Source organism: Oncorhynchus nerka, linkage group LG4 (assembly GCF_034236695.1).
Source record: "Oncorhynchus nerka isolate Pitt River linkage group LG4, Oner_Uvic_2.0, whole genome shotgun sequence".
In the NCBI taxonomy this organism is placed as follows: Eukaryota; Metazoa; Chordata; class Actinopteri; order Salmoniformes; family Salmonidae; genus Oncorhynchus; species Oncorhynchus nerka.
In genome coordinates, this window is record NC_088399.1 from 74,745,421 (window position 1) to 74,886,902 (window position 141,482).

General features: G+C 43.1%; 9 protein-coding genes across 19 annotated transcripts; 3 read left to right on the forward strand and 6 right to left on the reverse strand.

Annotated features, from left to right (window-relative positions):
• Positions 1–2,239: 2,239 nt before the first annotated feature.
• On the reverse strand, positions 2,240–15,395 carry LOC115128581 (serine/threonine-protein phosphatase 1 regulatory subunit 10-like). Of its 5 annotated transcripts, none has more exons than XM_029658533.2 (16): positions 14,934–15,395; positions 10,775–10,888; positions 10,498–10,584; positions 10,081–10,268; positions 9,760–9,843; positions 9,305–9,445; positions 8,979–9,087; positions 8,540–8,664; positions 7,341–7,462; positions 6,898–7,237; positions 6,299–6,545; positions 6,076–6,151; positions 5,590–5,820; positions 5,282–5,405; positions 4,740–5,123; positions 2,240–4,503 (listed from the first exon to the last, which is right to left on the reverse strand). In XM_029658533.2, the coding sequence occupies exons 2-16, from the start codon at positions 10,879–10,881 to the stop codon at positions 4,340–4,342; spliced, it is 2,529 nt and encodes an 842-aa protein (XP_029514393.2). In that variant the 5' UTR covers positions 10,882–10,888; positions 14,934–15,395; the 3' UTR covers positions 2,240–4,339. The 5 variants fall into 5 exon arrangements, with proteins under 5 accessions (XP_029514393.2, XP_029514396.2, XP_029514395.2 ...); XM_029658536.2 differs by lacking the exon at positions 14,934–15,395 and adding an exon at positions 13,432–14,112 and having other exon boundaries at positions 6,919–7,237; positions 8,561–8,664; XM_029658535.2 differs by lacking the exon at positions 14,934–15,395 and adding an exon at positions 13,432–14,112 and having other exon boundaries at positions 8,561–8,664.
• On the forward strand, positions 15,228–18,227 carry mrps18b (mitochondrial ribosomal protein S18B). The gene is made up of 7 exons (XM_029658537.2): positions 15,228–16,053; positions 16,351–16,504; positions 16,677–16,774; positions 16,944–17,012; positions 17,147–17,213; positions 17,454–17,513; positions 17,664–18,227. The coding sequence occupies exons 1-7, from the start codon at positions 15,973–15,975 to the stop codon at positions 17,858–17,860; spliced, it is 726 nt and encodes a 241-aa protein (XP_029514397.1). The 5' UTR covers positions 15,228–15,972; the 3' UTR covers positions 17,861–18,227.
• On the reverse strand, positions 18,213–46,850 carry LOC115128580 (ATP-binding cassette sub-family F member 1-like). 3 transcript variants are annotated; one of them, XM_029658528.2, is made up of 24 exons: positions 46,596–46,850; positions 45,691–45,737; positions 45,498–45,575; positions 39,763–39,880; positions 39,599–39,630; positions 39,389–39,466; positions 33,580–33,636; positions 33,188–33,280; positions 27,831–27,899; positions 26,014–26,088; positions 25,811–25,906; positions 25,068–25,190; positions 23,320–23,506; positions 22,711–22,850; positions 22,323–22,471; positions 20,881–20,964; positions 20,605–20,729; positions 20,324–20,436; positions 20,058–20,232; positions 19,905–19,979; positions 19,753–19,823; positions 19,426–19,627; positions 19,202–19,339; positions 18,213–19,013 (listed from the first exon to the last, which is right to left on the reverse strand). In XM_029658528.2, exons 1-24 carry the CDS (start codon positions 46,666–46,668, stop codon positions 18,847–18,849), a joined length of 2,565 nt encoding a protein of 854 aa, XP_029514388.1. In that variant the 5' UTR covers positions 46,669–46,850; the 3' UTR covers positions 18,213–18,846. The 3 variants fall into 3 exon arrangements, with proteins under 3 accessions (XP_029514388.1, XP_029514387.1, XP_029514389.1); XM_029658527.2 differs by having other exon boundaries at positions 39,763–39,883; XM_029658529.2 differs by lacking the exon at positions 33,580–33,636 and having other exon boundaries at positions 39,763–39,883.
• Positions 46,851–47,262: 412 nt separating this feature from the next.
• On the forward strand, positions 47,263–51,849 carry LOC115128584 (uncharacterized). Of its 2 annotated transcripts, none has more exons than XM_029658538.2 (7): positions 47,263–47,474; positions 48,462–48,674; positions 48,805–49,533; positions 49,622–49,710; positions 49,859–50,059; positions 50,227–50,296; positions 50,431–51,849. In XM_029658538.2, exons 2-7 carry the CDS (start codon positions 48,576–48,578, stop codon positions 50,569–50,571), a joined length of 1,329 nt encoding a protein of 442 aa, XP_029514398.1. In that variant the 5' UTR covers positions 47,263–47,474; positions 48,462–48,575; the 3' UTR covers positions 50,572–51,849. The 2 variants fall into 2 exon arrangements, with proteins under 2 accessions (XP_029514398.1, XP_029514399.1); XM_029658539.2 differs by having other exon boundaries at positions 47,264–47,378.
• A 296-nt stretch (positions 51,850–52,145) lies between these two features.
• LOC115128585 (large proline-rich protein BAG6-like) lies at positions 52,146–65,362 on the reverse strand. 4 transcript variants are annotated; one of them, XM_029658541.2, is made up of 24 exons: positions 64,968–65,362; positions 64,580–64,666; positions 64,301–64,418; positions 62,437–62,648; positions 60,327–60,380; positions 60,103–60,225; positions 59,841–60,007; positions 59,637–59,748; positions 58,400–58,600; positions 58,020–58,236; positions 57,714–57,773; positions 57,282–57,559; positions 57,089–57,179; positions 56,643–56,911; positions 56,147–56,411; positions 55,653–55,822; positions 55,410–55,487; positions 55,225–55,327; positions 54,945–55,069; positions 54,474–54,662; positions 54,064–54,270; positions 53,648–53,752; positions 53,253–53,399; positions 52,146–53,052 (listed from the first exon to the last, which is right to left on the reverse strand). In XM_029658541.2, exons 2-24 carry the CDS (start codon positions 64,658–64,660, stop codon positions 52,954–52,956), a joined length of 3,471 nt encoding a protein of 1,156 aa, XP_029514401.2. In that variant the 5' UTR covers positions 64,661–64,666; positions 64,968–65,362; the 3' UTR covers positions 52,146–52,953. The 4 variants fall into 4 exon arrangements, with proteins under 4 accessions (XP_029514401.2, XP_029514400.2, XP_029514404.2 ...); XM_029658540.2 differs by having other exon boundaries at positions 64,580–64,669; XM_029658544.2 differs by having other exon boundaries at positions 55,410–55,463; positions 64,580–64,669; positions 64,968–65,361.
• Positions 65,363–65,957: 595 nt separating this feature from the next.
• Positions 65,958–98,075, reverse strand: LOC115128586 (lysophosphatidylcholine acyltransferase 1-like). Its single transcript, XM_029658545.2, has 14 exons — positions 97,794–98,075; positions 85,187–85,326; positions 84,423–84,637; positions 83,703–83,815; positions 83,550–83,610; positions 74,707–74,765; positions 73,826–73,860; positions 73,468–73,522; positions 73,236–73,318; positions 72,789–72,914; positions 68,534–68,687; positions 68,306–68,404; positions 67,995–68,136; positions 65,958–67,695 (listed from the first exon to the last, which is right to left on the reverse strand). Exons 1-14 carry the CDS (start codon positions 97,911–97,913, stop codon positions 67,517–67,519), a joined length of 1,581 nt encoding a protein of 526 aa, XP_029514405.2. The 5' UTR covers positions 97,914–98,075; the 3' UTR covers positions 65,958–67,516.
• Positions 98,076–104,944: 6,869 nt separating this feature from the next.
• LOC115128588 (large ribosomal subunit protein bL36m-like) lies at positions 104,945–105,322 on the reverse strand. Its single transcript, XM_029658547.2, has one exon. The coding sequence runs from the start codon at positions 105,320–105,322 to the stop codon at positions 104,945–104,947; it is 378 nt and encodes a 125-aa protein (XP_029514407.1).
• A 588-nt stretch (positions 105,323–105,910) lies between these two features.
• Positions 105,911–109,570, forward strand: ndufs6 (NADH:ubiquinone oxidoreductase subunit S6). Its single transcript, XM_029658546.2, has 4 exons — positions 105,911–106,296; positions 108,473–108,526; positions 108,752–108,874; positions 109,437–109,570. Exons 1-4 carry the CDS (start codon positions 106,153–106,155, stop codon positions 109,503–109,505), a joined length of 390 nt encoding a protein of 129 aa, XP_029514406.1. The 5' UTR covers positions 105,911–106,152; the 3' UTR covers positions 109,506–109,570.
• Positions 109,571–125,148: 15,578 nt separating this feature from the next.
• On the reverse strand, positions 125,149–128,697 carry LOC115128800 (iroquois-class homeodomain protein irx-4-A-like). Its single transcript, XM_029658927.1, has 6 exons — positions 128,653–128,697; positions 128,169–128,417; positions 127,816–127,925; positions 127,345–127,507; positions 126,877–127,045; positions 125,149–126,392 (listed from the first exon to the last, which is right to left on the reverse strand). The coding sequence occupies exons 1-6, from the start codon at positions 128,695–128,697 to the stop codon at positions 125,797–125,799; spliced, it is 1,332 nt and encodes a 443-aa protein (XP_029514787.1). The 3' UTR covers positions 125,149–125,796.
• Between the last annotated feature and the right edge of the window lie 12,785 nt (positions 128,698–141,482).

Sequence of the window (141,482 nt, forward strand, 5' to 3'; positions counted from 1 at the left end):
ATCTTTTCAGTCTCCTGAGGGGGAATAGGTTTTGTCGTGCCCTCGACACGACTGTCTTGGTCTGCTTGGACCATGTTAGTTTGTTGGTGATGTGGACACCAAGGAACTTGAAGCTCTCAACCTGCTCCACTACAGCCCCGTCGATGACAATGGGGGAGTGCTCGGTCCTCCTTTTCCTGCAGTCCATAATCATCTCCTTTGTCTTGATCACGTTGAACTGTAACTCAGTAAAATATTTGAAATTGTTGTGTGATGCATTTATAGTTTTGTTCAGTATTCATTATAGCAAGACTTCGTAACATAATATTCTGGAGTCAGTTTTGCTTTCTTAAACTAAATATATCCTATATTCTGTCTTTACGGTGCCATACACATGTAGAAATCAGCATTGTGCTATGAAATGTGCATTGTACTGCCTCTACCCAGAGGCCTGTTTACTTTTATTTGGGGGGGGGGGGGGGATTCATGCCTCTACACCATAGGAACTACAGCTTGATTACCCCTTACAGCTTTCACTCTCTCCTGCTAAGTTACTAAATAACTCTCCAGCTGTATTGCCTAACACCCTGAACACACAGATTAAAGTGGGTGAAGAAACAAACTGCCACATAGATTCTGTTGGTCTCATTAACCTTTTACTGCAGTGGGCTAAATCAAGATCATACAGAATCTATTTTGAAACAAAAGTATACACCTCACACACGTGGTTATGGGCTTAGAAACAGAAGACACTTGTACCATGTCAGGTATAGAGTTGAAATGTATTCAATGTTGAGTTTGCATCCCAATATTACACTATATATGTGTTACAGAAGACTGAAACATGACACAACTGTTTAACATAGAAACTGTTTGACATAACATGACACTCATGAAGCCACGAGGTCATTTTGACTACCTGAAAGGGTTACTCAAGTAATGGTTGGGTTTGTTTAAGGAACCAGGAAGTACCTAGACAATGATGCCTATGAATTGAGAGTGGTTATACTGGTGCCCTTACTGAGTCCTCTCTCTCACAGGGCTTCTGACGGCACAACCCCCCACTCCATCCGACCCCATGCACAGACCAAGGGTAACGTGATCAGACCAACAGTAAGCACCAGGATCAATGGTGGCTTTGTTCAAGTCTCCATTCAGACAGACTGGCCTCTTCAACTACTACTACACCTCCGATTGATTTATCCACTCAGTCTTTTTAACATGGATATGATTGGTTTACTTACACACTGAATGTACAAATATTAAAGATACTTTCAGAATATTGAGTTGCACCCCCCTTTTGCCCTCAGAACAGCCTCAATTCGTCAGGGCAAGGACTCTACAAGGAGACAAAAGCGTTCCACAGGGATGCTGGTTCCTGTTGACTCCAATTCTTCCCACAGTTGTGTCAAGTTGACTGGATGCCCTTTGGGTGGTGGACCATTCTTGATACACAAGGGAAGCTGTTGAGCATGAAAAACCCAGCAGCATTGCAGTTCTTGACACAAATCAGTGTACCTGTTGTTCAAACAGTTGCTACTTTGAGGGTTTTACTTGCAGCTATAGATCTGGATAAGAGCATGTGAAATGCAGAAGGATAGGTCTATGTCATTTATCACAGCAGACAAACTCAGGCCTTAACAGGCCTCAGGTGTCCTTAACCCTCTCTCCCTTACTTCCCTCTCAGAATGTTGAGGTGTCCTTAACCCTCTCTCCCTTACTTCCCCCTCAGAATGTTGAGGTGTCCTTAACCCTCTCTCCCTTACTTCCCTCTCAGAATGCTGAGGTGTCGTTAGCTCCTGAGGCACTGTCTATCCTTCTCGCCGTTCCTTCGTGTGTTTTCCCCATGTCAATATTTGCAGTGGAGGGCACGGTTAAAGCCACTCCTGATCACACATTGAGTTGTCAGCCACCTGAGCCACCTGTCACTAGCCTCGCCCTGGGAACACGGATCTTCCGTACACTACCATCGTCATAGGATGTAGGAGCTTGGATTAGGATGTGTAGTGTGTTTAATGACGCTTTAGAATGTTTAAAGTTCCCCTGAAACTTGTATATGTTCCTTTATAGGTTTTCTGACTATCTGGAACATTCATTGATATCCAAATACTAAAACATTTATAAATAATGGCAGTCATCTTCAAAAGAAACTGAGATAAGAATTCCATTCAATACTGAAACACTCGTTAGATAAGAACTTGAAGCAAAACCGTTAGTGGACGACATATTCACACCTCAAAATAACAGAGCAACCCAGATATTCATTTTAGGACATTTATTAAGACATGTACAAAATACTCGTATGTATATATGTGTATGAATGCGTGTATGCATTCACAGACACATGGATACATACATTTCTAACAAAACAAAACGGACCTCATTTTGGAGAGATCCAACTCAATCGTATCAAAATAAACACACAATAAATCCAACCAAAAACATGACATAATTCTGGTCCCACAAGAGACATGAAGGCCACTGTTTTCACAGAAAACACTTTGAATTAGTTGACCCAGAGAATGATTCCATAGTTTTACCCCGTTGTACATAGAACACGGGCTGAACACGCGTCACCCAACTGAAGCCAACACAGTTGTGTGTGTGTGTGTGTGGAGAAACACTAATATGGGACTGTGTTTGTCACATGGCATACAGGGGGACATTTGACCATCATCATGTCACATGAAAGACAAGATACGCTCAGTGGTACATGTTATAAAGCGGATGAAATATAATCAGAGGCTTCCTGAACTGAACCTCAGAAAGGAAAACCCTCATTCACTGTTATGTACCCTTCTTGGTGAAAAGGCTCAGTCAAATCAAGCAACACTTGGCCCGGTTGTTCCTTTTCCTGTGATATGCAGACCACTAACGCCCACCAGTAGAAAACAACATGTAGCCTGCAGGCAGCGTTGGTTCAGTGCATAGGCCAAACATCTAGGGCCGGTTCTGTTGAATGTTCTCTTCTCAATACTGTTTCATCCATTTGTTGTGGAGGGGAAATGTTGGAGTCAGGTCTTTTTTAGAGCTAGATAGTAGTAGAACACAGCACAAGCAGTGTGGTGGGGATGGAGGGACATTATACATTACAGTTAGGTCCTTCTTTTTAAAGTACTTCCTCACTGATAACTCTTGCCTATGGGGAACTTTGCAAATATCAAACAATATTCTTACTTGGTCAACTTTACATTCATTGTCTTGTTTTCTGTTGAAATCCTACGGTAGAAAAAGTGGCATGTTTTTCTTTAAGCACACTTGGCCATAAATAGCTTTTAAAATGGTGTACTGAGCATTGTCATTTGGCCACGTCTGACTAGTTTGAAAACTCCAGGTACCACAGTTGAACACAGTGCAACATTCATTCAGGAGAGAGGGCGGGGCTTAGACTCATTCAGGAGCTGAAGGTTGGCTACAGATCCTGTCTGTCTGAGGAACATGGGCCAATAGGGACACCCAGGGCAGGGATGGCACTACACAACTACAGAGCAGAACGATGGAAGGATCATTTAGCTTAAAGAAGTCTGACTCCATACTTAAAGTCTGACTTAATACTGGGGAGATGCTGGAGATGTTTCTATTGATTTTCTACCTTGATCATTGCTCACCTCTTAGCTCAGTGCTGATAAATCACTATGAGATAAATATATAGGAGATTAGTGCATAAGTCAGGGATAGCTGATAGGCTATATGGGACAGTGACAGACAGCAACCAGAGTAGTCATAGTGTGTGGTTAGTGTACATCATCAACCTGAACCAACAGTGTTAAAATGATCACAATAAAACATCTACATCAACATATGAATGATCATCTCACAGCTATAGCAGTACCTATACTTTCCAAAGCCGGGACATGAGTGTGTGTGTGTGTGTATTCTTGCGTACAAGCAATGTCCTCTATCCCTGATCGAGGGAGTTTAAGCGAGCAGGGCAAACAAATGGATGTAGGAAGTTGAGCATTTCTTGGTGGACATCTTAGGTTGGTGTGTGGAGAAGAAAAGGAAGTAGTAGAGACATGTCTGATTCTGCCCTGTACATTCAGTATCTTCCTCTGCTACTGGGGAGTCCTCATATCAAAGTCACACAGAAGGAGAACTGCTTCTTCAACAGACCTGCAGAAGCATCACATTGACATCACCAGACCCGTGCAGAGTAATTGTTAAGGCAGCAGGACTGCCTTGTCTGTCTATCTATTGGCTTGTCTTTCACCATGTATTTCTAGCCTGGTGGGCAATCTGTCTCTCTGCACCTTTGTCCCAGTGGTGAAACCAAACCAGCAGAGTTTAATTCAGAGTTCTGCCACCTAGTGGTGATAAAATGGTATTGTCACGTATTGGTGTCAGTGGTGTGTTGGGTGGTCTAGTGCCCGTGCTGTGGCCCGTGGTCGTTGTACTGGTTGTGGGCGGGGTGGTTGGGGGGCAGGGGAGGACCGTTGACGCCGGGGTGGTAGAAAGCGCAGTTGCTCTCGTAACGGCAGTTTCCTTTCATCATGAAATGGCGACACACTGGCCTTTTGGACATGTCTATAAAAAAAAGAACAGAGTTGGCACACAACTAGCCAGCCAACCAAACATCTGTACTGACTGCATCAAGGCTACAAGATGGCAAACAGAAATCAACTTGGTCTTTACTTTAATTGCACTACTGTGTGGCGGGGCCCTACATGGACAATGCAGGGCACCGGTTCAGACTGGCCCTATAGGTATCTAACATAGAAACAGAATTACTAGAAGGGACATTCCCTTTCAATTCAACTCACCTCCCATGTTGTTGTGTCCTCCTCTAGGTCCTCCACGTCCTCTCCCTCTGAAGCCCACCTGTTCCCCTCCTCTCCCTCGGCCCCCGCGGTGGAAGTGGCCCCCCCGGTGTGGCCCCCCCCTCATCGAGTCGTCCCCCCAGTAGTTGCCGTTGTCTCCTCCGTGGCCCTGGGGCGGCGGGGGCCCCATCATGCGGGGGTTAGCGTTGAAGCCAGGGGGGCCGTGGTTGTGTGGGGGCGGGGGGTGGTTGTAGTGGGGTCCTCCGGGGCCCGGGGGCTTGCCTGCAGGAGGGAAACCCACTCCGTTCATGGGCATGCCCATGTTGAGGTTGTTCATGTTGGGCAGGTTGTTCATGCCTGGACCGTGGCCCAACAGGCCATGGCTCACTGTGGAGGAAAGACGGATACTAAGTTAACAATCATTCTACCACACATATCGTCATATACAGTTAAGTGCAGCAAGAAATGGAAGAATACTTGGTTTGTTGGCTTGAATAAGTGTGAGAGAACTGAAGGTGTTGTGTGTTGTAAAGGTGTGTGTGTACCTCCAGGCGGGGGGCCAGTGGGGGGGCCCTGGTTCTGCTGTAGAGAGCCCAGCAGCTGTTTGATCTTCTCAGAGAAGTCTGGCTGCTTGATCAGGTCCTCAGTAGACTGGCCACCACTAGCTCCCTACAGGAGAGAGAGGGAGGAAGACAGAATAAAATAAACATCACAGATCAACTGGTTACAGGGCTTCTCCAGGGCTTCCAGAAGTTGTTTAAAACAGTTGCAGTACTCAATGCATTAATCCGATCATAATGTCAAAACAGGATTAGTTAATGTTTTGACATAAAAAAAAAAATCTCTCTCCTACCATGATGGAGGTGAGTAGCTCCTGTACGTTTACGGAGGGGGCAGCGGGGGCACCAGGCGTGCCCTGGGCGAGGTTGCCTAGGTTACCCAGGTTGCCCAACAGGTTGTTGGCCCCCAGGTTCCCCATGAGGTTGGCGAGGACGGGTGGCAGCTTGGAGGCCTCCACCCCCCCGGGGCCCACGCCAGAGCCAGGCTGGGACGACGTGTCCATGGGCTCCATCATGGTAGAGTCCTGGACAGGAGAAAGTTAGAGCACTGGACACAGAGGATGTTTGGAACATTGTGTGTGTTCTATATACTATAGGTTCTTTTTCAATCACTTTGGCGCTTTTTTCAGATGCAAAACTCTTCGAAACAAAAGCCAAAACTGATAACACTTGTAATGCTTCTTATTTTATGTTCAAACCCCTTTGGTTGGGTATTCATTGGAGTTGAACACATTTTTAGAACTGCACCAAAGTGATTGACAGAAAAGGGTACATCTCACCTCGTCCAAAGGTATGAGGCGTGGAGGCATGGGTTCGTAGGCCTCAGGCTCTGGTTCATGGGGGCTGTCAGGAACACTGAGGAGGAGAGAGGAGGTGAGTTTCCCCAATACAATGCGAGGCACTTTGAGCACCTAGTAACCCACTAGGCTATAGAAATCCATATCATTTTAAGCCATACTGCTCTCTCACACACACACACTCTCTCTCTGTGTGAATACGTACCTCTCCTTGGTGAGGAAAATCTCCTGCAGGATGCCAGTCTCACGGTCCCTCTGTGTGAGTCTCTCTGTGCTGTTGGCCCCGGCATTGACCAGGGGGCCGGTGAGGGCCAGGGGCCTCGGGAGGCTCCAAGGTACCCGCTCCTCCATGGAGTCGTGGGACAGGCGTCTCGCCATCTCAAACGTGTGGCGGTCCATCATCATCTCGCGCTTCGCCGCCTCGCCAAAGTCCTTGATCTTGTTGACGTTGACTGGAGAGGGGGATAGAGGGAAGAGGAGGAAAAAGGAGGAAGGTGAGAGAGGTGGAGAAGGAGGAGAGAGTTAGCCATGGCACCCAACATGGATGTGATCAGGAGAAGGGGATGCATTTTATTTATATCATTATTTATTTATTTATTTTATCTTGAGGATAAATTACAATTATTATTTTTTTTATAATCACATCCCTGTCCAAAGACTCTTAACAGAACTTAGTGAAGAGTAGATGTCTTCACTGTACAGTTAGCTAGCTACTGTATTGACAACTACCTAGTTTGACTATACAACCACAGTTTGACGTGCAATTACAAACAACACCGACCAAAAAAATTGAATTGAAGTTACCGTTAGTTTTTGTTCTCTCACCTCTCTCGGTCTCGTCCAGGTCGAAGTAGAAGTACTCTTTGAGCTGCTCCTCCTCGGCCCAGCGCACGCTCTTCTTCTTCTTGCCCTTCTTGGTCAGCTGACTGTCCTCTTCACCGCGGGGCTCCGCCAGGGCGTTGGGCTTCTCGCTGCCCGTGTCCATGGCCTCGGGGTCGTCAGCAGGGACCGGCGTCCCAGGCTGCTCCAGGTCTACAGGGACCTCGTGGGGAGGGGTGGTGGAGGCCGTCTGGGTCTCTGGGGACAAGGGTTTGGCACCGCCCTGAGGCGACAGGTAGGGGAGTTTACCCTCGAATTGACATGGCTGAGAGGAGGAGAGAGGTAGAGAGATGGGTGAATACTCAATTCCATTTGCACAGCCTTCCATAGATTCAGGTGGTTGAGAGAGGAGTTGTCTGTCTGTCTACCTTGTTTGATGTGGGAGAGACAGCTTTGGGGTCTCTACCTTCCTTCCCTTTCTTCTTCTTAATCTTGATGCCAGGCACGGGGGCGGAGTTTAGGGCATCCAGGAAGCCTGTACCCTCAAGGGCTGTAGAGAGAAAGGAGGGTCTCTTAGTGACATCAATAACAGTCAACATAATGCTGTGGTAGTTGAGGGGGAGATTGGTTTAAAAGTGTGTTCGATGCACAGCACAGCACACTCTGAGGAGTAGGGCACAAAACACATGGCATGTGAAAGAAACAGAAATGTTTGTTTATGCTCTGAAACGGTAAGCTCCCTTGTAGTTTACTGCAAGGTTTCAAGTTTGAAGAAGGCCTTCCAGTTGAAATGTTGCAATATAATAAATATAGTGTAGGGGAACATATACAACAGTGTGTGGGTATCTACCAGGGTTGAGGTCAATTCCTTTTCAAGTCAGTAAGAAAACTGACATTTAAATTCAAACATTTTCTCATAGAGAAGTACTGAGGACACCTGGAATGGGAAATTCACTTTCAACTCACTGAAGTGAAGAGGAATTGACCTCAATCCTGATATCTACTTGTTGAGGGGTCAGATGTAGCCTAATCTACTTGTTGAGGGGTCAGATGTAGCCTAATCTACTTGTTGAGGGGTCAGATGTAGCCTAATCTACTTGTTGAGGGGTCAGGTGTAGCCTAATCTACTTGTTGAGAGGTCAGGTGTAGCCTAATCTACTTGTTGAGGGGTCAGGTGTAGCCTAATCTACTTGTTGAGGGGTCAGGATGTAGCCTAATCTACTTGTTGAGGGGTCAGGTGTAGCCTAATCTACTTGTTGAGGGGTCAGGTGTAGCCTAATCTACTTGTTGAGGGGTCAGGTGTAGCCTAATCTACTTGTTGAGGGGTCAGGTGTAGCCTAATCTACTTGTTGAGGGGTCAGGTGTAGCCTAATCTACTTGTTGAGGGGTCAGGATGTAGCCTAATCTACTTGTTGAGGGGTCAGATGTAGCCTAATCTACTTGTTGAGGGGTCAGGTGTAGCCTAATCTACTTGTTGAGGGGTCAGGTGTAGCCTAATCTACTTGTTGAGGGGTCAGGTGTAGCCTAATCTACTTGTTGAGGGGTCAGGTGTAGCCTAATCTACTTGTTGAGGGGTCAGATCTAACCTAGTAAATGCAGTGAACGGGTCAAAAAGATGGGTACATACTTGTTTCTGTTGAGGACTTACGTTGTGCTGGGATGATCTTCACTTTGATCTCCTTGGTCTGGTTAGGAGTGGTGTTGAGTGGTTTGTACTTCTTCTCCACAGGGGGAGCGTCCAGAGGACCAAAACTGGTGGAGAGACAAGAGAATCACGGGTTAGGTTTCCCTCCTTAGGACCCAGACAGGTAGAGGGAGATAAGAAAATGTTGTGTTTTTATTATGACAGTTTGAATGAGTAATAATTCCAATATATTAATTACAAATGGCAAATACATCTGCCAAAGACAGGTTTGATCAGTACTCGAGATTAACCCACAATGAGGCAGCACTGAGCCGTGGTGTTATTCTGTGGTTGTGCAATTTCTATCCTGTTATTGGCTGGTAAGCCGTAGGACGGTGACACCTATACACAATGTGGACATGGATGTTATTGTGTAATATACCTGGGTCTCTTGAGGACTTGGGCTGGTTTGATATTGTACTTGTCCCCCAGCTGGAGGGCCACGGGGGGCTTCTTGACCAGGACTGGGGTGGGAGTGTCCATCTCCAGGCCTGGAAGACAACACACAGGACAGGGTCAGGTCATTACATCTAGCACTTCAGCCCTAGCAGGAGCTTCATCTCCACAGTCAGAAACATAATGACTTTTTCAGATTTGCACATTACTGTGGCCTGTTTTCTACTGAAGGACAATAAGCGTAAACACAAAATCATCTTTTGTAAATGAAAAACTTTTTTGTGATGAATTGCGAGGACAGAGTGTGAGTACCTATGGAGCGGATCTTAGCATGGCTGGGAGCGTGAGCTTTGGGCTTCTCCCTCTTCCTCTCCTCCTCCGCTGCCTTCCCTCCATCAGCTGCCTTCACCTCTCGGACTGGCACTTTCCCCTCCTCCTTCTTACGCTTCTTATCTGAGAGAAAGAGAGAGACGGGGGAGTTACGTAAACATAAAGAGATGACAGTGAAGAGGAGACTTAGAGACATGTTGACATTTCAATCATTTATCAGACGCTCTTATCCAGAGCGACATAGAGTAGTGAGTGCATACATTTTTGTATTTTTTCATACTGGTCCCGCGAGGGAATTGAACCCACAATCTTGGTATTGCAGGCGCCATGCACTATCAACTGAGCCACACAGGACTAGGGTCCGAATTTGAACGTGAATGTGAGAGAAAGAGGGGAAAAGAAGGAACAATGGAGAGCATGAAGGGAAGGAGAGTTACCTGCAGGAGAGGTGGTGGAGACACTCTGGGAGCGGATGGTAGCCATCCAGCCATCCACCAGCCCAGCGGACAGCTTCCTCAGCTCTGGGAGACAAACACACACCATTAGATACACATCAACCTCGGACACTATCACTCAACAATTGACATCTACTGCACAGATACCACCACTATGGAACTCTATTGTCTTGGCCTTGGGTTTGTGAGAAAGCGAGTTACAAATAAAATGCTAAATCATTTCCCCACAGAGGTCAATTAGTCAGCTCAGTGTATTAGAGAGGGTGGAAACACCAGGGCAAAGAAAGTTGTATAAAAACATACCCTCAGTCTCTCCAGTCTTGCTGAGCTGCTTGACCAGCTTGGCAGTGTTGTTCTGTTTCAGGTGGTCTACAGTGAGGGGCAGTTTCTGCAGCGTTAGCAGGATGAGCTGTAACAGGGGGGTGTTTGTGCTAGTCTTGGAGTAGGTCAGCCACGTATTCAGCAGCTTGTAGCCTCCCACTCGGATAAACCTGGACAAAGAGAAGGGACAGTTAATCAAATTCTGTTTAAATTGCCAGTTTTTACAACGGATTTGTCAAAGTGCTTTACAGTAACCCGGCATAGACACCCAACCCACCAAAGAACAAGACGCAGCACAGTGGCAGAGAAAGCTCCCTAGAGAAGTAACTAAACAAGCCAGCCAGACCATAAGCCAATAAGGTTGATCAATTAAGAACAAAAGATGGGAGTAGATCTTACCGGTTGAGAATGTCGTGGGACTTGGTTTGTAGTAGGATATTCAGGTACATACACCTGCTCACCATCTTGTGAGAGGCCTTCATGAGACTGTGGAGAAAAAGACCATGAAGGAAGCTGACAATCAGAACAAAAGATAGGAGATGGACAACGCTGCCATTACAGTCCACACTCGCAACTCAAAATTATGTAAAAATTATGAAAAACACTAAACAGTAAAAAATAAATGAGACCAAAAGCACACCATCAATTATTTTAAAAATGGCAGTGTGTTAATTACCTGAAGACTTTGGTGACTCCCTCCAGGCTGCGGAGCTCTCCATCTTTCCCCAGAAGGTTCTCTACCCCCTTCAGGACCTCTCTGGGGTCCACTGGGCCCACCGCCATCTCTGCTCTGAGCGAGGAACAGATATACACACTTAATATACAGGAGATCGCCTTACAACTCTGGCGCTTACTACACAGTCATCGTTATCTCTTTCAATATGCAGCGAAAGTGATGTTTGCACTGCATGGTTCTTCCAGGCATGTCAGATTACACTTTGTTTTGGGAGAGCTCCTTGGAACAGACACCATCTGTTCTCTAGATCCTGCACAAAGCAAAGGCTTAGACAATTCAACATAGGTACTAAACCACAAGACCTTTCCAAACTCATCTCTACCACGCGACTGAAAACAGGCCAGTTTCCTGCTATCCACAAAGCCAAGAGCAACACCACAAGGGCCCATGTCAAATCACCCACATTGTTAGATCTTTAGTCACACTGAAATCTGTCAAGGGGGGGTAGTGACATTCCCAGCTAACCCCTCCAAATTTACTGTTCAGCCTCAGTGCTGCTTTCACATTCCAAATTCCATACTGCAGTGAACACCATGACTCGCTGACTGATCTACTGCCTCATACTTCAAATATTTGCATTTATTTCTCTCTTGACGGCTGGATCTGTCAGTTGTGTGGATTATCCTCATAGCGGAGGGAGGACAGACGGGGCCTACTGTCTCTGTTCTTAGGAGCTGCTGCAAGGCTTCCTCTAAGACAGCTGGGTATAGCCTAATACAAATCTTGCTTATAGGTCATGCTGCTAGTTCATTTTCTGTGTCAGTAATTCAATAGAACACAGAGAGCGAGCGGGAGGAAATAGGCAAGGAGTCAGTTCAACACATTCGAAAATGACAGGTTAGGCTGCAGTTTAGAACAGGTTCATGAGGACTTCCCCCAATGGCAGCAATATATTCAAGTAACTGCTTTATTCAACAGATTGTTAAAACATTACAAACAAGTTTCAACAACACCTTACATTCACGACTGCCTTAACAATATGTACAATCTAAAAAAAGTTCATGGTAAGTGCAAATAAAAACAGATAAGTGATTAGGCTTGAATATGACAACCAGTAGGCCTACAAACTACAGTGGATGGGAAGGTAGTTGTTGGTCTGAGCAGCAAACTTGTAAAACACATAATTGCACTGTACTGTTCCATTCTCTGAAAAATACTCCCATTGAGGAATCTATTGAATTCCCTACATTATTTTATAGAAACATCAAAGGTGATGAGAGCTATAGAAGCTAGAATACTTTACTGATGCTGTCCTGGTAACGGAAGAGGATGTTACAACCTACGTGTTTGTTAAGTGTGGGTGAATAATACTTTTGGTAGCTTCCCTCTCTACTAATAACAGACACATACTGGTAGCTAAACACTTGAGGCGCACTCACACACACACACAGGCAGAGAAGGCCCTCAAACTGAAAGCCTACCAGTATTCAGTTTTGGGCAGGCGGTGCACTAAACTGGTGGTTGGAATGACTGACCAGCTCCTTCACTGACAGAGAAGGGTGCAGTCACTTTACCAGTAGTATCAGGCGGCACAGGAACCCAAGGAGTACAGTTGGTCGAATAGAACACAGAAAACACCTATTCTATGACAAAGGCACTGTACTATTCATTTCAGTTAGCTAAAAGGAACATATTTAACTTTTTGCTTGTAAGTATAAATAATTATTTTAAAGTTACTTGTATTGGTATTGTAAGTATTTGTATTTTAGGTGATTGATCTCACACATACATCCCTTAAAGTTTACAGGACTAGCGTGGAACCAGTATGTTAATTGCCTATGATTAACATTAGAATAAAGGAAATATTTTATTTGCCCCCCCCATGTCTATACGGTGGACAAAAGAAATTCACACATAATTTTTTTTTTTTTTTTAAATCACTAGTCATTTAAGTCAGCTATTAATATACCTGCTGCGGTGGCAGGTAGCCTAGTGGTTAGAGCGTTGGGCCAACTGAAAGGTTGCTAGATCAAATCCCAGAGCTGACCAGGTACAAATCTGTTGTTCTGCCCCTGAACAAGGCAGTTAACCCACTGTTCCTAGGTCGTTATTGTAAATAAGAATTTGTTCTTAACTGACTTGCCTAGTTAAATAAAAATGTATATATTTGAAATGTATGCTTAAACTGAGCAGGAGACTGGCTCTAGTACAAGTGGGTGGTTAAAATAACAAGAATGAACCTGTGCTACTGACATCCATTACCTTACAGTTCCATATAGGAACACTAGTAAACGGAGATCAGTTGGGGATCCAGTGGATCCTCTACGTAAAAAACACAAAATAATCTCCACTAAAATATCAAACCATCGCTGCAAAATATTACTTGAATTTTTGCTTAGCCTTGTTCAAATGATCAATCTATGCATAAATCATAATAACAATTTAGAGTAGGGGCAGGACTGAGGCTATCAACATGCTTTCCCACTCGTTGTGCAATGCTTAACTGAATGCTTTTATGTTAATATTTTAAAGCTCATTATAATATGGTTGGACTATGTTCATTATCATATACTTTGAATTACTGTATCCAAGTATTACATGGATAATATCCAAGTATTTCATTTTGAAATGTCACGTGAGGAAATCAGTTGTCTTACCCGTTTAACTGTTGTAGTAGAAGTTTTATATAGTCTCAGAACTCCACAACACGGGACATAACACACAACTCCTGAAAATGTCACAACTGTTACACACTCACAGTCAATAGAAAGAAGTTATTGGGAAGACATGAGCTTAGTAAAGAACAATTCAACTGGGGAATAGATGTCAAGTAAATTAATGTTCATACACACATAAAAGGGCTTTGGTGTATTTACTGAAATATATAATGCAGTTGAAAACAGTAACACCTGTTATCATTTAGCTAGAATGTAACAAATACTTCTGTCACAATAGCTCAAAGCCCTGCCTATACCAGTGTTTTGTTTACATAACAATGTTCTTATCCATGGTTGACAATCACCATTAAATAAAATACATATTTTTGTCCTATGGAGTAAAATATAAAATAAATTGGGAAAGAACAGCCTGTAGATAATCAACTTAATGAATTTGAATATGCCTTTCATTCACCCACACAATGTTCATGATGGTTATATAAGAATATCATGCAGCAGGCAGCCCTTTTAAGACAAGCTCTGCGTCGGTCGTTGTATTGCACGCCCTACCCTAGCACTAGAATAAAGATCCTGTTCAATGACTAGTTCTGGTTAGGGGGAGCTAACCCGTGATCCATCGAAACTACATCTAGGCCCTGCCCTCTTTTGTTAACTGCTTCGTGGCTGCCAGCCTCGAGAACATAAAGAACAATGTATGCCAGCTACATCGCCACAACAGTTAGCCTACTATCACATTAGCAGCGCCGGATGATCATTTACTACCTATACCAAAATAACTAACGATGGCGAACCACAACAGCTACATCGAGACGAAACTCGTTCCGCTATTCAGGGAAGTCAACTCCTGTCGATCCAGAAAAACATACATTGCTGCCTCGAGTGTTCTGAAAAGACACAACTACCTCGCCATTTGGATGTAATTCCAACGAAACCAGTCTGCCTTGTACAATATTTCGAATGAGCATTTCCATCCTGCAATCTTTATCCTCAGATTGCCGTATAAATATCGGACACCTGGGGAAAATTCCTGCTCTAACGATATCGACGATACAATGTCATGCGTAAAAACAATAACCACAAATGACCAATTTTTCCAGTTAAATCCGTAATCCTCAATCTAAGCAATCTTTATGTATAGATTGCGGTAGGTGTACATTCCAAGGATCTCTTATCAATTTAGCAGAGGGAGAAAAATATCCCCTTAACCTACGGCAATCTTTATGAATAGATTGCTTATGCTTAAATTAAACATTTGTTATACAGTTTATGTTGATCCGTCTCACACACAAAGAAACGGAGCGTTTCCACTCCGCACTTTCCTGTGTGAGCTCATAAACTAACGCGTTAGCTCCGCTAATGGAAACAGCAGCCCCGCACGGAGACCAGCCAGCGGACCTAGACTACATCTTTTTGCGACTAAACGATTTCTCATTGAATGAATTTAACGTTAGATTCAGATTGGTTTGAAAATCAACACTTACTATAAATACCTCTCCTCAGCGTCTCGGGTAACTATATTATATTGTGCTTTACAGCAACAGATATCTTGTTACATCAGTTTTAAATCGTTAACCGTCATGTTTTAACGTTAACAATCTTATGGCTGGAAAAACTGGTTTTATGGGCAGGGTTGTGGTAGCTAAAAACTAGCTTTTCCTTCTGGAACAAACTGGAGGCAAAAATAGTAATCAAATGTCCATTACTTGAAGAAAAAAATAGATTATTGAATTAGGATGTTCAAAGTCCTCGACGGTCACTCTTCAGAGACAAAAGACCTGAAAAAGAGCACACAAAACGAAAAACACATTTAAGATAGATTCACTTATTTTCTGTGTTCATACAAACCTGAATCTTGGAAGATGTTTCTTATGATGGATTATGGTCAAAATGAATAATTGCGCAGTAGTTTTTTTGTTGAAAATAGCACTGTTTCTTTAGACGTTACTCACCTCAGAACAAATCCAGGAATGAACTAGAAAGGGAGGGACTTGGTATTTATACCCTGTGACGTTTTTGACGTCATACGGGTGTCGAGCATGCGCTTTCTGGGGTTTTCATGGTAACAAAATGGAGTTTTTGGTCACGCGCTGTTGTAGAACGACCTTCATTGTCCATCAAGGACAGAAACCAGGGCCTTGCACACGTTTTGTACATTCTCATTTCAATTTCTTTCACGCCTCAAGTCTATTGTTGCTTATCAGAACAAATTTGAATCACTATCAGTGATAACTCGCAAAATATGTTACTTGTACTTAGTTATAATATCACATTTGGGTATAATTTCGATTGTAATATTTCTACAAAATGGCTGCGACGCACTCGAGCACGTTGCCTGCCACACCCGCGGACACGATCAAAACCTTGCCCTTAAATTTCAAATGACGAAATTAATAATGATTTAAAAATCACAAAATAGATTCATTGAAGTCCAAAATTAGTTTATTTGGTCATGCACACATAAATAATGTGCTACCTCACATTTCACCTGTAAACTTTCAACCCTCAGCTGTGAACGTCAAAATGGCAGCATCCATACGAGGCATTGGAAGAATTGTATGCCGTGTGACCCCTTTGCTTTTACAGAATATTCGGCAGAATAAGGTACTTCTATTATTTTCTATAGAGTGTCAGGTAAGCGAAAGCTAGGACTTTTGCTGCACACCTTCAAATACATTAGATCACGAAACAGTGACCGAACTACTGTCGGTAGTTCAATAGCCAGCTAACGTTACAGCTAGTTGGAAACAAACCTGTGCATCATCCAATACAACCCCAGTCATATGTTTCACACAACCAGTCTATGCTAATTTATTAGCAGTATGGTCTTGTGTACAGTACACTGTATTTGCGAGTTTCATACTTGACTGACAGTATTTGTTTGGTTTCTATCTTCCAAAGAGTTTACCTGTCAGGCTTTGGACCCGGGCTGTGTTTCCAGGTGTGCAGTCCAGCCTCGTTCTCTGCACTGCAGCCTCACCCGAGATCCCCAGTAATGCCGGGGAGGCGCTTGCCCGCTACAAGGACAGACCATGGGACTACCTGGAGAGCGAAGGTATGGAGATTAGAACTTGAATGTCTACTCTACACACTTTTTTAAAGGGATGGTTCTGCATACCCAGACTAAGTATGCTGAATGGAGAATCTCCATGCAAGTAGTCCAGGATTAGTGTAATTCATTTCTGTTAATCTATCCATATGTGTCCATCCACCTCTCCTATTTCTAGAGTACATAGCGCTCTATGGAACCAGTCCAGTGTGGTCTGACTACAGGAGGAACCACAAAGGAGGTATTCCTCCTCAGAAGACGCGCAAGACTTGCATTGTACGTGTAACAGAGCTGGTTCTGTAACCTTGACTGATACTTGTGACAGTTCGCCGAGCTATTGCCCAGGCTTTGGGGTGTTTTCAGATGATGTCTTCGCTATAACTCCATATTATATTCTCCACTAAACAGATGTGACTGCAACCTCAACACTTTGTTTCATTTTCAGAGAGGAGACAAGATATGTGGGAACCCCTGTCCAATCTGTCGAGACTCCAATGTCATCATTAACTATCAGGTCTGGTCTCACTCATGGAACACACATGCATTGTGAGCGATTGAAGATTAATTACAGTTGATTGGTTTTGTTCAGTTGACTTAACAGGCTATTCAATTTTGTTTGTTAATCAATGGCCCATTGTCTTCCAGTAGAACGTGAAGCTACTGCAACAGTTCATCAGTCCAAATACAGGCATTGTCTATGACTCCACACGGACAGGTAAGATATGTTCAATTTACCTAATATGTATACAATTCTATGAATGAATCATCCATGCTGAATTCAGCAGGTGTTATCTAAATAAGTTATTTGATTGACTAACACAGTTGACACGTGAAACTGAGGCTGCCAATAGGTGTTTCAGTGAAACATTTCTCCATAAAGTAAACAACCTTTTGCAAGGTTTCAGGTAACTAAAGTGCCACATTTTATATTATCTCCATCTACATTTTTATCCAGGAGTGTGTCAGAAACAGCAAAAGCAGCTCAATCAGGCGATTGGCACTGCAAGAGACCATGGTAAGTTCAGCCTCTGTGACTAAGGAGCAGAATGCTAGAGCTCTACAGTAATAATGGAGAATCGCAGTTTTGTGACCAGCCCAGTGCTTCAACAAGGCCACCAAAACAGAAATGTAGTTCTCTACAGTAAATTGTCCATATTTTTTCCAGGGCTTCTACCCTTCCAGGTTCCTCATGTGGACTTCTCAGGAGAGGACTACTCCAACTGCCATGACGCAGTGGGCTCAACCCCTCCTCCCCCCACCATTACCTCTGGTGATCCTTGGTACCGGTGGTACCACACCATACAGCCAGACGAGACTGAAGTGGCTAAAGTCAAGAAGACCTATAAGGCATATTTGAAATAGATAAGACCTACCTGAAATTGATGAGGGCGTATCAGAGGAATTATGGTGAAAGTTTGAGGATTTAATTTGGTGTTTCTGGACAGAGCACATTTTGTTCATAAAACACAAATTAGTGTCAAAGTATTCAGATAGTTAGTGTTTTGTTTTTGGACCTTAAGCTAAATTGCCTTTCATATTTCTAGTCTTACGCAAACAATATGCTAAAACACGTCAGATTAATTCCAGACCCTTCTCCCAGGCTACAATTGATCAGATCAGTTACAGTACATACTATATGGACCATCCGAGTAATCTGTCTAATCTCATATCCATGGTTTTGTATTTAAAGAGCAAGTGGTACAATAAAAACATGTAAGATGCAAAATCATTTATTTCATTGCCTTTTTGTCTGTAGGAAATACTTAATACAGGTATGTTTTATTCCCAGTTAAGAGCTATGTTTCTACATGTATGGAGCCAGTGGTAATGTATTGCCATTTCCTCTATTGTAAGTACTTCAGCATATTGCTTTCTTGGTGAGACATGCCTATTTGTTCAGTCAAATTCTGAATTCCAAATCACCCCCTTGCCCAAGACACTTCTGGATCCTATCAGATCTACAGGTATGGGGCGGGGGGCAATTTGTAGTTCTGAAAATGTATCTCATAGGCCGAGAGGATACTGCAGTACACCAAGGGGTGTGTCTTCATAATGCAATGTGGCTTCCTTGACTTCACCCATGATGTTGCTTAAACGTATCCTAAGTTTCCAAATGATCAAGGAAAGGAAGCCACTTTAGACTATGAAGATGCACCCCAGCACTGAGCTAATGACATAGCCAGCATCAGCAGTGGGTTATATTACATGTCTATTTCCTCCTGGGGTCTGTTCAAAATGGCACCCTATTCCCTACATAGTGCAGTACCATCTGACCAGGGTCCATAGTGCTCTGGTCAAAAGTAATGCACTATATTAGGGAATAGAGCCCTGGTTCTGCTGTAGGTAGGTCACTCCTTGACCTTGTTGACCAGGGTCTCCCCCAGTGATTCCAGGACCTCCCGTTTGTAGTCCTCAAAGTCTCCGTCTATCTGGTTGACGGACCGGTCCTCCACCACCCACAGCTGACAGGCGGTCTCAGTGATGAGCCGGGCATCGTGACTCACAATGATCACCGCTACGATGGGACAACAGCAGGGAAGAGGATATAACCATAAGTCTACCAAAGGGCACCATCAGTAGCATGCAAATTGTTTGATGTTGACCGCCACTTTATTTATGCCATCACCACCAATTTCAGAGGCTACTTTCTGATCCTACATTTTAACAAAAATAAACATTAACAGCCTCATACTGTGTTCATACCTCCTTTGTACTCGTTGATAGCTTCTGATAAGGCATCGATTGACTCAATGTCCAGGTTGTTAGTAGGCTCATCCAGGATGAGAACGTCAGGTTGCCGACAGGCCAGCTCAGCGAACACCACTCTGGCTTTCTGACCACCTGGATGGAGAGAAGACATTTAGAAAACAGATCGAAACACACACTGGATGATGGTGTGTGTGAGCGCGCATGTTTCTATTCCTAACCTGATAGTTTGGAGATCTGGATGGTGTGTGCGTGGCTCTCCAGTCCGAAGCGGCCCAGACACTTCCTGCTGTCCTGGTAGGGCAGGTTGAAGTTCCTCTGGAGGTACTCTGTAGCTGCCTCCTCCATGTTCAGCTGGTCAGCATACTGCTGGTTGAAGAAGCCCACCTTCAGCCGATGGTTCTTTCTCATCTCCCCCTTGGACTGAAAGGCAAATCAACACACATTTAGCTTGACAGTTACACCCATCAGTGCACAAACACTTCTGCTGTATTTGTGTGCGTGTGTATATATAGATCATATGTGTTTTTGTTTGAAGGGAAACTTACTGGATTTAACCTGCCCGTGAGAAGTAGTAGTAGGGTACTCTTCCCGACTCCATTGGGTCCAACTATACAAACTGAACAAGGAAAACAGAGTTAAGGTATAGTATGGAGGCTAATGACCAGAAAGTATGCAAACAGAAAGGATTTCTACTTACTTCTAGTCTCCATGTCGATACCAAAGTCCACATTCTTGAAGAGGGGTTTGTGTCCCTCAAAGGCAAAGTCTACACCTGAGACAGAGCAGAGGGTTAAACAGGGATATACAAAAAGTGAGAGAGGAAGAGGGGAAAAAAAGAGGGAGAACTCACTGTGCAATCCGAGGATGGGAGGAGAGAGAGAAGGGGGGTTGGGGAAGGTGAATTTGACAGTGTACTCTTTGGGTCGTTTGAGCAAGTCTGTAGCTTCCTGACTCTCCTCCTCCACTCCTCCCTTTTTCTTTCCCTTTGCTTGCTTCCTGGTCAAGGCTTCCTTAGTCTGCTTCTCCTAGAGAGAGACAGAAAACAGTGGATGATGGGAGAAGTACAGAGAGAGAGACAGAACCATGTCTAAACAGGGGTAGCGGTCCTGTACTCACGGCCTGTTTGGTGGACTTCCCTCCAGCCTTGAGATCTTTGAGCTTCTTCTCCTGTTTGTCATACTGTTTCTGAAGCTCCTTCTGCTTCTGAACGTACATCTTCTTAAACGTCACTGAGAAACAGAGAGAGAGAAGCTTCAATCTATAGAACATGGATCCAACTGCAAGTGGCTCTGGATAAGAGCTCCTGCTAAATGTAAATGTGTATAGAACTAGTCATACATTAGTTTGTGTGTTGTTTGTGGGGTAGGAGAAAGAATGTACATCACTAATAAACTCACAGTAGTTCCCTCTGTAGTAGTAAAGTTTCTGGTTGTCCAGGTGAACTATGTCAGTACACACATCGTCCAGGAAACTCTGGTCGTGAGACACGATGAGGAGAGTCTTCTTCCAGCCCTGAAGGTAGCTAGGAGGAGAGATTAACATATTAGGCATTGCAGTGGTATCATTACAGATCCAGGGCAGAAAGGAGACCCATTGAGTAAGCAGCTGCATGAAATGTGGCCCTGTGAAATAAGTTATATTTAAGTAAAAGGCTGCGTGTGGTGTGCCCTTACTTGTTGAGCCAGATGACAGCGTTGAGGTCAAGATGGTTGGTGGGCTCATCCAGCATCAGCAGGGTGGGCTCCATGAACAAAGCTCTGGTAGGAGAGAGCCACTGGAAGCTTAGAATTCATGTTCACTGCTGTTTTTATTTCTGCGTTATACTTTCGTTCATTTTTATTCTTTGTAAAAGTGACATTGTAACAATGCACTTTGAATTACGTTTGACTTGACCTGCAGAAGTAGCTGAAGAAAAAAACAATTGTAGAAATTCCCATATTGCTAAAACCTCTATAATCAAATAATTTCAGATGTATAGAATTGCCTTGGGAGGGCTAAGGGGTCAACAGATATGAGCTTAATTTGACCTATATTTTAACAGAAACATCCAAGATGGCAGCATGTCAAGTCGTTGTCTGTGACTAGTAGTTTTTAACCTACTAATAATCTATTAATTAATGATGGAACAAATCTACAATTTCCTTGTTGTGTATTGCAAACTATTTCGTTTTGCTGGTGTAAAGATCGCGGGTCTCCCTCAACCTCGGATAACTTTTTCCCGCTATTTGCACTTCTTCACTTGAAGTTGACCAAAGTAACCCTCTCTCTGGCTGGCCTGGGTTCTATCTTCAGCTTTCCCTCTGCAGAGTGTCTCGTCCAAGCTGCTCCTCTTCGCTCTCCGCCTGGCTGTCAGAGGCAGCTCAACAATCCCCAAGCCCTTCTCTCAATCCACCCCCACACTCACATGCATACACACAGGCCCCCCTCTCACCTTACCTTTCCTTGTCTCCATTTCTTACAGCTTACAGTCGCTGGGTGAGTACATCTGACAATGTGCTCTCCCGTCCATTAGACATTTTGTCTGCGGGAACTCGCTCTTTCACTCGGCCCATTCGTCCAAGTGCCGATGCATTTGGGGCATGATGTGAACACTGTTTTGTACTGTCTGGAAACTCACTTGTAGAATTAGCTTGCAGTAGGTCTCATGCAAGTAGAAGCCGTGCAAGGTTATTAAACAGAGGTGCCTAGTTATTCTTCTTTTGTTGATATCCGGTAACGTGCAACCTAACCCTGGCCCTGATATGCAATGTCTCCAAACCCCCTCTGATTTTAAAACTAGATCTGGTCTTAGTATTTTTCATTTAAATGTACACAGCCCGTTGTCAAAAATTGATGGGGTTAGGATTTGGGCTAAATCAACTGATGTAATTGTATTTTCTGAAACCTGGCTCAGCAAGTGTGTTGTTAAGGATATTTGGTGGTTAGGTTATTAGCTGGTCAACGGTAGGTTACATGAAAAGAACAATACTATTAAGATAACCGTGTGTTAGTGTGGGTTTTCAATCAATTTATTTGAATCATGAAACTCATCTGCATTTCCTGTAAATTCTCAGCAACAAAAGAGTGATCGAATTTAGATCCTACACCTGCACTTGGAATTCAGAAAAAACTGCACCTGGCTAGTGAGACTCTCATCCTCCAGCCTCCAGAGAACTTCTTAGTAGCTCTGTTCTGCATCTCTGGGGTGAAGGACAGACCAGCCAAGATACGACGGGCTTTAGCCTCCGCTGCTGCTGCCCCGATGATCCTCAACTCCTCATAGACCTGGTTGAGACAGACACACAATATGTACACATGCAGTCGTTAAGTCGATTGACAGATATTACATTACTATCTGAATGCAGGCTAAGAGACCATGACTCTCTTTTTCCAGTTACCACAGTCTGAATGAAAACCTGACCCCAGCCCTGTATTCATTAGACTATCATAGCAATTAGGAAGTGGATATTTTGCCTGGCAGATCTAATAGTGTTTTAGGGTTCAATTTGGATGTTTCCCCATACCTTGTCCAGTCTCTCAGCCACACTGTCTTCTCCTTTCTCCAGGAGAGCCTGCAACTGTCTCTCCTCCTCTAGGAGCTTCAGACGCCTGGTGTCTGCCTTCAACACAGCCTGGACCGCTGGGGTGTCATCCGCCATCACCTCTATGAAGATATGGACAGCACGACAGGGTGTTAAAGGGAGAAAACATAGTGCGGGTGAAGTGAGAGGGGTAGAGAGAAAGGAAGGGAGAAAACATAGTGCGGGTGAAGTGAGAGGGGTAGAGAGAAAGGAAGGGAGAAAACATAGTGTGGGTGCAGTGAGAGGGGTAGGGAGAAAGGAAGGGAGAAAACATAGTGCGGGTGCAGTGAGAGGGGTAGAGAGAAAGGAAGGGAGAAAACATAGTGCGGGTGCAGTGAGAGGGGTAGAGAGAAAGGAAGGGAGAAAAAATAGTGCGGGTGCAGTGAGAGGGGTAGAGAGAAAGGAAGGGAGAAAACATAGTGCGGGTGCAGTGAGAGGGGTAGAGCGAAAGGAAGGGAGAAGAGGGGTGAGAGACAGGATAAGGGAAGGAGACAGAGAGAAAGGTATGATGGGGGGGGGGGGGGGGGGTTCTTCAGAGGACAGGTGACATACCTTGCTCACAGAGCAGCACATCAATGTTAGGAGGGATACTGAGAACTCTGTTGGCGATATGTTTCAGAAGCGTGGTCTTCCCCTTCCCGTTAGGACCAACCAGACCGTAGCGTCTTCCTGCCACCACCAGGAGATCTGCATTGACAAACAGCTCCTTCCCGTGAGCTGATATACTGAACCTCTCCAGCTAGAGGAAACAAAGAGCAGCACATTAAAACACTGAAACCACCATAGGTGAACTCTGATACTCCAAACTTTAGGGCTTCCCACTTGACATTCAGTAAGGAATGGTTGAAGGGACTAACCACCTCATACTCACACTGTGTGCTTACAAAGAAACATTTAATACATAAAGTGCAATGTTTCAGTAACATAGACATTCATCAGCCATTTGATGAATCCCAACAACCATCCTCGTCCGTTCAACCATTCTTCTTGTGTGTGATAAGATGTTAAACTACATGACCAAAAGTATGTGGACACCTGCTCGTCAAACATCTTACTCCAAAATCATGGGCATTAAGTTGGTCCCCTCCTTGCTGCTATAACAGCCTCCACTCTTCCAAGAAGGCTTTCCACTAGATGTTGGACCATTGCTGCAGGGACTTACATCCATTCAGCCACAAGAGCATTACAGAGGTCAGCCACTGATGTTGGGTGATTAGGCCTGGCTCCCAAAGGTGTTCGATGGAGTTGAGCTCAGGACTCTGCGCAGTCCAGTCCTTCCACATCGATCGACAAACTATTTCTGTATGGACCTCGCTTGTGCACAGGGGCATTGTCATGCGGAAACAGGAAGTTCCCCAAACTGTTGCCACAAAGTTAAAAGCACAGAATCGTCCAGAATGTCATTGTATGCTGTAGCATTAAGATTTCCCATCACTGGAACTAAGGGGCCTAGCCTGAACCATGAAAAATAGCCCCAGACCATTATTCCACCTCCACCAAACTTTACAGTTGGCACTATGCATTGGGGCAGGTAGCTTTCTCCAAATCCAGCTTACTCTGTTGGACTGCCAGATGATGAAGCGTGATTCATCTCTCCCGAGAATGCATTTCCACTGCTCCAGAGTCCAATGGCGGCGAGCTTTACACCACTCCAGCCAACACTTGTCATTGCGCATGGCGATATTTGGCTTGTGTGCAGCTGTTCGGCCATGGAAATCCATTTCATGAAGCTCGCAAGGCACAGTTCTTGTGCTGACGTTGGTTCCAGATGATTTTTACGCACTGCGTCCTTCAGCACCTGGCGGTCCCTTTCTGTGAGCTTGTGTGGACTACCACTTCGCGGCTGAGCCATTGTTGAGGCTAAACGTTTCCAATTCACAATAACAGCACTTACAGTTGACCATGACAGCTCAAGCAGGGCAGACATTTGACGAACTAACTTGTTGGAAATCCTATGAGGGTGCCACGTAGAGGGTGCCACGTAGAAATTCACTGAACTCTTCAGTACGGGCCATTCTACTGCCAATGTTGGTCTATGGAGGTTGCATGGATATGTGCTCGATTTTATACACCTGTCAGCAACGGGTGTGGTTGAAATAGCCGAATCCACTAATTTGAAAGGGGTGTCTACATACTTTTGTTTGTGCCTGTGTAATATAAGAGAAAGATAGAGAGATGTGTCGATTGAGTTGATTTTTAGTCCTATTGAATTTTTCTTCAGTAAAATAAGTAGGTTCTATGTAGTTCTCTCAATTCTTCAGAATAAAGAAACACTAGAAAAGTTGAGAGGGTCAGGTCACCTTGATATCTGATGCGTTCTCCAGCATGGCCTGCCTGGAAGACAACTCAGCCTGGGACACGGAGAAGTCTCCCTCAATGGCGTTGGCAGCACGCACACTGGCTACCTGCTTCTCATACTCAATCTAGAAACAAAGGCACAGACACACACTTCCAATTCATAAAATGCTTCTGTCTCTGGTTTGGCCCAAAGGCTCTCAAAAAGGTCAGTATTTGTAGAGTATATACAGTACCAGTCAAAAGTTTGGACACACCTACTCATTTGAAGGTTTGTCTTTATTTAGACTATTTTCTACATTGTAGAATAATAGTGAAGACATCAAAACTATCAAATAACACATATGGAATCATGTAGTAACCAAAAAAGTATTAAACAAATATAAGATATATATATTTCTGTATACCACCCCTACCTTGTCACAACACGACTGATTGGCTCAAACACATTAAGGAAAGAAATTCCACTATTTAACTTTTAACTAGGCACACCTGTTCATTTCAATGAATTCCAGGTGACTACCTCATGAAGCTGGTTGAGAGAATGCCAAGTGTGTGCAAAGGATGGCTACTTTGAAGAATCTAAAATAGATTTTGATTGGTTTAACACTTTTTTTGTTACTACATGATTCCATGTGTGTCATTTCATAGTTTAGATGTCTTCACTATTATTCTACAATGTATAAAAGAGTAAAAAGAAAAACCCTGGAATGAGTAGGTGTTCTAAAACTTTGATTGGTACTGTTACCATTTTCTTTTTCTTCTTCTTCTCCTTCTTGCTCATGTTGGCAAAGGGGTCGTCACCTTTCTCCTGCTCCTGCTCTGCTATCACGTCTTCAGCACACTGACAGGAGAGGGATGCAGACAGAGGGAGAGTCAGTGATTCAGGTGTTCTAGGTGGCTCTACATGCCATGTATGACCTTTCCATACAGCAGACGATAAACACACACCTTCATTGTGTCATCTTCGTCGTCTTCAGCCTCTTCATCTTCGCTGCGCGGAGGGCGAGCAGGTTTGTTCATCCTCTGAATGGACAAGTAACACAGCATTATGGTAATACAGAAACTACGCTGCAAGTGATAAAGTGCTACTGTGACCCATATACCGTGGTCATGCATTATATTGGCCTAGATAGTTTACAGGTGTGGATATTCAGACTCAGTCACACAGTGCAGTGCATTCAGAAAATATTCACATCCCTTGGCTTTTTCAAAATGTTGTGTAACATCCTGAATTTAAAATTGATTAAGTTGGGTTGGTCACTGGCCTACACATAATACCAATGTCAAATTAATAAAAAAAATGTAAAGTTGAAATGTCATGAGTATTTAACCCCTTTTATTACGGCAAGCCTAAATAAGTTCAGGAGTAAAAGTTTGCTTAACAAGTCACATGATAAGTTGCATGGACTGTGTGCAACAATAGTGTTTAATATGATTTTTGAATGACTACCTCATCTCTGTACCCCACACATACAATTATCTTTTAGGTCCCTCAGTCAAGCAGTGAATTTCAAACACAGATTCAACCACAATGACCAGGGAGGTTTTCCAATTCCTCGCAAAAGGCACCTATTGGTAGATGGGTAAATAAAAAATAAAAAAGCAGACATTGAATATCCCATTGAGCATGGTGAAGATATTAATTACGCGTTGGATGATGCATCAAAACTCCCAGTCATTACAAAGATACAGGCTTCCTTCCTAACCAAATTGCCAGAGAGGAAGGAAACCACTCAGGGATTTCACCAAGAGGCCAATGGTGACTTTAAAACAGTTACAGAGTTTAATGGCTGTGATAGGAGAAAACTGAGGGTGGATCAACAACATTGTAGTTACTCCACAATACTAACCTAATTGACAGAGTGAAAAGAAGGAAGCCTGTACAGAATAAAAAATATTCCAAAACATGCATCCTGCAACAAGGCACTAAAGTAATACTGCAGAAAATGTGGCAAAGCATTCACTTTTTATCCTGAATACAAAGTGTTATGTTTGGGCAAATCCAATACATTACTGAGTATCTCTCCATATTTTCAAGCATACTGGTGGCTGCATCATGTTATGGGTATGCTTTTAATCATCAAGAACTGGGGAGTTTTTCAGGATAGAAAAAGAAATGGAATGGAGCCAAGTACAGCTAAAATCCTAGAGGAAAACCTGGTTCAGTCTGCTTTCCACCAGACACTGGGAGACAAATTCACATTTCGGCAGGACAATCACCTAAAACACAAGGCCAAATCCACACTGGAGTTGCTTACCAAGTTAGTTGCAACTTAAATCTACTTGAAAATCTATGGCAAGACCTGAAAATGGTTGTCTATCATTGATCAAGAACCAACTTGACAGAGCTTGAAGAATAATGGTCAAATTGCTGCAAAATCCAGGTGTGGAACGCTCTTGGAGACTTACCCAGAAAGACTCACAGCAGTAATCACTGCAAAAGGTGCTTGAACAAACTATTGACTCAGGGGTGTGAATAATTATTTAAGTGAGATATCTATATTTCATTTTCAATAAATGAGCTAAAATGTCTAAAAACATGTTTCACCTTGTCATTAAAGGGTAGTGTGTGTAGATGTGTGAGATGAAACATAAATTCACACCATAATAAGAAAACATGGAATAAGTCAAGGGGTATGAATAATTTATGTAGACACTGTATGTTGCTAACCCATTACATTTCCTATAGAATGCCATCCCTACATTCCAGAAGGAAAACTGTTTACACAAAGTCTGTGTCGTTAGCACTAAAGCGCTTCACTCACCTTGGGCTGTTCCTTCTTGCCTTTCTTTGGCTGAGGCTTCTCGTCCTCCGCTTCATCCTCCTCAGTTGCCTACAATAAAAAATGTAAAAAATAATACAGTTGAATTCAGAAATTTACATACACCGTAGCCAAATACATTTCAACTCAGTTATTCACAATTCCTGACATTTAATCCTCGTAAAAATTCCCTGTCTTAGGTCAGTTAGGATCACCACATTATTAAGAATGTGAAATATCAGAATAACAGAGAGAATGATTTATTTCAGCTTTCATTTCTTTCATCACATTCCCAGTGGGTCAGACGTTTACATACACTCAATTAGTATGTGGGTGCATTGCCTTTAAATTGTGCAACTTGGGTCAAACGTTGGGGGTAGCCTTCCACAAGCTTCCCACAATAAGTTGGGTGAATTTTGGCCCATTCCTCTTGACAGGGCTAGAGTAACTGAGTCAGGTTTGTAGGCCAAGCTACATGTCACCAAGCTTTAACTTCCTGACTGATGTCTTGAGATGTAGCTTTAATATATCCACATAATTTTCCTCCCTCATGATGGCATCTATTTTGTGAAGTACATCAGTCCCTCCTGCAACAAAGCAACCCCACAACATGATGCTGCCACCCCCGTGCTTCACAATTGGAATGGTGTTCTTCGGCTTAATGATGGTCATTATGGCTACACAGTTCTATTTCTGTTTCATCAGATCGGAGGACAATTCTCTAAACCGTACGATCTTTGTCCCCATCTGCAGTTGCAAAACATAGTCTGGCTTTTTTAATGGCGGTTTTGGAGCAGTGGCTTCTTCCTTGCCGAGTGGCCTTTCAGGTTATGTCGATATAGGACTCATTTTACTTGTGGATATAGATACTTTTGTACCCGTTTCCTCCAGCATCTTCACAAGGTCTTTTGCTGTTGTTCTGGGATTGATTTGCACTTGTCGCAGCAAAGTACGTTCATCTCTAGGACACAGAACGAGTCTCCTTCCTAAGCGGTATGATGGCTGCGTAGTCCCAAGGTGTTTATACTTGCGTACTATTGTTTGTACAGATGAACGTGGTACGTTCACGCATTTGGAAATTGCTGCCAAGGATGAACCAGACTTGAAGGTCTACAATGTTTTGGCTAATGTTTTTTGATTTTCCCATGATGTCAAGCTAAGAGGCACCGAGTTTGAAGGTAGGCCTTGAAATACATCCACAACTACACCTCCAATTGACTGAAATTATGTCAGTTAGCTTATCAGAAGCTTCTAAAGCCATGACATCATTTTCTGGAATTTTCCAAGCTGTTTAAAGGCACAATCAACTGAGTGTATGTAAACTTCTGACCCACTGAAAGTGTGATATCGTCAATTATAAGTTAAATAATCCGTCTGTAAACAATTGTTGAAAATTACTTGTGTCATGCACAAAGTAGATGTTCTGACCGACTTGCCAAAACTATAGTTTGTTAACAAGTCATTTGTGGAGTGGCTGAAAAATTAGTTTTAACCAAAGACTCTGGGTTCGAGCCCAGGCTCTGTCGCAGCCGGCCGTGACCGGGAGGTCCATGGGGCGATGCACAATTGGCCTAGCGTCGTCCAGGTTAGGGAGGGTTTGGCTGGTGGGAATATCCTTGTCTCATCGCGCACTAGCTACTCTTGTGGCGGGCCGGGCGCAGTGCACGCTGACCAGGTCGCTAGGTGTACGGTGTTTCCTCCAACACATTGGTGCGGCTGGGTTCCGGGTTGGATGAGCGCTGTGTTAAGAAGCAGTGCAGCTTGGTTGGGTTGTGTTTTGGAGGACGCATGGTTCTCGACCTTCGTCTCTCCCGATCCCGTACGGGAGTTGTAGCGATGAGACAAGACAGTAACTACTAACAATTGGATACCAAGAATTTGTGGAGAAAAAGGGGGTATAAAAAATAATTATACAAGTTAAAGACTTGTATTTAAACTTCCAGCTTCAACTGTGTGTGATATACAGTGCCTTGCGAAAGTATTCGGCCCACTTGATCTTTGCGACCTTTTGCCACATTTCAGGCTTCAAACATAGATATAAAACTGTATTTTTTTTGTGAAGAATCAACAACAAGTGGGACACAATCATGAAGTGGAACGACATTTATTGGATATTTCAAACTTTTTTAACAAATCAAAAACTGAAAAATTGGGCGTGCAAAATTATTCAGCCCCCTTAAGTTAATACTTTGTAGCGCCACCTTTTGCTGCGATTACAGCTGTAAGTCGCTTGGGGTATGTCTCTATCAGTTTTGCACATCGAGAGACTGACATTTTTTCCCATTCCTCCTTGCAAAACAGCTCGAGCTCAGTGAGGTTGGATGGAGAGCATTTGTGAACAGCAGTTTTCAGTTCTTTCCACAGATTCTCGATTGGATTCAGGTCTGGACTTTGACTTGGCCATTCTAACACCTGGATATGTTTATTTTTGAACCATTCCATTGTAGATTTTGCTTAATGTTTTGGATCATTGTCTTGTTGGAAGACAAATCTCCATCCCAGTCTCAGGTCTTTTGCAGACTCCATCAGGTTTTCTTCCAGAATGGTCCTGTATTTGGCTCCATCCATCTTCCCATCAATTTTAACCATCTTCCCTGTCCCTGCTGAAGAAAAGCAGGCCCAAACCATGATGCTGCCACCACCATGTTTGACAGTGGGGATGGTGTGTTCAGGGTGATGAGCTGTGTTGCTTTTACGCCAAACATAACGTTTTGCATTGTTGCCAAAAAGTTCACTTTTGGTTTCATCTGACCAGAGCACCTTCTTCCACATGTTTGGTGTGACTCCCAGGTGGCTTGTGGCAAACTTTAAACAACACTTTTTATGGATATCTTTAAGAAATGGCTTTCTTATTGCCACTCTTCCATAAAGGCCAGATTTGTGCAATATACGACTGATTGTTGTCCTATGGACAGAGTCTCCCACCTCAGCTGTAGATCTCTGCAGTTCATCCAGAGTGAACATGGTCCTCTTGGCTGCATCTCTGATCAGTCTTCTCCTTGTATGAGCTGAAAGTTTAGAGGGACGGCCAGGTCTTGGTAGATTTGCAGTGGTCTGATACTCCTTCCATTTCAATAGTATCGCTTGCACAGTGCTCCTTGGGATGTTTAAAGCTTGGGAAATCTTTTTGTATCCAAATCCGGCTTTAAACTTCTTCACAACAGTATCTCGGACCTGCCTGGTGTGTTCCTTGTTCTTCATGATGCTCTCTGCGCTTTTAACGGACCTCTGAGACTACCTCTGAGACTATCACAGTGCAGGTGCATTTATACGGAGACTTGATTACACACAGGTGGATTGTATTTATCATCATTAGTCATTTAGGTCAACATTGGATCATTCAGAGATCCTCACTGAACTTCTGGAGAGAGATTGCTGCACTGAAAGTAAAGGGGCTGAATAATTTTGCACGCCCAATTTTTCAGTTTTTGATTTGTTAAAAAAGTTTGAAATATCCAATAAATGTCGTTCCACTTCATGATTGTGTCCCACTTGTTGTTGATTCTTCACAAAAAAATACAGTTTTATATCTTTATGTTTGAAGCCTGAAATGTGGCAAAAGGTCGCAAAGTTCAAGGGGGCCGAATACTTTCGCAAGGCACTGTATATATATATATATATATATATATACATATACACTGCTCAAAAAAATAAAGGGAACACTAAAATAACACATCCTAGTTCTGAATGAATGAAATATTCTTATTAAATACTTTTTTCTTTACATAGTTGAATGTGCTGACAACAAAATCACACAAAAATGATCAATGGAAATCAAATTTATCAACCCATGGAGGTCTGGATTTGGAGTCACACTCAAAATTAAAGTGGAAAACCACACTACAGGCTGATCCAACTTTGATGCAATGTCCTTAAAACAAGTCAAAATGAGGCTCAGTAGTGTGTGTGGCGTCCACGTGCCTGTATGACCTTCCTACAACGCCTGGGCATGCTCCTGATGAGGTGACGGATGGTCTCCTGAGGGATCTCCTCCCAGACCTGGACTAAAGCATCCGCCAACTCCTGGACAGTCTGGACAGTCTGTGGTGGATGGAGCGGGACATGATGTCCCAGATGTGCTCAATTGGATTCAGGTCTGGGGAACGGGCGGGCCAGTCCATAGCATCAATGCCTTCCTCTTGTAGGAACTGCTGACACACTCCAGCCACATGAGGTCTAGCATTGTCTTGCATTAGGAGGAACCCAGGGCCAACCGCACCAGCATATGGTCTCACAAGGGGTCTGAGGATCTCATCCCGGTACCTAATGGCAGTCAGGCTACCTCTGGCGAGCACATGGAGGTGGGACTGTGCGGCCCCCCAAAGAAATGCCACCCCACACCATGACTGACCCACCGCCAAACCGGTCATGCTGGAGGATGTTGCAGGCAATAGAACGTTCTCCACGGCGTCTCCAGACTCTGTCACGTCTGTCACATGTGCTCAGTGTGAACCTGCTTTCATCTGTGAAGAGCACAGGGCGCCAGTGGCGAATTTGCCAATCTTGGTGTTCTCTGGCAAATGCCAAACGTCCTGCACGGTGTTGGGCTGTAAGCATAACCCCCACCTGTGGACGTCGGGCCCTCATACCGCCCTCATGGAGTCCGTTTCTGACCGTTTGAGCAGACACATACACATTTGTGGCCTGCTGGAGGTCATTTTGCAGGGCTCTGGCAGTGCTCCTCCTGCTCCTCCTTGCACAAAGGCGGAGGTAGCGGTCCTGCAGCTGGGTTGTTGCCCTCCTACGGCCTCCTCCACGTCTCCTGATGTACTGGCCTGTCTCCTGGTAGCGGCTCCATGCTCTTGACACTACGCTGACAGACATAGCAAATCTTCTTGCCACAGCTCGCATTGATGTGCCATCCTGGATGAGCTGCACTACCTGAGCCACTTGTGTGGGTTGTAGACTCCGTCTCATGCTACCACTAGAGTGAAAGCACCGCCAGCATTCAAAAGTGACCAAAACATCAGCCAGGAAGCATAGGAACTGAGAAGTGGTCTGTGGTCACCACCTGCAGAACCACTCCTTTATTGGGGGTGTCTTGCTAAATGCCTATAATTTCCACCTGTTGTCTATTCCATTTGCACAACAGCATGTGAAATTTATTGTCAATCAGTGTTGCTTCCTAAGTGGACAGTTTGATTTCACAGAAGTGTGATTGACTTGGAGTTACATTGTGTTGTTTAAGTGTTCCCTTTATTTTTTTGAGCAGTGTATAATAAAAAAGTGAGTCTCTAATTTAGTTCAACATAAAGCGCTAGGATATACTCTGAACTCCCTAGATACTCCAGCAGATCTGAAATGACTAGATAGGCTTTGTGGAATTTTCACTATATTGCTTAGCCTATCAAAAGTCTGACCTTGGGTGCTGGTTTAGCCTCTGGCTTCATGTTCTTTTTCACAGCTGTCTTTTCATCCCCGTCTTTCTTTTCTTCCTCATCATCGGAGGGAGCCTGGTTTTATGTAGGGAAAAGAAGAGTGAGGCTCCATGTCTGGGAACAAGTGAGATCAGACAGTTTTATTGTGTTGAGTATTTCAGTGGGTTAGATCTGCAGATATGAGGTCTATGAGAAAGAGAAAAGTCGTTAAATAAAGTGTTGTGAAATAAAAAGGGAATAGATTGAGAGGGGAATGTGTTAGTGAACAATTTAAAATGTGCTGCTTTCTGTTATCAACCCTGTTGGATGGGGGAGGGGATGTTGGGGGGGGGGAAGAGTGTGCAGTAGGAGAATAAATCCATTCCATCACCCACCTTGGCTTTCGGTTTTGGCTTATCTTTTTTCTTGCCCTTATGCACCTTCTCAACCTCCTGTGTTAAAGTATTAAAGACGCAAAGACAAACACACAGATACACCAGTTCCTTAATATTAGAGATGCCCTTACACCAAAGCACAAAGTCGTTATGAAGAAAAATGACATGCTTGATTCAAAATCATTAGATTCCAAGCGCCTTGCAAGCCCCAACACTTCTGGCCAATGCTAATTTGTCCAATACATGTAGATGAAATGCAATGAAAGGAAATGATGTAGGAATAGGGCTGTTATGGTGACCGTATTACCGCAACACCGGCAGTCAGGACCGCAGTCAAATTCCACGTGACCGTTTAGGCACCGTAACTAGGCTTCTCCAAAACTGCGCTCTGATGCTGCGAATGGTCATTAGTAGGCTACTGAACTTCCTAACTGCCAGTCGCTAATGGCCTTGCACTGATGTATTGCCCCTCTAATCACACTGACATCAACGCAAATGAGATTTCTGAGATTTCCATCCCAAACTACAACATTTCCAATCAAGATAGAACTGCCAAAGGGGGAGGAGTTGCAATCTACTGCAGAGATTGACAGAACTTTGCAGGCTAACTTCCCAGGTCTATGCCCAAACAGTTCGAGCTTCTAATTTTAAAAATGAATCTCTCCAGAAATAAATCTCTCACTGTTGCCGCCTGTTATAGGCCCCCCTCAGCTCCCAGTTGTACCCTGGACCCCATATGTGAATTGATTGCCACCCCCCCATCGATCTTCAGAGTTCGTTCTGTTAGGTGGCCTAAACTGGGATATGCTTAACACCCCGGCAGTCCTACAATCTAAGCTAGATGCCCTCAATCTCACACAAATTATCAATGAACAACACCAAATCCGTAAACATGGGCACCCTCATAGATATTATCCTGACCAACTTGCCCTCCAAATACACCTCAGCTGTTTTCAATCAGGATCTCAGCGATCACTGCCTGCATCCGCTATGGGTCTGAGGTCAAACGACCACCCCTCATCACTGTCAAACACTCCCTAAAATACTTCTGCGAACAGGCCTTTCTAATCGACCTGGCCCGGGTGTCCTGGAAGGATATTGACCTCATTCCGTCAGTCGAGGATGCCTGGTCCTTCTTTAAATTGTATTTCCTCAACATCTTAAATAAGCATTCCCCTTTAAAAAAAATGTAGATCAAAGAACAGATATAGTCCTCGGTTCACTCCAGACCTGACTGCCCTTGACCAGCACAAAAATATCCTGTGGCGGACTGCACTAGCATCGAATAGTCCCCACGATATGCAACTTTTCAGGGAAGTCAGGAACCAATACACACAGTCAGAAAAGAATGCAAAGGCTAGCTTTTTCAAACAGAAATTTGCATCCTGCAGCTCTAACTCCAAAAGGTTTTGGGTACACTGTAAAGTCCATGGAGAATAGGAGCACCTCCTCCCAACTGCCCACTGCATTGAGGCTAGGTAACACTGTCATCACCGATAAATCCACGATAATCGAGAATTTCAACAAGCATTTCTCTACCGCTGGCCACGCTTTTCTCCTGGCTACCCCAACCCCGGCCAACAGCTCTGCACCCCCTGCAGCTACTTGCCCAAGCCTCCCCAGCTTCTCCTTCACCCAAATCCAGATAGCAGATGTTCTTAAAGAGCTGCAAAACCTGGATCCCTACAAATCAACTGGGCTAGACAACCTGGACCCTCTCTTTCTAGAATTATCCACTGCCATTGTTGCAACCGCTATTACCAGTCTGTTCAACTTGTATCGTCCGAGATCCCTAAAGATTGGAAAGCTGCCCCGGTCATCCCCCTCTTCAAAGGGGGTGACACTCTAGACCCAAACTGTTATAGACCTATATCCATCCTGCCCTGCCTTTCTAAAATCTTCAAAAGCCAAGTTAATAAACAGATCACAGATCATTTCAAATCCCACCGTACCTTCTCCGCTGTGCAATCCGGTTTCCGAGTTGATCATGGGTGCACCTCAGCCACGCTCAAGGTACTAAACATTATCATAACCGCCATCGATAAAACACAGTACTGCGCAGCCGTCTTCATAGACCTGGCCAAGGCTTTTGACTCTGTCAATCACCATATTCTTATCGGCAGACTCAACAGCCTTGGTTTCTCTAATGACTGCCTCGCCTGGTTCACCAACTACTTCTCTGATAGAGTTCAGTGTGTCAAATCGGAGGGCCTGTTGTCCGGACCTCTGCCAGTCTATGGGGGTACCACAGGGTTAAATTCTCGGCCGACTCTTCCCTGTATACATCAATGATGTCGCTCTTGCTGCGGGTGATTCCCTGATCCACCTCTACGCAGACGACACCATTCTGTATTACATCTGGCCCTTCTTCGGACACTTAATCCTCCAAACGAGCTTCAATGCCATACAACACTCCTTCCGTGGCCTCCAACTGCTCTTAAATGCTAGTAAAACTAAATGCATGCTTTTCAACATTTCGCTGCCCGCACCCGCCCGCCCGACTAGCATCACTACTCTGGACAGATGGGACTTAGAATATGTGGACAACTACACATACCTAGGTGTCTGGCTAGACTGTAAACTCTCCTTCCAGACACATATTAAACATCTCCAATCCAAAATAAAATTGTCTTCCTATTTCGCAACAAATCCTCCTTTACTCATGCCTCCAAACATACCCTCGTAAAACGGACTATCCTACTGATCCTTGACTTCGGCGATGTCATTTACAAAATAGCCTCCAACACTACTCAGCAAACTGGATGCAGTCTATCACAGTGCCATCCGTTTTGTCACCAAAGCCCCATATACCACTGCGACCTGTATGCTCTCGTCGGCTGGCCCTCGCTACCTATTCGTCTCCAAACCCACTGGCTCCAGGTCATCTATAAGTCTATACTAGGTAAAGCTCTGCCTTATCTCAGCTCACAATAACAACACCCAGCACGTGCTCCAGCAGGTATATCTCACTGGTCATCCCCAAAGCCAACACCTACTTTGGCCGCGTTTCCTTCCAGTTCTCTGCTGCCAGTGACTGGAACGAATTGCAAAAATCACTGAAGCTGGAGATTTCCCTCACTAACTTTAAACATCAGCTACAGTGGGGCAAAAAAGTATTTAGCCAGCCACCAATTGTGCAAGTTCTCCCACTTAAAAATATGAGAGAGGCCTGTAATTTTCATCAGAGGTACACTTCAACTATGACAGACAAAATGAGAAAAAAAATCCAGAAAATCACACTGTAGGATTTTTAATGAATTTATTTGCAAATTATGGTGGAAATCTTGCTTGTTTGTAGGTGACCAAATACTTATGCCCCGCATGTGCGCACTCCCTCGAAAATCGTTAGCTGAATAAAATAGAAAGGATATTTTCTCCTACGTACAATTGTATTCTTCATACTATAAAATAATGCCACAGAATTCTAAGCAAATCTTGCCTGATAAATGAACAAGTGTAGCCGACAGCAATATGGCATGGCTAGATCAGGGACTAACATAAGGACAACTCAGTATGCTGAGTATGCTATTCTGTTCTTCTGAAATAGGCTACATTTTCTTCATATCATGTTTCTTTAGACCGGTCTAAAATAAACAAATGGATTTATTGTGATGGTGTAGGTTATATTAAATAGATTTATTAGACTTTTTAAAATTGAACATCTACAACGGTCGGCATGGGTCTAAGCTGCCTGCCATCCAGGACCTCTACACCAGGCGGTCAGAGGAAGGCCCTAAAAATTGTCAAAGACCCCAGCCACCCCAGTCATAGACTGTTCTCTCTGGTAACGCTTGCCATGCGGTAGTAGGCGTGTCAAGTCTAGGACTAAAAGGATTCTCAATAGTTTTTACCCCCAAGCCATTAGACTCCAAATGGCAACCCAGAGTATTTGCATTGTGTCCCCCCCAACCTTTCTTTTACGGTGCTGCTACTCTCTGTTTATCATATATGCATAGTTACTTTAACTGTTGTGGCCAAAAGTTGAGAATGACACAAATACTAATTTCCACAAAGTTTGCTGCTTCAGTGTCTTTAGATATTTTTGTCAGATGTGACTATGGAATACTGAAGTATAATTACAAGTATTTCATACGTGTCAAAGGCTTTTATTAACAATTACATGAAGTTGATGCAAAGAGTCAATATTTGCAGTGTTGACCCTTCTTTTTCAAGACCTCTGCAATCTGCCCTGGCATGCTGTCAATCAACTTCTGGGCCACATCCTGACTGATGGCAGCCCATTCTTGCATAATCAATGCTTGGAGTTTGTCAGAATTTATGGGTTTTTGTTTGTCCACCTGCCTCTTGACGATTGACCACAAGTTCTCAATGGGATTAAGGTCTGGAGAGTTTCCTCGCCATGGACCCAAAATATCGATGTTTTGCTCCCCAAGCCACTTGGTTATCACTTGTGCCTTGTGGCAAGGTGCTCCATCATGCTGGAAAAGGCATTGTTCATCCCTAAACTGTTCCTGGATGGTTGGGAAAAGTTGCTCACGGAGGATGTGTTGGTACCATTCTTTATTCATGGCTGTGTTCTTAGGCAAGATTGTGAGTGAGCCCACTCCCTTGGCTGAGAAATAACCCCACACATGAATGGTCTCAGGATGCTTTACTGTGAGTCTTCGCCTCACTGTGGGTGCAGATGCACTCACACCTGCCTGCTGCCATTCCCGAGCAAGCTCTGTACTGGTTTTGCCCCGATCCCACAGCTGAATCAACTTTAGGAGACGGTCCTGGCGCTTGCTGGACTTTCTTTGGCAACCTGAAGCCTTCTTTCACAACATTTGAACCGCTCTCCTTGAAGTTCTTGATGATCCAATAAATGGTTGATTTAGGTGCAATCTTACTTGCAGCAATATCCTTGCCTGTGAAGACCTTTTTGCGCAAAGCAATGATGACGGCACGTGTTTCCTAGCAGGTAACCATGATCCTTTTGAAGCTTCCAGTCTGTTATTCGAACTCAATCAGCATGACAGAGTGATCTCCAGCCTTGTCCTCGTCAATACTCTCACCTGTGTTAACGAGAGAATCACTGACATGTCAGCTGGTCCTTTTGTGGCAGGGCTGAAATGCAGTGGAAATGTTTTTTGGGGGATTCAGTTCATATGCATGGCGAAGAGGGACTTTGCAATTAATTGCAATTCATCTGATCACTCTTCATAACATTCTGGAGTATATGCAAATTGCCATCATACAAACTGAGGTAGCAGACTTTCTGAAAATTAATATGTATCAATCAAAACTTTTGGCCACGACTGTACATACTATCTCAATTGGCCCGACCAACCAGTGCTCCCGCACATTGGCTAACCAGGCTATCTGCATTGCGTCCCGCCACCCACCACCCCCTCTTTTACGCTACTGCTACTCTCTGTTCATCATATTTGCAGTCACTTTAACCATATCTACATACTACCTCAATCAGCCTGACTAACCGGTGTCGGTATATAGCCTTGCTACTGTTATTTTCAACTGTCTATTTAATGTTGTTTTATTTCTTTACTTACCTATTGTTCACCTAATACCTTTTTTGCACTAAGTAAGCATTTCACTGTAATGTTGTATTCAGTGCACGTGACAAATAAACTTTGATTTGAACATGTGTAGCTATTATTGTGAGTGTGTGATGAACTCCAAAAGACAGCAGAAAAGGAACAGTACGAGGAGGGGTGGGATGGAATGAATTAATTAGTCAAACGCAACAAACACTTTCTTAGAACTCCCTGGACCTCTAAAACACTATGTTAGTATCAACAGAATCCACATTCAGATTTAGAACATGACAAACATAACAGACCCCACGCACCTTATTCATCAGTCTCTCATCATCACCACCGTCATCATCACTGTCTCCCTGACTGAGAGCGGCAAAGATGTTCCCACCCTGAGACAACAAATACAATTTAAAAGTGGATTATAGTGTATTCTACCCTCAAAATGTAATAGAACGGAATGATCAAGACTGTAAAGACTATCGATATAGTGATCAAGACCGATGCATGCACAACATGCTCACCTTATTTCCCTTGCCTTTTCCAGGGGCCACAACTGGGATGAGAAAGAGAGCGAGCAAGAGAGAGAGCGAGCAAAGTTGATGAAAGGCTAGCTAGGCTTGCAACACTGAACATTTCCAGCTTGAAATTTAGACATTTGTTTGACAGACTAAGCAGTCAACTTTACCTTCCTCTTCCTCTTCCTCGCTGGCTTGCACTGACAGCTTCTTTAGTTTCTCCATCATATCCTCGTCATCATCATCATCTCCCTCACCACTTCTACCTTTCCGCCGGTCTTTCTTTTTCTTCTGAGACCGATAGCAAAATAGATTAGAGAGGCATTATGGTTCATATGACACTACTAGGGCTAGGTATTAGCAGGGAGGGACCACATGATACATATCACAATTATATATATATATATACACACACAATCACAATTATATATACACACATATCTCACATATACATAAACACACACACGAAAAAGTATGTGAACCCTTTGTAATTACCTGGATTTCTGCATAAATTGGTCATCACATTTGATCTGATCTTCAGCTTAAGTCACAACTTACAAACAGTGTGCTTACATTAATAACACAAATAATTGGATTTCTTGTCTATATTGAAAACATCATTTAAACATTCAGTGTAGGTTGGGAAAATTGTGAACCCCTAGGCTAATGACTCCAAAAGCTAATTGGAGTCAGGAGTAGAGGTCGACCGAGTATGATTTTTCAACGCCGATACCGATTATTGGAGGACCAAAAAAGCCGATACCGATTAATCTGCAGTTTTTTTGTTTATTTATTTGTAATAATGACAATTACAACAATAGTGAATGAACACTTAATATAATACATCAATAAAATCCATTTAGCCTCAAGTAAATAATGAAACATGTTCAATTTGGTTTAAATAATGCAAAAACAAAGTGTTGGAGAAGAAAGTTAAAGTGCAATATGTGCTATGTAAGAAAGCTAACGTTTCAGTTCCTTGCTCAGAACATGAGAACATATGAAAGCTGGTGGTTCCTTTTAACATGAGTCTTCAATATTCCCAGGTAAGAAGTTTTAGGTTGTTGTTATTATAGGAATTATCGGACTATTTCCCTCTATACCATTTGTATTTCATTAACCTTTGACTATTAGATGTTCTTATAGGCACTTTAGTATTGCCAGTGTAACAGTATAGCTTCCGTCTCTCTCCTCGCTCTTCCCTGGGCTCGAACCAGCAACACAACGACAACAGCCACCCTCGAAGCAGCGTTACCCATGCAGAGCAAGGAGAACAACTACTAGATGCTCAGAGCGAGTGACGTTTGAAACGCTATTAGCGCGCGCTAACTAGCTAGCCATTTCACTTCAGTTACACCAGCCTCATCTCGGGAGTTGATAGGCTTGAAGTCATAAACAGCGCAATGCTTGACGCACAACGAAGAGCTGCTGGCAAAATGCACAAAAGTGCTGTTTGAATGAATGTTTACGCGCCTGCTTCTGCCTACTACCGCTCAGTCAGATACTTAGATACTTGTATGCTCAGTCAGATTATATGCAACGCAGGACACGCTAGATAATATCTAGTAATATCATCAACCATGTGTAGTTAACAGGTGCTTATGATTGATTGTTTTTTATAAGATACATTTAATGCTAGCTAGCAACTTACCTTGGCTTACTGCATTCGCGTAACAGGCAGTCAGTCTCCTTGTGGGGTGCCATGAGAGAGAGGCAGGTCGTTATTGCGTTGGACTAGTTAACTGTAAGGTTGCAAGATTGGATCCCCCGAGCTGACAAGGTGAAAATCTGTCGTTCTGCCCCTGAATGAGGCAGTTAACCCACCATTCATAGGCCGTCATTGAAAATAAGAATGTGTTCTTAACTGACTTGCCTAGTTAAATAAAAGGCATAAAACATTTTTTTTTTTAAATTAATTAAATTAAAAAATTATTTTAATTTTATTTGTTTTAAATCGGCAAATCCGCACCCAAAAATACCGATTTTGATGAAAAGTTGAAATCGGCCCTAATTAAATCGGCCATTCCGATTAATCGGTCAACCTCTAGTCAGGAGACAGCTAACCTGGACTAAAATCTTTGAGACGAGACTGGAGATGTTGGTTAGGGCTGCCTTGCCCTACAGAAGAAATAAAAAAACACACCAAATTTCAGTTTGCTATTCACAAGAATCATTGCCTGATGTGAACAATGCCTCGAACAAACGAGATCTCAGAAGACCTAAGTTTAATAGTTGTTGACTTGCATAAAGCTGGAAAGGGTTACAAAAGTTTCTCTAAAAGCCTCGATGTTCATCAGTCCACGGTAAGACCAATTGTCTATAAATGGAAAAAGTACAGCACTGTTGCTACTCTCCCTAGGAATGGCCATCCTGCAAAGATGACTGCAAGAGCACAGCACATAATACTCAATGAAGTTAAGAAGAATCCTAGTTTGTCTGATGAAGACTTGCAGAAATATATGGAACATGCCAACATCTCTGTAGACGAGTACGATATGTAAAACACTAAACAAGAAGGGTGTTCATGGGAGGACACCACGAAAGAAGTCACTGCTGTTCAAAAAAAACCTTGCAGCACGTCTGAAGTTTGCAAAAGTACACCTGGATGTTCCACAGCGCTACTGGCAAAATATTCTGTGGACAGATTAAACTAAAGTTGAGCTGTTTGGAAGGAACACACAACAATATCTGTGGAGAAAAAAAGGCATAGCACACCAGCATCAAAACCTAATCCCAACTGTAAAGTATTGTGGATGGAGCATCATGGTTTGGGGCTGCTTTGCTGCCTTAGGGCCTGGACAGCTTGCTATCATCGACGGAAAAATTAATTACCAAGTTTATCAAGACATTTTGCAGGAGAAGCTAATGCTATCTGTGCGCCGATTGAAGCTCAACAGAAGATGGGTGATGCAACAGGACAACGACCCAAAACACAGAAGTAAATCAGCAACAGAATGGCTTCAACAGAAGAAAATACACATTCTGGAGTGGCCCAGTCAGTCCCGACCTCAACCTGATTGAGATGCTGCGGCATGACCCCAAGAGAGAGGTTCACACCATACATCCCAAGAATATTGCTTAACTGAAACAGTTTTGTAAAGAGGAATGGTCCAAAATTCCTCCTGACTGTTGTGCAGGTCTGATCTGCATCTACAGAAAATGTTTGGTTGAGGTTATTGCTGCAAAATGTGTGTGTTATTAGTTTAAGCATACTGTGTTTGTCCATTGTTGTGACCTAGATGAATATCTCATTTTATTACCAATTTATACAGGTATTTCCAAAGGGTTCACATACATTTTCTTGCCACTGTATACACACACAGAAAGGATTCAGACCCCTTTACTTTTTCCACATTTTGTGATGTTACAACCTTATTCTGAAATGGATTAAATAAAAGTTGCCCCTCATCAATCTACACACAATACCCCATAATGACCAAGCAAAAACAGGTATTTAGAAATGTTTGCACATTTACTTTATTTACATAAGTATTCAGACCCTTTGCTACGAGACTTGAAATTGAGCTCAAGTTTCTACAACTTGTTTGGCATCCACCTATGGTAAATTAAATTGGTTGGACATGATTTGGAAAGGCACACACCGGTCTACATAAAAGTTTCCACAGTTGACAGTGTATGTCAGAGCGACAACCAAGGCATGGGGTCGAAGGAACTGTCCATAGAGCTCCGAGACAGGTTTGTATCGAGGCACATATCTGGGGAAGGGTACCAAAAAAAATGTCTACAGCATTGAAGGTCCCCAAGAACACAGTGGCTTCCATCATTCTTAAATGGAAGAAGTTTGGAACCACCAAGACTCTTCCTAGAGCTGGCCGCCCGGCCAAACTGAGCAATCGGGGGAGAACGGCCTTGGTCAGGGAGGAGACCAAGAACCCGATGGTCACTCTTGACAGAGTGCCAGAGTTCCTCTGTGGAGATGGGCGAAAATTCCAGAAGGACAACCATCTCTCTGCAACACTCCACCAATCAGGGCTTTATGGTAGAGTGGCCAGCCACTCAGTAAAAGGTACAACAGCCACATAACAGCACAAAGTAAAGAGAGATCCTTGATGAAAACCTGCTCCGGGGCCTCCCAAATGGCACAGTGTTCTAAGACACTGCATCGCAGTGCTAGCTGTGCCACTAGAGATTCTGGGTTTGAGTCGAAGCTGTCGCAGCCGGCCACGACCGGGAGACCCATGGGGTGACACACAATTGGCCCAGTGTCGTCCGGGTTAGGGGAGGGTTTGGCCGGCAGGGATGTCCTTGTCCCATCGCGCAGTAGCGACTCCTGTGGCGGGCCGGGCGCAGTGCATGCTTACATGATCGCCAGGTGTACTGTGTTTCCTCCGACACATTTGTGCGGCTGGCTTCCGCGTTAAGCGGCATCGTGTTAAGAAGCAGTGCGGCTTGGATGGGTTGTGTTTCGGAGGACGCACGGCTCTCGACATTCGTCTCTTCTGAGTCCGTGTGGGAGTTGCAGCAATGGGACAAGACTAACTACCAAATCGATACCACAGGAAAAATGTTTTTATTTTATTTTTTAAATAAAGAATTTACAAAAAAAGAACCTGCTCCAAATTGCTCAGAACCTCAAACTGGGGTGAAGGTTCATCTTTCAACAGCACAACGACCCTAAGCACACAGCCAAGACAATGCAGGAGTGGCTTTGGGACAAGTCTCAATGTCTTGAGTGGCCCAGCCAGGGACCGGACTTGAATCCGATCGAACATCTATGGAGAGACCTGAAAACAGCTGTGCAGCGACGCTCCCCTTCCAACCTGACAGAGCTTGAGAGGACATGCAGAGAAGATTGGGAAAAACTCTCCAAACAGAAGTGTGCCAAGCTTGTAGCGTCATACCCAAGAAGACTCGAGGCTGTAATCATTTCCAAAGGTGCATCAACAAAGTACTGAGTAAACGGTCTAAATACTTATGTAAATGGGATAATTACATTTATTTTGAATCAATTTGCAAAAATGTCTAAACCTGTTTTTGCTTTGTCATCATGGAGTATTGTGTGTAGATTGATGGGCACACACATCCCTGGGTCACTCCTCTTTTCAGTTCACTGCAGCTAGCGACTGGAACGAGCTGCAACCAAACCTCAAACTGGACAGTTTTATCCTAATCTCTTCATTCAAACACTCAATCATGGACACCCTTACTGACTGTTGTGGCTGCTTTGTATGATGTGTTTTTGTCTCTACCTTCTTGACCTTTGTGCTGTTGACTTTACCCAATAATGTTTGTACCATGTTTTATGCTGCTACCATGTTGTTGTCATGTTGTGTTGCTCCCATGCTGTGATGTCATGTGTTGCTGTCTTATGTTGTTGTCTTAGGTCTCTCTTGTTGTGATGTGTGTTTTGTCCTATATTTATATTTTTATTTCTTTTTAATCACAGGCCCCCGTCCCCACAGGAGGCCTTTTGGTAGGCCGTCATTGTAAATAAGAATTTGTTCTCAACTGACTTGCCTAGTTAAATAAAGGTTAAATAAATGAAAAATAAATAGAATAGGGGGGAACACTTTAATCAATTTTAGAATAAGGCTGTAACGTAACAAAATGTGGAAAAAGGTCAAGGGGTCTGAATACTTCCCGAATGCACTGTATGTATCATGGTTCTCTTTGCATTGTAGGTTCGACACTGCAAGCTAGCTACCACTCTGACTAGTAGTGGCTACATATAACCAACCTCCCCAAACGCTTCAAGCTCATCTACTGTCTTTCAAGAGAGCAAATTGGGTGGGAAGGGAAAAAAATTATAATTATGCAAAAGGTAGATTTATTCATGTCAATATATCCCAGGACATTGTGTTATTGATACAGCATTGCAAAAAGTATTAATCCACCTGAAAATAGCCTATATGATATCTCTGTGGTAGTTAAGGAATAGAATTACCTGCTTTCCTTGCATCTCTTTCAGCACAATTTCATCCTCCTTCTCAGTTTTGTTATCTGTGGCCAGCTCATCAAAGAACTGTGTGAGAACAATGTTGACACATTTTATTAAAATGTTCACATTGAAGATAACATTTTCTTTCTCGCCACATTCAATTAACTCAAAAATATCCACAAGAGGTATAACTACTCACACTCTTCTTCCCCTTTGTATCCTTCTTTCCTTTCTTTACTGATTTTTCTGAAGAGAGGGGAGATCAAATTTAGGTACAAAGATGAGCAAGTTGGTCATCAACATACGGATCCACTGAATGACAAAAGAGAGTGGCCAAATGAGCCAGAAGGGAGGCAATGCCTTGTACAAGGGGAGCGTAGGGGTGGCACATTTTCAGAATGACTTTTGGCAACACAGCAGTTCTTCAAACAATGCATACTAGCTATGACCTAGCTACGTTATCCTTCATGACTTGAATGATTAATTAATAATTCATTAATAACTAGCTACGACCCCGAGTTTATTACTCTTCCTCAAACGACTCGTCACTATTTTAAATGTCGAGCTGTCTCTACTTGACTTTCAAGTAGAGAACAAGGAATAATTTGTCTGACACAATTACATGGCATGTTGTGTTGCTACCATGCTGTTTTGCTGCCATGCTGTGTTGCTGCCATGCTGCGTTGTCGTCGTAGGGTCTCTCTTTATGTAGTGTTGTCTCTCTTGTCGTGATGTGTTTTGTCCTATATTTTTATTTAATTTGTTTATACTTTCAATCCCATCCCGCAGGAGGTATTTTGCCTTTTGGTAGGCCGTCATTGTAAATAAGACTTTGTTCTTTAACTGACTTGCCTAGTAAAATAAAGTAGCAAGCTGTTAACTAACGTAGCTTCCAGCTAGCTAGTTAACCATCACCAATGTCACACTATGTTGTCAAAATACAGCATATCGTATGACAGCCAGGACAGTTACTTGTTAACAAAGATCGCTGACTGAGGCACATTAGCTAGCTAACAACGTTTTATCTTAGCTAACAGTATATTGCAACGGCTGGAAAAGACTCAGTTGTAACCATTAGCTTAGTTGCTGGCAGCAATTAGATACCTGCCACCGCTGATGGTGCTACTGCTCCCTCTTCTCCTTCCCATTCTGTGTCTTCTTTCGCTTTCTTAGGCATTTTCTGTTATTTATTTATACGGATATTAACAGAAAACCAACGACTTTATCTTAAAAAAATAACTTGAACCCGGTGGTAAGAGTGGCTGTCAGAGAAGAGCAAGTGTTTTATCACAACACATGCGGTTTGAGATTTTTCCATTCGTTGACGTAGCGACAGCACCACTGAGTTTCAGTCGCCCGTTGACGTGTGAATAATGAGTAAAGCAATATTTCACAGCGCCACTGGTAGGCTTGTCTAAGAATTGTAATCGCTTGCGAGCACAAAAAAACGTTTTTAATAGTGAAATAATATTTTTTTGCACGCATAGGATAGGTCTTACAGAATTATATATTTTCTCACTATATGGCTTGAAAGTTTCATAAAAAAATGTAGTCAAGAAAAATACCTACAAATCAAATGTACAGCAGATTTCGATGTATTACGATTATATATATTTATATATATATATATATATATATATATATATATATATATATATACAAAATATTGCCTATGGTTTTATAACATTTATTGATAACGATTTATATCGATATATTCATTCTGCGTCTAATGAAATGCACATTTTCCTCCAATCAGCGCTACGCAGGTGTATGACGTGTGGGTGTTCCTGTGCTCGCGTGCTGCTGGACAAGGACATCGGGAGATGGAATGACATTTGTGTAACGCTTGATAGCTTCCCATTTCGAAAAATTACGTGGGATATCAAAGTAAAACACCTGACTTTGAGGATTATTGTCTTACTATCTGGTCATTGCTAAACAGACTAATCGCAGTTTCGATCCAATTCGCTTCTGACACAGCAGGTATGCATGTCACTGTTAGATAGCTAACGTTAGCTAACCCAATATGCTAATCACGGGAGTGTGTTAACCATGGTGATCTAACTACTCGCATATCAACTAACTAGGTAGCGAGCTAACGTTAGCTTGCGTTTTCTAACTAGATTGAGGGGTCCCTATATTCATAAATCAATTAATGTATTTCCATACATACCACCTTCAAAGTTGAAGCATGGTTAATTTTGTTTCTGGTCGTGCCGACAAGACTGTCACTCAAACCACCGGTTGTAAATCAGCTGGATCTCATGTTATTTAAGTCTCCAATGGGGAATGGTACGTCATAGTATTGTATACCATTGAAGCTACGAGAAGGAACTGTGCTTGGTGTATTCTGGCTCTGTAATCATTAGTGAATATCGGTTGTGTAACCTTAGGACAAGAAATCAACAAATGTTGCCACGGTTAACAGTACACTGCAGAGACTGCTTACGGTATATGTATCAAATCACGGTTCTAAAGTTGTAGAAGAAACAAAACGATATTCGCTTCTAGTTATAGGTGGTTGTCGAGTTCAAATGTAGCAAATGACAGTGCCTTATTGGAAGGGCAAGACGTCTGAGTAGCAATTATGGTCTTGTTGTTTGCTGTTTACGCCACTAACTGTTATATGCTACTGGCATAGCTTTTTCGCGCTCCAAAAGAGTTTAAGTAGGGTCAAATGAGGACTGACATGCTTCAAATCTGTTGCTCCTAGCACCCACAAGACAGTGTTTGTTGTGTTGTTTTCTTCATTCAGTTCAAAGTTGAATATTAGGTGTTCTAAAACTTTTGACCAGTAGTGTAGGTCATATAGGTCTTGATTTACAGCCTAGCATCCTACACATGAACTCACAACTGTTCCTTGAGTAGCCTACACATGCCCGCACCAGGCTATATGGACATATCATTGCGATGGCCTAACAATGACTGTTCACCCTCAACGGCCCACCCTAACCCTTTCTCTTTATCTAGATTTTTTATTTGGGATTGAGAGGGGACCAAGAAGATAAAGAGCTGGTTCTTCCTTGGGGTTGCTGTGGAATAATGCCCCTGGTGATTGGAGTTACACATACCCCCTGTTTGTGAATGGCTGCTTGTAGAGGGGGCGTCGCCTTGTGGGTGGGGTGTGTGAGGAGCCATGGCAAAAGGCAACCAGTCAAGCAACAGTGCTGGAGTCTTGTTCAGGTATTGTCTTGACAGACAGGTCTACATTCATTAAATATTTAAATAAGAGCAAGGTTGGATCCAGATCTGGGACCAGGCTATATAAGAGCACCTTATTGAAAAGCTTTACTTGTCCCATGTGAATTTGCAGGCGATGGATGTGCAGTGGAGTGGACAGATCCAGTCGCTCAGCAGCACATCATGGGCCCTGGTTCCCCCAAACAGGCTGAGGTACCAGAACATCAAGCATCTGGCCCTGTCACACCCCTTCCACCATGCCAGCCAGGGCCAACCCCACAGCCAGAGGCCCCCGGACGAGGACTGGGAAGAGACAGTAAGCCTGTGTGTGCTGGTGCAGCCTGGCCCTGGGGAGTGTGATGGCCAGCACACCCTGGTGGAGGTGCCTCTATTTGGGCAGATTAAACTAGGTGAACTCCTGGCTCCGGGAGGACTCAGTAGGCCCGTGGAGTTCCTCTTCCCCTTGACCACGGTGGACGGGAGCCGAGAGGATGACATCAGTGTTGGGACGACTAAGGTTCAGGCGGAAGGTTCCAAGACGATGATGAACGAGGGAGAGACGGAAACAGAAAAGAGGGAGAGAGGATCATTCCGGAGCCTGTTTGAGACAGAAGGATGTCCAGCTCCATTTATGAATGGATCTAGGTTCTACTGCTTCCACTGTCCTGGGATGGAGCCATTGCCTGGTTATAGGAACAAATCGGGCCATATGATTGGACTAGAGAAGGAGTTGTCACTGTTGCTCCACACCTCTCTGTATAGTAGTTATGCAGAAAGAAAGACAGTCGAGGGGGGTCACAGCGACAGAGAGAGTGAGGACGAGGAGAAACTGGCATTGATGTATGAAAAGCTGAGAATTGAGGTAAGAGGGGTTTGTTAGGGGATGGCTGTTTGATGGCATACACTTCTATTTAGTTATTAGTATTGATGATCATTTGTTTGATTTGCAGCTTCCTAGTTTCTTTATGAAGAGTCATGACTACACCATGTACACAAATGATATCGAGTTCGTCAACTGTATTCTAAATGCCAAGACCAGGTAAATGCTACTTTCTGTCTACTTTGCAGTTTCCTTCCCGAACTGAAATGGAATTGACCCGAACCCTGATATTTATACATATGTAACTACATGCATATAAACCCCCATAGGTCTATATTATAATACAGCTATACTGTCTATCCTCTAGGGGCAGAGTTCTGTACCAGCTGAGCCTGTCTCTGTGGAGGCTGCTGTGTCTCTGTTACTATGCTGAGGCCCAGTTAGAGGTACTGAAACTGACCAAGCACCCAGAGGACAGGACCATCAAGGCCAGGTGGAGTGTCAGAGGACTGCCCTTCCTCTCTCTGCTGCTGAGATTCTACCGCAAGGACAAAACTGACCTCTACAGGTACAGAAACCTGACTGGGATCTGTTTATCTTTACACAATGTTCAGACAGAAATGTATTGATTTAATTTGGTATTGTGTGGAACGGATAGTGTTTTTGGTCAATGTTCCTCTTCACTGTTAATTCTCTATGATCATTCATACTCTAATAAACACTGTCTTTCAACAGGTCATATGATGCGTTCTCTACCTTCTACCTTGGCCATGATGGACTCATACATTGTCACAAAGTGGAAAAAGTCAGTGGCCATGTGGTTTTCTGTCTCTGAAATAGAAATGTCCACAAATAGCTAAGAAATACCCTCAGGTTTTGTGCCTTGCCTAAACTGATCACCTCGAACTTGCTGAGTATTGTTTTTCCGTCTTCCTCCAGGTGATGAAAGCCCAGCCGCCAATTCTGCCCGGGGTGACCACTCTGTTAGCGGGAGCCCTCGTGTCCCTGGGGGTCCAGGAGCACCGGCCAGCCCTCAACCTCATGCCCCCCTTGCTCTCGTCCCGCCAAGGCCGAGACTGATAGAGGGTCTGGAGGAACGAGCATGTGTGTACCATGAGCAGTAACAGGGAGAGGGGGAAACAGGCAATCAGTGTTGAAAAAAAACAACTTTTCCCTCTTCACCCGTACAATGCCTGCTCTGAAAATATCAAAAAATAACGATCCAAAACCGTTCCCTCACAGCAATAGAATAGCAGCTACTACTTTAGTTGAAATGCAATCCAGGACTTCAGTTTATCCAGTAAGTCGAGTCGATACCTTGAGTCAGTTCCTTGTTAACGCACAAACGATTGCACAGCGCTTGTGTGATGTTGAACCACCTTCTGGGCCTATACGCTCACACTACATAGTCTGCTAAATGGCATATATTATTGGACAAACTTATTTTCACTGCATTACATGACTATTGCTTTTTAAAGCATCGTTTAAAAACAATTCATGCCGGATTAATATTTAAGTTAAAGTTAAATGGATTAATTAATGAAATCAGTCTGTGTACCTGGGAACTGGGCACACATGTCACTGGTTTCCTTTGAATAGTTTTCACTGGTGAACACGTTGATGTAACAGCACACAGCCCAAGGAACCCCGTATTGAGGCAAGACCACATTCTATATAGCCAGTTGGCCTAACAGACCTTATGATCTCATTGAATAGGTTGCTTTATGCCATATGAATGCATGAGGTCAGTCTGTCCCTGTATGAACTTCATGTCAATCTCATTGAGACGTAACTTTCACAAACAACCCCATCCTACCCTGGTTAAACTATGGTCCTTCCGTGTTGATTGACAACTGGCTGCGAGGGACCTGACCTCAGCACAGTTGCATGACAGGACTCTGGATTCAGGTTAAGAATGTGAATTTGTCAGTTCGGTACTGACACTTTTGATGGAAAACAAGTGGCACCTGAACACTTCATTGGAATGACAGTTTACTTTCAGTTGAATGGTTAAATAAAAGAGGAATAATTGTAGAATAGAGTATCTGTACATGTCAATGCAACTCAGTCTTCCATCATTGTTACAGTATGCTTCACTCAACATGTTCTCAAACTAGGTGACAGCATGCCACGTTAGCTCTAGCACTACCATTAATACTCTAACATTTACTTGAAGGGGCATACATAAACCCTGTTGAATGACACTTGTAAAGGTGTTATGGCCCCTTTCAAGTAGTGTTATGACTTCAGAAAAAAAATATTTAATTCAATCGTTTCTAGTGCAGTGTTGCTACTTTAGGATTTAACCCACAACTGGTGTGAAACCTGGCTGTCTGAATAAAACAAACCACTGGTGTACCTACTGCTGTCCTTGACTGATTTCTAGATCTTCCTACCAAATAGCACCTTAACACTGCCAGACAAATTCAATCTTACTTAGATATCAGAAAGAAGCATTTCAGAAAGATCCGAATAGTCAGAAATACAGGATTTTTTTTTTAAACGACTAAGTGGCTTGTCGAGGAATTTCCTATAGCATTTCTACATTGACTTAATGTTTATTTCAAAGCAACGTTAAAGTTATAGAGCAGTCAACTTTTTACAACAGTCAGGTTCTAGAAATAAATCACCACCTAGAAAGAAATACAACGGCATATAACAAGGTTTCTCTTTATTATGGCAGTTATGACGGCTAAACAACCATTGAGCTCCGTAGTCACACTTAAAAACAGCTAGATGACATGACAATCACCCTTAACATCCAAACCTAACATCCTATTTTGAAAGTAAATAGGTAATCATATAGCCGGGTTACACCAGATTGAATACTACTCACCATTGTTTTACATAAGCACAGTTCAGTCTGGTTTAAACAGGCTAGTGTTTCTTTCACCTCTAGTGAGGATATTGAGCCAAAAACAAAAAGCCAATGGAAGGTTTCGCTACTTTATTAACTTAACAAGAAATAGCTGTTGCATTATCACATTCTTAATACAATGTACAATTTGTGCTCATTTACAAGTTAAAGCCTCATAAGGACAACAGGACATACAGATGACAACCAGTTAGGAATGAGTTTGTTGAAATGGGAAAGATAGCACACAGATGACAGCCAGGTTGTAAAGCTCTTCTCGGTTTTCAGTGAGTGGCATTTTCCGTGGCAGCCCAATGAGAAAGCAGGGTCTTAGCAAGTCATGTCTGTGTTCTTAGCTCTTTGTCCTTCATTGGATATGAGACCTGCAGGGAATGTTGCAGAATGGAGTCTGGGGCACATTACATGTTGAAGATAGAAATGTCCCAAATCAAGCTGACATGATGAACACACCCCTGGATAAATCACATGGTTGTGAGTGATTGGCTAGGTGTGGTTATTGACAGGTGTGGTAACAGATTAGAAGTCATCCAGGAAAAAAAACTGATTGGCTAGATGGAGTTGTTGACAAGCCTGAAGACCAATAAGATTTAAGAGTCATCTAGAGAGAAGGCCCTGTGTGTGTTGGGGAAACACTGGGAGCTGAAGTCTTGGTCACCCCTCACTCGCTCTTTGATGTCACTCCTCACCTGAGACAAACACGAGTCAAGGTTAGGGCCTGTTAGTCTGACGTTGACACACTTCCAAGTCTCGTTCACCCTGCTGTTTCAGAGTGAACATGCACCAGGAGGTTTGGGCTCAGTTTATTTACTTTTCCTTACAAATTTATGTTTGATTGGCTTAGGGATGACGTTGCACCCTCTAGAAAGCAACACTGGCCATAGTTTACCTGTTCTTGGTAGGCATCCTGCAGCTCTGGCTCCTCTAGCTCCCCCTGGAGGCTATCTGGGCTAGTGACAGGTATGGCTCCTGCAGCCCGGGCAGCCCGGCTCACTGCCACAGACAGGGACAGTTGAGGGCCCTCACCCTGGTGAGTCTGGGTGAGGGGGATAACAGGTCAACACTAACCAGAGGTGTTCAGTCGGTATGAAATGGGACTTTTTAAACTAGAAGTATTACCTCATCTTAAATAAATGAAAAAAGCAAATTTGTATTTTATGTTGCGCTCACTTGCTTTAGAGATCAGTCAGAATAACCAGGAAAGTTCAGACATTTGCTGCAAGAATGTTCCATGAGCAGTCTTAAGCACAGTGACAGTAATGAAGCCCCCACACACACACTCACCTTCCTCCTCTTGGCAGGCATCCCATGGTGGTATGCGTCAGACAGAGGGGGCTGAGTTATCTTCCTCTGAGACAGCATGTCACGTCTGATGATAGGAACCCACTCCTGATGAACACGAACAAACACAGGTTGAAGAGGTGGGCCTGTAACTGTTTAGTCACACGTTCAAATACTAGATCTGGTGGGATTCTAGGCACCCTAAATACCATCTCTTGACTTTGTGGAACTTAACGCCTAAACCAGCAATTTCCAAACTCGGTCCAGGTTTCCCAAGCTGATTCAAATAACCAAAGGTTGAGTTGATTATTTGAATCAGCTGTGTAGCGTTAGGGGGAGGGAAAAAAAAGCCACCCTTGGGATCCCCAGAACAGAGTTTAGGGAAACGCTGCCCTAAACAGTAAAGCATAGCCCCTTACAGGGGGCACTGCAGCTGCCCAGGGCTCCACATCTCCTACAGACTCGTCCCTTCCTCCTGCCGCCATGGCAACGGCTCTTCCGATCTCCCCTGATGATGCTCTCCGCGAGGTGGTGGTCACCTCGGGGGACGCTCCAACTTCCTGTCTGTCCCCTGATGAAACCATGGCCTCCCCTGCTGTGGTGGCTGGGGACAGACCTTCAGCCATCTAGTGATATGGAGGGAGAGAGAGAGAAGGTTAGCTGTACTGTATGAAGACTAACATGTCCTCAAAGCTGTGAACTTCCTTGCTGATGTCATGGAATTACCAGATCTTTTTCTAGGTGTGCCCAAGCATGCAGTGTCCTTATAAGCCTCAGATAACACCACCTGGCTAGACTAACCTATGTACCTCCATACACAATCACTCACCACCATGTTCTGTGTGCCCGTCTGCTGTCCAGCCTGTGCCTCAGGCTCTGCTCTCCGTGTGTGGATGACATAGTGCTGGATGTGGTCCTCAGTGACTGGGTTATGCTCCAGGATGACGTGGAGTCTCATGGTCAATATACTAGTCAGCCAGTTGACCAGGCTGGGGTTGACCTCTGCTGACATCCTCCTCTGTGGACATAGAGAGAAAACATAGCTCTATACCATCCACACCAAACAGGACTCAACCCACAACCTAAACTACCAGATACAATGGGATTCATTGACTAATTTAGCAACTAGCTTGTACAGTAAGAAGAAGAAAAGTACTCGCTACTGAAAGTTGCTCTGGATAAGAGCGTCTGCTAAATTACTATGTAAATGTAGTGAAACCCGAGAATATGTGGAACGGCTATGGTCCTGAGGACCGGTGGGGGAAACACTAAAGTCCATCAAATAATAGAGTATACTAACGATGTGGTGATTGAGGACTTGGGTGAGAGCTCCCTGTTCCCCGCGGAGACAGTAAAGGTTGAGAGCCAGACACTCAAACAGACCCTGGGTGCAGCGCAGCAGCAGGCGGTGGCCAAACGTGTGGTCTGCAGAGAGGTAGAGACAAACATAACAGATGTAGTCATGTTGCTGTTCGGTACTAGAGGAGGATTGTCAGTATTCCGGTGAACCAGTTTGGTAACAATGCGTAGGACCTAGTATAGCAAAGCTGTATTTTACCTAAGGGGTTTGAGTGTTTTACCTGTGCAGCGTAGGATATGCGTGGCCATGCAGGTGAACTGCTGTCTAAGGAAAGCCATGTTGGTTTGAATGATGTCCACTCCCTCTCTCACCGTCACTGTGGCCTGAGAGGGAGAGAGACCGGGGTACAGTATTATTACAGCATTATCAACATATTGTGACAAATTGAGAGTGAGTGAGTCTTACAAAGCTCTCTGTTATGTACTCCTCCAGGCCATTGACGAGGTCCTCAGATGCTGCCTGCAAAGACCAGGTAGTTTGTTTCTAAACATCAAGCAGATTGATCAAATAAAGAACAGACCCTTTGAGGTGAAATGGCACAAATGTTGGTCTTAATTAAAGTTCACTGCTAATGCAGAGAAGACTGTGGCAACTTCATGCCATGATTCTCATTAAAACAGCAGCTGGCAGTAGAGCAGAGTTACTCACGTTGATATTGGCATCAGTAGGCTCTGGACCCTGCAGGTAGTGCTGGCTGAAGAAGTCCGTGAGCTGGGACTGGATCCGGCTGATTGGCTGGGCGTTACCGTGGAGTAACAACACCATGTCCACCATGGAGAAACTGTGACCCACCAGAGACAACAGGTCCCCGAAGAACCCTGCAGGTCAAAGAACAAGTTCAGAAAAAACTTATTTCCCCTTTCCCCAAATAGGCCATCACATCACAGGTGACAAGGCACACCATCAGGTCAGGTGTAGATTGATAAATGTTTAGCTTTCTTACATGTATATTCTAGTCATTTGGCAGCCTCTTGACCAGAGACACTTACAATAAAAGTATTCAACTTAAGTAGGTAAGACGACCACATATCCCAGTCATTAGAAGTAAAAACCATGGAAATAGCCACAATCGTTTCTGTGCACGAGTGAAAGACCAGTACAACAGTTAAGTGTTAAGGTTTTTCCTTTCGTCAGTGACTCACCGACTGCGTCCCCAGATCCAGGTGTGAAGAGGTTGGTGGTCTGAGACAGTCTCTGGATGAACTGAGCGATGCTCTCCCCGTTCCCCTGCGGAGCCCCCATCATGGTGGAGAGGACCCCCTGGACAATACCTGTAAACAGCTCCGGGCTCAGGGAGGGGTCCCCTACACACCCAGGGGCCACCTGAGGGGGAGCAGGGGTGCCTTGGTCAGGGGGAGGCTCCTGGCCGGGTGAGGTTGTGGGTCGGGAGAACACGGGTTGGTTAGCCTAGAAATGGGAGAGGAACTGCTGGGTAACACTGCAGTCATCTAGTTGTCTGGAGTTTACTTACACCTAATAATTAGCTAATTACAACTACTTCAACTTCTGCTAATTGACTATTCAACTTCCACTAATTATGACTACTTTAACTTCATTACAGCGTAATTACCTAAGAGTTACTTTTCAGTCAAAAGGATTATTAGAGTTCTCAAGAAGGTACCAATAATTTAATCTCACCTGGGTGAATTCTGACATGCCATGGAAGAACCCTGGGACTCCAGGTACGGTCACAGTGATTTGTGGGTTAGCTCCAGAACCAGGGGCTCCTGGCCCGCCTGCGCCACCCAGAAGGGAGCCCAGGAGCTGGGTTAGGTTGGCCTCGGCAACCCCCTCCGATGGCTGGCCCACAGAGGTGGTGGTCTGGCCAGAGGTGGTCTCCCCAGAGGGCAGGGGAGGGACTGGGTTGGAGGAGGTGGATAAAGAGGAGCTGGTGGATGTCTGGTCACCTGGAAGACAGACTTGTGATTCACTGTTCATTTTCACAAAACAGAAATGTGTATTTTCCAACATGGCAAATCTGTAGAAAGAATCTGCATATACCATAGAAAATCATAGTGATGTCACTAAACACTACAAAATAAAACCCATCATTCACCCAATACAATAATCAACCAATCACTCACCCTGGTGTCCAGGCATCTGTTGTCCAGGCATCAGGAGCTGTCCAACCAGACCACTGATCTGACATACGGGAGAGTGAGCCAGAGGTGTGCCCTGGAAGAAGAGATCAATTGAATGAGCGTGTAAGAGCAGGGCTGCACACCCAGACCAAAGTCATTCTACAGACTTCTCCATGTCTTCATCTTCTTGCCTCACCTGTAGGTTGTGTTGTCCGCCAGTAGAGGGTACTGAAGCCCCGAGGTTGATGTTGGTGACCACAGGCTGGGGGATGTGGGGGGAGAAGGAGGGGTGTGTAACCACAACCCTGGCCCCAGGGGGCAGATGGCTGTGAGGGGCAGAGGGTTCAGAGCTGGAGGTGGTCCCGGGGACACCTGCTCCTGGTTGCCCGGGGTGACCGGTCTGCTGAGAGATCTGGTGGATGATGACCTGCATGAACTCTGGAGGAAGGTCTGGGATGTGGACCGGAGTGGCACCTTCAGATTGAGAGCACAGAAATAAATACTTGATTAAACAGTCAGCAACATCCCAGGGACTGGTGGTTCAGAGACTGTGGTATAGGAGTCATTTAAGGCTGTCTGGTGTATATACTACCATAGTGAATATAATGTAGGGGTCAAGAGCACTCACCAGACTGTCCAGTACCAATAGGGATCTGTTGTCCTTGGACCTGAGGGCTGCTGCCAGAATCTAATGGAGAGCCAACCAGGGAGAAAACATTAGCTTACAACTCTGAATATACATACTGGGTATGCAAGCTTTTGCGCCGTTCCAGGCTTGCGCTAACACAACTAAGGTTTCCTATAGGAGATCAACAATGACTACTGTCTCTCTCAGTTTGAATACCTAATGTATTGATAATTTGGTACGTATGAGAAACAGTTAGGGCATGACAACTCACCAAGCGCAAGAGAAAATAAAAATGTCCCCTCTCACCATCCAGGTTCATCTGCATCATTATCACAGGCTGCATGGTCTGGTGGGTGATTCTGATCACATGCGGAGCCCCCTGGCCCTGACCTGGCTGCTGATTGGCTGAGTTGGGCTGTGGAGGGAGGGCCTGGCTCTCTGGTGGGCCAGGGGCCTGAGAAGGTTGGGCTAGGCCCTCAGCTGCCTGCCTCCCATTGGATGTCATAGTGGTCCCCAGGTTTCTCTGAAGACAAGTCAATAATGTAAATTTGCAACGGCCTTAAATTTGCACCGGACCAACAGCTAAATGCTGGTAAAAAGTACAACGTTTAGTTAGTATTAGGCCCCGATACTGAAATACAAAAACTGCTGAGAGTATAAGTGGAAGAAACGCCACAGTGACCTACCGGGACGTGGTGGGGCATACCACCCTGCAGCAGGACGGGGGAGCCGTAGTGGGACATGGGCCGAACCACGTGGAGGTGACGGGGGGAAGGAGTGGCCATGTTACAACACAGGTCGCTAAGGGTAACCAGGGTGTTGCCAAGGAGACTGAGAGCCTCCCCGACCAGGTTGAGAACATGCTGGTCCTCCTCGCTCTCCTGGGTCTGACGAAAAAAGTGTGGTAATTGATTCACATCTGTTTAGGGCTCCATTTTCCTCATGCAAAACACTGACTGACCTATTCAAAAATACTCACTATACTCTGTGGTGCAGTTTATGATGCAACTTTTCTTCTGATCGACACCATTAAAGTTAACCGCCTAAGGTCGATGTCTGCACCCACGCTGAAATCTAATTAGCATAATACAAACATCCCCATAAAAATGTGTCAGTATAAACTAGAGATCAGATTGGCATTGGATGCATCTCAATCCATCCGCCAGTGTTGCACTTCCTCATCTGCAGTGAAAGAGCTAGAGTGGTGTTCGTCAGACCATAAGATTTCACAAAAATGAGTCTTCTCACAACATCACCTGTAGCATCCGAACGGTTTGGACTACAAACTCTATGGAAAGGCGACACTCTCCGTTTTGCTCTCCAGCAAACAAGCTTCTTGGGACTCGTCGGAAGTCAGTACAGCCAATCTGCCAACTTCTGTCTGTAGCATCCAAACAGTTTGGCCTACACACTAATATGAAATGTCAGCTGTTATGCTCTAGGATGCCCACAGGCCTCATCTGAAGGTCCCCCGGTACCAGTTGAAAATAATGAATGGACGTATTTATGCAGACTTATTTTTGGCACTAAGCAGAAAACAAAGCAAACAGTGTCCTGATCTTGCTCATCTCTCAGATATGTACACACATACATTGTAATATTGTTGTATGGTGGTATTATACAATACAAAATGTAGATATGCCTTAATGCATTTTGACCACAGGAAGAGTAGCTGCTGTCTTGGCAGCAGCTAATGGGGAACCCTAATAAATACAAATGACAGGCACCAGAAAAAAACTTCCTTTCAAAATTAAACAATATGATCCTTGCTACGACCTTAATTCCATATAGCTCTGTAGCCCCCCCCACGGCTTAGACTCTTGAGGATGAAAATGTAACTGGAGTATAAGGTTGAAGTAAAAAAAAGAAAAAAAAGTGAGGTTGCAATAGCTAGTTGCTGGAAAATGGAATTGTAGTGTTTACGTTGATGTAGTCCGCTGAAGCTCCCAGGATGGAGTTAGTTCTCTCTATGAAGGGACCCAGCCTCTCCTGCAACCTCCTCACCTCTGACAAAACCACCACCAGCTCCGCTGAGCTGGGGTGGGAGAGAGACAGCTGTGTTTTCAGGAGGCACAGAGGAGAGCATTTTGATTGTACTTTAACTGGATTTTCCTTTTGAGCACTTACTTGGGCCCGGAGTGGGGTGGTCCCTCTGTCTGGGTGGAAGGGGGAGGTGGTGGAGCAAGAGGGGAGGTGTCCATAGGCTGTGCTGCTCCTTTAGTGGCAGCTGAGGAGGAAGATGTGGACTGAGATGTCTCCGGCTCGGCTCGAGATGGCACATCACTGGGCTGACCCTGCAAACATACATGTCTAAAAAGGTCAACTCACTGAAAATAGATGTGTAGCATATCATAATAATAGCATAACATAGTCTGCGAGTTGTAAGTACCTCCAGTCTGTTGAGCAGAGATTGGGTTTCTCTTAGGAAGTTCTCAGCCAACTGCAGCCTCATCCTGGGCTCGCTCTGCACTGATTGGTCAATGTTGATATGCATATCTATTGAGCCATTGCGCTAGAAACAAGACAAATCATGAACATACCTTAATAGTAATATTAGTAATCTATAGGACAATAAAAACGGTAAAAAAGACTTTGTCCAGTGCTGGTGCTGACTCTGGTATTCCTTCCTGCTTCTCCCACTCCTGCCATCATCTGCTGCACTTGCATCTGCCAAGGAATTCACTTATTAGTACTACTACACTTGATACATTCAAATCATCTAGACACTCAACTATTTCTAGAAATACATCAGGTACCCTTTAAAACTTTTGGATTCAAGACATTTTAGGTGCTTAATATTAGATTTATTCAAACAAATAAAGAGGATCTAAAATTGTATTTGTCAAATGCTTTATTAACAGGTATAGACTGAGAAATGCTACCAGGTCTTTCTCAACAATGCAGTGTAAAAATAAACAAAAGATAGAAAAATAGCAAGGAATAAATACACAATGACTAAGAATAACTTAGCAATATACACTGGGTACCAGTACCAAGTCGATAAGCAGGGGTACAAGGAATCTGAGTTAGATACAGTGGCTTGTGAAAGTATTAACCCCCTTGGCATTTTTTCCTATTTTGTTGCCCAACATGGAATTAAAATAGATTTTTGGGGGGATTCGTATCATTTGATTTACACAACATGCCTACCACTTTGAAGATGCAAATTATTTGTGAAACAAAAAACAAAACAAAAACTTGAGCGTGCCTAACTATTCACCCCCCCAAAAGTCAATACTTTGTAGAGCCAACTTTTGCAGCATTTACAGCTGCAAGTGTCATGGAGCATGTCTCTATAAGCTTGGCACATCTAGCCACTGGGATTTTTGCCCATTCAAGGCAAAACTGCTCCAGCTCTTTCAAGTTGGATGGGTTCTGCTGGTGTACAGCAATATTTAAGTCAGACCACAGATTCTCAATTGGATTGAGGTCTGGGCTTTGACTAGGCCATTCCAAGACATTTAAATGTTTCCCCTTAAACCACTCGAGTGTTGCTTTAGCAGTATGCTTAGGGTCATTGTCCTTCTGGAAGGTGAACCTCCGTCCCCGTCTCAAATATCTGGGTTGACCAAAACAGGTTTCCCTCAAGAATTTCCCTGTATTTGGTGCCATTCATCATTCCTTCAATTCTGACCAGTTTCCCAGTCCCTGCCGATGGAAAACATCACCACAGCATGATGCTGCCACCACCATGCTTAACTGTGGGGATGGTGTTGTGTTTGCACTATAAATAACATTTTCCTTGGTGGCCAAAAAGCAACATTTTAGTCTCATCTGAGTACTTTCTTCCATATGTTTGGGGGAGTCTCCCACACGACTATTGGCAAACACTCTTCTGTAAAGCCCAGCTCTGTGGAGTATGGCTTAGTGGTCCTACGGACAAATACTCCAATCAGGGTTATCTTTGGTCTCTTTTGCCTGTCTTATTAATGCCCTCCTTGCCTGGTCCATGATTTTTGGTGGGCGGCCCTCTTGACAGGTTTGTTGTGGTGCCATATTATTTCAATTTTTTAATAATGGATTTAATGGTGCACTGTGGGATATTTTTTTATATTCCAACCCTGATCTGTACTTCTCCACAACTTTGTCCCTGACCTGTTTAGAGAGCTCCATGCCACTTGCTTGGTGGTGACCCTTGCTTAGTGGTGTTGCAGACTCTGGGGCCTTTCAGAACAGACACACAGATCACGTGACAGATGGCACACTGGTGGACTTCAACTAATTATGTGACTTCTGAAGGTAATTGGTTGCACCAGATCTTGTTTAGGGGCTTCAGAGCAAAGGGGGTGAATACATATGCACACACCACTTTCAGGGTTTTTTTTGTATAATTTTTTATAAACGAGTTCCTTTTTCCATTTCACCAATTGAAACTATTTTGTGCATGTCCATTACATTGAATTAAAATCCATTTAAATTAGATTGTAATGCAACAAAATAGGAAAAATGCCAAGGGGTATGAATACTTTTGCAAGGCACTGTATGTGATGTACATATAGGTAGGGATAAAGTGACTAAGCAACAGGATAGATACAATATCAGCAGTGTATGTGATTAGTTAAAAGTAATTGCAAAAAGGGTCAATGCAGTTAGTGAAATAGTTAACCAATAGCTACCCGGACTAAATACTTAGCAGTCTTATGGCAACAAGCTTTTCAGGGTCCTATTAATAAACACTATGAAACAGCTGCACAGTGCACACCAACACACAACCTTGTCTCACCTGAATCTGCTGGGAGTCCATGATGTTGATGGGCAGGTTGAAGGTTCCCAGCATGACGTAGCTGTTCCCGTTGCGGTCCTGGGGGCCTCCCTGGGAGGAGGAGGTGGCACCTCCCTCTGTTCCTCCTGATGACACTCTTCCTCGCCCGCCAGCAGATTGGGAGGTCTGAGGAGGAGCACGCTCCACTAGGTGGATCACCTTATCAGCTACATCTGAAAAGGAAGAGTGAAGGGAGTGAGAAGGAGCAGATGAGTGCAGGAAAGAATGAGAGTGGAGAGAGGAGAACAGCAGGTCAGAGGATACTAGAACAAGGTGCTCTCACTTACACCACCAATATACCATTAATCATTTTAAAGGCAACGTTTGTGAGACTCAGTGCAGAGACCATGTATGTAGTAAACTCAGCAAAAAAAGAACCTTCCCTTTTTCAGGACCCAGTCTTTCAAAAATCATTTGTAAATATCCAAATAACTTCACAGATCTTCATAGTAAAGGGTTTAAAACACTGTTTCCCCATGCTTGTTCAATGAACCATAAACAATTCATGAATATGCACCTGTGGAACGGTCGTTAAGACACTAACAGCTTAGACGGTAGGCAATTAAGGTTACAGTTATGAAAACTTAGGACACTAAAGAGGCCTTTCTACTGACTCTGAAAAACAACTAAAGAAAGATGCCCAGGGTCCCTGCTCATCTGCGTGAATGTGCCTTAGGCATGCTGCAAGGAGGCATGAGGACTGCAGATGTGGCCGGGGCAATACATTTCAATGTCTGTACTGAGAGTCGCCTAAGACAGCGCTACAGGGAGACTGGACGGACAGCTGATCGTCCTCGCAGTGGCAGACCACGTGTAACACCTGCACAGGATTGGTACATCCGAACATCACACCTGCGGGACAGGTACAGGACAGCAACAACAACTGCCTGAGTTACACTAGGAACGCACAATCCCTCCATCAGTGCTCACTGTCCACAATAGGCTGAGAGGCTGGACTGCGGGCTTGTAGGCCTGTTGTAAGGCAGGTCCTCACCACCTATGGGCACAAACCCACCGTCGCTGGACAAGACAGGACTGGCAAAAAGTGCTCTTCACTGATGAGTCACGGTTGTGTCTCACCAGGGGTAATGGTCAGATTCGTGTTTCTCGTCAAAGGAATGAGTGTTACACTGAGGCCTGTACTCTGGAGCGGGATCGATTTGGAGGTGGAGGGTCCGTCATGGTCTGGGGCGGTGTGTCACAGCATCATCGGACTGAGCTTGTTGTCATTGCAGGCAATCTCAACACTGTGTTACAGGGAAGACATCATCCTCCCTCCTGTGGTACCCTTCCTGCAGGCTCACCCTGACAGGAATGTTCTGTGCGTGCTTTCCTGCAAGACAGGAATGTCAGTGTTCTGCCATGGCCAGTGAAGAGCCCGGATCTCAATCCCATTGAGCACGTCTGGGACCTGTTGAATCGGAGGGTGAGGGCTAGAGCCATTACCCCCCAGAAATATCCAGAAACTTGCAGGTGCCTTGGCGGGAGAGTGGGGTAGCATATCACAGCAAGAACTGGCAAATTTGGTGTAGTCCATGAGGAGATGCACTGCAGTACTTAATGCAGCTGGTGGCCACACCAGATACTGACATAATTTTGAGCCCCCCTTTGTTTAGGGACACATTGTTTATTTTCTGTTAGTCACGTCTGTTGAAATGGTTCAGTTTGTCTCAGTTGTTGATACAAATTAATACAAAAATATTTACACGTTAAGTTAACTGAAATTAAAACGCAGTTGACAGTGAGAGGACACTTATTTTTTTACTGAGTTTACATTTACTTACAGTCTCCATTGAATAGAATAGTTGCTGGCTTTTTTACTCACTGTAGTCATTCAGCGTCTTCTCGTCCTGCAGCACTCTACCCTGGTAGATTAGTCTCTGCTTTTCCACTGGGATATCCACTGACGCAGATATGTGTTCTTTGAACCTCTTCAATGTCAACTAAAGGATAAATAACAGGCTCAGTGCATCACTAGTACAGGGCTGAATAAATGCATGTCTCACTCATAAGTGTACAGCATAAAAGACTACAACGAAGTTACCTGGAATCCAAACGGATATACGCCATTGGATTTCAGGCTAAAACAGAAGTCACAGCCTACCTCTCTCCGGACAGTGTAGCTCCTGCTCCGGGAGTCCAGGGTCTTCACTGTAACCTCTATGGTGCTTGCTGACTCCTCCATGTTTCTCTGCTAAGAGCACAGATAAATACAGTCAGAAAATATACTTTATCCTAAAATGTCCAGCCATGAAGACAACTGGGGTGTATTCATTGCAGAAACCGCTTAAGAACCAAATTGAAGCAAACGGAAAGGAGGGACCTAACGTTACCCGAATATGTCCAATAGAAACTTTCGTTTGAGTTTTCAGTTTGGAGTAAACGGTTTCTGTAGCAAAATGTTTTGCAACATAATCGGTCTAATGATTACACCCCTGATGTTTATCCCATCACCTCTCGATTAGTGGTTAATAAATCGTTGAGTACAATACCTGTATTCTCACTTGAATCGAGGCTGTTATTAGTTTGCTAGCAAGCTACCTAATCTACATGTATTTAAATCAGGAAGCCAGCTGACGTTTATGTTTAATTTAACCTTTATTTAACTAGGCAAGTCAGCTAAGAACAAATTCTTAATTACAATGACGGCCTATCCCGAACGACGCTGGGCCAATTAAGCGCCGCCCTATGGGACTGCCAATTACGACCGGATGTGATTCAGCCGTTAATCTCAATTATAATTGATTTTGTCTTCGTTCAACGTCATAGCACGGAAATACACTGTTGATGAAATTGAAATGGCGTTACATGAGCAATTATCTACTTTGTCTATTCAAATATTTACAGTTCATATGCCGTTGAATGGTTGCTAAAAAGTGCGACACCATCTAGTGCAAGGACCCATATGACGCACAAAATGGGGAGTGTCCATTATAAATGCCTGTTTGTTTTGGTACGAGTCTGTGTGCATAAGCATGTTTCCCATGCCAATAAAGCCATTTGAATTGAGAGCGCGAACACAGCAATAACTGTAGACTCGAAAACAAATTGTACAAATTATCAATTTACAGTTGCATTTTAACATCAGTGTATCTAATGCACTTGAATGCACACGCTCCCTCTTAACGCGCTCACTCTCTGGGCCTTGGGAATTAGATTTGGAGTGGTGTTAACTTTAATTCATCCCGCTCTCTTTCCTCATCAGTTTGAGTTTAAACCGGTCTATTTTTAGCTGACGCCAAGATGGTGTGTGTTCATGGGCGCAATGTTAACCTATTACCTTCATGACAGAACGTTCAGAACTAGACCGTTGAGCACAAATACCACAGACATTGCGTTCACCTTTCATGTGTTCTCTTATTGGTGCAGATATAAGGCAGTTGGCGAGGAGATAGGCTAATTGCCATAGGCGCAGAATAGAAATCAGCCGAATATCTATTTCAGGAGTAGAGCTCCTACTAGTGGAAATAAAAACACTGCAGTTGTGGAAATGTCATGATTTAATTCTCAACATTGCAGGCATGGAGCACTGCATAGGTATTCATAATTTCCAATCCACTTTCTTACTAAATGAATACTCAAAAACATTCAAAGATTTATATACCACAAATGTACAACATACAAAAGGTGTCGCCAAACTACAGAGAATTCAAAAACAAAACCAGTACGAAAAGGCAATAGATTGATTGCTTATCATAAAGGTCAGAACTGATCCCAGATCAGTTTCATGATTGCCGATGCTTAAATGGTTCATGTTAGAATTTCAGCAAGGTGAGATGATCTTAGATCTTTGCCTAAGGGCAACTTACTTCCAGAGTGATATGAGAGGTAACTAAAAAAAAGAGGGAAACATCTTAACTGAATATTTTAACTGAGGCTATGTCCGAAATGCACCCTATTCCCTATATAGTGCACTGCTTTTGACCAGAGACAAATGTGCACTATATAGAGTATAGGGTGCCATTTGAGATGGATCCCAACTCTGGTACTCTGTTCATCCAATAAGAAAAGAGAAAACAACACATGTTCATCTGAAGACCCCAGTCTTTATGCTTATGAAAATAAAGATACTTATGCTGTTAGATGCTTCACTTAAGCTCAGACAACATTAAAATAACACATGTTTATGGTTTAAAAGGCAATAAGGAGCTCAATATGAACACGCAAGAGGCCCCTGGTTTAAAAAGAAGTTGAAGTTTGGTCCCATATTCATCCATTTTAACAGTTTAATGTCTTGTGAGTTGCTATGGTCTACAAGGCAGGGAGATGCTTAGTTGAAGAATAGTTTGAGTCTGGATGTTATCCCGTTTCAGCTTGATCCAATTAATCTCAGTCAATCTCGTTATGAAAGGCAGTGATTAAGCTGAGCTCAGTTTGGTGCTTAATCACCTGATAAAACTAATCTTAAAAATAAAAATCTTACTGGAGAGTGCACAGTAGTCATAATAACAGACATAGATAGTTTGATAAAAATGAAAGACAAATAAATACCTATACATAAGAAAAAAGTAAAACCCTTTTTACAATAAATAGCCAAAGTGTTCAGGTATCCAGTTTCTGTAACTCATGTTGAAAAGTGAGAAAGCATGTTGGAAAGTTAGAAAGCATGAAGTCCTTGAAAACACTAGTAGACAAAACAAAGATGGAGTATTGGTGTGAGATGGTGTCCGGAGGAACGGATCGGCTCCACCCTCCCTCATATCCTCTCACTAACCAACTATCTCTATCCATCTCTCCCTCATCCTCCTCTACTCTACTTCAACATACCCAACCCTTCTCCACCACCATCTCCCCCTTTCACAGTCTCAATCTCCTCTATCCGTCTGATAGTTTCTTACTTCCCTCTCTATCCACCCCTCCTTATCCCGAAATAAACTATCCCTCGCTCCTTCTCTCTGGTAGAACATACAGGCCACAACGACAGAGAAGATATAGTAACTGTAGAATATAGATTTGTTTGGTAGAGGTCCAATCCTCCTCCTATCCCTCCTCCCTCCTTTCTCTCTGTCATAGGCAGTAGATGGATCCATTTGAGTGTCTCTCAGTCTTCTTTCTTCTTCTGTCCAGAGAGGCTGCAGGTCGGCTCCTCTGAGTTGTAATGGTCCACACTGAACCCGTTGGTCAGCGGGACGGTGTGGGGGGTAGAGGGGGTTTCCCTGGAGGAGAGAAGGTACTCCTGAGCAAAGTCTGGGTGCTGCACCACAAACCGACAGAAGTCATCTACAGATGGATATAGAGAGGGACAAGCAGAGAGAGAGATTTTAAATGGCAGGGTTGACCGTGATCCCGTTAGTTGGATTTCATTACATTTGACTCATTTAGCAAGCGCCCTTAACGCCGAGTGTGACTTACAGTGCATTCAGCTTATAGTAGTTAGGTGACACAACCACATATCACAATCATAGTTGGTAAAAACCTTTTCTTCAAATAAGCAACTATCAGCAAAGCCAGTGCCGGTGATGAAAGACAAGTGCAAGTGTTAGCGCAAGAAAGGCAAGGGTGTTAGTGTGTGATATCACCATGTGTGATCTTCCCCGCGTCAAGTGTGTCGATTGCTGAGAACAACTCTGTAACGTCGACCTCTGCTACTCCCAACGCCGTTCTCAAAATGGACGCCAGCTCTTTTTCCACGATCGCCCTGTCCTCCTTCGCCTCGTACATCTGACCGGGGTCAGGACATAGGACAGTTATAATGCTTTAGAGCAGACAGTTATTTCATAACGCTTTATAGTAACAGGCATGGGGCTATTATAGTATCTAGTATAGCAGTCATAGGGCTCTTATAGTGTTTCATAGGAACTGTTATAATGCTTCATTGTCTTTCACTCACTCCAAAGGCGAGCCTGAGGGTGTCCATGGCTTTAGAGGGTTGACACGCCACAGACAGGGCTATCACATACTCCCTGACATCTATTTGGTCATCTCCATGCTTCAGAAAGAGAGAGGGAGCAGAAGAGAGAGAAAGATATTTATTTCTACTAATTTTGCATGAATAAAAGTAGTGTGTGTGGGATACTACTGGCATGTGAGTTGTGTGTGGTGTGTATTAGATACCTACCTGGTTAAAAAGGCTGTGTAACTCTGTGAGCATGTCAGTCACAGGTAGGTCGAGGTACTGAGCAAAGTCCTCCAATCCCAGTCTGTATCCCCAAATGTTCCTGGCTCTGCTAGCCTGCTGCTGTAAGACTGTATCTGTAGTCCCTGTTCTCAACCTGCACATAGAGAACACTTGGTTAAGAACTACATTTGCCACTACTGTCCAGGGGTGTGGCTAGAAGCTAATGAAGTGGTATTTAAAGTTGAGGTCACAACAGGGGAATTGCAGTGGGGGTCGCAAAATAACACTATACACACAAACACACAGTATATTCACACACTGAACAAAAATATAAACAACATGGAACAATTGCAAAGACTTCTGAGTTACAGTTCATTTAAGGAAATCAGTCAATTTAAATAAAATAATTAGGCCTTAATCTATGGATTTCACAACTGGGAATACAGATAGAGGCATGGATCAGAAAACCGGTCAGTATCTGGTGTGACCACCATTTGCCTCACGCAGCACGACATCTCCTTCACATAGAGATGATCAGGCTGTTGATTGTGGCCTGAGGAATGTTATCCCACTCCTCTTCAATGGCTGTGCAAAGTTGCTGGATATTGGCGGGGAACTGGAACACACAGTTGTAAAAGTCGATTCAGAACATCCCAAACATGCTCAATGGGCGACATGTCTGGTGAGTTTGCAGGCCATGGAAGAACTTGGACTTTTTCAGCTTCCAGGAATTGTGTACAGATGCTTGCAACATGGGGCTGTGAATTATCACTCAAACATGAGGTGATGGCGGCAGATGACTGGCACGACAATTGGCCTCAGGTTCTCATCATGGTATCTCTGTGCATTCAAATTGCCATCGATAAAATGCAATTGTGTTCGTTGCTCATGCCTGCCCATACCATAACCCCACCATGGGCCACTCTTTTCAAAACGTTGACATCAGCAAACTGCTCGCCCACGCGACACCATACATGCTGTCTGCCATCTGCCAGGTACAGTTGGAACCGGGATTCAACCGCGATGAGCACACTTCTCCAGCGTGCCAGTGGCCATCGAAGGTGAGCATTTGCCCACTGAAGTCAGTTACGACGCTGAACTGCAGTCAGGTCAAGAGTACAAATTATTTTATAGGACAATACACAAACGTTATTGAGAAAGACAATTAGAAAAATAAAATTATATTGAGTGAATGCATTTCTCTTAGTCTTGATAGGAGAGACGAAAATTGAATGAAGGTTACTTGTTGATGTGAAAATCTAAAGTGACAGATTTTAAGGTTGTAAAATATTTGGCAGAAAAAGGGAAAAAAAAGGGTCCCGCTGAAAAATAGATTGAAAACCACTGGTTTAATCGCTAAATCAAGTACATCTCAAATACTGTATGATCTAGTATCTTAAAGTATTCAACATACAGTGCATTCAAAAAGTATTCAGACCCCTTGACTTTTTCCACATTGAATACATTTTAGGATAAGGCTGTAACATAAATCTTTTTTTCCCCCTCATCAATCTACACACAATACAGCATAATGACAAAGCAAAAACAGGTTGAGACATTTTTGCAAATTTATACAAAACTGAAATATCACATTTACAAAAGTATTCAGACCCTTTACTCAGTACTTTGTTTAAGCACCTTTGGCAGCGATTACAGCCTCGAGTCTTCTTGGGTATGACGCTAGAAGCTTGGCACACTTGTATTTGGAGAGTTTCTCCCAGTCTTCTCTGCAGATCCACTCAAGCTCTGTCAGGTTGGATGGGGAGCGTCGCTGCACAGCTATTTTCAGGATTGAAACACAGTTGTTTCAGGTCTCTCCAGAGATGTTCGATCAGGTCCAAGTCCGGGCTCTGGTTGGGCCACTCAAGGACATTCAGAGACTTGTCCCAAAGCCACTCCTGCCTTGTCTTGCCTGTGTGCTTAGGGTCGTTGTCCTGTTTGAAGGTGAACCTTCGCCCCAATCTGAGGTCCTGAGCACTCTGGAGCAGGTTTTCATCAAGGATCTCTCTGTACTTTGCTCCATTCATCTTTCCCTTGATCCCGTCTAGTCTCCCAGTCCCTGCCGCTGAAAAACAACCCCACAGCATGAGGCTGCCAGGTTTCCTCCGGACGTGACGCTGAGCATTCCGGCCAAATAGTTCTATATTGGTTTCATCAGACCAGAGAATCTTGTTTCTCATAGAGTCTTGTCAAACTCCAAGCAGGCTGTCATGTACCTTTTACTGAGGAGTGTCTTCCGTTTGGCCACTCTACCACAAAGGCCTGATTGGTGGAGTATTGCAGAGAGGATTGTCCTTCTGGAAGATTCTCCCATCTCCACAGAGGAACTCGAGAGCTCTTTCAAGAGTGACCATTGGGTTCTTAGTCACCTCCATGACCAAGGCCCTTCTCCCCTGATTGCTCAGGTTTGGCTGGGCGGACAGCTCTAGGAAGAGTCTTGGTGGTTCCAAACTTCTTCCATTTAAGACCGATGTGTTCTTGGGGACCTTCAATGCTGCAGACATTTTTTGGTACCCTTCCCCAGATCTGTGCCTCGACACAATCCTGTCTCAGAGCTCTATGGACAATTCCTTCGACCTCATGGCTTGGTTTTTGCTCAGACATGCACTGTCAACTGTGGGACCTTATATAGACAGGTGTGTGCGCCTTTCCAAATCATGTCCAATAAATTCAATTGATCGCAGGTAGACTCCAATCAAGTTGTAGAAACATCTCAAGGATGCTAATGGAAACAGGATGCACATGAGCTCAATGTCAAGTCTCATAGCAAAGGGTTTGAATACTTATGTAATACATTTGCAAAAATTTCTATAAACTGTTTTTCACTTTGTCATTATGGGATATTGTGTGTTGATTTTTTATTCCATTTTAGAATAAGGATGTAACAAAATGTGGAAAAAGTCAAGGGGTCCGAATACTTTCCAAATGCATTGTATCCATTTGACACAGACCTGCCTGTTTCCTTAGTGCTATTTTCCAGTATTATCAGTAAACCAGTAGTATTTCTCAGTATTATCAGTAAACCAGTAGTATTTCCCAGTATTATCAGCAAGCCCAGTAGTATTTCAGTAACATTTCTCAGTATTATCAGTAAACCAGTAGTATTTCCCAGTATTATCAGTAAGCCCAGTGGTATTTCAGTAACATTTCTCAGTATTATCAGTAAGCCCAGTAGTATTTCTCAGTATTATCAGTAAGCCCAGTAGTATTTCTCAGTATTATCAGTAAGCCCAGTAGTATTTCTCAGTATTATCAGTAAGCCCAGTAGTATTTCTCAGTATTATCAGTAAGCCCAGTAGTATTTCTCAGTATTATCAGTAAGCCCAGTAGTATTTCTCAGTATTATCAGTAAGCCCAGCAGTATTTCTCAGTATTATCAGTAAGCCCAGTAGTATTTCTCAGTATTATCAGTAAGCCCAGTAGTATTTCCCAGTATTATCAGTAAGCCCAGTAGTATTTCCCAGTATTATCAGTAAGCCCAGTAGTATTTCCCAGTATTATCAGTAAGGCCAGTAGTATTTCCCAGTATTATCAGTAAGCCCAGTAGTATTTCCCAGTATTATCAGTAAGCCCAGTAGTATTTCCCAGTATTATCAGTAAGCCCAGTAGTATTTCCCAGTATTATCAGTAAGCCCGTAGTATTTCCCAGTATTATCAGTAAGCCCAGTAGTATTTCCCAGTATTATCAGTAAGCCCAGTAGTATTTCCCAGTATTATCAGTAAGCCCAGTAGTATTTCCCAGTATTATCAGTAAGCCCAGTAGTATTTCCCAGTATTATCAGTAAGCCCAGTAGTATTTCTCAGTATTATCAGTAAACTAGTAGTATTTCCCAGTATTATCAGTAAGCCCAGTATTATTTCCCAGTATTATCAGTAAGCCCAGTAGTATTTCCCAGTATTATCAGTAAGCCCAGTAGTATTACAGTAATATTTCTCAGTATTATCAGTAAGCCCAGTGGTATTTCCCAGTTTGACCAGTAAACCATTAGTATTAGTCTTAGTATTTCCCAGTAAACCCAGTATTATTTTCCAGTATGACAACGAGGTACAGGAGATCGCTCATACCCTACCTACGCATTCAGACACTTAAACGAAAATAGATTGTAAGAGATTAGAATAAACATTTATAGAATTTTTAAATACTCTTATTTTATTCAACGTCAATCTTTTGTTATAAACAGCAAAACAAGTCAGTGTTCTTAAAGTGTTAAGGACGAGTAATAATGCTGAAAGACCAATAGTAAAGTCAACTCACCCGAGCCTTCGAGCGAGTCTATTGAACTGCAGTAGGCTGCTGTTGGTAGGGACACGCAACAGGCCCTTTGCTTGGCTCAGCTGGCAGTCATCAAATGACAGGTCTGTGATGGGCAGCTCCAGGGCCCTATCAGAGCACAGAGAGAGCGGTCAGGACCCGCCCCTGACATGTCAGATATACTGTATACAATTTATACAATTTTTGACATGTGTTTTTCTGGATTTTTTTTGTGGTTATTCTGTCTCTCACTGTTCAAATAAACCTACCATTAAAATTATAGACTGATCATTTCTTTGTCAGTGGGAAAACGTACAAAATCAGCAGGGGATCAAATACTTTTTTCCCTCACTGTATGTGGCGGGCATTTCGAGAAGCACAAGAAACACAGATAGACAGATGTAAACTCAATGTAAAAGCTTGATATAAGGCCACAGACACAGTACTAACTTGGCCATGATGTGTCTGACATTGTTGGCGAACAGAGCAGGGTTGTTCTTCTCTTCCTCTGAAGGAGTGTAGAGCGGTAGGTACTGCAGGGAGAAAAAAAGTGATATCACCCGTCCATCTTCCGTTTCTTTATTTCTTCACTTTCTTTTGTCAATGTCTGTAAGCAGGAAGATGCCCCACTGTCTAATACGCCGCCGTCAAATAACCCCTGACCTCAAAAAATAACCCTTACCTCAATCTCTATGGGGTTGTGAAACTGGCACAGTGTCAGCCACAGTATCTCAAACCTGAGTAGAGAGAGTGAGAGAGTAATCAGTTCATTCAGAAAGGGAAAAGGAGTTACAAGGGAAAGACTGACGTGGGGGGGTTGAGATGAAAGAACAGAAAGAGAGGGAAGTTGTGCAGGGGGATATTGTGAAGATTAACCACAGGCCTGAATACACAACAGCATACTCTAATCTAAACCATATTGCCAGACCTCTCCACAAAAAAACAGAAAGAGGGCGATCGAGGGAGAAGAGTAATAGAGAGGAGAGAGAGAAAAGACAGAGAGCAAAATAAAAAATGTAAAACGAGGAAGAGATACTCACGCTCCAGGGCCTTGCCATGTCCATGTGATGGTATCCTGTCGGAAGAGGAAGAAGAAATGGGTTACACACCGCAGGACTGGGACCTACAGAGGCTGCATCTCCTCTGCTTTACTGAGATACATGAACAGGGATCAAATCGTACATGATTGTCCGTTTTTTTCAAAAGGTCAACTTATGTCACCTATTTTCGGACGAGTTGCATTCGTCAAAAGATGGACCATTCGTGATTTGTGTGTCAGACAATCATCTCAGTTGTCATTCATCCAACAACCGATAACTCCCATTTAAAAGCATTGGATCCATTCGAAACACTCGGACACAAAATCCCAGTGTGTTCATTGGTTACACACAGCAGGACTGAGGCCTACAGGGGCTTCCTCTCCCCTCTCCTTTGTCTGCACTGGTCTGAAAACACTGGACAGCTGAAAGCAACATGGAGGATCGTCTACTTGAGACAATGTGGCTGAAAGCCACTGTAGACTATTTTAGATGCAGGAAAGGAGACGAGGAAAGGAAGCCACTAGACTATTGAGATGCAGCCAGGGAGTCTCTCTTCTGCACATGGCTTTCTAGTTCAAGTTAGAGCAGGTAGTCACAGGTTTATAATTAATGAGGGTGTGAAGGGGCAGTGGAGAGAAGGACATGAAACGTGAGGGAGGGAGAGAGCACAAAGACAGCGAGAGAGAGAGATTAACTATCACTCCACACGAGCATGAAGCCAATCTGCACGGACACAGACGGACTCACACCGTGAGAAGAGAGAAACAGTCAACGGAGGGAGGGAGAGAAGGATAGGTATGTAAAGGAAAGCAGTAAGGGAGAGAGGGATGGTTTGGAGGAGAGGAGGGAGGAAAGAAAGAAGAGCATAGTTGTGCGTTCACCATTTTGTTGGGGTAACGCAGGACTACTGGTTGAACTGGAACTGCTGGAATGAAGGCCCCTGAGGCGAAAGAGAGAGAAAGGTTACTGAGTGAGTGTGTGTCTGTAGTTTTTTTAAAGAAGCATATTCATACTAGGCTTTGGCAGTATACCCTATAACGGTGTATTTGCAAATAGCCACGGGATGTTTTTTTAATACCGTCAACACCGGAAAATGATTATTTTTTAAATAAAAAAATTAAATACATTTTAATATTTGTTGCTACTTTAAGTAAATACCTGCAGTCAACTTGTGTAAAACGTTAAGGGAAAGTAGCAGATCGTACTCTTCTTTTCACTGGTCACATAATTATTTTGATAATGAAGTTTACAAACAACAAGAGACTTGTGAGTCACGCGCCAGGTGAATGTTTGCCAGCTAGACCTCATAACTATTAAGTTAACTAAATGATTTTCAGTTGTGCCTTTGGTTTGCTAATTTAGGAGCTAGCTAGTTATCTAGCTAAGTGGTTAGCTTCATGCAAAATTAAGCTTCTCTTGGTAACGTCAGATAATCCCTTCCTGAATCAAGAGCCTTGCAGTCTAATACTTGTTTTATGCGTGCAGCAAACGGAGTAGCATTTCTGAGTTACTTGCATGACCTTATGAGCTGGGATGTCTGTCCTGCAAATAGTTTGTCAGAGACTGTATAAAATGTTTGCAATACGCTAGTTAGCATTTAGCTTGCATTCACAAAGGAATTTTACATGTACTTGATAGCATTGCTAACCCTTGCATTACAGCTCAGTAGGGTTGGAAAATAGTGCCCCTTTGTGTTCAAACAAGGTCAGTATGAAGGTATGACAATCTGGATACTGCCCAAGCCGAATTCATGCTGGGTGGATGACTGACTTTCTGTGAGTGTACGATGACTGAGGTTCTGACAACCCTCACCCCAGGGACACACAACATCACCAGCCTGTGATAATGAATACAGTAATACAGCCTGGTCATGAGACTGCTGAAGACTACCCTGACCTCTGGCTGCAATGGAACAATTACCACTAGGATACTGTAAGAGTTGAGACTCTGGATGATACAGTTGAAGTGGGAAGTTTACATACACTTAGGTTGGAGTCATTAAAACTAGTTTTCCAACCACTCCACAAATTTCTTGTTGACAAGTCGGTTAGGACATCTACTTTGTGCATGACACAAGTAATCTTTCCAACAATTGTTTACAGACAGATTATTTCACTATCACAATTCCAGTGGGTCAGAAGTTTACATACACTAAGTTGACTGCGCCTTAAACAGCTTGGAAAATTCCAGAAAATGATGTCATGACATCATTTGAGTCAATTGGAGGTGTACATGTGGATGTATTTCAAGGCCTACCTTCAAACTCAGTGCCTCTTTGCTTGACATCATGGGAAAATCAAAAGACATCAGGAAAAAAAATTGTAGACCTCAACAAGTCTGGTTGATCCTTGGGAGCAATTTCCAAATGCGTGAACATACCACGTTCATCTGAACAAACAATAGTTTGCAAGTATAAACACGATGGGACCATGCAGACGTCATACCGCTCAGGAAGGAGACGCCTTCTGTCTCCTAGAGATTAACGTACTTTGCTGCGAAAAGTGCAAATCAATCCCAGAACAACAGCAAAGGACCTTGTGAAGATGCTGGGGGAAACAGGTACAAAAGTATCTATATCCACAGTAAAACGAGTCCTATATCGACATAACCTGAAAGGGCGCTCAGCAAGGAAGAAGCCACTGCTCCAAAACCACCATAAAAAAAAGTCAGAATACGGTTTGCAACTGCACATGGGGACAAAGATCATACTTTTTGGAGAAATGTCCTCTGGTCTGATGAAACAAAAATAGAACAGTTTGGCCATAATGACCATCGTTATGTTTGGAGGAAAAAGGGGGAGGCTTGCAAGCCGAGGAACACCACCCCAACCGTGAAGCACGGGGGTGGCAGCATCATGTTTTGGGGGTGCTTTGCTGCAGGAGGGACTGGTGCACTTCACAAAATAGATGGCATCATGAAGTAGGAAAATTATGTGGATATATTGAAGCAACATCTCAAGACATCAGTCAGGAAGTTAAAGCTTGGTCGCAAATGAGTCTTCCAAATGCAGAATGACCCCAAGCATACTTCCAAAGTTGTGGCAAAATGGCTTAAGGACAAGTCAAGGTATTGGAGTGGCCATCCCAAAGCCCTGACCTCAATCCTATTGAAAATTTGTGGGCAGAACTGAAAAAGCGTGTGCGAGCAAGGAGGCCTACAAACCTGACTCAGTTACACAAGCTCTGTCAGGAGGAATGGGCCAAAATTCACCCAACTTATTGTGGGAAGCTTGTGGAAGGCTACCCGAAACATTTGACCCAAGTTAAACCATTTAAAGGCAATACTACCAAATACTAATTGATTGTATGTAAACTTCTGATCCACTGGGAATGTGATGAAAGAAATAAATCATTCTCTCTACTATTATTCTGATATATCACATTCTTAAAATAAAAGTGGTGATCCTAACTGACCTAAGACAGGGAATTTTTACTAGGATTAAATGTCAGGAATTGTGAATAACTGTGTTTAAATGTATTTGGCTAAGGTGCATGTAAACTTCCGACTTCAATTGTATAAATAAATTAGAGTGAGAGAGAGATATGAAGGTATGTGTGAGAATGACTTGTTAGAGAACCATCTTAGTACAGCGGAGAGGAAGAGATGAGAGCCAGTCAGAGGACTAAACAAGAAAAGACTCATTGGTCAGAGACACCAACAACTAAGAGGGACAAAACTACACAGACAATTCACATACCGCCTCAACAGATCCATAGATGACGCAATCGCTATTGCACTCCACACTGCCCTTTCCCACCTGGACAAAAGGAACACTTACATGAGAATACTGTTCATTGACTGCAGCTCAGCGTTCAACACCATAGTGCCCTCTAAATGCATCACTAAGCTACGGGCCCTGGGAATAAACACCTCCCTCTGCAATTGGATACTGGACATTGACGATCCACCCCAAGGTGGTGAGAGTAGGCAACAACACATCTTCCACGCTGACCTTCAACACGGTTGCCCCTCAGGGGTGCGTGCTTAGCCCCCTCCTGTACTTCCTGTTCACTCACGACTACGTAGCGGCACACGACTCCAGCACCATCATTAAGTTTGCTGACGACAACGGTGGTAGGCCTGATCACAGACGGCGAGACAGCCTACAGGGAGGAATTCAGAGACCTGGCAGTGTGGTGTCAGGACAACTACCTCTCCCTCATCGCCAGCAAGACAAAGGAGCTGATCGTGGACTACAGGAAACAGAGGGCCAATCACGCCACCATTCACGTCGACAGGCTGTAGTGGAGATGGTTGAGAGCTTCAAGTTCCTTGGTGTCCACATCACTAACACAGTCGTGAAGAGGGCACGACAACGCCTCTTCCCCGTCAGGAGACTGAAAAGATTTAGCATGGGCCCTAAAAAAAAGTTCTACAACTGCACCATTGAAAGCATCTTGACTGGCTGCGTCACAGCCTTGTTTGGCAACTGCTTGGCTTCTGACCGCAAGCCACTAGTGTGTACGACCCAGTACACCACTGGGGTCGAGCTCCCAGCCATCCAGGACCCCTACACCAGGCGGTGTCAAAGGAAGGCCCTAAAAATGGTCAAAGATTCCAGCCACCCAAGTCACAGTCTGTTCTCTGCTCCCACCGAGTAAACAGTACCAGAGTGCCAAATCTGGGACCAAAAGGCTTCTGAACAGCTTCTACTCCAAAGTAGAAGTGTTATTTAAAGTGACTTTCTGCTTCTCACCCCATACCCACATGTACATAGTACTTGGTACCGGTACTCCTTTCCTATAGCTTCGTTGTTACTATTTTATTTTATCCATTTGCAAATGTTCTTTTTAACTGCATTATTGTAGAGAGTTTTGAAAGACGGGAACAAGGTTGGATAAACAGGGATTTAAAGCTGGCAATTTGGGAAATGTGGTCAATTAAATTCTTGATATTTAAATATAACTATTCACCCGTTTCATAAGCCAAAATATAAGAATGTTATTCCAACAAGAATTTAATCAAACAATGACTAGCTTCAAAATATACTTTTGTATTTTCTTGCATCTGGAGCAGTCTATGAATTTGAGTGGTTACATTTCCCTAGCCCTATCCCTCAGCTGGATACCCTAACAAATGGTGGGGACACCATTTTGTGCTTTTTTAAATCCCAGAATGTAGTTTAAACCCAGACAGGGTGAGACAGAGTTAGACAAGCATGGCTTATGGGGACAGGACGTTGACACTGGGTTGGAACAGAAGGGATTACTCTATGGGGACAGTCACAATGAAGAGGGGTCACTACAGTGGGAACGCACACACAAACAGAACAGACCCACAGTAACACTATCCAGAGACAGAGAGACAGAGACAGAGACAGAGACAGAGAGAGAGACAGAGAGAGAGAGAGAGAGAGAGAGAGAGAGAGAGAGAGAGAGAGAGAGAGAGAGAGCGAGACGAGAACGAGCGAGTGAAAGAGCCAGCTAGCGAAAGAGAGAGCCAGCGAGCGAAAGAGAGAGTGCGAGCGAGCGAAAGACCGCGAGCGAAAGTGCGAGCGAGCGAAAGACAGAGCGAGCGAAAGACAGAGCGAGCGAAAGACAGAGCGAGCGAAAGAAAGAGCGCGAGCGAGCGAAAGACAGAGCGAGCGACCCTGGGTCTCGACTCCACCCTGTGCAACTGGTTTCCTGGACTTTCTGACGGGCCGCCCCTAGGTGTTGAGGGTAGGAAACAACGTCTCAACCCCGCTGACCCTCAACACTGGGGCCCCACAAGGGTGCGTTCTCAGCCCTCTCCTGTAGTCCCTGTTCACCCATGACTGAGCGGCAATGCACGCCTCCAACTCAATCATCAAGTTTGCAGACAACACTACAGTTGTAGGATTGATTACCAACAACTAGGAGGTGAGAGCCCTCGGAGTGGGGTGCCAGGAACATAACCTCACACTCAACGTCACACTCAACAAAACAAAGGCGATGATCGTGGACTCCAGGAAAGAGCAGAGGGAGCACCCCTCTATCCACATCGATGGGACAGTAGTGGAGAAGGTGGAAAGTTAAGTTCCTCGGCGTACACATCACAGACAAACAAATGGTCCACCCACATAGACAGCGGTGAAGAAAGCGAACAGCGCCTCTTCAACCTCAGGAGGCCGAAGAAACTTTTACAGATGCACAATCGAGAGCATCCTGTCGGGCTGTATCACTGCCTGGTACGGCAACTGCTCCGCCCATAACCGCAAGGCTCTCCAGAGGGTAGTGCGGTCTGCACAACAGCCATCACTAACATTGAGTGGCTGCTGCCAACATACTGATTCAAATCTCTAGCCACTTTAATAATTAAAAATAGGATGTAATAAATGTATCACTAGTCACTTTAAACAATGCCACTTTATATAATGTTTACATACCCTACATTGCTCATCTCATATGTATATACTGTACTCTATACCATCTACTGCATCTTGCCTATGCCGTTCGGCTATCCATATATTTATATGTACATATTCTTATTCATTCCTTTACACTTGTGTGTGTGTATAAGGTAGTTGTTGTGAAATTATTAAATTACTTGTTAGATATTACTGTACGGTCGGAACTAGAAGCACAAGCATTTTGCTACACTCGCATTAACATCTGTGTCATGACGTTGGCCTCTTTGGGTATAGCAAGCCCATCCCACTCTCCCTGCCTCCCGCTTGCTTCCTTCAACTAGGTTGCTGTGGTCAGAGAGACATCGTAAATTCCTGAGAAGACCCTACCACATGGCCACACAGTAGAGAGTAGATTTTCATGGAGAACAAAGGAATTCCTTCCACCTCACAGAACTTGAGGTACAAACAAATTTCATGATCCGGAGAAAGTATAAAATATCGGTGAAGAATCCAGCTACTAACTGGTCCGTTTGTCACAACTTGGGGAAGCTCATGGGAGACGGTGTGGCTACATTACCATAACGCTGTTAATACACTGCTCAAAAAAACAAAGGGAACACTAAAATAACACATCCTAGATCTGAATGAAATATTCTTATTAAATACTTTTTTCTTTACACATTTGAATGTGCTGACAACAAAATCACACAAATTATCAATGGAAATCAAATTTATGAACCCGTGGAGGTCTGGATTTGGAGTCACACTCAAAATTAAAGTGGAAAACCACACTACAGGCTGATCAAACTTTGATGTAATGTCCTTAAAACAAGTCAAAATGAGGCTCAGTAGTGTGTGTGGCCTCCAAGTGCCTGTATGGCCTCCCTACAACGCCTGGGCATGCTCCTGATGAGGTGGCGGATGGTCTCCTGAGGGATCTCCTCCCAAACCTGGACTAAAGCATCCGCCAACTCCTGGACAGTCTGTGGTGCAACGTGGCGTTGGTGGATGGAGTGAGACATGATGTCCCAGATGTGCTCAATTGGATTCAGGTCTGGAGAACGGGCGGGCCAGTCCATAGCATCAATGCCTACCAGCATATGGTCTCACAAGGGGTCTGAGGATCTCATCCCGGTACCTAATGGCAGTCAGGCTACCTCTGGTGAAATGCCACCCCACACCATGACTGACCCACCGCCAAACCGGTCATGCTGGAGGATGTTGCAGGCAGCAGAACGTTCTCCACGGCATCTCCAGACTCTGTCACATGTGCTCAGTGTGAACCTGCTTTCATTTGTGAAGAGCACAGGGCGCCAGTGGCGAATTTGCCAATCTTGGTGTTTTCTGGCAAATGCCAAACGTCCTTCACGGTGTTGGGCTGTAAGCACAACCCCCACCTGTGGACGTCGGGCCCTCATACCACCCTCATGGAGTCTGTTTCTGACCGTTTGAGCAGACACATGCACATTTGTGGCCTGCTGGAGGTCATTTTGCAGGGCTCTGGCAGTGCTCCTCCTGCTCCTCCTTGCACAAAGGCGGAGGTAGCGGTCCTGCTGCTGGGTTGTTGCTCTCCTACGGCCTCTCCACGTCTCCTGATGTACTGGCCTGTCTCCTGGTAGCGCCTCCATGCTCTGGACACTACGCTGACAGACACAGCAAACCTTCTTCCCACCGCTCACATTGATGTGCCATCCTGGATGAGCTGCACTACCTGAGCCACTTGTGTGGGTTGTAGACTCCGTCTCATGCTACCACTAGAGTGAAAGCACCGCCAGCATTCAAAAGTGACCAAAACATCAGCCAGGAAGCATAGGAACTGAGAAGTGGTCTGTGGTCACCACTTGCAGAACCACTCCTTTATTGGGGTTGTCTTGCTAATTGCCTATAATTTCCACCTGTTGTCTATTCCATTTGCACAACAGCATGTGAAATTTATTGTCAATCAGTGTTGCTTCCTAAGTGGACAGTTTGATTTCAGAGAAGTGTGATTGACTTGGAGTTACATTGTGTTGTTTAAGTGTTCCCTTTATTTTTTTGAGCAGTGTATAATAGCCTCATATGAGGTTTACATCTAATTGTTGTATAAGATTAATGAGTGAGTATGATACTGTTTGTATAATTGTGTAATATGATTTTTGACTGTTTAATGAAGAAAAATACAATTCCCTTTTGATTTGAACTAAATCAGAGGACCGCCCCTGAGCCCAGTTAGGGTCAGGCCTCCTGGGACGGCCCCTTTTCTGCCATTCTGAATAAAACCCAACTTTGAGAAATTATCAGCAGACCGAGCTTACCTCAATTACGAGATGGCTAAAGGTTGCAGACCATGTTTTTCCCCATTAGGAGGACAAAGGTTGTAGATCATTGCTGGTTAAACTCTTAAGACTATCGATACCGACAGAATAAGAACAAGTCTGATATTGATTACTAGTCTGCAGCTAGGAATTTGGCATCATTGAACGCGAAGAACGACAACCACCGAAACATCCATTCTATAACGAATGTCACTCTGAACAATACCCTCTAACCACAACCGAGAGAGGGAGACTGACAATTCTACAAAATAAATGAACTTTTCACCAGCGATCAAGACGACACACTGAGCGTAAATATATATATTGATTGCAATTGTTCCCGAATGAGTGAGCGTTCATGTGCAAAGGATTAGCATTTCAATTGTTATAATTATCACTTTGTAGTGACTTCTTTGTTGACCCCCACTTCCCCTTTTGTCTAACAAGCCGCCATGCCGGTTTAGCAAACTAGGGCACATTCTCATTACATTTACCTTGTTTGTTTGTTTGTTTATGCATTTCTGTGAATTACTTAGTTAGTAATAAATACATGATTAAGACAATTGATGTATGGATGACTCATAGTGAAGACTGGGTTTGTGCAGATAACTAACAATTTACGACGTTTGGAATGAGACGTTTGGAGTGAGGTAATGTAAATAATTCATTAATTCGAAGACTAATTCGTCAGATAAAATATCTGAAAAGTTATTTTAGGAAATGATAACTTTGTAATCTGAATATTTTTCCTTGGTGCCCCAACTTCCTAGTTAATTAGTTACGTGATTAATCAGTTGATCGAGTAGTAACTAATTACAGATAATCTTTGATAAAAACTATCAGTCTTCAGTTAATGATAGTAAAGACAACATCTGCATGTGACCAATAACATTTGATTTGACAGACAGCAAGACAGAGAGAGACAGAGACACAGAGAGAGAGAGACACAGAGAGAGAGAGACACAGAGAGAGAGAGACACAGAGAGAGAGAGACACAGAGAGAGAGAGACACAGAGAGAGACAGAGAGAGAGAGACAGAGAGAGAGACAGAGAGAGAGAGACAGAGAGACAGAGAGAGCGAGGGTATGAGAGCTTGGTCAGCATAAAGAAGAACACATACCAGGCTTGAATGTGATGAGGCAGGATCTGTTGGTACATGTCCCCTCTGGAAATATCATTATCTGCACACACACACACAGTATATTTCATTTGACATACAAGATTGAGGAGGATTGGTCTTTACGTTAACACAAGCAGGCAGTGTGTGTGTTACCTGAGGCCACTCCCCTCCAGCATGGGCTCTGCGTTTGATCTCCTCAACTGTCTTCCTACGAGAATCCTGGTCCGACCGCGACACGAACACTGGCCTTATGAACTTTATCAAAGCTGGTGGGGCAGGGAGAAAGAGACAAAAGAGGGAGAGCGGAGAGACAAAAGGGGCAGGGGAGACAGACAGAAGGGGGAGGGGACGGAGAGAAGGGGGAGGGGAGAGAGAAAGAAGGGGGAGGAAGAGAGGTGGGGGAAGAGGGAGAGAAGGGGAGGAGTGAGAGACGGATAAGAGAGGGAGGGAAATGGAGAGATGATAGAGAGATTAGTACAGCATTATGACTAATAATAAGAATGTTATGAGATAACCCAGAATATGCTAATCATTAACACCTGGTCTCACCACCTCTACCTCTCTCCCCTCCCCTCCACTCCCCTCCCCTCCTCTCCTCTCCTCTCCATGTCCAGTCTGATAACCTCACTAACTCAGATCAGTCGGTATCTATCAGAAGACTGTGGTTCTCACCGGCCCTGATGGAGACAGAAAGAAATGAGGAAGACTATACTACCAGAGAGAGAGAAAATGAAGGCTACAGTACACACTTCCCTAGACAGTGAGACAGATTAAAAAAGCCTGACAAATGAGGAAGAGGCAGGGAGAGAGCGCGAGAGAAGGGAACGAGGTAGACAATGGTATTTAATGAAGATGATGAGGATGACTACTCACTACCCCAGACGGGGATATTCTTGCTCTCGGTCTTCATGACGATAGAGGCCATGGTCATGGTAATGGGGATGGCGTCGAAGTAGGAAGAGTGAGGGGCCAGGGTGAGGATGGGCGCCTGCGAGGGCGGGGCCGGTTCCCCCTTCACCGTCACCCAATGGAAACCTCCACAGAACCACATGGCACGCATGAGCACCCGCAGGGCTATGTCACAGATCCTATAGGAGAGAGAGCGAGACAGGGTGAGGGTGTGTCTGATTAACTGCTATTTACACAGGTAAGTCAATTAAAGACATGCTCTGGAACTTTGGCAACTTCTATGTATTTTTGTAAACCTCCCACTTTGGGCTGGATGCATCAATGAGCTTCAGCCCCCTCACCATTTGAGTGACAGCACAGCAGAGGTGAACACACAGCAGAGAGAGCAATGACGTGGTTCACATATCTGTACATGTGACGTAGTACAAGTACAAGTCAATTTTCAGGGACCACTTTTGGCTAGTGAGCGTAACTTTCAGAACTACTGGCTAAAAAGTACACACAATTACCGGAGAATCTCTTTAAGAATGCAATTACGGCCTGTATATATATATTCCAACTCCATTACCAGAATTATGACTACCCGTCCCTCCCAGGGGACTATATATATATATATATATATATATATACACACACACACACTCACATTAACATCTGCTAACCATGTGTATGTGACCAATAAAATTTGATTTGGAATTGATATACAATTCTCTCTCTCACACACACACCTCCTCCACCAGGTCTCGGTCTCCACGGCCAGTTCAGATCGTCCCAGAGAGGCAGCGAAGGCAAAGGGCCAGGCCAGCAACATGAGGAACACTGCAAAGAACAACCGTACTGGGAACACTGTCACAGTCATCACACCAATCTGAGAAAGGGGGGAGGCGGGGGGCAAGAGCAGAGAGAGAGAGAGACAAAATCAAATGGTGATGCATTCATTCATTCATAAAAACACAGAGGGAGACAGAGGTACAAATGATCACATTTCATCAGGGAAAGAATCTCTTTCTGTGAAGTTGGATTGACCCATAAAGAACTGCTCTGTTGAAGAAGACCATCCAGCAATGACAGACATACAGCTAGTCATCCCTCCTAGCTTTCTCCTTGTTTACTCTATGCTCCTTATGTAAGCATGATCACAACAGCTCATACAGAAACGCTATAAAAAAATCAAATTAAAATAAACTATCCAATGTGATTTCAGGTTTAAATAAAAATAAGTTAATTTAGTATCAAATTAATTTATGCTTACATCATTAAGGTCAAAGCAGATAACTATTGACCTGTCTCACCCTTAGAAGGAATATGGTTGTATGTCATGCCATCACCCCAAATAACAGGGTCACAATGTTAAGGCCCACTGTCATTTAAGATCCCACCCCCCTCTATTCTTCTACCCATCATCTGGAGACCTCTTATCCCTCTTCTGTCTGTTACAGTAGGGTGTTGTTGTTCTCACAATACTGCACGGTTCTCTATTGCTTTCTCTATAAATATATATTTCCCCTCTCCATCCCCCTCGCTCTGCCTGCCTACATTACAATGTGGTCTTCTTTCATTTCCCAGGGGACTCGTATTCCTTCTCTTCCCTCTCTCTGCCTGCCTACATTACAATGTGATCTTTCATTTCCCAGGGGACTATTCCTTCTCTTCTCCTCCCTCTCTCTGCCTGCCTACATTACAATGTGGTCTTCTTTCATTTCCCAGGGGACTCTAAACCTTCTCCTCCCTCTCTCTGCCTGCCTACATTACAATGTGGTCTTCTTTCATTTCCCAGGGGATTCTATTCCTTCTCTTCTCCCCCCTCTCTCTGCATGAATCCCTCTCTCCATCCATCTGTGTGAGCCCCAGGTGCAGAAAGCATGGCCAGATAAATAAACACTAATAGGGCTGGTTTATGACCCCCCCCCATTCCCCAAAACACCTAACGATCCATCCTGACCACCACCACCACCCCCTTCTGTAAATGGACCCATCCAAACAGTATAATAACAAATATTAGAAGCCATTCTACTGAGGTTATAACTCCATTACCAGAATTATGACTACCCGTCCCTCCTGTAGAATCAGTGTTTCCCTTACAATCATTTGGCAGCGGAGTATCGATCCCACTACTAAAAAAAAAATGATACATTGTAACACTCATCTTAAAAAGTGTGTTACAAGTTGCATATCTTCCTCAGATTCTCATCACATCACCCGGGAAAACTCCAAGGCCACTAGCTAGCCATCTTGTGATCCTGGAAGTCTAGCAAACCCTATAGATGTAATAACTGTTAGCTAAGATACACTAGCAAAATCATTTTGGGGGTTAATATAGAATTGGCTGGTGAAGTCATTGAGATCAGGAGATAAAATTAAAACTGTCCTCGATTTTCAGATGAGTTTAAAAATGAAGGTAATTTCAACCTCTACCTATCTGGACCCTTCATTTCCGCTAATTCCAAAGGATTAGGGCAAGGAGCGAGGGGTTGTGTTCTACAACTGGCACTCTTGTGAGCTGGTCTCCATGTTGGTTGTGAGGGAGGATTCAAGGAGTTAAAAAGGAAAGCTTTGTGTTGTGAAATATTCAGGAGGAGACTCAGTGGACGTGTGTGAGAGAGAGAGAGGAGGCATGCAAGAGAGACTAGATGCAAGCCTTTTGTTTCCTTAAAATGCACTGCACACACTTCCCTCCTCCAGGGTTGGCAAGGGCCATTAGGGAAAGGCTTCTCAACCCCTACACATGCGGACAAATGCACACACGCACTCTTAGGGGTGGGTATCTCCCCCCCTACACACACAAACACACGTAGGGGTGGAGTCCACCCAGCAGGCAAGCATCTTGCTGCCCTCTAAAAAGGGCGTCTGCATGCTTCCCATCCCAAACAGTTTGTGCATATATTATGACATGTGATGTCTTTGTTCGCTTGGTCTTCGACACTTCTTTCGAGGCAAGCCGAAGTTCGGTAGCCGAAGTCTATGCCCCTTCGTTGGTGATTGGTCAACAATGGGGATTCTTCAACGAAGGGACCTCTTGTGTTTGATGTCATTTAATGAGAGACTACTCGTTTTCATGCACATTTTTTCACTTGAGAAACACCCCCAAAGCCAATTCCTACTTTGGCTGCCTTTCCTTCCAGTTCTCTGGTGCCAATGACTGGAAGGAACTGCAAAAATCACTGAAGCTGAAGACTCATATCTCCCTCACTAGCTTAGAGCACCAGCTGTCAGAGCAGCTCACAGATCACTGCACCTGTACATAGCCGATCTGCAAATAGCCCATCCAACTACCTCATCCCCATACTGTATTTATTTATCTTGCTCCTTTGCACCCCAGTATCTCTACTTGCACATTCATCTTCTGCACATCAATCACTCCAGTGTTTAATTTGTATATTGTAATTACTTCGCCACCATGGCCTATTTATTGCCTTACCGCCCTTATCTCACCTTATTTGCACTCACTGTATATAGATTTTCTTCAGATGTATTATTGACTGTATGTTTGTTTATTCCATGTGTAACTCTGTGTTGTTGTATGTGTCAAACTGCTTTGCTTTATTCTTGGCCAGGTCACAGTTGTAAATGATAACTTGTTCTCAACTAGCCTACCTGGTTAAATAAATGTGAAATAAAAATAAACATACCCTAATTAGAAATCATGCATTACAGGTCACAGTCGCACTGAGCTAAAGGGTAGAGCTGCGGCTTTTAAGGAGCAGCTTAGAAGCTTAGAACCTGGCAGCTTAGAAGAAATCCCGCTATACCCTCCGACAAACCATCATAACAGGCAAAGCATCAATACAGGACTAAGATTGCCGGTGTAGTACGATTCACCAACGCTCGTCGGATGTAGCAGGGCCTGCAAACTATTACAGACTACAAAAAGGGAAGCACAGCCGAGAGCCGCCCAGTGACACGTGCCTACAAGTCGAGCTAAACAACTTCTATGCTCGTGTCGAGGCAAGTAACACTGAAACTAGCGTCCCACCTCGACAACTTTTGGTGAAATTGCAGAGCGCCAAATTCAAATTGAATTACTATAAATATTTAACTTTCATGAAATCACAAGTGCAATACATCAAAACAAAGCTTAACTTGTTGTTAATCCAGCCGCCATGTCAGATTTCAAAAAGGCTTTACGGCGAAAGCAAACCATGCGATTATCGGAGGACAGCGCTCAGCACACAAAACATTAGAAACAGTAACCAGTCAAGTAGACTAGTCACAAAAGTCAGAAATAGCAATCAAATGAATCACTTACTTTTGATGATCTTCGTATGGTTGCACTCACAAGACTCCCAGTTACACAATAAATGTTTGTTTTGTTCGATAAAGTCCCTCTTTATATCCAAAAACCTCCAGTTTTTGGCGCGTTTTGTTAAGTAACAATGGCTCAAATGCGGTCATAAGAGGCAGACGAAAATTCCAAAAAGTATCCGTAAAGTTCGTAGAAACATGTCAAACGATGTTTAGAATCAATCCTCAAGTTGTTTTTAGCCTAAATAATCGATAATAATCGTAAATTCAGAGCTTGTTGTCAGATCGTCCATTTGTAAACTGATTCACTCTCGGAGCGCACACTGGACGCACCGGCCAAGGAGTAGAGTTCATTTGAGCGTTCTGACCTTACAGCGGCAGTCAAGCACCCAAGCTAACGTTGGCTAGCTTCTTCCAGACAAATGAGACCACTGACAATAAATGCTCATAAATGCATTATTCTGCTGCACTCAGACGAGAGTGATCTGAAATCGGAGTAGATAGCCAGAGTGAATTTATGAAATCACCCGAATGTCCATTGAGAACGCACAATGACTATACCATTTAGCTAAGCTAAGAATGACGGGAATAATCAGGTCAATAAGCGTTAGGTAGTTAGACAGCATATAGTTAATATACTGGCAAGTTTGATGTATAAGTAGCCAACTAACGTTAGGCAACTAGCTAACATACCGGTATATACTGCTGTAATGATATGCTATGTGGTTCTTAAGGAACAAATTGTCAGCCAACATAGCGTATAAGGTAACTTATTTGAAAAGTCATTACTTTATTACATTGCTCAACATTTTCTTAGTTTTAACTAATTATGACAAATGTTATGAATTTGTAGCAGCTAATGGGGATCCTACAAATACAAAACTAATCCTAATGTCAACACACACACACAAACAGGCACCTCAAAGAATGCAAAGACTATCATTAGGCAAAATGGCAGACAGAGACAAGTCACTACAATACAGACCCCTCAGCTGTTCAATAAGTGAGTGACATCTTTATTTGGTTCATTGTGACGTTAACTCATATGGGGTGTTTTTGTTGTTTTGTAACCTCCTCTTCAAAACAGGACATCTGGGAGAGAGCGAGAGAGGCCCGAGGGAGGAATGTGGTTACACGTGTTGGTGTGACAGACACACACATCACCCAGTCATAAGGATCTGTTGTCAGCGGCGAAGGGAAGTAGCGTTTATGTTCAGGCAGAGAGAGACGGTTCTTAAATGAATCCGTGTGTGTACATAGAACAGAAAACACCCTGACACCGTCACAGTAAACAGCAGGTAGTAGGCTAGTGAGAACAAGACTAGACACCTGCTACAGTTTACAACTAGCAACCTTCACATCTCTGATAGGCCCAAGTAGCCTCCAGCACCTTCCTGTCCAACTAGCCTAACTATGACCTTGATCTGAGTTTAACAATCATTTCGATTTAATCTTTGATAGAAACATGCAACTGGATACACTGTCTTCTAAGAAATACAACAACAAAAAATGTAAAAGGTTAACGTGCTCATGATACAGTTGAATAGAAATGCACATTTCCTGAGGCTTGGCCTAGATCCAGAGACTGAAATAATTAGCACCAGATTCAGAAGCTGAACGCTGTTCCAAAGTCTCAATCGTTTCTGCTCCTTTATGGAGTCATGTTCTGCCCCTTGTCTCTGTGTGCAGTTTGTGTGTGTAAAGCAAGCCTCCTGCTGCAGGAGTAAACTTGTTTGCCGTGTTTATCTTCCACTGCTGGCACAAAATGTTCTGTGCCAAAATAGAGGCCAGTTTCCTGACCTTGTAGAGCAGGGCTCTCCAACCCTGTTCCTGGAGATCAACTGTCCTGTAGGTTCACACTAGTGGTCGACCGATTAATTAGGGCTGATTTCAAGTTATTACAAATCGGTAATCTGCCTTTTTGGATGCCGATTACGGCCAACTGCATTGCAATCCACGAGGATACTGCCTGGCAGGCTGACCACCTGTTATGCGAGTGCAGCGTCAAAAGGACCTTGTGGCTGCAACGAGCCAAGGTAAGTTGCTAGCTAGCATTAAAGTTCTCATAAAAAAACAATCAATCTTCACATAATCACTAGTTAACCTAGTAATATCAACCATGTGTAGTTAACTAGCTTGTCCCACGTTGCATATAATCAACGTGGTGCCTGTTAATTTATCATCGAATCACAGCCTACTTCAACGTCGCCAAATGGGTAATTTCACAAAAGCACGTGAAAAAAGCACAATCGTTTCACAAATGTACCTAACCATAAACATCAATGCCTTTCTTAAAATCAATACACAGAAGTATATATTTTTTAAACCTGCATATTTAGTTAAAAGAAATTCATGTTAGCAGCCAATATTAACTATGGAAATCGTGTCACTTCTCTTGTGTTCAGTGCAAGCAGAGTCAGGGTATATGCAACAGTTTGGGCCGCCTGGCTCCTTGCGAACTGTGTGAAAACCGTAATTAATTTGCCAGAATTGTACATAATTATGACATAACATTGAAGGTTGTGCAATGTAACAGCAATATTTAGACTTAGGGTTGCCACCCATTCGATAAAATACCGAACGGTTCCGTATTTCACTGAAAGAATAAACGTTTTGTTTTCAAAGTGATACTTTCCGGACCATATTAATGATCAAAGGCTCGTATTTCTGCGTTTATTATATTATAATTAAGACTATGATTTGACATTTGATAGAGCAGTCTGACTGAGCGGTAGTAGGCAGCAACAGGCTCGTAAGAATGAATTCAAACAGCACTTGACTGCGTTTTGCCAGCAGCTCTTAGCAATGCTTGAAGCACAGCGCTGTTTATGACTTCAAGCCTATCAACTCATAAGATTTGCCTGGCAATACTAAAGTGCCTATAAGAACATTCAATAGTCAAAGCTATACGATATACAAATGGTATAGAGAGAAATAGTTGACGCGTCATAATTCCTATAATATCTACAACCTAAAAACTACAACCTAAAACTTCTTAACTGGGAATATTGAACCACCAGCTTTTCATATATCTGAGCTAGGAACTTTATTTGACATGGCACTTTAACTTTCTTCTCCAACACTTTGTTTTTGCATTATTTAAACCAAATTTTACATGTATCATTATTTATTTGAGACCAAATAGATTTTATGTATTATATTAAGTTCAAATAAACATTATCATTATTCATTCAAGGATTGTTGTAATTGTGATTATTACAAATATTTATAAAAATGGTCCAATTAAATCAGTATCGGCTTTTTTTGGTCCTCCAATAATCGGAGTCGGCGTTGAAAAATCATAGTCGGTCAACCTCTAGTTCACACTCCAGTATTAATGCTAAATTGGAATTACTTCGCCACTACGGCCTATTTATTGCCTTACCCCCCTAATCTTCATTTGCACACACTGTATATAGACTTTTCTATTGTGTTATTGACTGTACGTTTGTTTATTCCATGTGTAACTCTATGCTGTTGTTTGTGTTGCGCTACTTTGCTTTATCTTGGTCAGGTCGCAGTTGTAAATGAGAACTTGTTCTCAACTGGCCTACCTGGATAAATAAAGGTGAAATAAAATACAAACAAACACTCCAACCTAGCACACCCGATTCCAATAATTAGCTGGTTGATAAGCTGAATCCGATTAGTTACAACTGGGGTTGGAGTGAAAATCTACAGGAGGGTAGCTCTCCAGCAACAGGATTGGAGAGCGTTGCTGTAGTGAACAGTATATGGATGAGTGACTGGGACACACCCTGGTCCTGGGGCTGTGAGAGAGCAGAGAGGCCATGAAGCCAGCAACAGGACTGGAGAGCGTTGCTGTAGTGAACAGTATATGGATGAGTGACTGGGACACACCCTGGTCCTGGGGCTGTGAGAGAACAGAGAGGCCATGAAGCCAGCAACAGGACTGGAGAGCGTTGCTGTAGTGAACAGTATATGGATGAGTGACTGGGACACACCCTGGTCCTGGGGCTGTGAGAGAGCAGAGAGGCCATGAAGCCAGGAACAGGACTGGAGAGCGTTGCTGTAGTGAACAGTATATGGATGAGTGACTGGGACACACCCTGGTCCTGGGGCTGTGAGAGAGCAGAGAGGCCATGAAGCCAGCAACAGGACTGGAGAGCGTTGCTGTAGTGAACAGTATATGGATGAGTGACTGGGACACACCCTGGTCCTGGGGCTGTGAGAGAGCAGAGAGGCCATGAAGCCAGGAACAGGACTGGAGAGCGTTGCTGTAGTGAACAGTATATGGATGAGTGACTGGGACACACCCTGGTCCTGGGGCTGTGAGAGAGCAGAGAGGCCATGAAGCCAGGAACAGGATTGGAGAGTGTTGCTGTAGTGAACAGTATATGGATGAGTGACTGGGACACACCCTGGTCCTGGGGCTGTGAGAGAGCAGAGAGGCCATGAAGCCAGGAACAGGACTGGAGAGCGTTGCTGTAGTGAACAGTATATGGATGAGTGACTGGGACACACCCTGGTCCTGGGGCTGTGAGAGAGCAGAGAGGCCATGAAGCCAGGAACAGGACTGGAGAGCGTTGCTGTAGTGAACAGTATATGGATGAGTGACTGGGACACACCCTGGTCCTGGGGCTGTGAGAGAGCAGAGAGGCCATGAAGCCAGGAACAGGACTGGAGAGCGTTGCTGTAGTGAACAGTATATGGATGAGTGACTGGGACACACCCTGGTCCTGGGGCTGTGAGAGAGCAGAGAGGCCATGAAGCCAGGAACGGGACAAACCACATTTCCTGCACTTCCAGAAAGAACTCTAGCCGAGTATTGGTACACTGTCAAACGTTATTGTACTGGTAGTAAGTTATGTCTGGGAACATCAACATGACAAACCACACGTCACACTCATCAGAATACTAACTAGCTACACACAGACTTGGTGCAAGCAAAATATATCATTTGCTGAATGATGCCGTATGCTACAGCCATTCTGTCCTATGCAGCATGGTCAGATACTGACAACTGCATGTCCAAGCCCCAAGGCTGTGTGTGAAAGGCTAAACAGAGAGTAAGGGGACAGCTGTGTGCATGTGACCATATTGATTTGGTGATTGACTGACCATCACATATTGGCACAGAGTCAATTATTCTTACTAGATACACAGAGAGAGGAAGAGACAGGTAAATTGAGGGAGCATAGAGGGAGCGGTGTCACTGTAATAGTGAAGGTGTAAACTTGGCAGTAGAAAACCTAACCAGTATATTTGACCTCTCAGCTTCCCTATCAAATCTAAAAAAGGTAAGCAGACAGCCTAAGAAAATTAACAAAAACCTAAGAAAGAAATTTAGAAACCGATCCAGCCAAAAACAGAGACCCAGAAAACCTGAGCCTACGCCTTCACTATGGTGAATCACTGAAACAATACAGAAATACATTACGGAAAAAGAAGGAACAGCACATCAGAAATCAGCTCAATGTAATTGAAAAATCCATAGAATCTAACCACTTCTGGGAAAATTGGAAAACTCTAAACTAACAAAGAGTTATCCAAAACAGAGATGTATGGATAAACCACGTCTCCAATCTTTTTGGCTCTATAACAAAGAACAAACAGCAAAAACATATACATGATCAAATACAAATCTTAGAATCAACAAGAACCCATTGGATTCTCCAATTACAGTGAATGAACTGCAAGACAAAATACAAACCCTCCAACCCAAAAAGGCCTGTGGGATTGATGGTATCCTAAATTAAATTACAATAATATACAGACCATAAATTCCAATTGGCTATACTTAAACTCTTTAACATCATCCTTAGCTCTGGCATCTTCCCCAATATTTGGAACCAAGGACTGATCAGCCCAATCCACAAAAGTGGAGACAAATTTGACCACAATAACTACTGGGGGCGATGCGTCAACAGCAACCTTGGAAAAATCCTTTGCATTATCATTAACAGCAGACTCGTACATGTCCTCAGCCAAAACAACGTACTGAGCAAATGTCAAATTGTCTTTTTACTAAAAAATTACAGTAAGACAGACCACGTGTTCACCCTGCACACCTATACTGACAAAAAAACTAAGGCAAAGTTCTCTCATACTTTATTGATTTCAAAAAAGCTAGACTTAATTTGGCATGATGGTCTGCTATACAAATGCATGGGAAAGTGGTGTTGGGGGAAATGCATACAAAATTATAAAATCCATGTACACAAACAAGAAGTGTGTGGTTAAAATGGGCAAAAAACACATTTCTTTCCAAAGGGCCGTGGGGGTGAGACAGGGATACAGCTTAAGCCCCACCCTCTTCAACATGTACATCAAGGAATTGGCGAGGGCACTAGAACAGCATGCAGCACCCGGCCTCACCCTACTAGAATCTGAAGTCAAATGTCTACTGATGATCTGGTGCTTCTGTCTCCAACCAAGGAGGGCCAAAAGCAGCAACTAGATATTCTGCACAGATTCAGTCAGACCTGGGCCCTGACAGTAAATCTCAGTAAGACAAAAATAATGGTGTTCCACTCACCAACCAAGAATTCACAAATAATGCATGCAGAACAGATTTATGCAGATACCCACTAATTATCTACAAATTCTACAACCACCTAAAAAGGAAGCAATTCCCAAACCTTACATAACTAACCAATCACCTACAAAGAAATGAACCTGGAGAAGAGACCCCTAAGCATGCTGGTCCTGGGGCTCTGTTCACAAATACAACCAGATCCGACAGAGCCCCAGGACAGCAACACAATTAGACCCAACCAAATCATGAGAAAACAAAAAAGATAATTACTTGACACATTGGAAAGAATTTAAAGAAAAACAGAGCAAACTAGAATGCTATTTGGCCCTAAAGAATGCTATTTGGCCCTAGAGTACACAGTGGCAGAATACCTGACCACTGTTACTGACCCAAAATTGTGGAAATCTTTGACTATGTACAGACTCAGTGAGCATTGCCTTGCTATTGAGAAAGGCCGCTGAATGAAGACATGGCTCTCAAGAAGACAGGCTATGTGCATGTGCACACTGCCCACAAAATGAGGTGGAAACTGAGCTGTACTTCCTAACCTCCTGTCAAATGTATGATCAGAGAAACATATTTGCCTCAGATTAAAAACAGACCCACAAAGAATTCCAAAACAAATCCCATTTTGATAAACTCCCATATCCATCTGAGATATCTACTGCATCCCTCATCCTCCACATACAACACCCATTCTGCCAGTCACATTCTTTTAAAGGTCCCCAAAGCACACACATCGCTGGGTCGCTTCTCTTTTCAGTTCGCTGCAGCTAGTGACTGGAACGAGCTACAACAAACACTCAAACTGGACAGTTTTATCTCAATCTCTTCATTCAAAGACTCAATCAATGGACACTCTTACTGACAGTTGTGGCTGCTTTGTGTGATGTATTGTTGTCTCTACCTTCTTCCCTTTGTGCTGTTGTCTGTGCCCTGTTTTATGCTGCTACCATGTTGTGTTGCTACCATGTTGTCATGTTGTGTTGCTGCTATGCTCTTTATGTAGTCTCTTTATGTAGTGTTGTCGCTCTTGTCGTGATCAAATCAAAGTTTATTTGTCACATGCGCCGAATACAACAGGTGTAGACCTTACAGTGAAATGCTTACTTACAGGCTCTAACAAATAGTGCAAAAAAGGTATTAGGTGAACAATAGGTAGGTAAAGAAATTAAACAACAGTAAAAAGACAGGCTATATACAGTAGCGAGGATATAAAAGTAGCGAGGCTACATACAGACTCCGGTTAGTCAGGCTGATTGAGGTAGTATGTACATGTAGATATGGTTAAAGTGACTATGCATATATGATGAACAAAGAGTAGCAGTAGCGTAAAGAGGGGTTGGTGGGTGGCGGGACACAATGCAGAAGCAGCCCGGTTAGCCAATGTGCAGGAGCACTGGTTGGTCGGCCCAATTGAGGTAGTATGTACATATGTACATGAATGTACAGTTAGTGACTATGCATGTTTTTTGTCCTATATTTTTTATTTATGTATTTTATATTTAAAACCCAGAACCCATCCCCGCAGGAGACCTTTTGGTAGGCAGTCATTGTAAATAAGAATTAGTTCTTAACTGACTTGTCTAGTTAAATAAAAGTTAAATAAATACAAAAACTTTTTTTTTAAATACCAGTGTGCAATTACAGCAGCAAGATTTGTGACCTGTTGCCACAAGAAAAGGGCAACCAGTGAAGAACAAACACCATTGTAAATACAACCTATATTTCTGTTTATTTATTTCCCCTTGTGTACTATTTGCAGATCATTACAACACTGTATATACACATATGACATTTGAAATGTCGTTATTCTTTTGGAACTTTTGTGAGTTAATGTTTACTGTACATGTTTTATTGTTTATTTCACTTTTGTTTATTATCTATTTCACTTGCTTTGGCAATGTAAACATATGTTTGCCATGCCAATAAAGCCCCTTGAACTGAATTGAGGATGGAAGGAAGACAGAGGGAGATGACAGAGTGAGAGAGGTGGGCAAAAGACAACACATGGAACATTTCATGTAAACACAGGGACTCAATTTTCCATTCCTTGGCTCAAACACCTTTTTTGTGTGACCCAGATCTATTCAAAAGCCACAGTTGGCAAGCCTCCATTGAACAGTGAAGGCTGCCCAGTCATTTAGGACAGTTTTACAGTTAACTGCTATTGGACATGGAAATCCACTGCAAACGTTTGAAATGCAAATTACGAGAATCAAGATCACCAATGCAATAGCTACAAAAAAGTTAGCTCTGATGTTATGTAAATTAAAACTCTTCTTGATATAATCAAATCTCCATAAAATACACCATATGTATAGATTTTAGTTTAGTCCCTACATGTAGTTTATGGTCAATATATACCAATTATTCTAGCTACCAGCTTCGACCACAACATGCAGCGGCACGCTTGAAACGCACAGAAAACTTGGTGGGTGCAGAACATCAGGTACCTAACTAGCATGCTAGTTAGCTAATAGCTACTGTAGCAGAGTGCCGTTAACTGACCAACTGGCTGGCAAAATATAACATTAGACCATATTTGAATGTTCATGAAATACGATTTCAACAAAAGTTAAACGGTTGCTTACCCTGATTTTCTCCAAGGGGGTGAATCGTAACTCGTGAACGAAAGGATTTCTGAAAGGGGTTGGCAAATCCGACCTATCTCTAATCTCCAAGGAAGGATGCTGCTCATCTGGCAACTTCATAACTGAAAACAAATAAACTAACACTTATCAGTTCGCAACGGTTTTTCTATTCCACAATAAACAGGCAATGCTTCTTTGAAACCGACTTTCTAGGCTAGCGACACATGTACTGATGGCGCTGATAGGTATGCTCCAGAAACATCAACTCGTTGAGTGGGGCGGGGAAGCGAGGATGGCTCATTTCAATGTACTGAGACTGCGCATGCGTAGTAGCGAGCCATACACTGACCACTTTGGAAGGTGTTGGATCTTTTTTACAGTGGTGCCAGAATTTCAGCACACATGCCACACACATACATACACACACGAGTCACGACACAGGCAGACACACACACAGGGACAACTGATATGAGTTTTGTGGGACATGACCTCTTTTCCTGGAATGTGTCTTTGAGATGTGCCAGATACCTTTGAGTGTGTATGAGTGTGAAGATGTAGTGCTTGCACTCTCACTTGTTACTCAGTTTGACGTCTTTGGGTCTCTCTTGTTTACCTTAATATGTAAAAACTGTATGTGGCTGTAGGTGACAATAATCCAGCAAATAGCTCAACATTATTGTTCATTCAGTCTGGATGTCATAATCATTTAGAATTATTTTCTTTGAAAGTTGTAGCTCTACCTGACAGGAGAGGCCCTGTCAGAGAAATGGCAGCAGGGTCATCAGTTAAAGAAGAATTATTCTTCTTCATGTGGCTTTCCAGCAGACTAGATTGCCAAACCTGGCCTGCTGAGGAGTGACGGACTCCATCCTAGCTGGAGGATCTTATCTACCAACATAGACAGGGCTCTAACTCTTCTAGCTCCACAATGAAATAGGATGCAGGCCAGGCAGCAGGCTGTTAGCCAGCCTGCCAGCTTAGTGGAGTCTGCGACTAGCACAGTCAGTGTAGTCAGCTCAGCTATCCCCATTGAGACCGTGTCTGTGCCTCAACCTGGGTTGGGCAAAACTAAACATGGCGGTGTTCGCCTCATCTCACTAGGATAAAGACCTCCTCCATTCCTGTCATTATTGAAAGAGATCATGATACCTCACATCACAAAATAGGGCTACTTAATGTTAGATCCCTTACTTCAAAGGCAATTATAGTCAATGAACTAATCACTGATCATAATCTTGATGTGATTGGCCTGACTGAATGTACTGTGTTAAATGAGGCCTCACCTCCTGGTTACACTAGTGACCATATCCCCCGTGCATCCCGCAAAGCCGGAGGTGTTGCTAACATTTACGATAGCAAATTTCAATTTACAAAAAAAAAGAGTTCCCTGAATTCCTGGAATAAATGTTGTGGATCTTAATGTTTTTCCTCATAATCCTGGACTCTCGGACCACCATTTTATTACGTTTGCAATTGCAACAAATAATCTGCTCAGACCCCAACCAAGGAGCATCAAAAGTCATGCTATAAATTCAGACTGCACGCGGATTCCTTGATGTCCTTCCAGACTCCCTCTGCCTACCCAAGGACGTCAGAGGGCAAAAATCAGTTAACCACCTAACTGAGGAACTCAATTTAACCTTGCGCAATACCCTAGATGCAGTTGCACCCCTAAAAACTAAAAACATTTCTCATAAGAAATTAGCTCCCTGGTATACAGAAAATACCCGAGCTCTGAAGCAAGCTTCCAGAAAATTGGAACGGAAATGGCGCCACACCAAACTGGAAGTCTTCCGACTAGCTTGGAAAGACAGTACCGTGCAGTATCAAAGAGCCCTTACTGCTGTTCGATCATCCTATTTTCCAACTTAATTGACGAAAATAAGAACAATCCGAAATGTATTTTTGATACTGTCGCAAAGCTAACTAAAAAGCAGCATTCCCCAAGTGAGGATGGCTTTCACTTCAGCAGTAATAAATTCATGAACTTCTTTGAGGAAAAGATCACGATTATTAGAAAGCAAATTACGGACTCCTCTTTAAATCTGCGTATTCCTTCAAAGCTCAGTTGTCCTGAGTCTGCACAACTCTGCCAGGACCTAGGATCAAGAGAGACACTCAAGTGTTTTAGTACTATATCTCTTGACACAATGATGAAAATAATCATGGCCTCTAAACCTTTAAGCTGCATACTGGACCCTATTCCAACTAAACTACTGAAAGAGCTGCTTCCTGTGCTTGGCCCTCCTATGTTGAACATAATAAACGGCTCTCTATCCACCGGATGTGTACCAAACTCACTAAAAGTGGCAGTAATAAAGCCTCTCTTGAAAAAGCCAAACCTTGACCCAGAAAATATAAAAAACTATCGGCCTATATTGAATCTTCCATTCCTCTCAACATTTTTAGAAAAGGCTATTGCACAGCAACTCACTGCCTTCCTGAAGACAAACAATGTATATGAAATGCTTCAGTCTGGTTTTAGACCCCATCATAGCACTGAGACTGCACTTGTGAAGGTGGTAAATTACCTTTAAATGGCATCAGACTGAGGCTCTGCATCTGTCCTCGTGCTCCTAGACCTTAGTGCTGCTTTTGATACCCCCACATAGCCTGGTTCCTCTCTAGGTTTCTTCCTAGGTTTTGGCCTTTCTAGGGAGTTTTTCCTAGCCACCGTGCTTCTACACCTGCATTGCTTGCTGTTTGGGGTTTTAGGCTGGGTTTCTGTACAGCACTTTGAGATATCAGCTGATGTACGAAGGGCTATATAAATACATTTGATTTGATTTGATTTGATACCATTGATCACCACATTCTTTTGGAGAGATTGGAAACCAAAATTGGTCTACACGGACAAGTTGAAGATATCTCTCTAGTGGTGTGGGGGCTGTGCTTTGGCATAGTGGGGGGGGGGGGTTATATCCTTCCTGTTTGGCCCTGTCTGGGGGTATCATCGGATGGGGCCACAGTGTCTCCTGACACCTGTCTCAGCCTCCAGTATTTATGCTGCAGTAGTTTATGTGTCGGGGGGCTAGGGTCAGTTTGTTATATCTGGAGTACTTCTCCTGTCTTATCCGGTGTCCTGTGTGAATTTAAGTATGCTCTCTCTAATTCTCTCTTTCTCTCTTTCTTTCTCTCTCTCGGAGGACCTGAGCCCTAGGATCATGCCTCAGGACTACTTGGCATGATGACTCCTTGCTGTCCCCAGTCCACCTGGCCATGCTGCTGCTCCAGTTTCAACTGTTCTGCCTGCGGCTATGGAATCCTGACCTGTTCACCGGACGTGCTACCTGTCCCAGACCTATTATTTGACCATGCTGGTCATTTATGAACATTTGAACATCTTGGCCATGTTCTGTTATAATCTCCACCTGGCACAGCCAGAAGAGGACTGGCCACCCCTCATAGCCTGGTTCCTCTCTAGGTTTCTTCCTAGGTTTTGCCCTTTCTAGGGAGTTTTTCCTAGCCACCGTGCTTCTAAATCTGCATTGCTTGCTGTTTGGGGTTTTAGGCTGGGTTTCTGTATAGCACTTTGTTACATCGGCTGATATAAAAGGGCTATATAAATACATTTGATTGATTGACTGTTATGCTAAAACCGGAAAGGGCCTTCCCCGAACTGTAACCACAAAGTTGGAAGCCATTGTATGCTGTCGCATTAATATTTTCCTTCACTGGAACTAAGGGGCCTAGACTGAACCATGAAAAACAGCCCCAGACCATTATTCCTGCTCCACCAAACGTTACAGTTGGCACTATGCATTCGGGAAGGTAGCATTCTCCTGGCATCTGCCAAACCCAGATTTGTCCATCAAACTGCCAGGAGGTTAAGCGTGATTCATTACTCCAGAGAACGTGTTTCCACTGCTCCAGAGTCCAATGGCGGTGAGCTTCACACCACTCCAGCTGAAGCTTGTCATTGTGCATGGTGATCTTAGGCTTCTGTGCGGCTGCTTGGCCATGAAAATTGTGCTGACATTGCTTCCAGAGGCAGTTTGTAACTCGGTAGGGAGTGTTGCAACCGAGGACAGACAATTTTACGCGCTTCTGCACTCTGCCAATCCAGTTCTGTGAGCTTGTGTGGCCTATGACTTCAAGGCTGAGTCATTGTTGCTCTTAGACATTTCCACTTCACAATAACAGCACTTACAGTTGACCGGGGCAGCTCTAGCAGGATAGAAATTTGATTAGATTACTTGTTGGAAATGTGGCATCCTATGGCAGTTCCATGTTGAAAGTCACTGAACTCTTCAGTAAGGCCACTCTACTGTTAATGTTTGTCTATGGAGATTGCATGGCTGTGTGCTCAATATTACACCTGTCAGCAACGGGTGTGGCCGAAATAGTCAAATCCCCTAATTTGATGGAGTGTCCACATACTTTTGAATATATAGTGTATATACATATACACTACCATTCAAAGGTTTGGGGTCACTTAGAAATGTCCTTGTTTTTTACAGAAAAACACATTTTTTATCCATTAAAATAACATCACATTGATCAGAAATACAGTGTAGACATTGTTAATGTTGTAATTGACTATTGTAGCTGGAAATGGCAGATTTTTAATGGAATATCTACATAGACGTACAGAGACCCATTATCAGCAACCATCGCTCCTGTGTTCCAATGGCACATTGTATCAGCTAATCCAAGTTTATAATTTTAAAAGGCTAATTGATCATTAGCAAACCCTTTGAGATTATGTTAGCACAGCTGAAAACTGTTGTTCTGATTTAAGAAGCAATAAAACTAGCCTTCTTTAGACTACTTGAGTATCTGGAGCATCTGCATTTGTGGGTTTGATTACATGCTCAAAATGGCCAGAAACAAATAACTTTCTTCTGAAACTCGTCAGTCTATTCTTGTTCTGAGAATTGAAGGCTATTCCACGCGAGAAATTGCCAAGAATCTGAAGATCGCATACAACGATGTGTACTGCTCCCTTCAGAACAGAGCAAACTGTCTCTAACCAGAATTGAAAGAGGAGTAGGAGGCCCCGGTGCACAACTGAGCAAGAGGACAAGTACATTAGAGTGTCTAGTTTGAGAAACATACGCCTCACAAGTCGTCAACAGGCAGCTTCATTAAATAAAACCCACAAAACACCAGTCTCAACGTCAACAGTGAAGAGGCGACTCCGGGATGCTGGTCTTCTAGGCGGAGTTGCAAAGAAAGAGCCATATCTCTGACTGGCCAATAAAAAGAAAAGATTAAGATGGGCGAAAGACCACAAACACTGGACAGAGGAAGATTTGAAAAAAAGTGTTATGGACAGACGAATCTAAGTTTGAGGTGTTCGGATCACAAAGAAGAACATTTGTGAGATGCAGAAAAATAGAAAAGATGCTAGAGGAGTGCTTGACGCCATCTGTCAAGCATGGTGGAGACAATGTGATGGTTTGGGAGTGCTTTGGTGGTGGTAAAGTGGGAGATTTGTACAGGGATCTTGAAGAAGGAAGGCTATCACTCCATTTTGCAACGCCATGCCATACCCTGTGGACGGCGCTTAATTGGAGCCAATTTCCTCCTACAACAGGACAATGACCCAAAACACAGCTTCAAACTATGCAAGAACTATTTAGGGAAGAAGCAGTCAGCTGGTATTCTGTCTATAATGGAGTGGCTAGCACAGTCACCGGATCTCAACCTTATTGAGCTGTTGTGGGAGCAGCTTGACCCATCAAGCCAATCCAATTTGTGGGACGTGCTTCAGGAAGCATGGGGTGAAATCTCTTCAGATTACCTCAACAAATTGGCAATGCTGTAATTGCTGCAAATGGAGGATTATTTGACAAAGTTTGAAGGACACAATTATTATTTGAATTAAAATCATTATTTATAACCTTGTCAGCGTCTTGACTATATTTCCTATTCATTTTGCAACTCATTTGCAGTGAGTAGTTATATAATTAAATTGAATCCAGAAATAGAAATGATTGGAGTGGAGGAAAGCAATATGCCTATTTGATATTCCAAATGACCTCCATGGCAACCAAAAACTTGATAGCAATAAATGATTTCCCAATTATTAAGATCTATAGAACCTTTAGATCCTTATTGAAAAGGCATACACTTGAAGAGTGCAGAGGATATTGTGCACGTGTGTGTCCTTGCTGCGTATTGTATGAGGATATTTATGGCGTTAGTGTTCGTGTTTTGTAAGCTACAGTATAATTATGAGGTTTTGGCACCACCATGTGGCATTGGACATGACTTCTACAGTTCATAAGGTGGAAAAAGACTATACTAGTCTCAACATAGCTTTCACTTATCACCTTCTTTCTGATAAGTAACCATGAATGGTATCCCAGCAGCATACCACCCTGCATCCCACTGCTGGCTTGCTTCTGAAGCTAAGCAGGGTTGGTCCTGCTTGGGAGACCTGGTCTCCTAGATGGGAGACCAGATGCTGCTGGAAGTGGTGTTGGAGAGCTAGTAGGAGGAACTCTTTCCTCAGGTCTAAAAAAATATCCCAATACCTAATTCGGAAGTTAGATGGGTGTCCTGACTCTCTGTGGTCACTAAAGATCCCATGGCACTTATTGTAAGAGTAGGGGTGTTAACCCTTGTGTCCTGGCTAAATTCCCAAGCTGTCCCTCATACCATAAATCACCTAATTATCCCCAGTTTACAAATGTCTCATTCATCTCCTGTAACTATTCCCCAGGTTGTTGGTGTAATTGAGAATGTGTTCTCAGTCAACTTACCTGATTAAATGAAGAATGGCAGACAAAGATAGGAAGCTATGGATTATTGGAACATGACCAAATATTCCTGTCATATCACACCAGTGAGGTTTAGGAGACCAAATGTGTCTTCATTGGATCAGCATCAAAGTTATTTAAAACCACTAAATGATGAATAGGTGCATTAGCTGTCATAGTAGCAACCTTTTCTCCATTGAGGCAACAGTGCATTTAGGCTGCCATATTTAACTTAGCCAGCTACTACTACATGTATCAGAATAGCTTCTTCTCCACTGTGTAGTTTTAAAAAGTAGAAGGGACTTGTTGAGAAAGAGAGAAGACAGGGAGGTGGTGGTGATAGGTGACAGACAGCGGGATTGGAAAAGGTCAATCAGTCAAAAACTTTAATGTGTCAATTCAAGTAACAAACAATTTAGAGGACCATACACCCCCTGCTCCTCTTCACCCCTGTCGCTGCTTGTGTCTGGGGTGAGCCTTACAGAACACAAATAGACGACCCCGCCGTACCACAAAGAAGCAATCTTTACAGCGCCGTTTCAGAGCGCTCTTGGTTTTCATCCCTGAAGCGGGCTGGAGGCAGGCCAGGTGCTGACACTGGCCTAGGAGGGAGCCACCATCCTGGGGAGAAGATCGAGGAGAAGAGACCGGGGGCTGGATGGGTCTACCCGGGGTCAGGAACCCTCTGGCTGGGTAGGATGTAAGGGAGGAGAGGCAGCGGGAGATGGTGGTGGCAGTGCTAGGGTAGATCCGGCTGAGGGTTATCTGGGTTAGATGGCAGGTTAGGGAGCTGACGATGCGGTATAACAGGAGTGGTGCCATGGTGTCACCAACACCTGTCTGGAGAGAGAGAGAGAACATATATTTTGGTTCACTTGCTTGGAGTTGTCTTCACCTGCTTGGAGTTGTGATACCTCCTTCCCATTCCTCCATTATCACTGAACATGACAGGTGAACGCAAATAGATGAAAAGCTATCCAGCCCTTTCAGGTACGAGTGGTGCTGGAGAGGAGGCAAAAATAATGCAGATAAAAATATAATGTGCAGTGTTTATTACGCTTTGCTTATCCTGGAGAATATACATTTCTGTATGCTCTAGCAGCAGATTCCAGCTAGCTTTACAGCGCATGATTCATGCTCGATTCTCAAGGCCAGCCGCGATCGTCCTTCCAACTGCCCGATTAGGCAAATGCAAAGTACCATTACTTGATCAGAATAACTTTCTGAATGTAACTGAATATGCACCAACCTTTCATCTACAATAACGGGTTAGATAGGGGAATAAACCCCTGAAATGCACCGTTTAATCAAAACAACAATGCCGAAGGACTTCTCTAGCAGAGCTATCGCTTCTTCCTGGCTGTGACGTAAGTGACTTTGAGAACGGTCACACGGAACGTTAGCAGTTTCTGTGTTGGTTCTTCACACACTTTCTCGCTTTCATTTCAACAGTAACGCGTTGCTGAATTGATCAACTACCACATCTTTACAATAATCCAATCCTTAATATGATAATGATGTCACTGTTGGTTGCAAACGATTCGTGAATAATATAATGGGATTCCCGGCACTTGGACCAGGCGGACGTATTTGGAGGGCGGAGAATCTCCCTATTCTTTGCAAAGCCTCCTGGGACAGAGTCCATTTTAAACATGGCGGCCGCGCTGCGTCGAATTCTGTCCTTCAGTAGAAATGCTAAAGTTTTTGTATCACCTTTGAAGACATCGGCGCTTTCTGTACAGCGCTACAGTCTAGAAGTATCGACCACTGGAGAGCAAGTTACCCACACTGGACAGGTAAATTAAGGCTCTAACGTTAGGCTTGTGTGTGTTTGCTTCCCCGAAAATATGTAATTTTCGGAACTAACGGCACACACGCGCACCGCGACCAAACCTTTGGCATAGTGTTAGATGTTGGTGTTATCAATTAGGATTTGCACCCTTGGTCCAACTTTGAGTTAGCTGCTCACCCACTATAGTAGTGGGGTTTTCATAGTCGGTAGGCATTGCCACTTCGGTCAAGACAAAGCTAGTCAGAGCAAAGGCAGATGACACTTTAGCTAACTAGCTGGACTGGAGTGTCATTGTACATAGCTACCTGTATGCTATTTTATTGATGGTTGTGATGAAACTAAACTGGGATCATGTAATGTATGTACATGTGATCAGTTATCTCGTATCTACAGTGCCGTTTCAAAGTATTCATACCCCTTGGATTTCTTCACATTTAAATGGGACAAAGTGAGATTTAAATGTTTTCTTTTTTTTTGTCAACAAGCTACTCAAAATACTGTCATGTCAAAGTGGAAGAAAAAAATCGAACAAAAAAATAATAAATAAATGAATGAAGCAATTAGGCAGGGGGGTGTGGTATAGCCATGGTATATCGGCCCTAATGGCTGTTCTTATGCGCGACTCATCGCGGTGTGCCAGGATACAGCCTTTAGCCGTGGTATATTGGCCATATACCACAACCCCCTGATGTGCCTTATTGCTATTATAAACTGGTTATCAACGTAATTAGAGCAGTACAAATAATTGTTTTGTCATACATGTGGTATACAGTCTGATATAGCATGGCTGTCAACCAATCAGCATTCAGGGCTCGAACCACCCAGTTTATAATACAAATTAGAGCACTAAAATATAGTTGTTTCTTAAGTATTCAGCCAATTTGCTTAGGCAAGCCTACATTAGTTCAGGAGTACAATGTGGCTTAACAAATCACATAATGGACTCACTGTGTGAAGAAATAATAAAAATAATAATAGGGGTTGACATGATTTTTCTCATATTTTTTCTAACCCTTCCTCTGTCCCCCATACATACATCTGTCAGGTCCCTCAGTCAAGTATTGAATTTCATTCAAGATTCAACTACAAAGACCAGGGAGCTTTTTTGAAAGCGTCATAAAGAAGGGCAGTGATTGGTAGATGGGTAACAATAACAAATCAGACATTGAATATCTATTTAAGCATGGTCAAGTTAATAATTATCCTGTGGATGATGTATTAAACCACCCAGACACATCAAAGATGGTCGTCCTTCTGAACTGAGCTTCAGGACAGGAGTGAAACTGTTCAGAGATGTTACCATGAGGCCATTGGTGATTTCAAACAGCTAGAGTTCAGTGGCTGTGAAGAAAATTGAGGACGGATCAACAAAATTGTAGTGACTCTACAATAATGACTTAAAAGACCAGAGTGAAAAGTAGAATGAAAATATTCCAAAACATGAATCTTGTATGCAACAAGGCAATCAAGTAATGCTGTGACAAAAGTTCCAAGGAATACACTTTTTTAGCCTAAATGCAAATATTGGGGTGTTTTTTTAGGATAGAAATACATGGGATGGAGCTAAACACAGGCAAAATCTTAGAGGAAAACCTGGTTCGGTCTGCTTTCAGCAGGACAATAACCGACACCACAAGGACAAATCTACACTGGAGTTGCTTACCAAGAAGACCGTACATGTTCCTGAGTGGCCAAGTTACAGTTTTCACTTAAATCTGCCTGAAAATCTATGTCAAAGAAATTGCTGTCTAGCCATGATCCCCAATGCCTTAACAGAGCTTTCAAGACTTTTGAAAAAATGTATGGGCTAATATTGCACAATCTAGGTATGTAAAGCTCTTAGAGACTTTCCCAGCTGTAATTGCTGCCAAATGTGTTAATAACATGTATTGACTCTGGGAGCTGGATACATTTGCAAACACTATATTTTAGTTATATAATTTATATAAATATTTTTAAAATGTTAACATTTTTCTTCCACTTTGACAGAGTATTTTGTGTATATTGTTGGGGAAAAAATGACAATTAAATCCATTTGAATCCTACTTTGTAACACAATAAAATGTGAAGAAATCCAAGGGGTATGAATACTTTTGCAAGGCACTGTAGATCATAATCCCAGCTATATCTGGTTGTACTAGAGATGTTCCTAATCAGTGTCTGTCTGCATGGTGTTTCAGGTGTATGATGAAAATGATCCCAGGCGGGCCAGGTTCGTGGGACGACAGAAAGAGGTAAAACTACGTCCAGTCTGGAAGGGCATCAATGGCAACCATGGGACTTCAGTGTAGAAGTTGAATCGTATGGCTAAGGGGCTGTTGATTCATACAACAACCTGTTGAAATACGGCCTAAAGCCGGGCACTGATAGATTTACAATGCATGTCTTGAGCAGTCCACTGAGAGTGAATGTTTACTACAATACAGAGTAGACTACAATGCTGTGTGGTGTGTTTCCAGGTGAACAAGAACTTTGCCATCAAGCTGGTGGCTGAGGAGCCGGTCAGTGGCGTTGAGGCCAGAGTGGTGTCATGTGACGGGGGTGGAGGAGCACTAGGCCACCCCAAAGTCTATATCAACCTGGTAATCATTTCTTTAGTATACTCTAGTTAGTCTACATGACCGTGAAGTGTACACTGGCTAGTGGTTATACATTTCTCTGAAGTGTACACTAGCTATTCTACATGTCCCCGAGGTGCACACTAGCTAGAGTAGTGTCGTGATGAGGGTGGAGGAGCCCTGGGCCATCCAAGAGTTTACATCAACCTGGTAATGCTCATAAGCTATGACCACATTACAAGCACAAGAGTGGGCGTAGCGATATTGTTTAGAAAATGTCCATCTTAAATAGAATTCGCATGACTCATGCAAGAACGGCATTGCACCAAGCAAGCCATTGTTTTTCAATGGAGGTGTGCTTTGGAGTGGGTGCCACTTCTGGGTTCAAGTAAATTGAACTTTAACCTCACCCTGTGCCTGACCTCATGGCACGCTTGGTGGCTTGCACGAATCAAGTGAATAAGCCTTTACATCAGGTAGAGTTCCTGTTTTTCAGCTTCACGCTACACAGTGAATTGGTCTATTTGATGTGATGTTCCACTGTGCTAATGTCTGTTTGCTGTCTTCTGTCTGTGTGTTTCTCCAGGATAAAGAAACTAAAGTGGGCACATGTGGCTACTGTGGACTGCAGTTCAAACAGACCCATCATCATTGAGACTTGTTCTCAGTCAATCTTGCTCTGTTTAGTGTTATTCTGGTTAATAAATGATATCTGCTATTCTCCTGTCTCTGTATGAGTTCCTATGAGTGGGGGGCGTATATGCATATGGAAGCTTTGACAGTTGGTAAATGCCTAGTCTTAGCACACAGACCCAAATCAAGGTTCCCAGGAGAGACTAGTAAATGTCACAATGGTAATTGCAATGAGTTGTATTTCTGGACCCTGCAGAAAAACATCTGGGATTTTTACACTTTTACAGTTCCCCATCCCACTGCCAGAGGGCAGCATTGGCTGACTTGTCAAAAGTGTTCATGCAATAAATAATTCAGTGAAACAACAAGGTGAAAGACAGACAGGGTGTTGTGGTTACTGTAGAAGCTGTGATGTGGTTAGTTTTGACAAGGGACTAAAGAGTTATTCTGTGTGTGTGGCAACAACACAAGGGCTTATTAAAGAGTTATTCTGTGTGTGTGGCAACAACACAAGGGCTTATTAAAGAGTTATTCTGTGTGTGTGGCAACAACACAAGGGCTTATTAAAGAGTTATTCTGTGTGTGTGGCAACAACACAAGGGCTTATTAAAGAGTTATTCTGTGTGGCAACAACACAAGGGCTTATTGTATTCTGTGTGGCAACAACACAAGGGCTTATTAAAGAGGTATTCTGTGTGTGGCAACAACACAAGGGCTTATTAAAGAGTTATTCTGTGTGGCAACAACACAAGGGCTTATTAAAGAGTTATTCTGTGTGTTTGTAGCCAAAAACACTGGCTTATTAAAGAGTTATTCTGTGTGTGTGGCAACAACACAAGGGCTTATTAAAGAGTTATTCTGTGTGTGTGGCAACAACACAAGGGCTTATTAAAGAGTTATTCTGTGTGTGTGGCAACAACACAAGGGCTTATTAAAGAGTTATTCTGTGTGTGTGGCAACAACACAAGGGCTTATTAAAGAGTTATTCTGTGTGTGTGGCAACAACACAAGGGCTTATTAAAGAGTTATTCTGTGTGTGTGGCAACAACACAAGGCTTATTAAAGAGTTATTCTGTGTGTGTGGCAAAAGGGCTTATTAAAGAGTTATTCTGTGTGTGTGGCAACAACACAAGGGCTTATTAAAGAGTTATTCTGTGTGGCAACAACACAAGGGCTTATTAAAGAGTTATTCTGTGTGTGTGGCAACAACACAAGGGCTTATTAAAGAGTTATTCTGTGTGTGTGGCAACAACACAAGGGCTTATTAAAGAGTTATTCTGTGTGTGTGGCAACAACACAAGGGCTTATTAAAGAGTTATTCTGTGTGTGTGGCAACAACACAAGGGCTTATTAAAGAGTTATTCTGTGTGTTTGTAGCCAAAAACACTGGCTTATTAAAGAGTTATTCTGTGTGTGTTTGTAGCCAAAAACACAATGGCTTATTAAATAGTTATTCTGTTCAAGTTGCACTTCCCGTGCTGGTATCTTAATTTTTCATTAGACATATCCACCAACGTAGCAAAACAAACTGCAGCTGGACCAGAACATAGCAGCACATCTTGCTCTTCATTTTAATCAGAGGGCTAATATTAGTACTATACATACCAGTCTCTCTTGGCTGAGTTGAGGAAATACTGACCGCTTGTTTTTCTAATGTGTTGGAAATTCCAAATAGTTTGCGTAGTCAACTTACACACAATCCTACCCCACCAGACATACCACCAGGGGTCTTTTCATAGTCCCCAGGTCCAGAACAAATTCAAGTAAACACAGTATTATACAGGACCATGAGTGCATGGAACTCCCATCTTATATACCGCAAGTGAACAGCAAACTTGGTTTCAAAAAACAAATAAAGCAATGCCTCTCCCCCATGTGGCCTACTTGTGTGTCTGTACTGACATGTATGTGTAATTGACAGATACACACTACTTTTAAATATATGTAACTTGTAAAGTCTTTTGTCTGTAATGTATTTTTCATTATGTGTCAGACCCCAGTAAGACGAGGTGTCTCCATTGGCTAATGGGGATCCTAATAAATCAAATGAAAACCATATCAGCACATAATCACTTTTATTCCAGCATTGTTCATACATGCACAAGGCATGATACTCGATAGTCACATTGGATGGTGTAAATCAAATCTAAAATATGTTTTAATTTTAGTAAACTATCAATGCGGTTAATTAATCTAAAAAATATTGCAATGGTAATCTTTGAACGCCTAAGCAATAGTTAAAATGGGGGTAGACCCCATATGAAGGCCCTCTTCACAGGGACCAGGGATATCCTTAAAGAACTCCTCCTGCATTCATCCTGCCCTCCACTCCCCCTTACTCCCAGGGGCGGACTGGGGCTAAAATTCAGCCCTGGCAATTCAGCCACAGCAGCCCACATCACTCCTAGACGTATTGTTACAGCCTGAATTCAACATTGAATAAATATATTTTTTCTCTCTCACTCATCTACACAAAATGACAAAGTGAAACCATGTTTTTTGAATTGTTAGCCCTTTATTGAAAATACAGAAATATCTCATTTATGTAAGTATTCACAACCCTGAGGACATTTACTCCTGAGGTGCTGACTTGCTGCACCCTCGACAACTACTGTGATTATTATTATTTGACCATGCTGGTCATCTATGAACTTTTGAAAATCTTGGGCATGTTCTGTTATAATCTCCACCCGGCACAGCCAGAAGAGGACTGGCCATCCCTCATACCCTGGTTCCTCTCTAGGTTTCTTCCTAGGTTTTGTCCTTTCTAGAGAGTTTTTCCTAGCCACCGTGCTTCTACACCTGTACTGCTTGCTGTTTGGGGTTTTAGGCTGGGTTTCTGTACAGCACTTTGAGATATCAGCTGATGTAAGAAGGGCTATATAAATTAATTTGATTTGATTTGAATACATGTTAGAACCACCTTTTGCAGAAATTACAGCTGTGAGTCTTTCTGGGTATGTCTTTTAAGAGCTTTGTACAGCTGAATTGTTCAATATGTGCACGTTATTCTTTTAAAAATTCTTCAAGCTTGGTTGTTGATCATTGCTAGACTGCCATTTTCAAGTCTTGCCATATATTTTCAAGCTGATTTAAGTCAAACTGTAACTAGGCCACTCAGGACATTCAATGTCGTCTCGGTTAGTAACTCCAATGGGGCTCCGGAGTAGCGCAGCGGTCTAAGGCACTGCATCTCAGTGCTAGAGGCGTCACTACAGACCCTAGTTTGATTCCAGACTGTATCACAACCGGCCATGATTGGGAGTCCCATAGGGCGGCGCACAGTTGGCCCAGCGTGGTAGGGGTTAGGGTTTGGCCGGGGTAGGCCAAACTAGACTGCCTAGTTAAATAAATATAAATAACACTAACTTTAGATTAGGCACTGCAGAAATAGTTTACTAATGATTAGTAAATAGTTTATTAATGTGGGAGTAATAATTCATAAATGGTGAACACACAATTTATAAATGGTTTATTACAAACCCTTAAAATAAAGTGTTACCAATATATAAAGCCAACATATTAAGGAACTGGCAGGACATCTGTGTCTCTCTGGTTGAAAGCCTAACTAGTTAAATTGAAAATAGAAGTGCCTGACTGTCGTATCTCTTCCCGCTATCCTAAGGGTTAATTACTATTACGTATACACTGAGTGTACAAATCATTAGGAACACCTTCCTAATATTGAGTGTCACCCCTTTAGCCCTCTAAACAACGTCAATTTGTTGGGACATGGACTCTACAAGGTGTTGAATGCATTCCACAGGGATGTTGGCCCATAATGACTACAATGCTTCCCACAGCTATGTCAAGTTGGCTGGATATCCTTTGGGTGGGGGACCATTCTTGATACACACGGGAAACTGTTGAGCGTGAAAAACCCAGCAGCTTTGCAGTTCTTGATACACTCAAACCGGTGCGCCTGGCACCTACTACCCGTTCAAAGGCACTTAAATATTTTGTCTTGCCCATTCACCTTCTGAATGGCAAACATACACAATCCATGTCTCAATTGTCTCAAGGCTTAAAAATCCTTCTTTAACCTGTCTCCTCTCCTTCATCTATACTGATAGAAGTGGATTTAACAAGTGACATCAATAAGGGATCATAGCTTTCAAATGGATTCAACGGGTCAGTCTATGTAATGGAAAGAGCAGGTGTTCCTAATGTTTTGTACACTCAAAACATCAATAAACTGACAGGAAGTCTCTCTCTCTCTCTCTATCTCTCTCTCGCTCTCTCGCGCTCTCTCTCTCTCTCTCTCTCTCTCTCTCTCTCTCTCTCTCTCTCTCTCTCTCTCTCTTTCTCTCCCTCCCTCCCTAAGTCCACTACACTTGACTGCTGCAGCTGAGATGTCTGTCCTGCTAAGCCAAGCATCACCCAGCAACCTCCAATGGGAACATTTGATTTTAAGTATCCATAATAAACTATTTACAATGCGTTCAAGAACTATTCAGACCCCTTGACTTTTCTACATTTTGTTACGTTACAGCCTTATTCTAAAATTGATTAAATATTTTTCTCCCTCATCAATCTTCACACAATACCCCATTTAAAAAAATATATATTTATTTTTTTAACCTTTATTTAACTAGGCAAGTCAGTTAAGAACAAATTCTTATTTTCAATGACGGCCTAGGAACAGAGGGTTAACTGCCTGTTCAGGGGCAGAATGACAGATTTGTACCTTGTCAGCTCGGGGATTTGAACTTGCAACCCTCCGGTTGCTACTCTAACCACTAGGCTACCCCATAATGACAAAGGCAGAAACAGTTTTTAATAAATGTTTGCAAAAACAAAAGTAACTTATTTACATAAGTATTCAGACCCTTTGCTATGAGATTCGAAATTGAGCTCAGGTGCATCCTGTTTCCATTGATCATCCTTGAGATGTTTCTACAACTTTAGTCCACCTGTGGTAAATTGCATTAATTGGACATGATTTGGAAAGGCACACACCTCTCAATATCAGGTCCGACAGTTGACAGTGCGTATCAGAGCAAAAACCAATGCACTGTATAAGGTAGTTGTGAATGAACAAACACATATATCAAACCAATAAGAAAATCACCGAATAGATGCATTAAAGATGGCCATTGGCTTATTTAATACCTACATATTTCAAATTGTAGGTATTCCCCCTGCCCACTTTAGATAAGTGTTTATTAGGCTACATATAATTCAATTTCAGAAAACAGAGAGAGACTGCCAGTTCCTTGATGGTTTGGCTGTAGCATGAAGGAATCGTCAGTCTCTCTCTCTCCCTCTGTTTCCTTTCATTGAATTCAATATGCAACCTTCTGTGTTTGTCAAAGAACGATGCCGGGACTAGTTTATGTGGATGCGGATTTCCAGCATTGTGCTTCGTTTGACAGTGCCTGTATGCGTATCTTTCGGCCAAGAAGTGACGGGCCTTTCAGCGAATGAAATAAGTGGGAGATAGGCCTTCAGTGCTGTGGCTATGTAATGTAGTCTTAACACCAGAGTAACTTGTTACTACAGCTCATAAACTCACTTGTTACTACAGCTCATAAACTCACTTGTTACTACAGCTCATAAACTCACTTGCTGGGCTGAAGTGACTGAGAATCAGAAGCGGATAAATATTGATTAAACAAAATACACAGACAGTTCCCGAATTGACCTTTATTGTAATACATGATGACTTGTGTTTAGTAAAAAGCACTGTATAAATGTCTAGTAGATGGCTATTGCCTTACCTATGTGTTATAAAAGCCAATCGAATGGCTTGTTAGGCTATAATGTAAGTACCCTAGTGTCTAAATGTTCTCCCGAATCCCCCTTTACCTAATTAGCCTACTATTGTAGGTATGAAATATATGTCATACAATTTACAGCCAAAATATGAGTCCTAACTGGCAGTAGTACACTACATGATCTGTGTCAGTGTGCGTGTGTGTCTTTCTCTGTTTTCTTCCTACCTCGACTACACCACAGCATCTGATCTGTCTTTTCTCACAGACACACCACTCGGACTAGCAGAACCACAACTTTTAGCAAATAAGTCGGTTAATTTCACACATTTAGCAGTGTCGGCCTCAAGCCCTTTTTGGTCTCTAACTTTTTTGGCGTTACCCTACCGTTTAGGGCATCCTAGCCCCACAGCTCACTTTTCTTATCATCTGTATGCATACATGTTCTATGTGTTGTCTTAGGAATTCAACAATCTCTGTGTTGGTCTTGCCAACCCCCATTGTCACACCTCTGAGGAGCAAAGGTTACATCCTGTAGATCTGAAATATGATTGGAGGTTAACTTTGCAGTAATACTATTGGTCAACACCTCAGGTTTTCAATCCAAACAACTCAGATGCTTATAAAAGGTTAATTTTTCTTTCTCTTGTTTGTTCCTGACCTGCTGTGATGAGGTACTCTTTCTTTCTCTTTCCACCCCATGGGCTTTTGGGGGCATGTCCTTTCAGGCTATGGTTTCTCTCTCTCTCTCTCTCTCTCTCTCTCTCTCTCTGACCATGCTCTGAAAAATGACTTGTAACGCTTGTTAATGCCTTGTAACTTAAGATTGAGGCCTTGTATGTGAATCCATTCGTTTTACAATGTAATTAAATACACTTGTATTTAGAATCCATTCTCAGACATTTCTTCATTACCTATTAGTGTAACTCAACCATAGTCTCTTGCATATTGCTAATCATCTTTATGGATTCAGATACAATTGTTAATAGGCTAATGGCTTAGCCTTATTAGTAGTTGCATATGAGGTATTTACGATATCACTACATCCGTTTTCTGTTTTGACTGAGTGACTGACAGAGTCAGAGCGAGTCTTACTCGCCTTGATGATCCGCATTTGACTTTGAATGCGAATTTGCGCCACCTCAGCTCAGCCAGCCTATCTTGGTAGGGGAGCCGACCGTTGCCCACTGGTCAGCCAAATGCTCAGTATAGATGATTATGGCAACAGAGAAATAGCACAAAAGTTTTTTTTTTAAAGGCTCATGGGCCGCCGGGCCGTGTCCAGTATTTTTTGTAGATTATAAACTCAGCAAAAAAAGAAACGTCCCTTTTCAGGACCCTGTCTTTCAAAGATAATTCGTAAAAATCCAAATAACTTCGCAGATCTTCATTGTAAAGTGTTTAAACACTGTTTCCCATGCTTGTTCGATGAACCATAAACAATTAACAAACATACACCTGTGGAACGGTTGTTAAGACAATAACACCTTACAGACAGTAGGCAATTAAGGTCACAGTTATGAAAATTTAGGACACTAAAGAGGCCTTTCTACTGACCGAAAAACACAATAATAAAGATGCACAGGGTCCCTACTCATCTGCAGATGAGGGCAATAAATTGCAATGTCCGTACTGTGAGATGCCTAAGACAGTGCTACAGGGAGACAGGATGGACAGCTGATTGTCCTCGTAGTGGCAGACCACGTGTAACAACACCTGCACAGGATCGGTACATCCGAAAAACACATGCGGGACAGGTACAGGATGGCAACAACAACTGCCTGAGTTACACCAGGAATGCACAATCCCTCCATCAGTGCTCAGACTGTCCGAAATAGGCTGAGAGAGGCTGGACGAAAAATCCTAATAGTATCCGTAAAGTTCGTAGAAACAAGTCAAACAATGTTTATAATCAATCCTCAGGTTGTTTTTAGTCATAATAATCAATAATATTTCAACCGGACAATAACACCATCAATATAAAAGGTAAACAAGAAACCGCACTCTCGGTCGTGCGCATTAAAAAGCTCTGGGCCACTGCAGTGTCCACTCATTCAGAGAGGTCTTACTCATTCAGAGAGGTCTTACTCCCTCATTTTTCAGAATACAAGCCTGAAACCATTTCTAAAGACTCTTGACATCTAGTGGAAGCCATAGGAATTGCCATTTGAGTCCTAAATCAATGGATACTGTAATGGCATTCAATAGAAAACTATAAACGTTTAAAAAATCCCACTTCCTGGATACATTTTTCTCAGGTTTTCGCCTGACAAATCAGTTCAGTTATACTCACATACATTATTTTAACTGTTTTGGAAACTTTAGAGTGTTTTCTATCCAAGTGTTTTCTATCCATATTCTATCCATATGCATATCCTAGCTTCTGGGCCTGAGTAGCAGGCAGTTTACTTTGGGCACGCTTTTCATCTGGAATTAAAAATAGTGCCAGACAGGAATGTCAGTGTTCTGCCATGGCCAGCGAAGAGCCCGGATCTCAATCCCATTCAGCACGCTTGGGACCTGTTGGATCGGAGGCTGAGGGCTAGGGACATTCCCCCCAGAAATGTCCGGGAACTTGCAGATGCCTTGGTGGAAGAGTGGGGTAACATCTCACAGCAAGAACTGGCAAATCTGGTGCAGTCCATGAGGAGGAGATGCACTGTAGTACTTAATGCAGCTGGTGACCACACCCTTTGTTGAGGGACAAATTATTCCATTTTTGTTAGTCACATGTCTGTTGAACTTGTTCAGTTTATGTCTCAGTTGTTGAATCTTGTTATGTTCATCCAAATATTTACACATGTCAAGTTTGCTGAAAATAAAACGCCGTTGACAGTGAGAGGACGTTTCTTTTTTTGCTGAGTTTCGATTTTTTTTGTCAGTTTCGACCAGCCCAGAGTAATAAATGATGGTGTGGCCTTTCTGGCATTTGCCAGAATTGACAGACAGCCAATCCGCCCATGCTCACTCCCACATTTCCGAGCCTGTAAGTCAGCTGCCCTCTACCACCTCTTGAAGATGTCAGGGGAGCTCCAGTCTGATAGAGAACAGCCGTGTGGAACAATACATGTTTGAAGAAGATCATATATATATTTCAGCAGCCTTATTCTCCATAGACCTGCATGCCAAATTGGCCCAGGCAGGGTGTAGTAGGGCTGGGCTACAGATGCAGACAGACAGTGCTAGAGCTATTCTGTCCCGGTCTGGCGATGCAGGCAGCCATTGGAACTGCGTTTTCCACACCATGGCACTCAGGTTGGGAGGAGAGCATTCAAGCTGATATAATTGGTCTTGGTGACACAGGAAGAGAGGGTTTGATGCTATGGTAAGAGGGTAAGACTCATTCATAGTCAGACCAGGGATGGGTGATTGAAAGAGAGAAGAGGAGGCCATTGTTAGAAAGGATGTTCGGTCAGGGTTAGGGAGTTGAGAGGTTGAAAGGCGTGGAGGTTTTAGTGAGTCACACACTGGTTGGTTAAGAGGTGTGTGTGTATAGGTTGCAGGTGCTTGGCTGGTTGGGGCATTGCTCTGAGCGAAATCTTCAGATGAAACTGAGCATATGAATTGTGTTGAATAAAACAGCACCTTTTTCAATTATTCATCCCTCTAAAATACTCTGACCAGCTAATAGATATAGAGATGCAATACTGAGAGGAATCTGTAGGTAGAATTTAAGACTGTTATCAAATCAAATCAGTCAAACGTATTTTAGTCTGATGTGCAATTAAGCTTATTTTCACTGTCTAGGATGAGTGCAAGCTGTCAAATCACTTTTTTTTAATAGAAAGAGAAAACACATAGAAATGTTATTGACAGGAAATGTTGTTATTGAAGGAGTATGATTTACACAGCAATCCTTCCATCCGGCTTGTATTTAATAATGAGACCTTTTTGAGAATATCTTCAAAGTTCTGTTGTTTCACATGCAGACAAAGGAAAGTGAAGGTATGTTTTTTGTGTGGAGAAGAGGTTAGTAAAAATCTCCAATAGATTCCTCTATGCAGAAGATAATGAGGATAAATGCCATTGAATTTCCTCTCTACACACACGCAACACACACACACACACACACACACACACACACACACACACACACACACACACACACACACACACACACACACACACACACACACACACACACACACACACACACTCTCTCTCTTTCGCTCGCTCTTTCCCTCTATAATCACTGCATTCTCAACATAAAATACAATTTCTCACCGTTTAATTGCCCCATTAAAAGATTGTACCTCTAAGATCTGTCACATTATTGAGCCTCCAGCCTTACTAAGGAACGACCCCTGCTCTCACTTTAGTCAATTATCTAACCTTCACTTTCATAAAGTCACACTGGGTCTAATCTGCCCATAGACACAGGTCTAGGATCAGCTCACCATCCTTCAATCCTAACCTTTACCATTAAGCGTATAAAACTCATAACTGACCATAGATCATTGTCTTGGAGGGACTTCCTCCTCCTCAGCTGAAGTAACAGACTACAGACGTGACCTTTATCATGTAGACAATGTGACATGTTCTAGTGCCAGGGACAGAGAGGGTAGCTGGGGGAAGCAGACACCTCCGCTAAGGGGGGTGACGTGACAGAGTCTGGAGAGAGAGTTAGCTCTCAGCACTCTGATAGCCTCATACGATTTGAGTGTGTGTGTGTGTGTGTGTGTGTGTATGACAGGACACAGGAAAGAATGGTGTGGCCGTGGTGTGTGTCTGGAAGGGGGGGAGAGAGTGTGCATTCTTATAAGTGTGTGTGTGTGTGTGTGTGTGTGTGTGTGTGTGTGTGTGTGTGTGTGTGTGTGTGTGTGTGTGTGTGTGTGTGTGTGTGTGTGTACGTAGGTGCGTGTGTGTGTGAATGAGGCTGTTGAGTGGGCTATGTGTTAGACTGAAGGTGTAGACAGCATAGGAGAAGTCAATAGAATGCTCTTAAAGGAATGAACTACTTCCTCCCCTGGAGTCTGCAGTAACACCCTTCCACATACCTTCCAAGTTAGATATTCTGAAAAGACTGACGGTGAACTATAAACAGGGCTACCACCTTATTGTGGGAGATGGAATGAAATTCTATTATAATGATCACAATATATACATGAATGTTGTACATAGTTCCACCCATATACAGTGCCCTCTGGAATTCTTCAGACCCCTTGACTTTTTCCACATTTTGTTACGGTACAGCCTTTTTCTAAAATGGATAAAATAAAACAATCCCTCAGCAATCTACACACATTTTTGCTAATGTTTAAAAAAATCAAAAACAGAAATACCTTATTTATATGGAGTCCACCTGTGGTAAATTCAATTGATTGGACATGATTTGGAAAGGCATACACCTGTCTATATGAGGTCCGAACAGTTGACAGTGCATAACAGAGCAAAAACCAAGCCATGATGTCGAAGGAATTGTTCGTAGAGCTCCGAGACCGCATTGTGTCGAGGCACAGATCTGGGGAAGGGTACCAACAAATATCTGCAGCATTGAAAATCCCCAAGAACCCAGTGTCCTCCATCCTTCTTAAATGGAAGAACTTTGGAACCACCGAGACTCTTCCTAGAGCTGGCCGCCCAGCCAGACCTGAGCAATCAGGGAGAAGGGCCTTGGTTAGGTGAGGTGACCAAGAACCCGATGGTCACTCTGACAAAGGTCTAGAGTTCCTCTGTGGAGCTGGAAGAACCTTCCAGAAGAACAACCATTTCTGCAGCACTCCACCAATCAGGCCTTTATGGTAGAGTGGCCAGCCAGAAGCCACTCCTCAGTAAAAGGTATATGACAGCCTGCTTGGAGTTTGCCAAAAGGCACCTAAAAACTCTCAGACGATGAGAAACAAGATTCTCTGGTCTGATGAAACCAAGATGGAACTATTTAGCCTGAATGCCAAGCATCACGTCTGGAGGAAACCTGGCATCATCCCTAGGGTGAAGCATGGTGGTGGCAGTATCATGCTGTGGGGATGTTTTTCAGGGGCAGGAACTGGGAGACGAATCAGGATGGAGGGAAAGATGAATGGAGAAAAGTTCAGAGAGATCCTTGATGAAAACCTGCTCCAGAGTGCTCAGGTCCTCAGTCGGGGGTGAAGGTTCACCCTCCAACAGGACAACGACCCTAAGCAGACAGGCAAGACAAGGCAGGAGTGGCTTTGGGACAAGTCTCCGAATGTCCTTGAGTTCCCCAGCCAGAGACCGGACTTGAACCTGATCAGACATCTCTGGAGAACCCTGAAAATAGCTGTGCAGCAACACTTCCCATCCAACCTGACAGAGCTTGAGAGGATCTGCAGAGAAGAATGGAAGAAACTCCCCAAATACAGGTGTGCCAAGTTTGTAATGTCATACCCAAGTAGAATCGATACTGTAATCGCTGCCAAAGGTGCTTCAACAAATTACTGAGTAAAGGGTATGAATACTTATGTAAATGTATATTAAACAAACAAAAGAATATTAGCAAATATTTCTAGAAACTGTTTTTGCTTTGTATACGGTATTGTGTGTTGTTTGGTGAGGGGGGAAATGATTTAATCCGTTTTAGAATAAGGCTGTAATGTAACAAAATGTGGAAAAAGTCAAGGGGTTTGAATACTTTCTGAAGGCGCTATATAACTGTGAAATTGCTGTCATCTGAAGGGCTTTGCCTGTTCACGTAATTATATTTCTACGGTTCCACCACTTACAAAATCTAAATGTAAAAGCAGACTTTATGTTGAAAGAAAGACATGCACTGCTCAGGCATTTGACAGATGCTTGCCTGTAAATGTTTGCATGATCCGTCCCCACAGGGTGTGCAATGGGTGGGCTGTTTTATTTACTGGTGTGAAACAGACAAGCTAACATCAGGTCCGACCTGTCTCTGCTGCTCTACTAGACTGGGCATTAAACACACTATGGCTTAATTGCATTATCTGGCCCACAGAGCATGGTGTCGTGTGGGAGAAGTGGGAGAAGTGGGAGAAGAGAGAGAGAGAGAGAGAGAGAGAGAGAGAGAGAGAGAGAGAGAGAGAGAGAGAGAGAGAGAGAGAGAGAGAGGCAGAGAGACGAGAGGCAGGGTGGGATATATTGTTTGTGTGTCTAGACTGTCTATGGTTGAAGTTGATGAGGGGAAGTGAAGGGGGAGAGGAGGGGGAGAAGAGAGGGTGAGAGGAGAGGAGGGGATGGGATGACAGAGAGGAAGGAGAGAGGTGCAAAAGGATGAGAGAATTTAGCAAGAGTAGAGGTACTGTAAGAGAGGAGGAGGAGAGGAGAAAGGAACGGAAGGAAAGACAGAGGATGTCAGAGGATGTCAGAGGATGTCAGAGGAGGGTAAAGAGGGAGAAAGGAACGGAAGGAAAGACAGAGGATGTCAGAGGAGGGTAAAGAGGGAGAAAGGAACGGAAGGAAAGACAGAGGATGTCAGAGGAGGGTAAAGAGGGAGAAGGAAAGACAGAGGATGTCAGAGGAAGGAACGGAAGGAAAGACAGAGGATGTCAGAGGAGGGTAAAGAGGGAGAAAGGAACGGAAGGAAAGACAGAGGATGTCAGAGGAGGGTAAAGAGGGAGAAAGGAACGGAAGGAAAGACAGAGGATGTCAGAGGAGGGTAAAGAGGGAGAAAGGAACGGAAGGAAAGACAGAGGATGTCAGAGGAGGGTAAAAGGGAGAAAGAACGGAAGGAAAGACAAGGATGTCAGAGGAGGGTAAAAGGAAAGGACGGAAGGAAAGACAGAGGATGTCAGAGGAGGGTAAAGAGGGAGAAAGGAACGGAAGGAAAGACAGAGGATGTCAGAGGAGGGTAAAGAGGGAGAAAGGAACGGAAGGAAAGACAGAGGATGTCAGAGGAGGGTAAAGAGGGGGAAAGGACAAAGAGAGGATGGAGAACAGATTCACATCTCCACTGGTCAGACAGAGACATGGAACACATGCAGTATTGAACTTAACTCATAGTGAGAAAACCTTCAAGTTGCCACTCAGCAGTGCAGTGCTCTGCAAGATAGGCTAGTGCTCTCCAGTACTTGAGGCCCCTGTCCCCGCAGCTGATGAGAGTGCCAACGGGTACTCCAGTCCCATTAAGCGCACTCTCCCTCTCTCCTCCCATCGCTTCATATCTTTGCCCTCACATCTCCTCTCACCTCAGAGCTAAACGGCATAGATGATATAAGCACACTGAACTTTGGGGGTTCATTTTTAACCTTTCGATATATGTGTATTATTGTGTGCTTTGGCTCATTGTAGAGTTCTCGTTCGGGGTTGGGAGTTTATCATCTCACAAATTGCAATTGAATAAAATGGAATGATACCCTAGAGCAACATTTCAGAGATTGTCTATTGTATAGGCTAATCACCACACCACTTTTATAATCCTTAGTTAGCTCTCTGTGAATAAGACTAGAGGATTGTTTGTTATAGTATGGCTCCATTCATCGTGCTCAAGAAAGTAAACTTTACAGGAAGAGCCAGATGTCATTATTTATCATCTTACATCTCATTTATTTATGAAACAGAAAAAGAATGGAATTCTCGGTTGAATTCTTCTTGAATTATTTAGACTGAAATGGTTAATTCCATACAAGGCCTCGGAAGATCTCGGCTCTGTTCTGTTTAATACTTTATTATCTTTCCTAAACCGAAAACGCAGGAGAAAGGAAGAGAGAGGGAAAAGTAGTTTATCCATCCTGGACCCTATAATTGTTCTTCAACTCTTATTTAGGAAGTGTTTATGGAACATTTTAGGATGCCTAAAATTCGTGAAGTTCTGTTGAATAATTTATTGTTTTTGACAACTTAAGGTTTGTGGGATATTGTAGGATTTTAGGGTGGGAAAGCTTTTGCTGTAGGTCTATAATGTTATTTCTTACTAAATTGGCTTGATGCAACGACATTAATGAAGCATCGTATAAAGTGATAATTATATGACGGGTGGGATAATTCAAAGAATCAAAATAAGTCCATGATGTAGGCCTTTACTATATATATTTACAAGATGTTTACCTGATCGAATTTGAACTGATTTGTATCAATATTATTCATCCATTCGATTTCTCTCATGCCATGTATTATTCAAACCGTTGAAAAGTCTCACTCAACCCTCGGGTTGAATGGCATCACGTCATGGATCTCTTAAAATGTTAGGCCTAGGCTACTCCTATCCCTTCAGCGGGAAAATACGAAGATATTGCATGAAGTCAGTGGAGATAAAGCTATTAGATTAAGAAGTGTGTTAAGGAGCTCAACTCTTCGCTAATGGAGTATATTCTATAATGGAGTATATTTTATCATGACCCGTTTAGAGAGCGGTGGATGCGCAGCTCATGGTCCCAGGTTGATGCAGTCAAAAGCCGCCTAATGAAAAGAGACGCATCGCTGATTGCTGCTATATCTGGGCCCGCTGTGGAAGTGGCATCGATTTAACAATTTAGCAGCCCTGTCCTCTGTGTTGGAATTAGTCACGGCTCAACGATGCCCAGCTTGCCGCCTTTTACACACACACACACACACATAAATGAGGGAGAAATATCCTACACTCTCTCTCGCACTCCAAGGTGCATTAATTGAGGAACTATATGTGCAAAAATGTAGTCTTGGAGGAAATTGAAAGATCAATACAAAATATAAAATAAACCTAGAAATATAATAGGTAAAAATATGGTTATTATTATATACATATATATATATATTGCATGTCATTACTAGACTATGATATATGTGCATGTGATTTAGTAGATGTTGGTTTACGCGACACAATTTCAGCACCATGGAGAGCGAACACAAGGCACCCATAAAGGTTCATCCTTTCAATTTTGCCTTAATAACACATTTAAGATAGTTGCATTTGCAAAACGTAGGCTACAGGCTGGTCAACAACGTACCCTGTTTCAGCACCATGGAGAGCGAACGCAAGGTGAAATCACACTCAACAGAGAACATCATTCTGCAAAAAAAAACAATTGTTTATTTCCGTGACTCATCAACTGCAATCGGACTTTAGTGCAAGAAGTGTGAAATACGTCTATCAGATGTGATCATAAGCAAAACATACTGTATATTATGCACTACTTGGTTTAAGAGGAAACATTGTGCTGTCATGCTTCAGGTTATTATAAGAGGTCTGGAAAAGGTGTACACCACTAGGATACTCTGTGTCCCCACTTCCCAGATCATAAAACAACATATTATCAGTGTGTTTTAGTGATTCAACAATCCAGAACTTTTTAATCTGTTGAATGTGGGGGATCATTTTACTGGGAGAATGGGTAGGCTACTACTTTGCTTTTCTTAGTGTCCAAAGGGATTGAATCCCTCTTTTTTCCACTCATTTAAAAATGCATTTAAAGTGAAAGTAGTCTGAATTAGATATTTATGCAAACCGTCATTGTTCTGATGTTTGTCATTATAACGTCATTATACTGCCGTTTATGTGCATTCATGTATTGACATTTTTCTAAAACAAAAAAAGGCATTGGAAGCATGTAGTATCATAAGGAGTTCAGATAGCCTTCTGCTCAGGTTGAGTTAATTCAAATGGTGAGAGGATAGCAGTCTCTGTATGTCTCTCTAAGGAAGTCGATACATACTGCAAAGACGAGGTAACATGTTCAACAGAGTTCTGCCGTCCATCGCCTATCCATTTAACCCAATCCACACCCTGTCCATGGCTGACTTGGACAGCACAGGTTTAAAGGAACTCTGTCTGAACAGGGGGTCGTGGAATACCCCGTCCACCCAATCTCTCAGAGTAGCCACTGGCGAGTCCTGCTGCTCAGCCGCCCTCACCTTCAGGTTGGGTACTTCGGTCAGATACCCCCCTGGGGAGAGGGCCTCGCTGGGGGTGGCTGTGTGCATGCATGGAGGGAACTCAGGTTGGATAGCAGCAGTTTGTGCAATGGACCAGATGTTAGGTTTGCTGCTCTCTGTACTTCGCAGGTCCCGTTGAGTGTAGAATGAGTTGGTTGTTCGGTCGTGGTCTGGTGTGTTTTTGAGGCAATCTGCTGACTGTGGCAATCGTTCATTCCCGTGTCGGAGTGTGTCTGGGGTATGTGTGAGTGGGCTGTTGGAAGGGTCTTTGGGGTGGTGGCGCTGGTCCGGTGGTGTGTGTACTGGGGTGTCTTTGGTGTGAAACGGGTGTTTAGGGTCGCAGTCAGAACCATCTGACTCCAGCAGATCAAAGTCCTCCAGTTCACTCTGTTTTAGGTCCACACACCTCCCCGTTACAGAGTCTACAACCAAAAAATACAAAGACGTTTTAACAATCACAAAATTGACAGGACGGATAGAAAGCAACTTCCATATAAATGAATGGGAAGCCATTTTAACAGCCAGATCACTCGTGATACAGGTCAGTATTCGACGTCCATCCATGTCTGTGGATGTCAGGAGATGACGTGGAAACCAGCCACTTGGGGAAACAGTAAGCATCTGCCTCTGATTCCAACGGTTGAACATTTGAATCCTGCGATAGCCTATCCCAAACCTTAACACTATACCTTAACCATTCAGAGTTAATGCCTCACCTTAAGAATTTGGAGTTAATGCCTGAACTTAACCATAAACACTTCGAAATTTGATGTTTGGAACAACTTCCAAATTTCAAGTTTGAGAAACATGGATGAACATCTGATTCTGAGTTGACTGTGAGAGCGGGTAGCATGTTAATGGGTTCGTCTAGTTAATTATATAAATCTATGGTACACATGCACTCACCATCAACATCTATCTCGCGTTTAATTGGCTCCTCCTCTTGCGATCCCTCCACACCATCACTGTCATCTTCACAGCCCCTCTCATCAGAGCTTTTATTGGCTCGTGGTGACCATGTGACTTTGTTCTCCTTCTTCAACCTCCGCCGTGCATTGGCAAACCACGTGGACACCTGAATGAACAAACACATTAATAAATCATTACATATTTGATCAATTCCCAAGCCTACTGTTGTGGCCCTGAGCACGGCACTTAACCCCTAAACCTGCTCCAGGGGCATCGTATGTATGTGTATTTGGGTCTTTAGGAGGCTTTAGGATAAAGCAGAAGACACATTTCTGTGGGATGTAATCTTCTTCTGTGATTAACCAGTGCCTAGTACTCCTCGATCGAGCATGTACTGTTACACATGATAAGTTCAGAAGAGCTCCAACTAACATATTCATCCCCAAACACTGAGCCAGTTGTTACCTGTGTAAGTGTCATCTTGGTGATGATGGCCAGCATGATCTTCTCTCCCTTGGTGGGATACGGGTTCTTCTGGTGCTCCTGCAGCCAGGCCTTCAGAGTGCTGGTGGTCTCCCTGGTGGCGTTCTTCCTCCGTGCTGCGGCACTGTCCACAGATGACCCATACCTGGGAGAAGCGAGGTGAGGGGAGTGGTGTCAGAATAGGAGTGAATTTGACAGAGAAACTCTTCCAAATATTGCATTTTTCACATTATGTTGAATGGATCTAATATGTGCTGGAGCTTCGTTTTCAAATATTGTATTTTTTCCTCCTTGTACTTGGTGTTTGACATATATGTTCAAGAGATATACATGTGTAGATGGAACTATGTTATGCATCAATGCCTTATTCCTATTTCTCATATTTAGATCATATTTTGATGTTTACAAGAATTACAAGTTATTTAGAAACAGATAACATAGTAGTAGACATACCCATATCGGTCATATGGATACTGCCCAAATGCGTAATCATATGGATAGTATGCAGGGGTTTGAGAGGCCCCCACATGTGCAGACGCTCCATCTTTGGACTCCAAGGTTCCCTGCAGATATGAAATCAAAAGACTTTCATTGACATAACTTGACAAAACCTTTCAAAAACGGAGTCAATTATGTTTTGTTTAGTCTACTTTGCTCACCACAGATATGGATCAGTCCAGTGCGCACGAATTGGACAAAGGTTTGTCCTTTTTTATTTTCGCTGACATGACCAATTAAATGAAAAAAGAAGATAAAAAGAAAAAAAGAAGAAGGAAAGTCAATATAGGGAAAAAAAGCCTACCTACCCTGGCATACAGAGCTGTTGCGTCGCCTCCGCAGGTGCCATAGTACCCTTGGCTCTTTCCATAGCCAGCTCCATACACACCCAGACCTATAGCCGGGGTTGGTATCTCCTGGCCCGGGGAGCCGAGCAGCCTGCTCTCGTACGCTGGGCACCGAAGAGGCTGGGGAGAGGGATGCGTCACACCTGAGTCCAGGAGAGACCTTCCGCCAGGCTCGAAGCAGCTGGCCAAAGAGCTCGTGCTCATGAGGAACTGGCGCGAAAACAAGAAAACATTATTTAGTACAAATATAGACAATACGCAATACATGAGCACAAAACGAAAAAGGCTACCAATAAATCACAGTTATTTTGTAAAAATAAAAAAAACGTAGGCTATATGATGTATCTGCAAAACCGGAGACACTAGCTTATGAAGTACAGAAACAAACAATGTTTTCCTTCACCACACGTTCAAGTTTCTTCTAATTGAGTGAAAAACGCATTACCTGGTGTGTGGGTGAATAGGGGTATCCTAGCTGCGGGTAAGCCATGATATCAAACATCAGTGAATGGCGGCAAACTTTAAAGGATCAAGCACCAGCACAATGTCCAACTGTCACTCATCAATGCATCAGGATCAAGTAGCCCGTAGACGCTGATCTAAGGTCAGTTCCGAAGAAAGAATCTGGGTAAGTTACACGTGTGCTAGATCTGTGCGTAAAGGTAACTTTGACTAAATCAAATCAACACCAAGACACACTGCTTTCCACTGCGGGTAACGTGCCGGCACCCAATATTTGGTTTGTAATGAACAGTCTGCTTCAGCTGTTCTTCGGCTCTTCTATTGAGGTATGAGAGAAATATCAGCTATAGAGCAATTCTCCCTTGGGATGTTTTTTTGGGGATGGCTCAGGTGTCCAAGTCGGTTGACGGTTGGTGACGCGCTGAATTAATGAATATGTTTACCGTCCAGTCAGTCTGGTGAAACACATTATTTGCAGTCCAAAGAGGCAGGGATGTTGTGATCTATGATCCACAAACCAACCATGCCACTCCTGATGCGCTCTCTGCTTTTAACTCGCCTGTCTCTCTGACGTCACATGGACTCCGGCGTGCACAACTACTGGTCATCTCCTTCAGCATATTTAGTTCAGGACCTTCGATTTAGCCTCGTTTTGTGGAGAAATACAAATGTGTAAAATAATACACTATATATTAAATCAATTAAAAGTGGTCAAAATGCATCATCGAGTTAGAAAAGCCTACTTTCATTGAGAAAACAAAAACGAAGGTATAGGCCTAAATTCCTCCGAATTATTTTGAAGAATAAACGTATCAAAGTCTGCTTTCGTTGAACTACAAGACAGGAAAGAAAATACAACTATATAACTCTGGGCAGTTTCTCCAAACTGTCTAAAACCATAGACTCCTTCCCGTTATTGCCGGTGTCTGTGAACGACAGACCTGCTCGCTTAACGATTTTTGTTTCCACACGAGCGCACACACCGCCCCGGGGTCCCGGTAAATATAATGAGGATGTGTTCAAATCGCTCCCTTCCTCCCTCCGACACACACACACACACACACACACACACACACACACACACACACACACACACACACACACACACACACACACACACTACATCAGAGGTGGAACAAGGAATGATGTGAAAGCTCTATCGCAGATGATTGATGACTATGAGATGATATTAGCATAATAGCTTTTTATTCCTGTAGTTTAGATAACATGTCACCTCAATGAAATTACCTCCTGACTCCTGATCAAGCTGTTATAGTGGTGAGGAGATTATAATAGCCAGGTCTGAACGAATTAATCAAACAATAAGCACGTCTCTTATCTTGAGAGGGCATCATTTCCAACTCAGTGGCTGTGATGATGATAAATTCAAAGTTGCCCTGGAAGAGGAAATGCTATTCATATTATGATTTAGCTGTATTATACATGATTGTTTACCTGTTTTTTAATTACTAAAGGTCAAATTGTAATTATATCCTAATAAGATGTGTGTTTGTGTGTGTGTGTGTATGTGTGTGTGTGTGGGTGTGTGTGTGTGTGTGTGTGTGTGTGTAAGAATCACACTATCAGAGTAATTCTTAACAGATCAATGTCATCTCTCCCTAGAGACTATCCAAACACGTCATCCTTAATAAAAACACTTGACATGAGATTTTACTGATATAACAATACTGTAACTGTATCTGTCATTACTAATCTAAAGCATTAAAGATGATGAGTATCTCATCTCTCTCTCCCCGTCTCTTGCTCACTCAACTCTCTCGGTCTTCCTTTCTCCCCCCTCTCTCATCTCTCTCCTGCTCTCTCCCTCCTCGCTCATTCTCCCCCTCTCCCTCCTCTCTCATCTCTCTAATCTCTCTCCCCCTCTCCACCCTCTCTCATTCTCTCCCCGTCTCCCTCCTCTCTCATTCTCTCCCCCTCTTCCTCCTCTCATTCTCTCCCCCTCTCCATCCTCTCTCATTCTCTCCCCGTCTACCTCCTCTCTCATTCTCTCCCCCTCTTCCTCCTCTCATTCTCTCCCCCTCTCTCCCTCCTCTCCCCTGCTCTCTCATCTCTCTCCTGTTCTCTCCCTCCTCTCTCATCTCTCTCCTGCTCTCTCCCTCCTCTCTCATTCTCCCCCTCTCCCTCCTCTCTCATCTCTCTTCCCCTCCTCTCTCTTCTCTCTCCCCCTCCTCTCTCATCTCTCTCTCCCTCCTCTCTCATCTCTCTCATCTCTCTCCCCCTCTCCATCCTCTCTCATTCTCTCCCAGTCTCCCGTCTCCCTCCTCTCATTCTCTCCCCCTCTTCCTCCTCTCATTCTCTCTCCCTCTCTCCCTCCTCTCTCCCTCCTCTCTTATCTCTCCCTTGCTCTCTCCCTCCTCTCTCATTCTCTCCCCCTCTCTCCCTCCTCTCTCCCTCCTCTCTCATCTCTCTCTTGCTCTCTCCCTCCTCTCTCATCTCTCCCTTGCTCTCCCCCTCCTCTCTCCTCTCTCTCCCCCTCTCTCCCTCCTCTCTCCCTCCTCTCTCATCTCTCCCTCCTCTCTCATCTCTCCCTTTCTCTCTCCCTCCTCTCTCATCTCTCCCTTGCTCTCTCCCTCCTCTCTCATTCTCTCCCCCTCTCTCCCTCCTCTCTCCCTCCTCTCTCATCTCTCTCCTGCTCTCTCCCTCCTCGCTCATCTCTCCCCTCTCCCTCCTCTCTCATCTCTCCCTTGCTCTCTCCCTCCTCTCTCATCTCTCCCCCTCATCCTCCTCTCTCATCTCTCCCTTGCTCTCTCCCTCCTCTCTCATTATCTCCCCCTCTCTCCCTCCTCTCTCCCTCCTCTCTCATCTCTCTCCTGCTCTCTCCCTCCTCTCTCATCTCTCTCCTGCTCCCTCCCTCCTCTCTCATCTCTCCCTTGCTCTCTCCCTCCTCTCTCATCTCTCTCCTGCTCTCTCCCTCCTCTCTCATCTCTCTCCTGCTCTCTCGCTCCTCTCTCATCTCTCTTCTGCTCTCTCCCTCCTCTCTCATTCTCTCCCCCTCTCCCTCCTCTCTCATTCTCTCCCTCTCCCCCTCTCTCCCTTGCTCTCTCCCCTCCTCTCTCATTCTCTCCCCCTCCCCTCCTCTCTCCCTTGCTCTCTCCCTCCTCTCTCATTGTCTCCCCCTCCCCCTCTCTCCCTTGCTCTCTCCCTCCTCTCTCATTCTCCCCCCTCTCTCCCTTGCTCTCTCCCTCCTCTCTCATTCTCTCCCCCTCTCCCTCCTCTCTCATTCTCTCCCCCCCCCTCCTCTCTCCCTTGCCCTCTCCCTCCTCTCTCAATCTCTCCCCCCTCTCTCCCTTGCTCTCTCCCTCCTCTCTCATTCTCTCCCCCTCTCCCTCCTCTCTCATTCTCTCCCCCTCCCCCTCCTCTCTCCCTTGCCCTCTCCCTCCTCTCTCATTCTCTCCCCCTCCCCCCTCTCTCCCTTGCTCTCTCCCTCCTCTCTCATTCTCTCCCCCTCTCCCTCCTCTCTCATTCTCTCCCCCTCCCCCGTAGCAGCTAAAAGGGTAATCATGTTTCTGTTCTCTTATTCTGCATCATTGATGAGAAGGGTCAGTGGATTTATACCGTAGGCTTAGTTCACTGACTCCTTCCCCTCTTTAGGGCTTCTCTTGAGGGCCCTTATTAGGGGTATGAGAACACCTTCTGATAGCCTGGCTAATGTGGAAGTATAGTATGGAAGTATTCTGTTTAGGACAGTATAGTGTGTGTTACAGTATGGTAGATTGTGGGTTAGGTTCATTCAAGTTTACAACGGTATAGGTTTGTTATAATCCTCTTCCTCAGAGAGAAAAAGAGAAAGGGAGAGAGAGAGCAAGAGAGAGAGAGAGAGAGAGAGAGCAAGAGAGAGAGAGAGAGAGAGAGCAAGAGAGAGAGAGAGAGAGAGGAGAGAGAGAGAGAGAGAGAGAGAGAGAGAGAGAGAGAGAACCTTGTGCTGTGGTAATGAAGGACAGTGGGTCGGCTATTTCTTTTTTCTCCTCCTCTCCCTTCCTTCTCTTCTCGCTCTGGATAAGAGCGTCTGCTAAATGACTTAAATGTAATGTAAATGTTCTCACCCCCACCCCCTAGAATGAAGTGAGTTAGGGGGTAGAAATTAATTAGAGAATTTAGATAATCCGTTTAGTAGATTCCCAATATTCAATTCTATTCTATTTTGGTCTATTGTATAGTATTGCATTGCATTCTGTTCTGTTCTACTGTAATATATAATTTTGTTCCATCATACAAGAGGAGGATGAGAGCAGATCAAATGCTCTTAGAGGTGAACTAAACTTTCCTCCATCGCTCTACTTAACTAAAACACCTTCATAAAGAATTTCTATGCACTCTCTTTCTCGCTCTCTCTTTTTCACCACAGTCGCCGGCCATCTCTCTCTCTGTCTCATTGTTCTTTAAGTGATTCTTCATCAGAGACATTTAAAGCATGTTTTTCTCCTCTCTGTCAGACATTACCAGCTGTACCTCTTCCCCCAATATTTTATGCTGAAAAAGCCAAACCTGAGAGACACAAAAAGCATCTACATGTTAAATAGTGATTAAAATTGTATAGTATTCGTACTTTCAGGTAGGAAATATTCAAATGTGCCTTTCCGTACTGTACAGTGATTGAAGGAAGTTGTGATTGGAGTTTTCCCCCTTTCTGCATTTATCTACCGTGATGCTTTCTTCTCTCATATTACTGTGTGTGTGTGTGTGTGTGTGTGTGTGTGTGTGTGTGTGTGTGTGTGTGTGTGGGCACCTACTGTGATGCCTTTCCCTCGCTCACATTAACTCCACGCCCCTCCCACGGTATTATAGTATGTACGCAGACGGGAGAAAGTAGAGTGTGTGTGTGTTTACTGTTGAGTAGGTGCATTATGAATGAATGATTGATGTGAAGGGAACATTATGATAATCATGGTCTGACAGATGCAGTGTATTCTCAGATACCTATAAAAGTATGCAATATAGATGTAGAAGTATACCATATATTAATATAAAAATATGGATTAGAATATTCAAGAGAGGGGAATAATTACATTTATTACGGGTGCATCTTTTGAAAAGTCACAAAACCATGAGGAAATGGAACAAATCCTTTATTGAGAGTGTTTTAACTTGTTGTATTGTTTGTTGGTTTGGCAATGCAACTGTCAGCCAGAGAAACATGCTGAGAAGGATTATTACCACAGCAAGCAAGGTACTTGGAGTCAAACAGACAGGCCTGGATGAGATGTTTAAGGTCAGGGCCCTCCGTAAGGCTCACAAAATCATTTTAGACCCAAGTCACCCCCTGTACCTGGACTGTGAATTACTCCCCTCTGGGTGCAGGTATAGGGCGCAGGTATAGGGCGCAGGTATAGGGCGCAGGTATAGGGCGCAGGTATAGGGCGCAGGTATAGGGCGCAGGTATAGGGCCCCCCTCAGCAGGAAGAACAGAATGAGACAATCATTGTGCCAGGTGTGATATCCCTCCTAAATAGCTCGGGGAATGTTCCCATTGACTCCGTAAGGCCAGCAGGCTAGTCTCTTCTTCTTTATTTCATGTTTTATTTCTTATTTCTCACTATTATTATTTTTATTGGTGCGTAACTGATATGAAAGTTGTATTGTCAATTTTGTTTTGTATTTAAACGCCACTTTAAATGTGTACATAATACTGCAACACAATTTCCCCATGGGGACAATAAATTCAGTAAGTAAGTAAGTAAGTAAGTCAAGAGCATCATAGAAGTATTGGGTGTTGTTCCATACAGAATAACATTGCTTTTGTCATTTCATTAGAAAAAGGACACTTTGTGATGCACAGAAAGGAACAACACAATCCTGTTCCGTGTCAGAAGTTCAACACTGTCATCCGATTGGAGTGACGTGTGTTTGTGTGAAGAGCATCTAAAGCCAGAGCAGGAATATAGAAATATGGACACATTTCTATTTGTAGAGGTTGAGACAGTCACCTTTCATGGGACAAATGGAATGTCAATCAAGCACTGGAGCACAGAAGGGTTCTCCCCCAGGACATAGTGGTTACTGAATGATGATGGGGCTTGTTGTTGGAACATCATCACTTTAGGTGCAGTGGGACTGATGAAGGGGAAACCTGAGTCCTTTTTTTTTATCTCTCTCCTGTTCTTCTCTCTCCTCTTTCTCTCTCTTCTCTCTCCCCACTAGCGCTCACCTTTACTTCCTCCCCTGTGCTCCCTACTTCATATAGCTCTCTCCTTTCTCCATTGCCCTGTTCACTCTTCTCCCACACTTGTTTCTGCTTTCTCTTTCCTCTTTGCTCTCCTCTTCCTCTATCTCTCCTTTACCCTCTACCCCCTCCCCCTTTTCATCCCCTCTCTCCCATCTCTCTCTCCTCTTCCCTCCATCCCCTAGTCTTGTAGTTTGTCTGGAGTGGGTCAGAAGGGACTGAGTTGAGTGGTCTCTCTCAGAGGTCAACCAGGCAGTAAACGTGTGCATGTGTGTGTGTGTGTGTATGTGTATGTGTGTGTGTGTGGGACAGAGAGAGCGGGTCGATAAAGAGATTGGCGAAAGAGGCCTTATATCACATTCCATCCAAGGGAAAGTGTAGAGAGATGACAACAGAAAAAATACAAGAGGGATGTGAAGAGACAGAAAGCAGGAGGGAGAGTGGAGCAGAGGGAAGAGAGAGAGAGACAGGACAGAGAGACAGAGATTGAGGAGAGATAGGAGAATTAGTAAGATGGAGAAAGAAAGGTAGCTAGAGAGGTAGACAGATGCAGAAAAAGGGGGAGAGAGAGGTAGATGAACAGAGAAAGGTATAGAGAGAGCTGTTTAACGTGGGTATGCTTTCTGATCCCTGAGAGACTCGCTGTATTCCTCTGCATTACTACTGCTTCATTACCTTCTCCTCCTCTCCCTTTCCTCCTCTCCTTTCCTCTTCTCCTCTCCTCCTCTCCTCTCCTCCTCTCTCCATGCTATACATTATTCGCCCCTTCACCCCTATGTCCCCAGGGACCAATACAGACCATCATACTGCTGCTAACACTTAAACCTGGGTAGAGATTTTCAATGTAACGATTCCATGGCAAATAGTGTATGAACTGATACACAAAACAAAACTTGATTCAATACTTTGAGTTTTTCAATTAAAAGTATTATACCACATTCTTGCCACCAACAGAATGTTATATATATATATAGGGCATACAACAATCTCACCTCTGTAGATTTTGCTGCGAAGAGACAGAATCATTACATCATTTATTCTGATATTGCCCCCAAATTATTCTGGTTTTGAACCTGGTCACAGGTTCAGGAATGGTTGAAAAATCACAACATATATTTAAAATGAACCGTACAATTAGCAGTGTTGGGCGATGTGGAAAGCCATAGTCAATCAATCAACAATATACAAATATTCTTGTAAAAAATATGAATCTTTTACTTACAATCTGTGTATACTATGCGATTATAAAGGTTCAACATGAATGTAAGACATCACAGCACAGTTGAAAAATATATAGCGCATGGAAATCAAAAGGGGGTGGTCTACGGAGATAGGTGGGATGGGCTGAGGGAAGCAGAGGAGTGGGTTTAAAATGAGATGGGCTGAGGGAAGCAGAGGAGTGGGTTTAAAATGGGATGGGCTGAGGGAAGCAGAGGGCTTGGTTTAAAATGGGATGGGCTGAGGGAAGCAGAGGGCTGGGTTTAAAATGGGATGGGCTGAGGGAAGCAGAGGGCTGCGTTTAAAATGGGATGGGCTGAGGGAAGCAGAGGAGTGGGTTTAAAATGGGATGGGCTGAGGGAAGCAGAGGGCTACGTTTAAAATGGGATGGGCTGAGGGAAGCAGAGGGCTGGGTTTAAAATGGGATGGGCTGAGGGAAGCAGAGGGCTGGGTTTAAAATGGGATGGGCTGAGGGAAGCAGAGGAGTGGGTTTAAAATGGGATGGGCTGAGGGAAGCAGAGGGCTACGTTTAAAATGGGATGGGCTGAGGGAAGCAGAGGGCTGGGTTTAAAATGGGATGGGCTGAGGGAAGCAGAGGGCTACGTTTAAAATGGGATGGGCTGAGGGAAGCAGAGGAGTGGGTTTAAAATGGGATGGGCAGAGAGAATTAAGGAGTGAGATTAAAATGGGATGGGCAGAGAGAAGTTGAGGAGTGGGATTAAAAGCACATGATCGCTAATAGTTATTACTGAAAACACTATATATAATGATCGCTAATAGTTATTACTGAAAACACTATATATAATGATCGGTAATAGTTATTACTGAAAACACTATATATAATGATCGCTAATAGTTATTACTGAAAACACTATATATAATGATCGGTAATAGTTATTACTGAAACACTATATATAATGATCGGTAATAGTTATTACTGAAACACTATATATAATGATCGCCAATAGTTATTACTGAAAACACTATATATAATGATCGGTAATAGTTATTACTGAAAACACTGTATATAATGATCGGTAATAGTTATTACTGAAACACTATATATAATGATCGCTAATAGTTATTACAGAAAACACTGTATATAATGATCGGCAATAGTTATTACTGAAACACTATATATAATGATCGGTAATAGTTATTACTGAAAACACTATATATAATGATCGGTAATAGTTATTACAGAAAACACTATATATAATGATCGGTAATAGTTATTACTGAAACACTATATATAATGATCGGTAATAGTTATTACTGAAACACTATATATAATGATCGGCAATAGTTATTACTGAAACACTATATAAAATGATCGCCAATAGTTATTACAGAAAACACTGTATATAATGATCGGTAATAGTTATTACTGAAACACTATATATAATGATCGGTAATAGTTATTACTGAAACACTATATATAATGATCGGTAATAGTTATTACTGAAACACTATATATAATGATCGGTAATAGTTATTACTGAAACACTATATATAATGATCGGTAATAGTTATTACTGAAACACTATATATAATGATCGGTAATAGTTATTACTGAAACACTATATATAATGATCGGTAATAGTTATTACTGAAACACTATATATAATGATCGGTAATAGTTATTACTGAAAACACTATATATAATGATCGGTAATAGTTATTACTGAAACACTATATATATAATGATCGGTAATAGTTATTACTGAAACACTATATATAATGATCGGTAATAGTTATTACTGAAACACTATATATAATGATCGGTAATAGTTATTACTGAAACACTATATATAATGATCGCCAATAGTTATTACAGAAAACACTGTATATAATGATCGGTAATAGTTATTACTGAAACACTATATATAATGATCGGTAATAGTTATTACTGAAACACTATATATAATGATCGGTAATAGTTATTACTGAAACACTATATATAATGATCGGTAATAGTTATTACTGAAACACTATATATAATGATCGGTAATAGTTATTACTGAAACACTATATATAATGATCGGTAATAGTTATTACTGAAACACTATATATAATGATCGGTAATAGTTATTACTGAAACACTATATATAATGATCAGTAATAGTTATTACTGAAACACTATATATAATGATCGGTAATAGTTATTACTGAAACACTATATATAATGATCGGTAATAGTTATTACTGAAACACTATATATAATGATCGCCAATAGTTATTACAGAAAACACTGTATATAATGATCGGTAATAGTTATTACTGAAACACTGTATATAATGATCGGTAATAGTTATTACTGAAACACTATATATAATGATCGCCAATAGTTATTACTGAAACACTATATATAATGATCGCCAATAGTTATTACAGAAAACACTGTATATAATGATCGGTAATAGTTATTACTGAAACACTATATATAATGATCGGTAATAGTTATTACTGAAACACTATATATAATGATCGGTAATAGTTATTACTGAAACACTATATATAATGATCGGTAATAGTTATTACTAAAACACTATATATAATGATCGGTAATAGTTATTACTGAAACACTATATATAATGATCGCCAATAGTTATTACAGAAAACACTGTATATAATGATCGGTAATAGTTATTACTAAAACACTATATATAATGATCGGTAATAGTTATTACTGAAACACTATATATAATGATCGGCAATAGTTATTACTGAAACACTATATATAATGATCGGTAATAGTTATTACTGAAACACTATATATAATGATCGGTAATAGTTATTACTGAAACACTATATATAATGATCGGTAATAGTTATTACTGAAACACTATATATAATGATCGGTAATAGTTATTACTGAAACACTATATATAATGATCGGTAATAGTTATTACTGAAACACTATATATAATGATCGGTAATAGTTATTACTGAAACACTATATATAATGATCGGTAATAGTTATTACTGAAACACTATATATAATGATCGGTAATAGTTATTACTGAAACACTATATATAATGATCGGTAATAGTTATTACTGAAACACTATATATAATGATCGGTAATAGTTATTACTGAAACACTATATATAATGATCGGTAATAGTTATTACTGAAACACTATATATAATGATCGGTAATAGTTATTACTGAAACACTATATATAATGATCGGTAATAGTTATTACTGAAACACTATATATAATGTATACTGGAGATGTCTGATCACTATCTATACAAAATGTACTGTGTATCTAAAAAAACACATCTTTGTTATGTGACTACTGTGCATAAAAGTCATGTGTGTGAAATGTATATGTAACAAATAAACTGTAAAAACCTAAATGGAAAGCAAAGTTACTTTTTTCCCCTAAGAGGGGTGGATGGGCCAATACAAATAAATGAATAATAATAATAAACACACTTTAATCTGCTGCTCCTCCACCATTTACACTGGGTAAACCCTGTGTGTGTGTGTGTGTGTGTGTGTGTGTGTGTGTGTGTGTGTGTGTGTGTGTGTGTGTGTGTGTGTGTGTGTGTGTGTGTGTGTGTGTGTGTGTGTGTGTGTGTGTGTGTGTGTGTGTGTGTGCGTGTGTGTGTGTGTGTGTGTACGTGTGTGTGTGTGTGTGTGTGTGTGTTTCTGTTGCTCTCTTTCTTTTTCTTACTAATTTCTAATCCTATGTCTATCTTTCTCTCTATCCTTTACTAGTTGTAGGTTCCACTCTTAACCGTTAAGTATCACCAGACCAGTGAGCAGTTTGAAGTGAATAGGAGTATTTTCTTTTCTACTAGTTCGCTCTACTACACTCTCCGGAGTCAGGCGCCATCCTCTGGACATGTAAGGAACTACAACATTGACTAAGTGAAAAGGATGACAGCCTGCTAGCTCCATGGTAATCTAGTGCCTAACACGACCATCTACCAGTCAGTGTGGGGTTGGTCTCTGGGGTTGGGAGGGACAGCAGCCCATTAAGTGCATATTTAAAGAGATCTCCATGTAGAGTAAGAAGAGCTGTAAACCTGGGAGATGGTGGTGTTCTATTTCCAGTCCTATCTGATCACGGATGGACAAAAATATAAGCATCTGTGACAGTGGGAAACCAGATATCTGCCAACTGTGTGTGTGTTTGTGTGTGTGTGTGTGTGTGCGTGTGTGTTTGTGTGTGTGTGTGTGTGTGTGTGTGTGTGTGTGTGTGTGTGTGTGTGTGTGCATTTATGACAGTGGGGATCCCTGCCAACTGTTTATGAGATCTGAGAGTGAGGGAGGACGGCACAGAGACACAAGTTGGACAGAGTTTCTGTCCATTAGGCTCTATTAACTTAGATGATTTAGGGTTCACATTACAGTCTCTCCCTCTCTCTCTCTCTCCCTGTGTGTGTGTGTGCATGTGTGCGTGTGTGCGCATGTGCGCATGTGCGTGCGCGCGCGCGTGTGTGTGTGTGTGTCTATAACTGTAATCTAATGATAGATGAGGAATGAGGACTGATGAGATTCATTGCTACCCACAGAGGTCCATTTGAAGATTGTGCTGTTGCTTTAGCAAACAAAGACCCAGTGTATATCTCCACTTTCAGTCTTGACACATTTGTAAGCTATGCATATAGCGTTAGAATGTGTAGAATGGACACAGCTCTAAAAACCACAGGGTTTGTATTCCATTGTAAAACATGTTGAACATTGAGAGAGGCACGGAACTGAGAGATGTGAATTTTGAATGGGGAACGTGAATGGGTGTTCTATTCTTTCTAATTCAGTAGTTAAGCAGCTCTGCTATGACCCACTATAGGAGGATAAACACTGTAGTAAAATGTCTGAATAGACCCAGCGATGCGAACACTCAACCATGAACTCGACGACGTAATCTCTTTTTCATACATTTTTCCTCAGATTACCACACTGAATAGACGAGAGAAAAAGAGAGGCGATTTATTACTTCAGTCCTATTCACCATTTTGTTATGTCTATTTTCGCTCTAAGTTCAATTCTACAACTTCAGGGTCCTGACGATGTTTGGAGATCGGAACCTCAACAGTCTTCCACAGCTGCAACGGGACAATAAAACACCAAACAAGAAGAGAGAATAGAATAGAGTTCAGCTATAAGCAGCACTTAGTAAACTGTTATTACATAGCATGGCTGTTGAATTACATTCATTTTAACATGAGTTTCATTGGGAGACTCTGGTCAGCTCTTTTGTACACCTAGTTCTAATGTTAATAGTTTTGATACAGATCGTCTCTATGGAAGAAGAAAACCGGGTCGTTCTCTATGATATCTCACCATGGACAAACATTTACTTACAGGCCTACATTGGCTACATGAATATATTATTTTGATAACATCACAACAGTGGATTTAACCCAGTCCTGTTTATTCTCCGGTAGTTTAAATGT

What these genes read in the sequence shown, in the direction of transcription:
- LOC115128581 (XM_029658533.2), bottom strand. Translation starts at nt 10,881, where the DNA reads ATGGCGGTGGGCCCAGTGGACCCCAGAGAGGTCCTGAAGGGGGTAGAG. An exon ending in CAAGACTGGAGAGACTGAGG is followed by an intron (nt 9,844 to 10,080) that starts GTATGTTTTTAT and finishes TTTGTCTCCCAG; the next exon opens with AGCTGAGGAAGCTGTCCGCT. An exon ending in AGCTACTCACCTCCATCATG is followed by an intron (nt 5,406 to 5,589) that starts GTAGGAGAGAGA and finishes TCTCTCCTGTAG; the next exon opens with GGAGCTAGTGGTGGCCAGTC.
- mrps18b (XM_029658537.2), top strand. Translation starts at nt 15,973, where the DNA reads ATGGCAGCATCCATACGAGGCATTGGAAGAATTGTATGCCGTGTGACC. An exon ending in AGAATATTCGGCAGAATAAG is followed by an intron (nt 16,054 to 16,350) that starts GTACTTCTATTA and finishes TATCTTCCAAAG; the next exon opens with AGTTTACCTGTCAGGCTTTG. An exon ending in AGACGCGCAAGACTTGCATT is followed by an intron (nt 16,775 to 16,943) that starts GTACGTGTAACA and finishes TTTCATTTTCAG; the next exon opens with AGAGGAGACAAGATATGTGG.
- LOC115128580 (XM_029658527.2), bottom strand. Translation starts at nt 46,668, where the DNA reads ATGCCTAAGAAAGCGAAAGAAGACACAGAATGGGAAGGAGAAGAGGGA. An exon ending in CGAGGAAGAGGAAGAGGAAG is followed by an intron (nt 39,631 to 39,762) that starts GTAAAGTTGACT and finishes TTCTCATCCCAG; the next exon opens with TTGTGGCCCCTGGAAAAGGC. An exon ending in AGCCAAAACCGAAAGCCAAG is followed by an intron (nt 33,281 to 33,579) that starts GTGGGTGATGGA and finishes ACATAAAACCAG; the next exon opens with GCTCCCTCCGATGATGAGGA.
- LOC115128584 (XM_029658538.2), top strand. Translation starts at nt 48,576, where the DNA reads ATGGCTGCTTGTAGAGGGGGCGTCGCCTTGTGGGTGGGGTGTGTGAGG. An exon ending in AGTGCTGGAGTCTTGTTCAG is followed by an intron (nt 48,675 to 48,804) that starts GTATTGTCTTGA and finishes GTGAATTTGCAG; the next exon opens with GCGATGGATGTGCAGTGGAG. An exon ending in GACAAAACTGACCTCTACAG is followed by an intron (nt 50,060 to 50,226) that starts GTACAGAAACCT and finishes GTCTTTCAACAG; the next exon opens with GTCATATGATGCGTTCTCTA.
- LOC115128585 (XM_029658541.2), bottom strand. Translation starts at nt 64,660, where the DNA reads ATGGAGGAGTCAGCAAGCACCATAGAGGTTACAGTGAAGACCCTGGAC. An exon ending in GAAGACGCTGAATGACTACA is followed by an intron (nt 62,649 to 64,300) that starts GTGAGTAAAAAA and finishes CTTCCTTTTCAG; the next exon opens with ATGTAGCTGATAAGGTGATC. An exon ending in AGTACATAACAGAGAGCTTT is followed by an intron (nt 55,328 to 55,409) that starts GTAAGACTCACT and finishes TCTCCCTCTCAG; the next exon opens with GCCACAGTGACGGTGAGAGA.
- LOC115128586 (XM_029658545.2), bottom strand. Translation starts at nt 97,913, where the DNA reads ATGAAGTTGCCAGATGAGCAGCATCCTTCCTTGGAGATTAGAGATAGG. An exon ending in ACCGAGACCTGGTGGAGGAG is followed by an intron (nt 84,638 to 85,186) that starts GTGTGTGTGTGA and finishes TCTCTCCTATAG; the next exon opens with GATCTGTGACATAGCCCTGC. An exon ending in GAATATCCCCGTCTGGGGTA is followed by an intron (nt 83,816 to 84,422) that starts GTGAGTAGTCAT and finishes CTGCCCCACCAG; the next exon opens with CTTTGATAAAGTTCATAAGG.
- LOC115128588 (XM_029658547.2), bottom strand. Translation starts at nt 105,322, where the DNA reads ATGGCACCACTCCTGTTATACCGCATCGTCAGCTCCCTAACCTGCCAT.
- ndufs6 (XM_029658546.2), top strand. Translation starts at nt 106,153, where the DNA reads ATGGCGGCCGCGCTGCGTCGAATTCTGTCCTTCAGTAGAAATGCTAAA. An exon ending in AAGTTACCCACACTGGACAG is followed by an intron (nt 106,297 to 108,472) that starts GTAAATTAAGGC and finishes ATGGTGTTTCAG; the next exon opens with GTGTATGATGAAAATGATCC. An exon ending in TCGTGGGACGACAGAAAGAG is followed by an intron (nt 108,527 to 108,751) that starts GTAAAACTACGT and finishes GTGTGTTTCCAG; the next exon opens with GTGAACAAGAACTTTGCCAT.
- LOC115128800 (XM_029658927.1), bottom strand. Translation starts at nt 128,697, where the DNA reads ATGGCTTACCCGCAGCTAGGATACCCCTATTCACCCACACACCAG. An exon ending in CAACAGCTCTGTATGCCAGG is followed by an intron (nt 127,926 to 128,168) that starts GTAGGTAGGCTT and finishes TCATATCTGCAG; the next exon opens with GGAACCTTGGAGTCCAAAGA. An exon ending in ACGCGAGATAGATGTTGATG is followed by an intron (nt 126,393 to 126,876) that starts GTGAGTGCATGT and finishes TTTTGGTTGTAG; the next exon opens with ACTCTGTAACGGGGAGGTGT.